The sequence below is a fragment of the Rhinichthys klamathensis genome, unplaced genomic scaffold (assembly GCF_029890125.1).
Source record: "Rhinichthys klamathensis goyatoka isolate OS25496 unplaced genomic scaffold, OSU_Roscu_1.1 h1tg000709l_1, whole genome shotgun sequence".
Classification (NCBI taxonomy): Eukaryota; Metazoa; Chordata; class Actinopteri; order Cypriniformes; family Leuciscidae; genus Rhinichthys; species Rhinichthys klamathensis.
The window spans coordinates 4,156-148,334 of record NW_026607128.1 but is presented as its reverse complement, the minus strand read 5'-3'; the positions used below and the strand labels follow the sequence as shown (position 1 = coordinate 148,334).

The following is a 144,179-nucleotide window of genomic DNA, read 5'->3' as shown; positions in this document are numbered from 1 at the left end:
ACTACCGCTCAAATATCTGCGTTTAGTATAGTATAGTCCTTGTTACACGTTACATGTAGTTACTGTATCTATCTATAAATTACAGGAACGTCTGTCTGTCTGTGTGCCTGTCTGTCTGTCTGTTAATCGAATATCTCTCGAACCGTTAGTCCAATGGATTTCAAACTTGACAGGTTTCTTGCTACGGGCACGAGTAAGTGCAGTGCCGAGTTTGACATTGTTTGGACTAGAAATGCAAAAGATATCGTTAAATATATCTGTAAAAGAAGCACACATTGAAGTTGTGGTTTAAAAATAAACATTCTGTCAGCTAAACATTAAGTCAGCTACACTGTTTACTTCTGAAGTAAAAAAGTAGCGATTCTTTTCGAGAAATGTAGCGATTCTTTTCAATGTTATTATACATTTATTACAATGTAGTTATACATTTATTACAGTGTTATTATATATTTATTACAATGTAATTATACGTTTATTACAATGTAATTATACATCTATTACAGTGTTATTATACATTTATTACAATGTAATTATACATTTGTTAGTCTTTTAAAAAAAAAAAAAACATTTTTATTGAAAAACATGGAATAATAATAATAATTCACAAAAAACAAAATATTTTATTAATATTTTAACTATCTTCCCACCCACACTCACCCCCACCCTCTGCATCCAAAAAATCAGTTACACAGGTTATTATAGTTATTATACAAAGGCTAAGACAGACATGCCCATTTATTTTCAAGTACATAAGCGCATCATATATACACATATCAATCAGTGGAGTGAGAGGTATCTAATATTGCCTGTATTGATATTTGGTTATTTTCCAGAAAATGTATAAAAAGATCCCATATTTTATGGTAATCTTTTAGTTTGCCCTTTATACTGTAGGCTATTCTTATTTGTTACAGTCTTATTATACATTACAATGTAATTATACATTTATTACAACGTAATTATACGTTTATTACAATGTAACTATACATAGTTTAAAAACTGTATAGAACTATGAAAAACTATGTATAGAACTATGAAAAAGTATCGATTCATTTTTGAAAAAGTATCGATTCATTTTGAAAAAGTAGCGATTCATTTTCGAAAAAGTAGCGATTCTTTTTTGAAAAAGTATCGATTCATTTATGAAAAAGTATCGATTTATTTTTGAAAAAGTAGCGATTCTTTTTTTGAAAAACTATCGATTCACTTGAAAAAGTAGCGATTAATTTTTTTTAAAGTATCGATTCACTTTCGAAAAAGTAGCAGTTCACTTTCGAAAAGTATAGATTTTTTTTAAAAGTATCGATTCATTTATGAAAAAGTATCGATTTATTTTTGAAAAAGTATCGATTCTTTTTTTGAAAAAGTATCGATTCACTTGAAAAAGTAGCGATTCATTTTTGAAAAAGTAGCGATTCACTTTTGAAAAGTAGCGATTCATTTTTGAAAAAGTATCTATTCTTTTTTGAAAAAGTATTAATTCACTTGAAAAAGTAGCAATTCACTTTCGAAAAAGTATAGATTTTTTTTCTTTTAAAGTAGCGATTCATTTTTTTTTTTTTTTTTTTTAAGTAGCGATTCATTTTTTTTTTTTTTATTCACTTTCGAAAAAGTAGCGATTCATTTTTGAAAAAGTAGCGATTCACTTTTGAAAAAGTAGAGATTCTTTTTGGAAAAAGTAGCGTAAAAAATGTAAATATACATTTGTTACAGCAGGGGTCTCAAACTCGCGGCCCGCGGGCCATTTGCAGCCCGCGGGGAGATATTTTGTGGCCCCCTACTTGACATTAAAGTGTTATGTTAGTGCGGCCCGTCGTTGCGTGTGCCGCGTTTTAAATGGGCTACCATACGGTGGGTTTGTTGTCAATAGTTGCCATAGACAACCGCTAAGTACAAACATACTGCGCGCCTGGAAAAAATGAGCGCGTCGCTTCAATTATGAGCGCGCTTGCCGCGCACGCGCACCTACATTTGAAATAAAGAACTTGAGCGCGCAAAATATGTGAGCGCGATATGTGAACTGCCCCTTGTCGAGCTACCACCAATCAGGCCGCGAGCTACTGGTAGCTCGCGAGCGACATGTTGGAGAGAGACCCTGCTTTAAAACAATGTGAGAATAATCATTTTGAGCTTGTAATATGTGTCCAACAGGTTGATAAGAAGGTTTGCTTTGATTTGTGCAAATTCAGTAGCCTAATTTGCCTGAGACACTATACATGTGTAGAAAGAATTCAATAAGACGGGCAGACATGACTGCAAATATTTGTATTTCAAAAGCAATAATTGTTTTTCTAAGTATATAATAAAAGGAAATGTGCCTTCCAAAAAAAACATTCAATATCATTAATGTGTTGTATAAAGAAAATAAAAAGGACATAAGCAAATATAAATATTACAAATATGTGTTATAGACAAAGAAAGTTTGTAAAATGAACTTCAACTGTCAGAAGGACAGCTCATGAAGAACCAATCATGTACAGAAAGGAATGTTCAAATTCAGAGGAACAGTTCAGAAGAAACGTTAATAATAAAGATTGAGAAGATTGGATCAGTTGTGCTCCTTTTTTGGAATACTTGAATACTATTTTTTGTGGAATACTTGATGCGGCCCAGCCTGACCCAGACTCTACCTCCAGCGGCCCCCAGTTAAGTTGAGTTTGAGACCCCTGTGTTACAGTCTTATTATACATTTATTACAATGTAATTATACATTTATTACAGTGCTATTATACATTTATTACAATGTCATTATACGTTTATTACAATGTAACAATACATAGTTTAAAAACTGTATAGAACTATGAAACTATATATAGAACTATGAAAGAGTAGTGATTCATTTTTGAAAAAGTATCGATTCTTTTTGAAAAAGTATCGATTCACTTGAAAAAGTAGCGATTCTTTTTTGAAAAAGTAGCAATTCATTTTTGAAAAAGTAGCGATTCATTTTTTTTAAAGTATCGATTCACTTTCGAAAAAGTAGCGATTCACTTTCGAAAAAGTAGCGATTTTTTTCTTTGAAAAGTATCGATTCATTTTTGAAAACGTAGATATTCACTTTTGAAAATTATCATTCATTTTTTTAAAAGTATCGATTCATTTTTGAAAAAGTAGCGATTCACTTGAAAAAGTATCGATTCATTTTTTTAAAGTATCGATTCATTTTTGAAAAAGTAGCGATTCACTTGAAAAAGTAGCGATTCATTTTTGAAAAAGTAGCGATTCATTTTCGAAAAGTATCGATTCATTTTTTAAAAAGTAGCGATTCTTTTTGAAAAAGTTGCATAACAATGTAATTATACATTTGTTTCAGTCTTATTATACATTTATTACAATGTAATTATACATTTAATACAATGTAATTATACGTTTTTTACAATGTAACTAGACATTTATTACAGTGTTATTATACATTTATTACAATGTAATTATACATTTATTACAATGTAAGACGTTTATCACCATGTAATTCTACGTTTATTTCCATGTAATTATACGTTTATCACAATGTAATTATACATTACAGTGTTATTATCAGTGTTGGTCAAGTTACTTGGAAATAGTAATTAGTTACTGATTACTGATTACTTCTCCAAGAAAGTAATCCAGTTACTTTACTGATTACATATTTTCAAAAGTAATTAGTTACTTTACTAGTTACTTTACTAAGTTACTTTTCAAAAACATGATGCACGACCTGAATACGCTATAAAGCAATAGATCTTTCAGCCTAATTCTATTCTTTCTGCATATTCCATCATCTAAAATTTTATCAAATGAAACACTCTCTTGTTTTAAACTTGTTTTATTAGTTTCATTATTTTAACTTTATGCACATTGCATCAAGCAAAAATTAAATTAAATGCAACAGTCTCAGACTTTTGATGAACATTTAAACCTATTTTCTGCACATTCCACCATATTTTAATGAAATAAAGAAAGTCCTTCTACTTTCTTCTTCTTGCTATGTGCTTGCTCAGATTTGAGGTGGAATTTTGACATTCTCCAACGGGGGTCCTGTTTCTAGATCAGGATGCTCTCTACACACGCAAGGTCTCTCGCTCGCTCTGACGCTCTCCCTCTCTGCGTGCGCGGTCTCTGTCTCGCATGCACGCTCACTCTAGATTCCGGGAGATTTAAACTAATTTGCGGTATAATTTGTGGCTCAACAGGTAGATCTATAGATAAACTCATCTTTCAGGCATTTGACCGACCGGGTTGACACTTCAGCGTGAGAAATCGGGGGTGTGGCGTGTGAGACCAATCAAATGCGTGTCTCTCTCCAGCGCTCCATGTTGTCTCTTGTTTAACACTACACATTTCGGTGTTTACCACTGACGTCGCGGCGCTCATACATCATTGTCACTCACGCACGACTCATGGCACGAGACAGTCTCACGAAACAAAATGACGGTTAACTAATGCAGTAACGCAGCCTGCTTACGGCGAAGTAACAGTAATCTAATTACTGTTTTTGTAATTGTAATCCCTTACTTTACTCGTTACTTGAAAAAAGTAATTGGATTACAGTAACGCGTTACTTCTAACGCGTAACTGCCCATCAGTGGTTATTATACGTTTATTAGAATGTAATTATACATTTAGTAGTGTTATTATACATTTGTTACATTATTTTTGAAAAGTATCGATTCATTTTTTTAAAGTATCGATTCATTTTTGAAAAAGTAGAGATTCACTTTTGAAAAAGTAGCGATTCACTTGAAAAAGTAGCGATTCACTTTTGAAAAAGTAGCGATTCACTTTTGAAAAAGTAGCGATTCTTTATGAAAAAGTAGCGATTCTTTTTGAAAAAGTAGCGATTCTTTTTATACATTTAATACAATGTAATTCATTACAATGTAACTATACATTTATTACAGTGTTATTATACGTTTATTACAATGTAATTATATGTTTATTACAATGTAATTATACAATACAGTGTTATTATACGTTTATTACAATGTAATTATACATTTATTACAGTGTTATTATACATTTGTTACATTATTATTTTGTTACATTATTCTTTTTGAAAAAAGTAGCAATTCACTTTCGAAAAGTATCGATTCATTTTTGAAAAGTATCGAGTCATTTTTGAAAAAGTAGCAATTCTTTTTTTAAAAAGTATTGATTCACTTGCAAAAGTAGCGATTCCTTTTTGAAATAGTAGCGATTCTTTTTGAAAAAGTATCGATTCACTTGAAAAAGTAGCGATTCTTTTTGGAAAATTAGCGATTCTTTTTGAAAAAGTATCGATTCACTTGAAAAAGTATCGATTCACTTTCGAAAAGTATCGATTCATTTTTGAAAAGTATCGATTGATTTTTGAAAAAGTAGAGATTCACTTTTGAAAAAGTAGTGATTCCTTTTGAAAAAAGTAGCGATTCTTTTTGAAAAAGTAGTGATTCTTTTTGAAAAAGTAGCAATTCTTTTTATACATTTAATACAATGTAATTATACATTATAATGTAACTAGACATTTATTACAGTGTTATTATACATTTATTACAATGTAATTTTACGTTTATTACAATGTAATTATACGTTTATTACAGTGTTATTATACGTTTATTACAATGTAATTATACGTTTATTACAATGTAATTATACTTTTTACTTTGTTATATACGTTTATTACAATGTAATTATACGTTTATTACAGTGTTATTATACGTTTATTACAATGTAATTATACGTTTTTACTGTGTTAAATACGTTTATTACAATGTAATTATACAATACAGTGTTATTATACGTTTATTACAATGTAATTATACATTTATTACAGTGTTATACATTTGTTACATTATTATTTTGTTACATTATTCTTTTTGAAAAAAGTAGCGATTCTTTTGGAAAAAGTAGCGATTCTTTTTTTTTTTAAGTAGCGATTTAACTGAATCTGTAAGTCAGCTACACTGTTTAATTTTGAATTTTATATTTTATTCTGGTGCGCTTAACGTTATTGTTTTCTCAGAGTTTAGGCTCCTGTGTAATAGTAGCCTAGGCTATTCAGCATCTCAAACATGCAAACCAACAATTACTAAAAACACACAAAAACTGATTTTGCACGGGCATTGCACTAGTAACAATAAATTATGCATAATTACGTGCAACTAACCCTAAACCAAACCCCAATCCTAACTCTAACTCTATAGTAAGTACATGTAGTTAATTATTGTTGCAAAAATGCATAATCACACTGTAACACGGACACCTTAAAGGGGTCATCGCATACAAAATTCAATTTTATATGGTGTTTGCATATACTGTAAATGTGTCTTTGCAGTGTGTGGACACAACCACCATACAATGAAAAAAATCTATTCACTGCTTTTTTTTTATCCTCAAAAAGCTTAAACACTCAATAATCAAGCCGTTTGGATTTTCTGAGCACTATGATGTCATATTGCTCATGCTCCGCCCACGGCCACTGACGGACTGTCCCTTATTAGCATATTTCTGCCCTCAGCCATTTGTATACTGTCCACCAAGGCAGGTTGCCTAGGCAGCACTTTATGCATCTTGTGTCGACATGCCCCACGGAAGAGAGGGGTGGGGTGAGCAGTTGGTCATTATCATTTAAAAACGAAACGGGTCACTGTGAACAGAGCTGTTTTTTGAGGAGGTAAAAAAGGTGTTGTTTTACACAACCTTTGTAACAAGTATGTTACAAACTTTACATGAAGACCCTATAGAATCATACCAACTTGTGGAAAAGGGGCATCCGATGACCCCTTTAAAATAGAGTAACCGATTTTTAAAAAAGACATTAATACTTGTATTTAGTAAGGATCCTGATTAAGTCCAAAGTGACCGTAAACACTTTTCTACTCTTAAGATTTCTATTTTAAATAAATACTGTTGTTTTGAACTTTTTATTCATCAAAGAATCCTGAAAAAAAAATTCATGGTTTTCACAAAAATGTTAAGCAGCTCAATTTTTTTCAACACTGACAATAATCAGAAATGTTTCTTTAGCACCAAATAATCATAGAGTGATTTCTGAAGGATCATGTGACTGTCACGATATTATGCTTAGTTTTACTCTCATGGATTCTTAATTTGTTTATCTTCAGTCACATGTCTCCTTTGTTCTTAGTTTCCCGCCACTTATTTGTCTCCTAGGTTACAGTTTGTTACTATGGTTACTATTAAACCAATCATCTTTATTTTCACTTTGTATATATATATCCCTGTGTTTTAGTTCTCATCTATCGGTTCTCATTAATGCTTAAGTTCAGTTTGGTGTCGTTATCTTTCTGTCAATAAAGTCTGCTAACTTTTATCTTCATCTTCACCTCATGCCCCATTCTCAGCCAAAGTGTGACAGTGACATGATGCTGGAAATTCAGCTTTGCCAGCAGGTATAAATTATATTTTAAAATATATTAGAATAGAAGAAAAGTTATTTCAGCTGTAATAATATTTCATAACATAGTAATAACATAATATAATAACGTTTTACTGTTTTGATCAAATAAATGCCACATTGGTGAGGAATTAGAAACTTAAAAAAAACATAAAAGAAAATCATACTTACACCAAACATTTGGCCATTAGTGTATAATTAATATAATTATTAATGTCATTTTTACTCGCCATCAATAATCCAAACCTGTCTGAATTGACACTGAAACTTCTGCATTGTAAAAGAAAAAGAAAAAAAGTTGCTGCCTTAAATTAAGTACAGTCATCTTGGATATTTAAGTCATTTCAACTTAAAATACATTTAACTGACTTAAAAAAGAGTTGAATCTTGTATAACTTGTAAAAAAGTTGAAAATTGCTTAACTTATTTTGATGAGTTAAAGCAATGTAAAAACATATGTTGTCATAACTTATTGATCATATAATTGTTTTACAGTGTGGAACATTCTGCTAAACTTCTCCTTATGTGTTGCACAAAAAAAATTGATGTGGCCTTTGTATGTCATGAAAGTGACTAAATGATAACAAAACTTTCATATTTGGTAAACTATTTTTTGTAAAATAAGGGTCTTTCACACCAAACTGTGTTGCATTATAAGCCTGGCCTAATAACTTACCACTTTAAAGTTTTTGCATTCTTGATACTTACATTGTACATTAATAATGATTATTTTAATGACTTCGCAGAGTTATGTACTTATACATTACATTTTAAATTTAAGGTGGGAAACATTTAGGTGAACTCTGAACTTTAGCTCATGTTTAAAATAACTTCAAATTATTTTAGTTTAATGCATATTTTAATCAAACAATAGGTGGACCCCCTGCGTTAAGATATTTGAGTTGGTATTTAAAAATGATTCCTGTTTTTCTCATTTTAATCCGTCAGCCATGGCCATAGCGGACAGTTAAGTGGTGCTTCTAACCAGCTGGTTTCCACCAAACTCGAACTGATTGGTGGATGTTAATAAGTTCCTTGGTGTTTTAGTGGGTGTGTGAGAGTGTGGAAAGTGTGAATGTCTGTGTGTATTTATACTCATCAGGATAGGGGTCTCGCATTGGTGCTGAGGGTAGTTTGGGTGTTAATGGAGAGAGCTTTGATTAGAACAGATAAGTGAGATGGACAGGGCTGTCAATAAAAGGCCCTGTGAGAATGTGTGTGTGTGTGTGTGTGTGTGTGTGTGTGTGTGTGTGTGTGTGTGTGTGTGTGTGTGTGTGTGTGTGTGCACCTACTCCACTCAGACAGATCAGCTCCAAGTCTTGCACCGTAGATACAGAGTCCTTCTTTTTCCTCATCTGCATTCATGTGTTTTTCAATGTGAGAATTAACACGCATGTGCATGCCTGTAAGTAGTGGCCCCCCTTCGCCACCCCACCCTGTGGTGTCCGGCTGTGTGACGGCTCCCCTGACAGGCAGCGGTAATGCCCTCTCTGATCTCTGTGAAATTGCCGGGCTGCTTTCAGCAGCTGAGGACTCGCTAGAGACAAACCGCCTTTTAATTCCCAGCGCCAGAGGTGAGAGCGAGAGAGGCCCCTGGGACAGCTACCAATCAACCATCCATCACACTGACCGACCCCCACAACCGCAGCCCCCTCCAGGCCTACCCCAGCCTGCTGCCTCAGCCCTGGGGAGTCATGTACCCCTTTGGTGGATAGATACGGGAGGCGGAGGGATGGGAGGGGGGGTTGCAAATAGGAATGCTTGAGATGCCTGTTCACCTCTTCTCCCTTCTCCTACCTTTCAAGACTAATGGCACTGTGGGCCGAGAGTCTGTCTGTCTGTCTGTCTGTCTGTCTGCCTGCCCGTGTGTGCGGTGGACTTGGTGGATTGTAGCACGGGGTAGAAAACATTCTGAGATGGCTTGGCCCCTCCAGGCTAGTTCTGGCAGTGAGAATGAAGGTCTGTGCAGGCGAAGTGGAGGTGTGCCACTCACTGCAATGTCTCCAGGGAGACATGTTTTGAGTGGAGCTCATTTAAAAGTGTGTATCTTCATGTCTCTCATGTTCTTCTATTTACACGATCCCTTTTCGCTCTGTGCATGTTTTGCTTTTAGTACTAACATTTAAATTAATCCTTTGACACAATACACTTATTGTTTACATACATGCTTTTGCATTGTACTTAGGCTATATTTAAACAATACCTGCATGTAATTATACAGCTGTAATTCATTTCCGTAATTTTCTATAATTACACTGTTGACTCTTCCCTTACCCCTTAACCCAACCTTACACCTACCCATACTACCAAACCTGTCCCTACCTGTGTCCCAACTCAAATAGCAGTGTTTTGCAATACAACATAAACTAATTTTACGTAAGTGCATAGTAGTTAAAGACGCCTAATATAAAGTGTGACCACACAATTTTTTTCTTAGTGTGAAAAATATTTAAATCATCTAAAAGACCCTTTTTCCAAATAACGTTTTGTTGAATGCAAATGTTCCATGGCTGTTGAAGGTTCTTCATGGAAGCATCCATGCCAATAAAGAGTGACCTATTTATAAAATACACTCTGTGTGTTTGTTTATGTGGATGTTTTATCCCTCTCTTGTGTGTATATGTGGAAATGTCCACTAAATAAAGCGTGCGCAAAGTAGGCCCTCTAAACACTTCTGTCTGTAAATTACACAAAGAACACTGAGCCGTTTTATCTACTATGCATGTATTCATGTCTTGTTTATGCAAAACTCGAGAGATCACACTTGTATGATATCTTTGATAGACCCCCAAAGCCTTTGAGACCGATAATAAGGACATTTGCCTTTAAATGAATCACAATGCTCCGTTTTATCTGCTTTCAGTTGGAGTTTTGCAAAGGTTTTTGGACATAAGAAAGTGTAATGCATTAATTATTTCACTTATACTTTTAATGTCCGTTCTTATAATAATGAAAATTGCTTTTTGTGTTGAGAGTTTTCTGACTTGATGATTGTAAAGTTGAACATGATTAAGAAAGTAAATATTATGGATTTTTCACTGATTGGACAGTGATTCTTATAACTATTTCTCGTCAATTCACCAATTAAACGGCTGCTGAATGATTAAGCTGTTAGTGTATCTTAAAGAGGACATTTTGGACTAGGTGAGTAGGTAATAATAAGTTATATTATTTGATAATTATAGGCTACTTATGTTCATATAATGCCATAATAATTATCAAATATAAATATAATATATATTCTACAAACAACCAGAAGTAAAAACAAAACAAAAGGTGGGGTACGTCATAGTGAAATACAAATATCGCAATATGATAATAAAACTTAAGAATTTTGTTTTAGCTACCAATGCTAGTGGCGCATACAATAGGGTAAACATTTCGCGAGACGAACAGGTTGCGTTCCGAAAATTACATCTAGGCTACTTAAAAAAAAATTAAGTAGACATCTAAAAATCCTTTTAAAATGTCGAAATTCTTTTATAATATCCAACCCTCATGAAAGTCATTGTATAATTCACGCACTGACTGGATGCATTAGTCACTGCGAGAATAAATCCCTCCCGCTGTTTTCAGCACCCTGGACAGTTCCTCCGTCTGCACAGGTGGCTCGGCTACCGTTTGTTTGTATAGCAGAACCTCAGAGACTTCAGTCCCTTTCTCTAGTGCTTCATAGCACTGTGGCCTATTGATTAGACGTAGAAGAATGGACTCTCAATAACCCGTTTCCAGTCCCAAATGTTAGCTTTCCCATGCATCAAATGATAACGCGTTGGATGCAGTATAAAACAAGGTAATAATATGAGAGTGTGGAGGTTCTGAGTCGCTTAAAATCAGATTTTAATGAAGTGCTGCGTTTCTATACTTCCACATTCACATAGTTTTGGCTGCATATGTGCGCACGCACAAGCTGTGGGCTGATTCGCTATTTAACCAAAAAGACTCGACAAGGTTAGGCCAGCCTGTTAATGGCTCTTCTGTCAGGGCGACTGTAAACAGATGGCACCTTTAATTTTAGTATTTAGCTATTTAAAAATATGCAAATGACTGGAAGTAGCCCAGGCGTGCATTTCACTCATATTTGCTTTTTCGCGAAGGGTAACGTCAGGGGGAACTGAAGATTTCTTAAATGGGAAGTCAACAAAACAATACTTAGTGAGAAAATAAATAGCGTGCATCGCGAAGGGATTAGAAATGTAAACGAAGCCAAACTCGCTGCCGTTGTTGCCTGCCAAGAACAGCGGGGGGCCCGAAGCTCGCCCTTGGCTCTCCTTTTCTACAGCATGCAGCCCACCGGCATCCCCTGACTCCAAATATTACCAAACGCTATTTAGCCACTGCTTAAGCCCTGCATGTTGTAAAGGGATTATTAATTTTAGGGGGTGATCAGATGGATAGATAGATTATTAATTTTAGGGGGTGGATAGATAGATAGATAGATAGATAGATAGATAGATAGATAGATAGATAGATAGATAGATAGATAGATAGATAGATAGATAGATAGATAGATAGATTATTAATTTTAGGGGATAGATAGATAGATAGATAGATAGATAGATAGATAGATAGATAGATAGATAGATAGATAGATAGATAGATAGATAGATAGATAGATAGATAGATAGATAGATAGATAGATAGATAGATAGATAGATAGATAGAAAGTACTAGTAGTAGTAGTATATTTTATTGTTTTAAATAGTCCCAGGCATAAATTATATTGGGGCAGAGCTTTGGTTAGGGTGTTTGCGTTTGCTTTCTAATCCGATAGACTAACACAACTGTAAACTATGTGCTATTGTTTACATGGAGAGAGGGAAGCAGGTAGACAAACCACGGGTGGCCTGATCCGGATTTATTCCAGTGATCACACATGCCGGTGGCTTTCAGGCAAACACACAGCACTCTGACAAAATGGCAAAATATGTAATGCTAATGCATAGGGAAATGTGGTTTAAAAAATACCATTGGCTAACAATAACATTTATTTTTAAATACATTTTCCTTTTAATAGCCTAGATAAATTCAAATATATGATGTCTTAGGAAATCCATGTGAACATACGCACGAGAATACACGACCTGTAAATACATTTTTAAATAACAATTAAAGGTTTAAATTTGAACAATAGTCATTTCCACTAAATGCTGAAAAGCTGCTAAAAGATTGTAAATGCAGTCTCTAATTCACCCGAATAAACTATAGAGTGTAATGTTTGCATTTCCACAGCTAACAAAATGATTACCTGGGTAAATATTTAAAATCCCTTCGATTTGTGGCCACTTTGTTAAACTGCTGGGCGATCCGGTACTCTCTATTGATGCGAGCCAGTATCTTAATCCAGTGCATTTCCCTGTAAATAGCTTTATGCATGATAAAAGAACGGGATCCCCCACCGCGCGCACAGATCACTCCTTCAGAATTAAGACGCAGTGATGGCTATTTGGATTTTCTACACTTATCTTTCTTTACGCATCATGCAAAAGACGTGAAAACTTAGGCTAAATAGTGTCTATAAATGTCTACATATTTATAGACGTTTTTAACCATTTTTTATTACCTTCTGGTTAGCCACAGGCACTCTCAAATCCTGCATTAATTACACACGAGAAAAATAGAGCAATGGAGTCATTATAAAAATAGTAAAAAATAATCTCAAAAGTCTATAAAGAAATCGAAGAGCGTCTTTTTCTAGTCCGAATGCGCGGTCCAGAATGAGGCCAAAACGCAAAGCTTCTTACTAAATACACGTGCACTTCTTTTCCGATTTTAGTGATCCAGTCCTAGTTGGAAATTCGGTAGAAAAAGAAAAAAGCAAGCACGTCGATGAAATAATTAGTACCTTTACTACCATCAGCCTTTATAGACGTTTTACCAAACCCAAGGTAGACCTTCGGAAGCAATCTGAGAGTGCCAATATTTAAACCCGTTGCCATGGCAACTTGTCTGTGATTGGTCACCGCGGCATAAGTGCAAGAAAAAACGTCATCAGATCTGAATACGGATGCGAGAAGCTCCCGCGAACTGGAACAGAGTGATGTAAAAAAGTGTCGGTGAGGTGAGTGGACACAAGCAGGTGGATCAAGAGCCCACAAACAAACAGAAAAACAAGAGGAAAACTTGGGAGAAGCCTTTTTGTTAACAAACTCTCTTCAACGAATTTTTTTTTTTTTTTTTTTTTTTGATTCAGTGGATTTCTGGATGCCGACAGGTATAATGCATAACATTCACGTCCGGAGTGTTTACCTCTAGGCGTCGTGGAGAATCATTCTCAAGACGGAACATTTGCTCTGCTGTTGCCTCCCTCTCCAAGAAGCCAAGACGTTGCTCCGCACCGATTCGTGTGGCCCCAATTCGAGGCGCGGTGCCCGTTTGGGAAGATCGGCTCTCGGTCCCCTCCAGGGCGGAATGATGGTGCACTGCGCGGGCTGCGAGAGGCCCATTCTGGATCGGTTCCTCTTAAACGTTCTCGACCGTGCATGGCACGCGAAGTGTGTCCAGTGCTGCGAGTGTAACTGCAACCTGACCGAAAAATGTTTCTCAAGGGACGGAAAGCTCTATTGCAAAATTGACTTTTTCAGGTAAGATCTGCAGCTGCTTGTATTTGGGCTGCCTCACCTCGTCAAACTTCTGGACTAATCCTCATTTGAAGAATGTGTCATGTAGGATTTACCTACCCTTGTTTTGCTCTTATGTGGATGAGTCTCCATTTGTGGATTAACCTGCCTAAAATCTGTAATGTACTGTTAAACCTTTGATCTTCCGTCGTTCATTAATAGCTTTTGATTGATTACTCATTCATTGCTTATTGTATTCACACGCTTTCGGTGTGAGAATTCCTCTTGAAAACCTTTGTGCACATGATTGTGGGGAGAAAAAAAGAAAACCTGTTCGGGAAATAACTGTTTATTGTAGCCTACTCTAAAACACGTCATTATTTTAAGCATTGTTATTATTGTTGATGGACCATTCATTTGAATACTCATATAAAACAAAAGTTTTTTTGTTTTGTTTACATTTATCCAGAACGAAAATTCGAAATAGCCTATATTTAAAAATAAATACATAGATTCAGTCATTTAAATTCAAATACCCTCCAAATTGTAGTAAAAGTAGCCAAGATCATTTAAATATTTTGTTAATAAGTAACTTCTAGCCTAATTAATATTAACGTATTAAGTTAATATATCATTAACCTCTTTGAAATAATATAAACAGCAGTCAAGTTAAATCACCGAACACGAATTAGGTTTAAATCGTGTAATAAAATGATGCACTATATTCCTAAAAGATTAAAGCCCCCAAACAACATCCAAAACACCTGTGTTGCGTATACCTGTATTTATATTGTTGTATTCTCAGAACAGGCCGCTTGTTTATTTTTATTAGTCATTAATATCGCTAAATGAGTTCTGTCATGTTTTCTTCTAGTTTACATTTCCCTGAGCTATTTAACGTCATCCAGTGTTTAAGCTTTCATATGTGCCATTGTTATCCCAAACGGCCTTGACCATCACGTTCTATGGGGCCCATCGAGCTCGGCGATTGAATGTGGAGCCATTAGTGGGGCGAAACAGTAATCACCCGTAATGCGTCCATTTGTTGTGTAAGTAGTGTTATGGCCTTTCACTGGGAGAGATGCATTTGAAAAGGGCGAGAGCGACTCGATACCATAACAAATGGAAGAAGATTTAGTGCATTAGTGTTAAAATAAACCCGAGGGGAGAAACAGAAGGGAGTAGTGCGCTTGACGTGCCTCAACCACGACCGGCCTGTATACCTGGTCTTTCCCGTCTCGTTGTCATTGAAATATAAATTGAACAAACTGCACGGTCTCTAGGCTATATTATTTCTGCCTATTTTTCCATGAAACCAGTGTGCGCAGATTAACAAATCAGCAATTGTAGCCTACATATACAATTGGTGGATTATCTCTCGTTAGGCTGAATGAATAAATAAAAGAAAATCAGGATGTAAATTCGAAGATGAGTAAATAAACACTCTGTTGTCCCTTTTTCATGCTAAGGAAATAATATTAGGTGAGCTGACTTGTGCTTTTGTGTTTTAACACCTAAAATGTGGTTTTGTTGTTTTGCCTAATCCCACAATATCACTTCATTTAGAGCATGTCGACTATATCTTGAGCATACTGCCAAATTCCTTTAGAAATATTCAGAGTTGATGGCATGGTTTATTAAAGTGCTAAATAGAAAATATAGATAATTATATCCATTTATCAGTGACTTGAAATTACTGTTGAAGTATACAGAATGGTAATATTTTATAAAAATGAATAAAATTATGTTCAAATTACTACGCCATAGCTGACACAATGAGTGAAATTGTGCGTTATCCGTATTGCAGTATTTTTAATTACATATGACAGAATTCACAATTTACTCACACATAACACATAGGCCCCACGCACAATATAGACAATAGTACACATAAAAATGCACATACTACACATTATACATGATGTAAAATTACACTTAAACAGTTACTTAATCGTCAAATAAGTTGCAGTCAGGTCATTAAATAGTTCCCGGGGGTGTATCTGTAAAATAAACAATAATTGACTCATTATACTGGAATGCAATATCATCAATGTCCATTACATAACCTTGTGTGATGGTCATAAGGTTAAACATGCCATAACTCTTTTCTTATAAAATGTTGTTTTTCCCCTTCTGTATGTCCCCTTACAGGCGTTTTGGTACGAAATGTGCGGGCTGCTCGCAGGCATTTCGCCCAGCGACCTCGTGCGAAGAGCGCGCAGCAAGGTGTTCCATCTGAACTGTTTTCACGTGCATGGTGTGCAACAAACAGCTGTCCACGGGCGAGGAGCTCTACGTCATCGACGAAAACAAATTTGTGTGTAAAGAGGACTACCTGAGCGCGAGCGCTATCAAAGAAGTTAATTTAAACTCAGGTGAGAGAGACGAATAGAGCTGTACAAGTGAAAGACATTTAGTGTGTGAGTGTGAGTGAGAGAGAGAGAGAGAGAGAGAGAGAGAGAGAGAGAGAGAGGAGAGAGAGAGAGAGAGAGAGAGAGAGAGAGAGAGAGAGAGAGAGAGAGAGAGAGAGAGAGAGAGAGAGAGAGAGAGAGAGAGAGAGAGAGAGAGAGAGAGAGATTGACTCAGTTGTATGAATTATGGGTCAATGACGTGACGCTCTTTTTTTATCCGGATCTATTGAGTTATTCAATATTACATTAAAATGGCAATTCTTATAAAATGATGATTGATATTAACGGTTTCATTTTCAATTCATTAGATCTTTTTTGTTGGGCTTAAAGTAAAATGCCTTGGTGGTGTAAGAGAAAATTATCTGGAAGAAAAGTTTGGTTTAAGTAGTTTGTAATTGTTCTACCCAGACAGCAACATAGTGTCTGCCCAGATCCGGGCCACATCTGGTACTTGTGGGTTTAACTCGTACCGGATTTGGGCCAGGTCTGGGCCGACACTATGTTGCTGTCTGGGTAGTAGGCTATTATTATTATTCATTTATTTAAAAAAAAAAAAATGTGATGCAGTTTCTTTAAAAACATGATTCATATCAATGTCAATATGGCATAACCATCATGAAGGAAGCCATTTTGTTGTCATGTGATATGAAATCTATAAAACTGAGAGGACACCTTTAGACCCTAATAACTGTCAAGGTTATTACAAATAGCCTATGAATTTCAAGTTAAGCTTTTCAGTAAAAAGTTCAAAATTAACCTGGAAAAAATCCAAAATGAAAATATCGAAAAATATCGAATACGTGTTCAAGAAAATTATAGAAATATTTACTTGATGGTTAAACCACATTACATTATTAATTAAATCAAATATTTTTGTTCAAAATTGTATATAGACTTTTTATAAACCAACACACTATTATAAAAGATTACATTTGTAAGAACTTCGCACATGCTTTAAACTCGATTTTAAGATTTCATAAGGCGAAGCTGTTCAGGGAAGCTCATTCGTTTGCGATTAAATGAAGCAATACAAATGTTCTTTTTTATTAACATTTTCATTTGTGTTTGTTTGTCATCTAGTAGGCTATAGAATGTTCTAACGTGGTCTCTGTATCATTCTATTGTTTCAAAGATGTAAATGCACATTAACAGAGCCCGTGTGCTGAATTCAAATGTAAAATCCATTGAAAGAAAACGAGCAGCCCAATTCAGAGGTGTGTGAGTTGACTATTTACGCGCGTCCCCGTGACTGTGATGCTCACGAGTGTTCAGAATCACGGACAGGCTGTTTGTTTCCCAACACACAGATGACATTATTATCGCCTCCACTTGTGGGTCAGTGCTAGTCCAATTAATTTAACAGCGACTGAGTCCTTCGTCCAGTCGATTTAAAAGGGACGTACAACACGCAGATTCATTAATGCAGAAAATGGTCTTTTGAAGGTTGCGTGCTGTTTTTACACCAATCCTTATTTTGAACGACTTGATGCATAGGCCTACTTGTAAGACAAAAATATATCCACCCAAGGCCACTACAAGGATAAATCGTACCGGTAATTAGATTGCGAATAGGCCTATAGTGTTACATTTTTGCAAAATTATTATTTTCTTTTTGGAATAACTTGTTTTAGAATTTTTAAAATAAAAGGTAAATAAAAGTAAATCGAACCAGGCTAGTTAAAATGATTTCATGATGGGCTAGTCCATGTCCGTGAATATGATTGTCAATCCATTTTTTCATTGCAAGCTGAGGACTCTTTTGGTTTGGTGTTGTCCACCTATGGAGAAGTGTCCATAACTCATTCTCCTCAGTCCATGCGCGTTCTTGTCAGATAAACGTCTGTAGTCGTATATCCCCGCTCCTCAGACAATGACAAGCTGTTATCAAGCACAGCAGCCTGTCCCAAGAGACAACCAGACTTAATTTCTCCGATATTTTGCAGAAGTGATCTCTGCTTGTTTTCTCCTTTGTTTCATGTGTGTGTGTGTGTGTGTGTGTGTATATATATATATATATATATATATATATAAAAAAAAAAAAAATTATAGGCCTATATATATATTATGGTCTTGCTTGAAGCCCTCATTCAGTTTTAACGTAACATTTAATCAAACATTTATTTAGTAATAATATTAGGCCTAATTATAGACTAACAACTTTATACATAGTCAAATTAAGACCATTTTGTGTAATCTTTGTGTCCAGAAATAGTACAACCCCGCATGTCATGGTCAGCCATGATATTTGTAGTTTTTGTTTTGTTTTTGTAGTTGAAATGTGTCAAATTGATGTTAGCCTATATATCAAATATCAGATTATGCAATTATATTGGGCAATTAAACATCTATTAATATTAGACTAGCCTACATTAATGGCTGAACGGTGCAACATTGTACTTTTTTATATTATTACTTACAACTGTTATCTCAAGAGGATGGTGATAGTAGCCTATAGGCTATTATAGTGATCATTGGGGGGGAAAATTGCAATGAGTCTAATATGTCCCTCATTGGTCTTTACATGCTTAAGTGTCATCGTGTACGGACCGGAGTTTATCGCCTGATCTTCCGGATCCGATCCAGGACGACACGAAGGAGACGGACAATTCCACATCCTCAGATAAGGACACTAACAACAACGAGAACGAGGAGCAGAACTCGTGCACGAAGCGACGGGGCCCGCGCACCACCATCAAGGCCAAACAGCTCGAGACTCTGAAAGCCGCGTTCGTGGCCACGCCGAAGCCCACGCGACACATCCGCGAGCAGCTCGCGCAGGAGACAGGCCTCAACATGCGAGTCATACAGGTGAGAATACACTTGCATTTGTTTTATTATTTATTTAGGCCGTTCCACGATATGTACCGTATCCATTCTGAAAAGTACATTTTAAACATTATATCACAAGCATTTATGTCTCACTTCGAGCTAAATGAAAATAATAATAGCCTATGTGGTGGGATGTGGCAGTTCTCAATCAGAGAACCACTGGGATATGACTATGATTAAAAAGAAGAACAGAAAAAAAAGTAACAGTTTATTTATTACTGACCTAGAGCCATGCCACTACATGGACATTTATACAAAGAAATTTGAATGCTGATATTTCTATAACGTTTTCAATATTTCAATATTTTTTCAAAATTTCAAGTGCAGGATGATGATTGAATGTCTGAGTTTATTTGATAGAATTGTATACCTGTTAATAGTATAACAGGTTATGTATAAGTTAATATTTAATTAACATACTACTAAGATATTATGCTTCTATATGCAAATACTTTGTCATATTTGCAGTCTAGAATCCCGGTATACATAAAATGACAAAAATCCAAATACAGGCTAGAATTTTCACAGTTGTAAAGCAGTTAAAGTCGTCAATGGATTTATACCAGGTAGTATAGGCACAGATCAAAAAACGCAAGATGACATCAGCTACATGATAGGCTTGTCGGTTCATGCTTAGAAAATATGACTGTGAAAGACAAGCTGTTCAAACAGCAATTACTGTCAACTGTTCTTACTAAATTTAAGAACTTTTTTCAAATAAATTTCTCAAGCTATTTATGAGGTGAAATTTAATTGGAGAGGTGTTGTTGTCAAACACAAACACAGCCATGCTTTAAAGTCCAGGTGAAGATCAACACCATTATCAAGCAAAGGTGTATTTTTATATGGACCCGGCAATGTGCTCTTATCCTTATTGTTAATAAATCCATGTTTTGCATTTTCTTTACATTTATAATCAGCACGTAATCCTTTCCACAAAGCTCCTAAATTGTAATTGACATCTAAATATGTTTCAGGACTAAACACTAAAAAATTACGGAAAACTCTTGCTCTCACTAACCAGTTATAGGGAAGGGAACTTGATTCTTGATGCCTAAAGTTATCCACTCAAGCACACAGCTCATCTTCATGTGTCGCTGTCATCATCAAGAAATCACAACCCTCTCTGAATCCCAGCAAGGCTCAGGGCTTTGTTTCTGAGCCAAAATGGAGACGGCCTTTGCCACACGTCCCTGTTCATTTGTTATGTGTTAAATGTGGATTGCGCTCTGCGCAGGGAGCCCTCCGGAGCCATGCCGGTTCAGCAGCGTGTGTGTGTAATCCCTAAGCAACGCTCACTCAGGAGGAGGCAAAACATTTCCATAAAAATGTACCAAACAGTTAGCCGATTGTTCTCCATAAGCAGGTGTTGCCTTAGCTGTGCATGGAGAGGAATGCTTAAGTGGTTTTAGGTAGAGAACATGTTTTTGTCTCTGTAACACACTCTCAATATAGTCTCTCTCTCTTTTTCTCTTTCGTACATGGCAGGATTGTGCCTCCAGAGCAGACTAACTGTTGTTAGCATATATTATGCAGTGGCAATGCAGATTCAGACACGAATGTGTTACATTGAACCATCATGCATAACAATGTCACCTTATGTCAGACATTTTCATATCATTCTCTACTCTTTGTTCCTGCGCAAGCAGTTTATATGACAACAGTGTGAAAAACGGCCCTTGTGGTGTTTGTTGAAGCATATGGTTGTGATTATTTTGACTAAAAGGTTATGTTTGAGTTTCACCGGCACAGTGGTACATCAGATTGCCTTGGTCTTGCTAAAAGATTGAAACAATGTTGGACAGTGATGAGTCTGATATTGCATCTGTCACACACTTTTATATCAGGTCTATTTGTAATGAGCTGGCGGCGCCGTGATCAAACGATACTTGTCAGCACCGCAGTGTCTCAGAAATTATGTGCGTGCACAACGATGAGGGACTTGTGAAATCATCACAGCATATTAATTGCCACAGGAATATAAATCTCAGGAATCTATTGCATTGCAGTTCAGTAGCATTTTAGGTCTGACAAGACGTAGTTAACAGGTTGGGCCGGATCAATTATTATGTGTTGGTTCTGTCATTATTAGGTTGAGCTGTAGGATAAACATGAAAACTAGAGAATATTTGTCCGTGTGTGCAATATAGTCAGTTCTGCCAATATATTTAGAACAGTGTTTAGTTTCAATGGAAAATAACCTGGTGTAGTGAGGCTCAAATTTCTCCATCCATCCTCTTGGTATTCAGTTAATTTGGTCACATTATGTTTTTATAGAATGACATTTCAAAGCTTGTATAACACTGTGACAATATTTCGGATTAACATTGACCAGTAATGAATGCTGTGTTAATTTCCCTCATTAAGTATTTCTAATACCATTAAACCAACAGGAGTGTTGATAGTACATAATTAAGACTAGGCTGTTTTCTTTTAGTCTCTGTATGTACCATCTTATATAATAAGCAATATAGCAATCTTATTTTCCTCCTGCTATGGCTAAAAAAAATGCAACTGTTAATGGTATAGTTCACCCAAAACTGAAAAATCTGTATGACATTCTTTCTGCAGATGACAAAAGATGATATTCTAAAAAATTGTCTTTACAATGCAAGTCAAATAGTTTTTTGGACCCCATTGACTTTCATTGTATGGACAAATCTGTTCTTCAGAATATCTTCCTTTATGTCCCACAGAAGAAAGAATGTCCCTTTAACCAACATAAGACATGTCAGGATTAAAGAAAAATCTAGCTTAGGTGTTGTGCACGGTATAATTACTCGTACCCGTAAACAATCAAGTAACCTGGACAAGTGTGGAATTTTTTTCCCCATTTTCTAAATGGAAAATCATAGGAATGTGCAATGTATAAATATGCAAGGAAGATCACGTACCTCTGTGAGGTAATCACACATTTATAATTGTGGTTTTGCCTCGAAGGTGTGGTTTCAAAATCGGCGGTCTAAAGAACGTAGGATGAAGCAGCTCAGCGCGCTCGGTGCTCGACGGCACGCTTTCTTCAGGGGACCTCGCAGAATGAGGCCACTTGGAGGAAGACTAGAGGACCCTGAAATAATGGGCCCTGGAGGATACAGTTACTACGGAGGTACATAAAGAATCTTCTGTCAAAACACATTTACACACAAACATGTTCTGTTCCTCACACACATTCTCTGTAACTTCAGGGTTTTGCTCTTACTTTGAAAGCACAAAGACTCTTACATGCAGTTTCTCTACCGGTGCTAAGATGCTTCAGTATCACCCATCATTCCTCGGAGCTTTAACGCAGAATCCAAAAGCCATGTTTATGTTGTCTCTTAAACATCAGAGCAAAATATCAAAAAATGAGAACTATAACACAGGATTGCACTGGTGTTCTTTGGAGAATTGTGCAGTGGGTCCCAGTCACGTAGGAATACAGAGAAATCTGATTGAAAGGATCCTCCATGCGTGTTACCTGTTGCGTGACTTTCCAGCTTGGTCTTTTTGATCGGATTTGCACATCCACACTCACACACCTGGTATCTGTCATACTAACAGGTATTTGGCAAAGATGCAAGCTGTGTTTTCGTTTCTGTAATGGGTAAACAAACCAATACAATCAGAATAAGGTCACCAACCATTCTAGAATTAATTGGGAAAATTGCACATTTCAAATCCCTCAAAAAAAGCAGAGCAAAAGCTTTCCGAACATGGGAACAGATAGATGCACTGATCTCTGGAGGTCTGGCATTGATGATTCGACGATCTATCACTCAGTGAACAAGTGGCGTTTCTTTATGATAAAATGTCTTTTGATGATTGATTAGCACATTAAAGTATCACAACTGCAGGAAAAAAATAATGGAATTGGGGAGGAATGTTAATGACTTTGTGTAGCACTAATTATATAGGCCAATCGCAATGATATGACGGAGCGAGAGGATGGATATGTGAGGAAAAATAAAGAAACATGCCTCCTATGATTTCCGTGTTTATTTACATGCTCGTAATGAGTCTTTTGGTCATAGCCAAACTATTCTGATACATCCTCTCAGAAAATGTGAAAAACAGATGAAATTGGGCATCAAATAAAAAAATTACTTCTTGTGAATTAATGAAATGTCAAGTCATACTCAACTCAAAATCTTTTTCTTTTCTTTTTTATATATCAGAAGCAGTAACTGAATGGACTCTTTTTCTCCACAGAATACCAAGCTGATTACTACGGCCCAGTGGTCAACTACGATTTCTTCCCTCACGGACCCCCTTCCTCACAAGCTCAGTCTCCAGCCGAGTCCCCTTACCTCCTAGGCTCGGGTTCAGGACCCCTTGAGGGCGGCCCGGTCTCTGCGCACCACCCCTCAGACGACCAAAGGTTCACGGACATGATCTCTCACGCAGACACCCCCAGTCCCGAGCCAGGCATGACCGGACCTCTTCATCCCAATCCACAGGGGGAGGGTGGCTTTGCAGGGAGTCCACCCTTCCCCCTGGCCAACAACACCAGTTACAATGGCCCCATGTCCCATCCTGGTCAAGAGATGGGGGAGAACACTGTTTGGTAGAACAGAGAGGTGGTCTGAGATAAGACTCTGAACTATGGACACAGAGCGGATTCCACTCAAACCGGTCTACCCAGAATGATCACCTTAGTGCTATAGGTTCCCGAGGGAGGGCTTATTGGCTGGTCATCGACCAGAGCAAACCAATATTTGGACCATAAACCTGAGAGGCGGAAAGACATCAAGCACAAATGAGCACCCTCTCGCAGTTTAGTTTCTACTGTCAAAGGATGTGTATTGTCAGTGGTCATCTTGACCAATCACATTGGTTTGATTCCGTTGTTATGGTTTCCTGAGTTCTATTTTATGATAATAGCTCAGATGTTCGTCCAAGGGGTTTTCTACTGCTTTAACTCACTGATTAGCAAACGTTGTCGAACCGCATTTGATGGTCAGAAGTGAGCTAGTACTTAAAGGTAAATTCATTTTCATCCTTCATTGGCTTTAGTTTCTTACTTTTCAGAGATTCTGAGGCTCAATTTATTGAAATGTTTTCTTTTCTGTCTTAAAACTGGTCCATTTGTAACATATTTGGTTCACTCATTAACCGATGAATTGGTTCATTAAACATTTTGATGAACACTCAGTATACCTGTGTTCTGATGAATCTATGGCCGTCAAAACACGCTTTGCACTAATCACATTTCCGATTTTGATACGTAATTGGACTTCAGGTTCACTGAATTAAATATTACAACACATGCTATTTTCTAGTTGATACAAAACTATTACAGAACCCTAGGGTCATAATTTCCACTTGAACTTCAATAACCAACAAGTTGATGTTAAGTCACTATAAATCTATGTTAAAGTCTAAACAGTTAAAATGCCCCTCATACAGCAAAGACGGGGTTAACTAAACATTAGATTGATAATGAAATGTAAATGATTTAGGGTTTGAAACAGCTTGCAAGCTCTTGAAGCTGGACATGCACTTTTGGTTGTTTCAGTAAGTAGTTTTTCAGTAATAGTCTTTGTGACATTTCAATTCAAATTTTGAAATTAACTGACGTTCTATGACATCACCATTAGTTTTTGTGACATCACACAACAGGAAGTCACCCTGACAAAAGAGGACAAAATCAGTAACAACTATGGATATTTTGTCTTATCTCTATTAAAAAAAAAAACATACATATGCACCTGTAACACATGGAGACATCTGCCTTACCCAAATCGCTCCCCATCCCCCCCGTCTCTATTGGAGCCTGCTGTAGTCTTCTGGATAGAGGCCTTTGCCCACACAGTGATCGGTCATTGAGAAGCTCTCAAAAATGCCTGACGAGCCTGTGCGTTGTTCAACTTCATTTAACCTTCGCTTTAATACCTTCCTTTGAAAAAAAAAAAAAAATGTTTTAATGGAAATGATTTTCAAAAGAACATTAAAGCCATAATGAAGAATCTCCTTTAACAGCTGAGGTCTCTCTTCTCAATGGGGGGAAAACAAAAGAACGGGACAAGCAACATCTGTGACTTACCACTGCACCCTGAACAGCCTCCAGACTGAAAGCAGGCGCCATCTGATGGGCTAGTGAAGAAAAACAATTGTCTAGACAAATGTCACCTGGAAATAGGGGGCATAATAATAATAATTTTGTACGAATTCAATTAACTAGTTTTGACACTAGAGAGAAATGTAGAAACCGGCACTACAGTATTTAGTCTTAAAGGATTAGGTACTCAAGGGGAGTATATAAGATGGGTTATATTCAATTTCTTAAGAAAAGACTACTCGTTGCTTGTATAAAACAAAAATACAATATAGTTTGTCATTCAAGTAGTAATATAAATTATTTACCTTTATTTATAAACCAAATAAGTGCCTATGGTTAGGGGTAATTGAAGCTGAGCTTTTTTTTTTTTTTTACGATAAAATACTAAAAAATAATAAAGGGGGGGGGGGGGGGGGGGATATTTGTATAAAAAAAACAATTTACAATTTAAACTGTGCATTTATATAACCACAAAGAAAGAGTATAAAGCTATTTAAATAATCTAAAAAAAATCTTATTTATTCAGTACTACAGTCTTTTAGAGCAGCATTCAATAAATTAAACCAAACTAAAACAATCTTAGAGTCAACAAAACAAAACACCAAAAAAGTCACTAAACAAAACAAACAAAAATGTTGTAAATGTAAAAAATGTATTGTAATTTTGTATTTATAATAGTATACAATTCCAATGTACTTGTTGCTAGGAGTTAAGTTTTTAACGGTGTTATCCTTAACAAATGAGTGTATTTTACTACTTTTATGTCTAATAAATCAAATCAAATAAACCACCAAACAAAACAAAAACACTGCAACACTAAACAAACCACCAAACAAAACAAAAACACTACAATAACCAAAAAACAAAACAAAAACGCTACAACACTAACAAACCACCAAAAAATCATAAAGCAAAACAAACCACCAAACAAAACAAAACAAACTAAAACAATCTTACAGCAAACCAAACAAGACAAATTACCAAAAGAAATGTCTCAAAACAAAAACAACACCAACAAAAAAAACAAACATCTTTGCTGTTAAGACTAGGATCGACATCAGAAAAATTGTCGATTGCCCTGCTTGAGACTCACAAAGATTTGATCTGAATAAACATATTGCATAAATTCTTAGCGTGCTTTATAGGTGTAACCGTTATATAACGCGAGGATGCAACATCTGATTCCTAATAGAAATCAACAATTACATTTAAAATTTGAATGGATTTATAGAAATGACTGAATTAACCACAAAGTTCTCCAACTCTCTTAGTAGGAGTCGACGGCCATCACATTCTAACGTGCATTTCACATGTATTTTCTTTCATGCCCAACATGTTTTCAAGGTTATGACTCGTATTACTCATGCATTTAGAGACTTGCAGGTCCCCCTCCTTCCTCATTCCGTGTCTCAGTGGGCTCAGGTGGGCCTGCGGAGGACCACGCAGGGCCCCAATTTTCCCCCTGACTGGTTTTAACATAAGGGGTAATGTGAGAGGAGCAAGGCACGGGCTCTTCCAACCCGTCTCCTCCCCCAGAGGGAGACTCTGAGCCGGGTCACATCCCGCATGCAGCCCCTCCTGCCGTGGAGAACGTGGTCTTCAGTGCCACCATACCATTACTGCCTGCCATATCCCTCTATTATTTACTTCTCCTCCTTCTCTGTTTGCTCCCTGGAGTCTGCCAGCACCATCCCTCGTTCTGCGAGGTAGAATAGAGGTCTTTATCTCAGGGAGGTGAAGAAAAGAAGGCGTGCAGCTCGGGGACTGAAAATGTGTCTGTATATACACATACACTTACGGACCGGAGCCACGCTTTGACCAAGAGCTTCATGGGCACACTAGTATATCACAAAAAAATCTTTACAGTTTTATTACCCATATATATCTGTTGTCTTGGTCACGCACACACACACACACACACACACAGAGAGAAAAGTCCATTATCACACAAGCCTTTTTGTAATGGATTTCCTTGTTTTGCTTCAGTGAGAGGGAAGAGGTGGTGGTGGAGGGGAGAGAAGCCTTCTGTTGTTGTTATAAATCACCTGCTCGTTCTCTCACACCTCTCTCCCTCCTGTTCTCCGTCCCATGCTATCCCACAATGCCCCCCTCCACCCGGCACACAATCATCCCCACAGCACAGGAACCCCCTAGAAAGTCTCTTTCACTGCACAGCCTCTCAGCATCCCTCCTTACTTTGGTTTGGTTACTCTATCTCTCATCAGCCTTCCTCCAGCGATGTTTCATTATCTTTAAAAATTTAGTTGAAATGTGCACATTTTCTTTTTGATTTCTGACTCTTCGAAGGTCAAACGTTCAAGTGGTTTTATATGAGAAAACTTGAATATACCAGAGGAAACTGAACAATTAAAAAGTTGTTTACGCAAATTTGTGCGAATCAATTATTGATTGTGGATTTTTTCAGATTGAAAATTACATTACAGGGTTTTTAATTCAGCTAAAAATGCAATTCCCATTTGCACATTTTCAACCTGTTTGGAAGAACTATTTTAAGGGTTGTTATGTTCTTTTCTATTCTGTGCATACAGTATATGCAATAGTGATATGATAATTTGTTTCTACCGTAGATGCATACATAACATGTTAACTTATCATAATACAATCAAAACAATCACAGACATAAAAAAACCCGAAAACGTTATTTTAGCTTTATATAACTTTAATAAGGACTGAAAATAAACAACAAAAGTACTTTTAAAAAATAAAAAATATTTGTAATAAATATTTATACTTTTCAAAATATTTGTAAATATTTAATATGATATAATTATTAAATAAATGATTTAATGTTTCCTTGAAAATATTTCAAACTAAAATTTATTTTAAGAAATGTAGTGCATGCAATAGCAATATTAAATGTTTTTATTAAAAGTGTTTTGGCTAGTAATGTTTTATCTATTTTAGCTGTATATAACATTAATGATGACTGAAAATAAACAAATTAATTGTTATAAAATTAAACATTTTAAACTATATTTCTTATTCTAAACACTTTGTTATTAAATTAATTATTTAATACATTTTCCTAAAAAATAACAAGATTTTTTATTTTATTTTGCATTATGGTACATGAAATAGCAACATTTAAGGGTTTAGTGTGGCTATTAACATTTGATATATTCTAACTGTATATCTTTAATGATGACAAAATAAACTCCAATAAATTATATTTCAAATGTTTTTAATATTTGTAATTATTTCAATACATTAACATAATACAAAAAAATAATTAACTTTTCCTCAAAATTTACTCCAAACTACAAGATTTGAATCTATCAAATGATAAATTACAAACGACTTTATAATCTTTTTTTACCAGTTTCTTTCTCCAGAGGTTTTACCCTTTTAATACATTCTAATTTTCCCACAGCAGCCCAAATTCTCTTCTCAAGCGCAGCCCGACCATCCAGAATCCTCTGTAACCCCTCACCTCCACCTGCTCAAACCTCCTGCGTTGTCACCTCTCCTATCACCCTCTCGCAATCTGCCTCCCCTCTCCTCTCCTCTCCTCTCCTCTCCAGCACACTTCCTCATGCGCACAGCCTCTCCTCGCTGTAGCCTGGGGCTGGGAAATCCTATTAGCCTTTACCATGGGAGAGAGCAGGAGACACATCATTAATTACACACACAAACCCACTCCTGACAGTGCCAAGCTTAATCAGCCAGGACCATAAAACACTCACACACACACACACACACACACAGAAGCTAGTGCGCCCACACAAACATACACACAGACGTGCATGCAGGTACACACACACTTGCAGAGAGATATAAACCATATAAAATTCAAAAGGTGTGAAATATGCATAAAGAGGTGGACATCTTTGTGTTTGGTTTACATCTATTTATCTGAAAACCTATCAAAATATCCCTTAACCAATTCTCTTTTAAGATTAGCAATGTTACACGCATATAAAAGATGTGGAAATTGTCTCAAATTTGCTAAAATGGATAAAAGCAGGAAGAACAAGGTATGGTAAGGCAGAGGAAGCCAGCTGGGCGGCTTTTGTTAGAAAACACAAAAGAGGCGGAACATGCACTCTGACAAACCTTGCTTAGCAAATGATTGGCACCGAAATATCATTCAACCCACCCTACAGCTGTAGAAAATCACTCCGCCTCATCCATATGTGTATGTTCACACAGAGCAGAACACAGAGCATTAATATTAATGCACTTGTGTGAAAGAAAAAACTGAAGAGGACAAGAAACATATACAAGAAAGGTATTTATTTACTACAGGAAAATCACAGTTTGAGAAAACTACTCCAGAAAAATATTGCTCAAACACCTAAAACAAGTAAATAAAGTTTAAAGCACTAAATATTCTGATCGAAACGTTCTAATCTCCCTCTTAACAAAAAGCATGACCTTTGACTAGGCTACTTTAAGTTGAGAGGAAATCCGGAAGAATTCACATAAAATGGTGATTTCTAGTGTCCTTTTCCATATTTTCACCCGATATAAAAATGCAAGCAACTGTCCTATTAACAGTGAGATAACGATGAAGACAAACAACAGTCTTGAAAGAGTGTGAACAGACTCCAGCAATGGCCTTTTTTAGCATCCAAGTGCGCCCTCATGTGGTCGCCCATATTAACCACGGAGTGTTAAAACTCAAACTGTAACCGTGCAAGCTTCTTTCACAGCTTAAAGAAAATACGGATGAGATGTGGGCGATTTGATAACACGTGGGATTAGATTTTTAGAAAAAAGAATGACGTTAGCGTTCATTGAATTCAGTATGAGTAAAATTTTAAAGGTGTCGTCGATACAAATCTTGATATTTCTTAAAGGAATAGTTCACCCCAAAATTAAATTGTCATTATTTACTTAAAGCCACAATTATAAAGATTCACCACTCCTTTTATGCATTAGTTTTCAGCGTAATGTATAATCTAGTGTTAGTGTATTTAAAAAATTACAATAAGACGTAAAAAAAAAAAAAGACAATACGATGTAAATTATAACAAGTGTTTTGGATGCCAATGTCAGTCCTTACTCTTTACTTGTATACTGTATGTAACCACACAGTAAACATATAAGACTACATGTAAACTTTATACAAACCTGCACTTGCCCCAGGTATAAACATACTTGCATATTTAAGTGTTTATATATATATATATATATATATATATATATAATAAAGTAATTGTAGCGTAGTGTATGTATGAACATGCAAATTAATTCACATTTTGTGAAAATACTCATTATAACGTGAAATTGCGGAAGTGTTTCTTTGAAACCTTATTGTTTGAAGTGACACCTAAAATTGAAATGGTTTTTAATGTTAAACACTTGTGAGAACTTGAAATATCACAAAATCAGAAACAATATTAGTGAAACTCAATTCACTGCACATCTAATATAAGATCTTCACATTATAACTGGGAAATTATGTGTAATTCGCAAGCTTAGCTGCTTTTTAAGCAGTTTAAGCTGTCGATCAGTAAATAAGTCAATTATAAAGGTAAATCAAAAGAAAAGAGTGATTAAAATCACAGTTACAACTGTTAGCAGTCAGCACTGTAATTTAAGGGCTGTGCTTACAACATACTAACATAAACTACTGCCGTTTTTTGTTTGAATTTTCTGTCTTTTAGTATTAAAACAAAACCTAAACCAAAACCTAGATGTTGTAAACACCACTTGTTACAAACCCTCACCCAAGTATAAAAGACGATCAATACGCTCTAGTCCAGTAGTGCTGCTAACTTACATACTGTGTTTTTTTAATGTAGTGTATTGGAGTGTCATGAAGAATGAATGTACTCAGTTTTTACTGCGTCTTTTTGCTTTTGTGGGTGTGGACTGGATCACTCTGGTTTTCCTCCGCAACACTCTCCTGTCAATCACCGGAGGCTCTTCCTCATCTTCAGAATGGTGTTCGGCAGCTTCATCTTCCTCTGTGCTCCCCTTCTCCTCTTCAGTGCTTGTGAACTTTTCCTCCTCCTCTTCTTCTTCATCAAACTCCTCATCGAGCACCTGTACGACCACAGCTTTGCTCAGTCTACCGGATGTGCGCTTGGGTGTTGGTGGGACTGGTTTGCCCCTGCCTCCTCTGAGAACTCGAACCCCAGGAGAAGAATCGTGAGTTTCATCTGAGCTTTTCCCCTCATCATCATCTTCGGTGGTGACGGTGTCGTCCTCTTCTTTCTGTTCATCTTTTTCATCAGTCTCAGGTGGTTTCTCTTCCTCTGGCCCCTCTTTTTCAGAGTCCTCCGTGGCAGGCTGGCTTTCCTCTGTCTCAAGTGGCTCATCAGAGGCCGTCTCATCTTCTTGGTTCATAGTTGGCCCCTTGGTCTCTATAATAACCTCTTCTTCACCTGTAGCACTAGGAAAAGTGTCCGTCTCCTCCTCCGGAGCTTCTTGCTCAGGAACGGCTGGTCCCTCTGGGGCCTCACTGTCCTGCACAGAGGAAACACACTCAATCAGGTCAGTCTGAAGGACTGGAGCCTCAGGAACAGTGGGTGGATGAGTGTCCTCAGTTTCCTCAACTGCAGGAGTTACTTCCTCATCCTGTTCCTGCTCAACTTCCCCTTCCTCCTCAACAGGAAGAGCAACTTCTGCCTCTGCTTCCTGTTTCTCCTCAGTAACAAGTTCTTGGTCGATCTGCTCCTCCCCTTCAGATGGTTCTTCAGACTCCTTAGGTGTGTCGATGATGTCATCCTTCATAAGACAAATGGGATAATAGTGAATGCGTTTAGTTCTAGTCTAATATGAAGGAGTAACATTGATGCTCTTAACCATAAAAAAAACTGAGTTTGAGAAATGTCTCGAGTAAGATTTATACTTTGTATTGCCCACATGACAATATTAACAATGTTCTTTGTTAAACATTTCAGATTAGCCAGTTTTTAAAGAGTTTATCAGCACTGCCAGTGACTGAGATCTGATGTTGGGTGCATGGTTGAAGAACATTTATTATTTATATTAAGATGTTCGACACCATTATACACCAATGTTCAAAAGTTCGAGGTCAATAAGATGTGTTTTGAAAGAAATTAATACTTTTATTCAGCAAGGACGCATTAAAATGATTAAAAGTAAAGACTTTGACAATGTTATAAATTATTTCTATTTCAAATAAATAATGTTCTATTTTGAACTCAAAGAATCCTGAAAAAAAATGCACCACCGTTTCCACAAAAATATTGAGCAGCACAACGGTTTTCTTTTAACACTGACAACAATAAGTCATGTTTCTTGAGCAGCAAATCAGCATATTAGAATGATTTCTAAAGGACCATGTGACACTGAAAACTGAAGTAATGATGCTGAAAACTCACCTTTGCCATCACAGAAATAAATTACATTTTAAAATATATTAAAATAGAAAACAGTTCAAAATAAGAAACATCTTACCAGTTCAAACTTTGCAACGGTAGCGTAAACAGATTGCTCAAACCATGCAACAGTTCAACCTTGACCTCAACCTGAACTAAATAGCTTACCTGTGCTTCCTTCTCTACCTCCATCTCCTCAGCAGCACCATTTTGAATGACAGCTTCTGGCTCTAGTGGGCATACTTGGTCAGCCTGTGCATCCTCTGATGTGTCTGCTGACCTCTCAATATTCACTTCCTGGCTGTCACTTATTTCTCCATTGACTTCTGCCACCTTTAAAGAGAGACATAGAAATTGAATACCTGAGGTTTGGGTGTGCACATATTTGCATCTCTGGTACACAAAACATAACGTTCCACAATTGTTTTATGAACCACAAACATAATTTACATTGGCAACCGTTGTTTGTCAACTTGTTCATCCTTACATATTATACTAAACTAATGATGAAGTAATGTACCAGATAAGACATCCAACAAAGGTTGCCGCTGTGTTTAGCCCCCTGTCCCTCACCAGAATTTCGGTGTCTGTTGCAGGAGCCACGGCGGTCACAGCCTCCTCCACCTGGACTGAGGTTTCTTCTTCTTCTTCTCCATCCCTGTGATTTTTAGTCTCAGGTACAACAGCATCAGGTTCTGTCTCTGCTTCTGGTTCAACCAATCTAAAGACAAATTACAGATTTTAAATGACACAAAAAAAGACAATAAAAATAATCAAATCCTACTAAATTTTTTACATTATATTCTGTGGTACAGAAATATTAAAGGTGCATTGCGCAAGTCTCTGAGTTTTTGCAGAACTATGCCCCCTCTGGCGACAAGCGAAACTGCAACCAGAGGTGTGCACGCTCATGGACCACACGCACGCTTGCACGAGCACGAGCTGTTCATAACCAAAGGAGCATCAGCCGCACAAATCTTTTGTTTACAGTCATAATGTCTTCAGAGGTAATAAAGTTATAAATCTGCAAGTCATTTTAAATATATGAAAGGAAAGGCGTTTGAGTAAATTACACACTTATGTGCGAGGGGAAAACGGGGGTAGTAGAAAACTTCGGTTTTTGTTTCCATCTATCTCCATGTTGAACTGTTTTATGTGTTTACTGTATCCACTTATGATTGTATTATTATGGAAACACGTTCATGAACAATATAAGTTATTACTTTGTAAAAGCCAACTGAGGATCCCGTTTGAGCCCTAGAGCAGACCGGAGATCTCTCCATTTGTTGAAAGCCTTCCCGATGTTGACTCTCGTCTTATTCCGACGCCTGTCTGACTCCAATTTGGCCCTTTTGGTGGCACTAGACAAAAGTTTTCTTTTCTTCGTCTTACGTGGAGTTTGCGTTGGGGTTTGGAATGAACTACAAGAATCCATACAAGAACTCTTAGAATCCATCTTCTACTTTTGTCGAAAGTTGCCGAAAGTTTTGTCGCTCGAGTTGTCTTCGCTGATACGGAGAATGGCGCCGAATACACAAACCTGCCAGACATAGCAAGGTGAGCGTGAACGCGCATGACGTCACGCCCAGTCTCAAATTCCGTCTCGAATCCCTCTTATTTATTTTACTGTGCAGGATTATAGAGGCAATCGCAGTGATCAGAGAAGGGCTCATTCAGCCCATCAGGCAATTGTTTAAGCATGTATGGGTTAGAAAAACGTTTTTTTTTTTAACATTAAATGCTGCGCAATGCACCTTTTAGCTGCACAACAGTTTTCAACATTAATAAAAGATTAATTGAGCAGCAAATCAGCATATTAGAATGATTTCTGAAGGATTGTGACACTGTAGAAGACGTAATGAGTAATGATGCTTAGAAATAAATTACACTGCAAAATATATTAAAATAAACGTTTTCATTTCTATATTTATTATTTCTATATATTTGTTAATAAATAAATGCAGCCTTGGTGAGCATATAAGAGACTACTTTCAAAAACATCTCACAGCCCCCAAAATTTTGAATGGTAGTATATCATGAACTAACACTAAAAATAAATGTTAATTTATACTAATACATGACCTTGTTTAAATAATACAGCAATAGTTAGTATATTATGAACAAACATGAATTTATAATTAATAATCCAGTATTTAGAAATTAACATTGTCCTAGCTTAATAAATGCTGTAAAAATTGTTCATCATTACCTCATGATACCTAATGTATTAATTAACATTAACAAATTGAACCTTACTGTAAAGTGTTTATGTGGTTTTCAGGGGGGTTTGGGTCACTCCTTCTTTCATTCCATGTCTACAGGATTTTTTTCCACATTAAACATGTTTTTCTTGTACTATATTTGATCCTGTCAGTATTTAATATCAACAGTTTACTATCATACTCATGGCAGAGGGTCATTTTAAGAGCCCATCTGTTGCAATGTGATTTTATACATTTGATCTCAGTGGCACACATGAGTAAATCCCAATTGCAAACTTGAGGGGTTTTAGAGACCTGCTTAATTTTTCAGGTTGGTTCTCCACGTCACTTTCTTCTGGTTCTTCCCTCGGCCTTTTCTTTTGTTTGCGTTCGATGCTCCGCGTACGTGTGGAAATGGGCAAGTCATTCATTTCTACAGCGAGAGGAAGAAAGAAAAAAAGGATTTTAACACCCACTTGAATTTAGCAGGAAAGGGTGTTTTTAGAACAAAACTTCCAACCTTCTGCTACTGTAAGATGTTTGTTGACAACCACCACATCTTCCTGTAAAACCAAAATTAAAACAAGTCACTCTTTTCAGTCAAGGGTTAACAGATTCTTTAAATATCTATACGTAAATATTTTATCTCACATGCAGAGGGGGAAAAAAAGCGCAACAAAGTAGGAATGTGATAAACTACATATTTGCTGTGTGAACAACTCGTTTAAAAATATCCACCAGAAACCACCAGTTTGAATGTTTTTCTTAGCAATATACTGATGCTAAACAAACATTCAAACGTGTAACTGACAAATACTTAAGTTAGGATAAATAGTCTTTTAAAGTAAAAAATCATAATCCTCAAAACACATAATAAAGACCTAAATATTATTAATAAAGGGACCATTGCTCTGAGTTGGTGATTTGAAGTCATACAGCAATTGTCTTGTATTAAGGCATTGAATGCTTTAAATGGGATACATTTAGAGATATAAATTCTCTGAGGTACGGCATGCTAAAACCTTCTCTGAGAAGTTGTCTTTAGCCTTTTTACTAAAATATTAAAGCTAAAAAACATCTAGATATAAAGATAGGATCTTCAAATTTACTGTGATGTCCAGGCAGCTCTCCTCGGTCATCTCCACCTCATTAACTGCAACCTCTCCATTTTTGCCTTCCTCTGCTGCCCATGAGCTATTGTTACCTGTATGGAGACAGACACAAACAATAAACCTAATATCTAACCTATAAATCAACTGTTGTTGTTGTTGTTGTTGTTGTTGTGAAATTTAGATATACTGGTAAAGGCTGGTATTTTTAGAAAAAATCCTACAACTAAAAATGCTAGCATTTTAGCAGGAATCTCAAAAGTAATATTAGACTGGGGGTCAGTGACATATGCGACCCAGGCAGAGCCAGTGCAAAAGCTTACATTGTAGTATCAAAGAGCCAAGTTTGCTTGCCACTTTCACTTTCTGGTAGGGACCTCCAACTCCTTCCACCTCCCACAGCAGATCCACATCGACTGGGTACTTGTTCAGGTACTGTCTGCATACTGGAGAACATCATACTTCTTACCTACTCTTTTTATACACTTAGTAAACATATTATAGAATTTGTACTTTATAATTACAATAATATAAAGTAAAAGTAAATAATGAAATATACACATTTAAAATACAATAGTATAGGGTCAGTAAGATTCTTTTAAAGAAGTCTCTTCTGCTCACCAAGGCTGCATTTATTTGATCAGAAATACAGTAAAACAGTAATATTATGAAATAATATAGCTGCAAGCAGCCATTATCGGGGCCAAGCACAAAGACGACAACGAACCATGCCAACATGTCTGGGAGTGTCAGACCAACTGCAACAATGAGCAATTAAAGACATTTTAAGATGATTTTAGGCTAAATGGGTGAAAAAATCATATATACAGTCCCTAATAATATGATTTAATGGTTTGTCACTTTTGACCAATAGGTAAAAAACGTAGGTTTTAAAAGAAAATAAAGATGGCGGACTGAAAGTTTGGCTGACTATGGCAAAATTGGTTTCTATGTTCTATTTCATAACCCAAGAAATCTACTAAGACCTATTAAGTCATTACAATAGGCAAATTTATTCAAAAGTTATTAGGATTTTTGGAAATTTTGTTAACTTTTTTTTACCACAAGTTGGCGGAGCCCCGAAACTTTTTGAGTACCTTAAAGGCATGGTGCCGATGACTTAAACTGCATTTCGTAACAGTACGCTAATGCGTTCATAAAGTATAGCATTTTATATCACAATACTGTGTTGAAGTCAATGGCAATTTCATGTTTTGTTCTATTATAGCGCCAAAAAGAGGCACAATCCCACTATTTTTTTTATGTAAGTGGCAAGAAAATGGTGAAAATATCACCAATATTTTTGTTTTGGAGTTCTAGACATTTATATGTATAAACACAAAACAATAACACGCACCTGACTTTGTTTGCATTTTCTTGCCACTTACTATTACTATTTGGACATTTGGACATTGATGTATGGCCAAAGACCTATGTTTCCGAACTTCCTATGGTGGTTTCGTCTTGATCGGTCTAACGGTTTCGAAGATATTGGCAAATATTTTTTAAGCGCTAAATCACAACGCTACACAAACCGTAAGGCGAAACCTAGAATATCTGGTATCGTTGGACTCGGCAAGGATTCATAAATCTAAGGAGATGACTCCCGTGAAAATAAGTCAACCACACCCAGAGTTATAAGCATTTGAAATTTTTATTTTACCACTAGGTGGCGCTGGTTCAAAACTTATCAGGCTCCTTTCAGGGCATCGTACTGATGATCCAAAATGAGTTTCATAACGTTTCATACATTCATGCGTTCATAAAATACAGCATTTTGGTACAAAATTCAAAATGGCCGACGCCTAAAATGGTTGATATGGAAAATGGATATCAGTCGACTCGGCATGATGCCCTGAATCTAACAAGACCACTTTTATGATTTTTTGGACAAACCGTTCAGAAGTTATAAGCAAAAATAGCCATTTTTCGTATCTCCAAACCAGTAGGTGGCGATGCGCCGAAACGCAGCATGTACCCTCAGGTCATGCTTGTGATGACATGTACCAAGTTTGGTCTGAATACGATAAAGCGTTGTGGAGATACAGCCTTACATCTGTTTTCACAAGCGCTACGTAAAATTAGTTCGCACGGTATTTGAGAACAGTTTGAGGAATCGATATGTATTCCATAACTTTTTGTTGGCATGGTCCGAAGATGATCTGGTTCGATTTCCGTGAAAAAATCTAAATGACGGGAAGATTTTAATGACAGAAAATGATGTCATATGGTGCATTCGAATCGACTTGAGGTAATAGGAATCAGATCATTTTTGTTTCTAGCCCATACGGTTCAAAAGTTATTAGCATAAACATGAGTGAATCTTTGGACAGTTGGTGGTGCTAGAGGGATTGCGTTAGAGACTCCAGATTTGCTATGGTGACATTTCAGAATATCCTCTATCAGTGTGCCAAATTTCATAACTTTCCAGCAAGCGGTTCTATGGGCTGCCATAGACTTCCAGAGCGGAAGAAGAAACGGAAGAAAAAGAATAATAAAAACGCCAACTATTTCAAAAGGTGCCTACGCATTTGCTTTATACTTTCAGTGCTTGGCCCCTAATTACAATTTCAAATAACGTTTTTCTATTTTAATACATTTTTAAAAATGTAATTTATTCCTGTGATGGCAAAGCTGAATTTTCAGCATCATTACTCCAGTCTTCAGTGTCACATGATCCTTCAGAAATCATTATAATATGCTGATTTGAAGAAACATTTGTTATTATTACCAATGTTGAAAAAGCTGTGCCGTTTAATATTCTTTTGTGGAAAATACATTTTTCCAGGACTCTTTTAATAGAAAGTTTAAAAAACAGCATTTCTTTGAAATCGAAATCTTTTTGTAACATTAAACATTTTTTTTATTGTCACTTATGTTGAAGTTGATATTATGTTGATGTTATTTTAAAAGATTTCAAATTTCTTCATCTTACTGACCCCAAATTGTTTTAAATTTGATAATCAGACAAAATGTCAATATAGCTTAGCCTGGGAAAACCCAGAAAACTTCCGGCAAATTTAGATTTGCTCTGCAAGTTAGTCTGGCAAAGAACTCATTCAAGCCCATTTCTAATCCGTCAAAATCGCGGCACCAATCAGAAATGTTGGGGCGTGCTTTACATGATGACGACAGCACAGCGACGGAACTAGGGGTGTGACGGTTATAGTTGAACACCGTCATTAGAACTCTATAACCGGCAAAATCATGTTATTAAAGAGGTCTGTGCACCCCCTCCCAAGAAGAGAAATCTTGGAGATCTCCTTAATAAACGGAGGTCTGAAATCTCTGCCCCTTTACTAAGCGCGCGCTGACATGGAGTAAAGCCTTGTTTATACTCGACGCGTCCGCACGAGCGCGAAGGTCCGCGCGGCAAAAATGCCGCGTTCGGTGCGCAAGACCGGCAAGACCCCATTTCGCTTGGCTGTGTGCACGGCTTTTTTTGTAACAGCGCGCGCGGCGCCGCGTCCGAGGATGAACGACTTCAAGCCGAATCTGCCCGAGCATGTAGGCTACTACGACTCAACGCACCGGCACCCAGTTTTGGCGTCTAAATTGCAAAGTTCATTGCAAAGTTGTTTTTGTTAAGGTTTTGTTTACTGTGTGTGATTTATTTAATGGAAAGTAATTTCACTTCTAGTTGTCTTGCTGTTAATTTTAAATAAAGGTAGAGCAAGTAGCTAATCAGTGTCTGCTCGTTTATTCAAACTAAGTTGTTCTATAACAGACGAACGTCGCTCTGCATACGTCATCTCCTTCATCGCTCTGATTGGTTTTAGGTCTATCCAATTGCGCCCAGAGGCATTTGAGCTACGTCCGTTGGTGACGCCCCTTTGGAAATTATTTGTCTATGAAGCTTTACAACTGAGAATGGTCTGGTTTTAACCAGGCTAAATATAGCTTTGAGTGAGTATCAAAACAGGTTCTCAATACAATAACATTGTGGAGTCATTTGATTGCTAAATTTCAACACTGTGACCCTCATTCAAATGTTTTTTCCTTCCTTGTAGAGTGGCATACAAAAAAGTGAAATCGATAACTTACCCTTTTGCATTGCCAATGTTAAAGGGTATTTTAAGCCTAGTTCATCATCTTTAAAAGAGTCCACAAAGTCCTCCAACATCTGCAAGCCATGACCGTTACCCCGGTGATCCTTCCGCACAAATATAGAGTCCATGACCGGAAGTAGGTAACACTGGCTCACAAAGGTATTACACAAGCTACCTGTGGGTGAGAATGAACACGGATGGAAGAAACATCTGGAGCAAAACCACTGCATGTTTCACTGGTTTCCATCTACAATACCAGTAAAAAATAGTTTAGATCTTTATCTTGAGCAGTGACACTTATATTAACTACCAGTAAAACTTATATTGGATAATAATAATATCCAATATAATTACCTACATAGAGTTATAGCCATTCCACTAGATAAGAAAAAGAATCATGCTTTGGTAAGTCACAATTATGACCCCCAAAAAAGTACAAAATTGAGATAATGTCATAATTATGATATAAAAATACTGAATTATGACATAAAAAGGTAAAAAAAAATGATGAATTGTGACATGAAAGTCATAATTATTACACAAGTCGAAATTAAGATCCCAAGTCATAGTTATGACATAAAAAGATTTGACCTAAATTATGGCAAAATTACATCAAAATTATGACATACCAAGTCATTATTATATGAAAATTAAAAGGTGCCATTCCTGTTTTGGAATTTAAATTTGAAAATGAAAAGGTGCCATAATTGCCTTATCTCATAATTGACTATTGACTCATTATGACTATGTATGTATTTATTAAAGCATGATTTTTTTTTCCTTATGTGGCAGAAATGGGATTTTAAATGACTGCTAAGTCTATCAAATCTTTCTCGGGATAATAATAATAATGATGTTGATTTTTTTAGCAGTCTTTTAACCTTCCTTTACAAGCCCAAATCTTTAATCCAAGGCCACATTACAGAATCTTATGAGCTTGCCTTCTAGGCAACCTAGGCAACACCAGGTTTTATATCTCACTCATCCTTTAATGAAGACACTGTAGATTGTTTATGATGTAAACTTACACAGGAAGGAAGAATGAGCAATGCGTCTACCGCACTGCCACACTCTCCTGGGAGAAGGACCGACCTTTAGATTTGACAGAGTAGAAGCCCACCGCCTCTCCATTCGTCCAGAGGATTTTGGCAAAGGCGTCTTCTCCGTGGCACAGGAACGGCACCTCGTTAGAACCCATTTCCGCCGTCCGGTAAATGATGCGGTTCAGCACATATAAGACTATCCTCTCGCCCACAGACCTTACCTGCCCAAACACAATTATACACAAAAGAGAATGAATAGTGTTTGAGGAACATAAGGTTTGCTTGTGGCTTTTCGGGCCTTAAAGTCAAGATGTAACAGAAGTAGTGGCAAATTTTCTTCTGTATTGTGATGTATGCAACTGTGTGAAACTGTGCGTATGAAAGAAGTTAAAGTGGACTAAATATTCTGGCCTAAAGTCTGGCATTCGACACCGGAGTGAAGCCTGTCGTTTTACTGAAAGATTATGATATTTTGATTACAAATTACAAAAAAAAGGAAAATTAAACATTTGCATGGATGACTTGTTCACAATAAGATCGATAACATGTATTTAGAAAAAATTTCATGCTGACTTTAAGCAACAGGTGTACAACGTAATGCAAGAGTCAGGAAATAAAGATGACATTCCTGCAGAAGATCCAGTCTGTCTCACAGGATATTACAACACACGGAATGTGTTACGCTGCACAGCACAGTGGAATGAACGAATACAAGCCCAAAGAAGTGCAGTGTGTATTTTTGAGTGAGTGAGAGAAAGAGTGCCTGTGTGTACATTTAGAGAACTATTTCAGGATCTTGTTGTGAGGAATTATGAAAGCAAGCCCATGTATGCAAAGCATAAAGTCTGAGACAAAGGCTCACTGATCAGCAACAAACTACTGCCTGTTTGCAATTATTTGTTTGGCCAAACCACTACATTTCACTCCTCAAACACTCCCTATTGTTTCCTCTTCTCTCACACTATAATTAAACATTCTCACACATACCAAAATACATTTTATATATATAAAAACACAAGATCATCGTAGGAGTGCTTGAGAACATTTGCAAGTCCTTAAAAAGGCCTCGAAGAAAATAACAGATTCCTGTTTTTATTGACTTGGCACAGAAGAACCTTCTAAATAGACACTGTTCAAAGTACAAAAATGTGTCTGAATAATTGAATCAAAAACCCAAACCATTCCAAAAAATTAAAGATTACCTTCGCAAGGCCTTCTCTTGTAGGATTTGATGTTCTGAGAATATCTTCCACTGTGTACCACTGATCAGCCAAGAACAATGCCACAGCTAAGATAAAATAAGCGAAGGGAGAAGAAGAGGAATAAAGAAAAATAAGAGTCTAAGAAACTGACTATCCTATAAGTCCATCCAAGATGTTATCAGAGGTAAAAGGGGAAAGAAAATGGGTTACCTGTGAACTGGTCCTCAGGAGCAAAAAGAGCCAGGACTTTGTGTTTGAGGTTGGTTCCATAAAGAGGAACAAATCCGACATTGGCAGGACTGATTCGGATCTAAAAGAGCCAGAAGCACAGGATTCTTAAAGGAATTTCCACATTTAAAAAAAAGTAATTTAAAAAAAAGCACTTACATTAATTAGGGCAGCACGATTAATTGTATTTTAGTTGTGATAACGATATCTGCTTATCTCGATTAATTAAAAATAACCGTTGCAATATTGGCCCGCTGGTTATTTGTCGTGAAAACGTTTTGACAATTTATCATTTCCGTTATCTTGAATTGGTAACGAGCCTCACTATCTTTCCTGCATGTGGTTGCCAGATGTCAAGACAGTCATGCTCAAAAGTTTACATACACTTTGCAGAATTGTTCATTATTTTAACAAAATAAGGGATCATACAAAATGCATGTTATTTTTGTCCAGAAAAAAGTTTTGAACAGGATGATGTCATCCAGATTTTTCTTATTTTGTTAAAAAAACATTTTTTATTTAGTACCGGAAGCAACAGAATATTTCCCGGAAGACAAACTTTTGTACCTTGTTCTTAAAATTCCAAAAGTTCTCATCCCCCCGGCTCTTAATGCATTGTGTTTCCTTCTGGAGCATCAGTGAATGTTTTAACCTTTTGTAATAGTTGTGTATGAGTCCTTCAGTTGTCCTCAGTGTGAAAAGATGGGTCTCAAAATCACAGTCACTGCTGGAAAGGGTTAAAATATGCACAATATGCTGGAAAAATGAAGATTTTTCAGGTCCTGGAGGATTTTTCTAAAGAACATTGGGCAGTTTAACTGCTCAGAACAAACAAGGGACTCAAGAACAACCATCACTATAAGTAAACATCTGTTATGTAAAATATCTTATTCAGGACAGTACTAAATAAAAAAACAACATGCATTTTGTTTGATCCCTCTTATTTTGCAATATTTCATGCAATAATTAACATTTTGCAGATTGTATGTAAACTTTTGAGCATGACTGTAAATAACCTAAACGGAGCTTTTCTCTTAAAAGGATACGTTTTCTGTCCAGTGTTTTACTTAATCTTCTTAACCTGGCAACCATGCCCACATGCTCTCTCTGGGCTGCAAAAAAATGCTGATCACCGACAAACATGTATGTTGAAGTTTAGCGAAATTCTGCTTGAATGAATAATTGTGTCATACAGATACAGCCAGTCTGTCTGTTACCTCTTTTGATAATTATATAAATAAGTGTGTGTGTGTGTGTCTGTGTGTGTGTTAACTTTCTCTGGAATATCTGAATATTAATCGTGATTAATAATCGTGATTATATTTTTTTGCAAAATAATCGTGATTATCAGTTTAATCACTATCATGCAGCCCTAACATTAAAGGGTTAGTTCACCCAAAAAATTAAAATTCTGTCATCATTTACTTACCCTCATGTCATTCCAAAACCCTTAGTTCATCATCTTGTTCTCGTGCGTCAAGCAGGTTCGGTTGAGCTTCCGTTTATGTTCGCTGGTCAATGTCTATATGTGAATTAAAGCCTAAATTCAATCGGTTTATCATTTAAAGCGATCGAGTCTCTTCTGAAAATGTGGACTAAACCTCTCAATTCATATGGATTATTTATTCTTTATGAACTTCTTGAAGCATCAAAATATCAGTTGCATAGCCATCTATTGAGGGATAAGAAAGCTCTCAGACTTCATTAAAACATATCTTAATTTGTGTTCTGAAGATGAACGAAAGTCTTACGGGTTTGGAACGGTATGAGTAATTAATGAAAGAATTTTCTTTTTTGGGTGAACTAACCTTTTAATTTTTCAGTACAAAACTTGTGTATTATTTGAGCTGTAAAGTTCCTCTCATTATGGTTGTTTTAGGTGTTATATTGCCATGGCAAAAATAAACTTGTAAAATTGGATATAACTTTATGCAAAAAAGGGTTATATTTAGTGTTATCTGAGCTCTTGTCTGTGTGTGTGTGTGTGTGTGTGTGTGTGTGTGTGTGTGTGTGTGTGTGTGTGTGTGTGTGTGTGTGTGTGTGTGTGTGTGTGTTGTGTTTTACCTTTCTGGTGCTGGGCAGGGTAAGGTATTGTGTGTTATCTGGGTTGCTGTAAAGCAGTTTGTTCATGTAGCTCTGGGCTGAACTTTCCAAGTCCTCATGTCTCCCAGACACCAACACATCTACAGGGAACTCCATCCCTGCAGGGGTCAGAGATCACAAAAATCACAACTTCAGCTCTCTGTCATTCAACTGTTTTATTAATCAATTACTATATATTCAATTTGATCAGAATTCATTAATGAATCATTTCTGTCAAATGCTTTCTACCTACAAACAAACGAACATACTGATGAATGGAAAACAACAGCAAAAATACAAATTCCTCAATAACGTCAATTGTTTTTTTAGTGATCACTAAACCCCTATAATTTTTTCAAATATATTTTTGGTTTATTTAGGTCCTTCAAGTCCTCCTTTGGGTCCATCAGCTGCATGGTATCATAAGGTTGTACAGAAAGATTAGTGCTTTTTGCTATATAGCCATATAGGAGCTACCATTAGTTATGAATAGAAAAAGGTTTGTTGTGAGACAATGTAGGATTGATCCAAATGAGAGCCAGACAGGTTGATGGGGAACTGCACGTTCACGTTGCAATCCCTATTCTGTCAGAAATTCTGCAATCAACATTGAGCTTTGTTAAGTGTGCATGACAATGGACTTATCAACATCAAATTACAATCTCATATAATCAGATTGTGTACAGAATAATTCATTGGTCATAAGGGATGTTTACATGCTTGTAAGTGTGGTGTGCATCTCTGCTAATTGGATCCTGAAATCAAGGTTTTGCTTCATTAAAACTTAACACTTCCACTCAAACAGCTTTCACGCTAACTCATAATTCCCTGCACATACTATTTCGACCATATACAAACCTAAAAAAATTTTTTTTAAATAAATACACAAACACATTTTATCCAAACAAAGCGGAGACAAAACACAAATTCATAAACAATGTCTCTGTTCCAACAGTGCAGACACTATCCTGAACATCACAGTTGGCTGCTGTCCATCCTCAGCTGGCCTCAATGAATCCCCTATCAACAACTATCTGTGTCACACTGACAATCAGACCGTACAGTAACGCGCACGCACACACACGCACACACAAATTCCCAATCACATTTACACACACCCAAGCAAGTTGACACTTTAAAAAAATAAAAATTCGTAAAAGGCCAGGAATGAGTGTAGGTGTCCATCAGAGCACCATGAACCATGATCGACCACTTTTTTACTTGCCATAGAATTTATGATACATTGTTCTTCTCTTGTTACAATGTTCGAGATTCTACAGCTGTGACTTTCAAGGACACGGTGCACACACACAAGAAATCAATATTACATCTATTCTTACAAGCACAAACCCACACAGTCAAACGCATCAGCCTTGAGCCACAAAAACCCAACCAGGCACCAAACCACCCCCATTATATCTGACATTCTTCCAGAGGAATGCATGATCTCTTTACATGTGCCAGAGGGGCGCGCACCACAGGACCTGAGGCTCGGAGTGGCCTGCACACTATCAGGGAAACCAACTTATATTTCATTCATGCAAATAATAAATCAAGGATCAAAGCGAGACAGAATGCACAAAAAGAGTTAAAGTCAAGTCAAGTCAAATATATTTATATAGCGCTTTTCACAATACAGATTGTATCAAAGCTGCTTCACAGTATCAATCAAAACAACTTAACAGTGTTTGTTTATTACTGGAAAAAGACATCTAAGTTTGGTAGAGCTGATCAGTGGTATGATGGGTCATTTCATTTGAATATCCCTATCCCCAACTGAGCAAGCCAAAGGCAACAGTGGCAAGGAACCGAAAAACTCCATCAAGTGACCCGATGGTGTCCTAAAACTCCATCAGATGACCCAATGGAGAAAAAAAACCTTGGGAGAACTCAGGCTCAGTCGGGGCCAGTTCTCCTCTGGCGTTTATGAAGTAGAGGCCGAATTTACAGTAACTGTAAGATTAAAATTTTTATATGAATGCCTGGCTAAATAGATCTTTAGTCTAGTTTTAAACTGGGAGAACGAGTCTGAGCAACGAACAATATCAGGAAGGCTATTCCAGAGCTTCGGAGCTAAATGTGAAAATGCTCTCCCTCCTTTGGTGGATCTGGATATCCTAGGAATGACCAGAAGCCTCGAATTTAGTGATCTTAAAGAGCGCGATGGATTATAGGGCGATAGAAGATCTGTTAAATAGACTGGAGCTAAACCATTTAGAGCTTTATAAGTCAAAAGCAATACCTTGTAATTAATACGGAATTTTATGGGTAACCAATGAAGTGATGATAGAATCGGTGTTATATGATCATATTTTCTTGATCTAGTAAGAACTCTAGCGTCTGCATAAAGTTGGCATGAAACGGAAGGCATGATTTTGTCCATCGGGAATTGATTGGATCGTTGTTTTTTGCTACTGCTGTCATCTCATCTGAGTGACAGGCTGTCCCGCCCTTGCGCCAGTAAACGCGTCATCTTCTTTCAGATGAACACAATCGGAGTTCATTTAAAAAATATCCTGGCTCTTCCAAGCTTCATAATGGGAGTGAATGGGGGGTGAGATTTTGAAGCCCAAAAAACTGCATCCATCCATCATAAAAAAGAATCCATACGGCTCCAGGGGGTTAATAAAGGCTTTCTGAAGCGAAGCGATGGGTTTTTGTAAGAAAAACATCCATATTTAAAACTTTAAACTCATAACTAGCTTCCGGCAGACGGCCGTATGCAGCGATTTGCGGCAGAAGAGTAACCCCTGACTGCAGAGGATAGAGCAAAACAAAACACCGGTCACAAATTGGAAGTATAAAAACGAGACATTTTAAAGAGAAATTTCGGAGGATTTCGATATAAGAGAAGAGGAGCTTGAGTTTGTTGCACAGCCCTATTTGTTTAAACCGCGGGAGGCATCTAAGCTTACGACACTCGTACATCGTACATGAGGGTGAGTAAATCATGGAATAATTTAAATTTTTGGGTGAACTATCCCATTAATGTAATATACTTGCATTTGCATTATCCAACTAATATAAAAAAAGACACATTTTGCATATTTTTTAATGCTCTCACTTTTGATTTACTTTTAAATGTAGGTTTAGCATCGATCAAAATTAACTTTATTAATGAGTGCAAAAGCTAAAACCAATCAATAGCATTTTGTGCAGCGCCGCATGTTGCGTAACAGCTGTCTACAGGAAAGGCCGGAAATAAACGGCTGGGGCCCCCAGCACACGCTCTTGCTCTCAGTGTAGAATGTGCTCAGTTACTGAGCAAAAGCTCTAATATGCAGACAGAGAAAGCTTTATCGGCTAGAACTTAATGTACGCACACATTATATGTACACACACAGGACTTTTAACTGAAGTATTTCTAAGCATAATAATTCAGGATGCACTAGTGGATGTTTGGGGTCGGTAAGATTAAAAAATAAATAAATTAATTAAATTAATTAAAAAAAGGTTATCCCCCAAAAGATTTTTAGACTCTTTTTTTAAGGAAAATTATTGATTTAAAATAGAAATCTTTTGTAACTTTATAATTGTCTTTAGAATCACTTTTGATCAAGTTAATGCATTCTTGCTGAATAAAAGTATCACTTAAAAAAAAAAAACACCCCCAAACTCCCCAAAGTGTGAAAAACATTTACAAGCAGAAAAAAATTATAGTGCATAGAACTCTAAAACCAATGAGAATGTCTCTTCCTTAAAACACACACTATGTTTGCAACTAAGCACATATGAAGTCTAGTCTAGCATTCCAAACTACCAGGGGTCTCGCTTTGGCCAAAACGAAAGCAACCCCCACTCTTGAATGAAGCCAGCGATCCGCAACTCCTTGCAATCCTGTGTCCACAGCCATGGTTCACGAGGGCTTTTTGAATCTATTCTTGCCTCTGTTGTAGTATCACGCACGCAAGCAGAGGAGGTAAAGCCAATTAACTTAATCAATCCAAAGCTAAAGTCAGCAGGAGGGGTTATTAGTGCATTACAGCCACTGCACGTGGAAGGGAAGTCATGTTGATCTAAGGCTCAGATAAAAGTTTTTTTTTTAAAACTTAGAGTTGCTGATAGCATTTGTGACAACTAGCCCCAGTCTTTTATATATTAATAATAGTAGAGGCCAAGTCATCATACCTGAACAGGGAATGGCTGGTCGTAACACACAAGCAGACAGTAAAGACTGTGTGTGACTGTGCGTGATCGCCACAGCTATCCTTACACAACATGTGAGCCAATTCACTCCCATACTCAGAATTAGATGTCAGATAGAATTAGATGTCAAGCACAAAAACAAAATTCTGAAGGCAGTGTATCACGGTTAATCAACACTAATGCTGATTAAGGTCAAAGGCTACTAAAGACAATGTAAAACATGTTTTAGTTCCTAAATGCCATGATGCCACTGTACATATTTTGAAAAATGGAATTAAAAACTGACAGTGAATGACAGTGAATGACACTGACATTAAAATGTCTGACAACTCAAACTAGAGTGAAAAGAGATATCACAGACGGTGGAAAGATCCTGTTGTCAAAAACAAGGAGGGTGTGTGAGAAATGTGATTTTTCTGAGGGAAGGGAGAGTTGTTTAGTGCTCTAGTGCTGGATTGAACTGATTTGGTCAAAAAGGACATGACTAGAAAGCAAACTACACAATAACTTGGGAGATGATGAAAGTTAAGACACTTGTTTAAATCAGAGTTCAAAGCCAAAACAAAAACAGATTTCAACAGATTTTATAGAGACAATTAAAATCATTTGTTGATCACACGTAGATGCACTTAAAGTTATTGGTTAACCAATCGAACCACATTAAATTGTGGCATCAATTTTTTTTACCCTGGTGGTAAGCAAAACTAAATAATACATGAATCTTTGAACAGAACCGCTCTCTCTCTCGATCTCTTTACTCATTCAAAAAGAACACAATGTTCTCTTTCCATGGAAGGAGGATATGCTATATGACACGACCACCTTACAAGCTCGTTATCGGAAAGAATCGGTTCTTTCGAACAGTTCGTTTCAAAGAACCGGTTCAACAACTGATTCATGTTTTATGATGGGCGTTTATTGTAACTGTGTGCAAAGTTTTTTGCAGCCATGATTCAGTCATACAATTAAGTTGTAAATAAATGTATTCCATTATGGTTCAGCCTACGTTCACATCTGCTATTCGTAGTCAAGTCATTTAATTTTCACTAGTTCATTAACTCTCTCATCATCGGTTCTCATGTTTGTACCAAAGAGGTTCAGATCGGTTTTGTAACCAGTTCAACTGAATCATGATATGTGACTAAAGTTACGATTCGTTCACGAATTGGACATCTCTAGCTCCCAAATTTAGCTCCATGGACTTCATTCAAAATAAGCGATAATGGTATTAAAAAAAAAATACAATTATAAACGAATCATCTTTGTTTTACATAATGTGCAGGATATGCTTCAGACTGAGGGGGGTGTGTCAGAAAATGTGTCTAATCATGTTGCTCTACGACCAACAAAAACCATGCGTCAGGCTACATTAAAAACTACATTAAAATAAAAACTAAAATATTGTTTTGTCACTATATTACATTGAAATGCAAACAGAAGCGACATGAAGAAACCAACTACCCAAGAGCAAAAGTCTAAATGATAGGCCTAGTAAGAGAATTATAAAGTTCATATACCCGTAATTAATATAATGACACCATTTATTGTAAATGCACGCAGATGCAGAACTCATAAAGTAGCCTAAACACGAGTTTCGTAAAGCGCGTGAGTGCGCAAGCCCATCTTTTACCCAATATTTGTGCGCCTCACCTGAAGTCGCATACACATTTTGTTCTTTGATTGTGACAAAATGTCCACGAATATAATGTAACATTTCAACACAACCTCTCAAATACGACCACTCTTTAGTGATTATTAAAGATTCAACCGTAAAGATAGATTATTGCTAATAATATTTAACACGAGACGCCTAAATAAACTGCATCTCCCAATACTGGGCCGTGTCAATTCAGTTCGTTTTCACAATAGCCTACTCGAGAAACTATCTGCCATGTACGCGACTGGAGGAAAACTGTCGACTCACCTTAGCCCTGCTGACGATGTGTTTTTTTAAGCGTTTTAAATGTTCCTTTTGTGCGAGTTTTTTAATCCAATAGCCGATATACGCAGGGAACCTCCGACTGATGTTAATAGCGTCAGCTCGGGGACGCGGTTAGCCCTGCGCGCGCACCCATTGAGCTGCTTTCTACGGGGTGTGCGAGGTCTCAAACATCTCCACAAAAAAGTAAAGGATTTTAGGAGTTTACTATATTTGTCTTATGTTTAAGTGTCATGAGAGGCAAAATATACTCCCATCTATCAAAATTCCAAGAAAAATATTAGGTGCATTAGGTAAGGAAAAGTCAGCTTTCACAGGTTCTCGTGTGTAGAATGTGACGTGTAAGTGCAAGAGGATAAGTTTGTGGAGGTGTAAAAATAGACCATAGTCTTGCATTGGCTACCAGGTTAAAGCTGGTGTCATGTAAATCTGGTGTCCATCTAAATCTGGTGAATTTGGACAAAAATAGCTGAGCTACAGTAGATGGCAGATTGAGAAATTGATTCTTTGAGGGAATGCAGGCTATGCTTTATAACAAATTGCTTAAGAGCAATAGAGATTCTCTGCTAAAGTGCCAGACAGTTAAATAAAGTACAAAATTGCTGAAAATAAATAGGCTAAATAAAAAGATCAAACAGGCTGTAAAAAGTTTTGGAATATAATAAGGGTTATGTCCAATTTTTAATTATAGTTTTAGGTTTAATGTCCTATGTAATTTATGTATTAAGATTTACGTAAGCTTAAAAGGATTAATAAGATACAAATGAAAACTAAATTGAAAACATGCTTAACATTTTTGAACCAAAAATTACTAAAACTAAAACTGAAATAAAATAAATTAAAGCTGATAAACATGACAATCGCAAACCTAAACTAGCATTAAAATGAAACCTGAAAACTTAAAAATAAAAGCTAACTCAAAATATTAATAAATACTATAATAGTAGGCTACATACATAGCACATCAGGTGCAAACTTGCAGATATTTTAGAGGAATGTGCTGAATTGTGTCCTGTATTAACATGTGTTCATTAGATGTGTTATTCATCCCTTATAATAAGCAGATTACATTCAGTTTAAGGTACTTTATTGGTATGACAAATATTCATATATCCATATTGTTTGAAGCTGAGCTTCAATAACAATTCACATAAATGTTGATGGTATGGGGCTGAGGATTACACGCATTATCACACCTTCTTTTTTCAATTGTGTTAACTACTGAACTTATTAGTATTTCTGCTGAAAGATGTTTTAAAAGAAAGAGTACTGCAAACTGCTCAGTCGGGAGCTATTGATCATCCTATGTTACAATGGATCACAAAAAACAAAACCAGCAGAACTTGTGGAGTGGAGAAATGATAGAATCAAAATATGAAAAATTCTTTATTTTCCCAACACATTTCCGCACACAGGCCTTCATCAGGGCTAAAAAAAATTGCAAATGGAGAAATTATGCATTTCAGCTGTTGTTCAGCTGAGGTCAGGTCAGTGTTGATTCAGTTCTGTTGTAAAGATCATCAATTATTAAATTAGTTCATTTAATATAAAGCAATTCTGCAAAAAGTGATGTCATCGTCCAGCTCAGTTCATTTCTCATTCAACAAAATCAGTACAGTCAGATCAATAATATTGTTGCCAACTAAGCCAGAGGCGACAGTGGCAAGGAACCCAAACTCCAGACAGAATGGAGAATAGAAAGTTTGGGCGAAACCAGGCTCAGAAAAAAAGAACTGGCTAACGAACAAACACGGTGTCATTATGATTCAGGCTGCATCACAAGTCAGAATTCAGATTGAGATCTGTAGCATTCAAATATTCATCCAGATCGGATTCATCGCCGGTATGGAGCCGAAGCTGGCCATAGGGTCTGACCAGAAAAAGCCTCTTTTTATGATACATTATTAACCCCTATTTTATACAAAAAGTAAATATTAAAAATAAAATACGTAAAAAATAATAAGATATAGCCTACCTTCATATCCACGGCATGAACACATACATATGTAACAGGTACATAAAGTGCACTGTTAAATGTATGTATAGTTTATTAGAATTCTCACAAAATTGTTCGTTTACATGTACCTGATATTACTGCCTAAGTGAAGTTGAGTGTGTTTCCCTTTAATTGATGAGTCAATATAATTTCCTGTTCTGTCCCCTCCTCTTCCTCTTTGCATTGGTGATGCAGTGAGAGGTGAGGTTATTTTGGGCTCCCGATAATCATCTTTAATCCTAATTTTAATTGTTGCTTTTATGTCAATATTTTCACTCTAATACATGTGTTTGTGTATATATCAGGTACGTTTTCTGTTATATGCATTTTATTGTGATTTATTTCTCTTTGCATTGGTGATGCAGTGAGAGATTTAACGAGGGCGACTCTCACTAAAGAGGCTGATTACATGTGTTTGTGTATATATCAGGAATAAAAGATCAGCGAAACTGCCGAATGCTGTCTTGTTCTTCTCCAACCAAGCAAATAAACACAACGCAGAAAAGAGACCAGTTACACTTGGTGCCGTGATCATTTCGGATCATCAGATCAGCGTTTCGCCGATCGCCGTGGTTGCGTGACGGCTCGCCTGCTTCGCCGATCTTCTTCCTCGCCGATCTTCTTCCTCATCGCCATCGCTCGTGGCGGCTCCGTGCTCGCGCATAAGGAGGGCGCGTGTGTGAGATGAACAGTGCGTGACATCGCGGACGACGCGGAGCGAACTGTTGTGTCTTAAAGGAACGGTAAACGGTTATTGACTTTCTGATATACTTTTTTTTTTCTTTCTCCGGAGCTGGTCGTTGGTGCATATTGAACGACAGAGACTGTGAAAAGCACCGCGGGACGCTTCAGTTTCCTTAATGCATCGTATCCTTTATGTACAGTATATAATCAATGACTGTTGATGAGGCATTTTAAACAAGAAAAAGTACATAATTAATTTTGAGAAAGTATATATTTTATTTTTGAGAATTTTGGTGTTGAACTGTTTTGAGACATTTGATTTAATATATTTCCCTGCATATTTGAACTTTTCAACAGTTAAGGTCACACTGTTTGTGGCATTTAATTTGCTGTAATTTTTTTACGTTTTATCTGTTTCATTTCACAAATTGAGACATGTTTGAGGATTCTAGCAAAGACGATTTCAGCCCCGTGAAACAATCTAATGTCACTTTTCCACTGGGCAGGGGTCGTGGGTCTGAAATGTATCGAAATGAGGGGGTGTCTGAATTTACACGTTGTTATGGGAGAGGGAGAGCGTTAGCTAATTTGGGACTTGACCATATGCACACCGCTGATTCAGCGATTGGTTTTTCTGTAGGTCCAGCAGATAGCTCCACCCCAATCATACGCCCTGATATTGAACGTGTTGTTACTCCTGAGTCGTTAGGGGGTATCATTTCAGATCTTGCTCAGAAAATAGGAGAGAGTATTTCAGCCGCCCTTAACCTTGCGCGCCAGCCCAGCCCAGTACAGTCTAACCCACCGTGCCAGTCTCAGCACTCAAGTGACGACGTTGATAAATCTAGCCTGAAGGTGATAGTACAGCAAGATGCACCACCTCCACCATTCTTCAGGGGAGATAAGAGTGATTCGTTTACTGTGCACGAGTGGGAAGATATGATGTACAGTTATTTGAACAGGATGAAATGCCGAACGCAAACTGATGTCTCTGATCTCATCCTGAGCAGATTGGCTGGCAAAGCGAGAGATGTGGTTAAAGTGTCCCTGCGAAGCCGCCCTGAACTGATTGCCAGTGAACTCCCAAGTGCAGTGTTTGACATACTGAAACGCAACTTCAGTGAGTTGTCTTACTCCAGTGTTGGGGTAGTTACTCAAAAAAGGTAATTAGTTACTAGTTACTAGTTACTTCTGTAAATTGTAATGAGATTACTTTACTAGTTACTGCGTTTGAAAAGTAACTTCACTACTTATTACTTTACTTTCCCGTTTCTTAATTTATGGACAAATATCATAGCCCTATCATCACTTAGCCTGTCTACATAGTGTTTATTGTATAAATATATACAAAATGGCATGTAAAACCATATGAAAGAACAATATCCCTGTCTGCACAAGGAAATATATCTCACTGTAAAATCCACAAACAACAGGATAAAGGAGGCTATATGGTGCGGTCATTTTAAAATGGGGTCAACACACAAGTTTTAAAACACAGGCTTTGGGAAACATGAGAATAAACTCTTCTCCTGAGAACAAAACAAGCTTTTTATTCGACTCATGGCAATAAAAAAAAAAAATGAAGTGGTCAATGAAAAATAATAAAATAAAGGTCACTTTTACATTTTTAATCTTAATTTAAAATGCATTTTTCTTGGCGATTCAATAGTCGGCAGGGGAAGCATTCCTCTACAATGAACCCTGCAACAAGCCTGTTCATTTTGTTTTGTGTTACCTGCTGTGCTCCAAGACTTGAGAAGAGTTTTTGTAACAGCGCGCGCGGCGCCGAATCCGAGGATGAACGACTTCAAGAAGCCGAATCTGCCCGAGCATACGTCTCACCGTGACCGCACCGGCACACAGTTTGCGTGTCTAAATCAGTTGCTTATGTTTACAAAATGAGCCTACAATAGCATAATAAGCATTTTTAATAGAAATATCCATGTTTTATAAAATGTCCACGAAACTTAATGAAATGTTTAGTGAAATTAGAAACTATTTAAGAGATCGTTGATTTAGTTCTATAGTCTACATACATGTTTTTATATCCACATTTTGTTCTAATGTCACAAGTAATAATCTCAGGGTTTACTGGATTTTACGTACACGATTCTTTTTGTAGTGTTATTGGTGGTGATGTAGCCTACTAAAATAAACATCGTCACGTGTGGACCTTTCTTCTTCTCACCGTTGATTCCTGATGGTTAAGAGGACAATTACTCGAGTCGCCCCGTCGTTTCACAGAATAGTACAATGGCGAGCGCGTCGAGTATAAACGCCTCGTCCGTTTGGGGAGGTGCGCGTGCAGTCAGCGGAGACTCGCGCTGCAGAGACCCCCTGTCTCCGTCTCCGTCTCCATTTCCCTCTCTCCTTCGCACCGGCAGCTATGTCACTCAAATTGATCTCTATGGCAACGGTGCGCACGCACCACTAGACAGAACTTTACACACAAGCAAACACGGCTTGGGTAACGCAGGAAAGCGCGTTCCTATAGTATAGTAAAGTAGTGTAGTTACCGATATTTTTAGTGTAATGCGTTACTTTACTTCGTTACCCAAAAAAGTAATATCGTTACTGTAATCCGTTACTTTGTAACTCGTTACCCCCAACACTGTCTTACTCTAACATGCCTATGGCTGACTTCTATAACACTGTCCCTAGAGCAGATGAAAGTCCCGTGGATTACTGGATACGGCTTAACAAGTCCATAGATGTTGCTAATGAGTGCTTGCGCAGACATAATAAGAGTGTTGAGGATCCCGCTGCTGAAGCAGTCATGATGTTTATTTCTCATTGCCCGGACCCGAGTCTTTCTATGTCTTTTCAGTTTAAGCCAGCTGAGAAGTGGAGCGCCGCTGAGGTCCAGGAGCGCTTGGATAGTCATCAGAGGGATCTAAAGAGAGTCTCTTTGAGGAAGCAGCACACAATGTCCTTGTCAGCAAGCAACCAGTGCACTGTTATGGCAGGCCCCAATAATGTGCCTAGTTCTCTTCCACAGCCTGTTTCCATGCCCAGTTCTCCTCAGCAGCCAGTTTCCATGCCAGCCCAGTCACTGACTCCTGTAAGTCCTCTTAATCCGTATGCTGTTCCTTTCTCTCCAGACACCAGCCTTCAGCACATTGTTGGCATGATGGATAGAGTCCTGTCGTTGTGCACTGCCTCTTTAACTTCACCCAGTCAGGTTCACCCAGGCAAAACTCCAGGTTTCAAAACCAACTTTAGCACTGCATGTAGGGTCTGTAGATCCAAGGAACACACAACGTATGAACATTGTAGACGTCAAAGGCTATGCCGTAACTGTTTCAGTCCTGGCCACTTTAAGAGTGACTGTCCTAAAGCAGCATGCCCTACATCTCCCTCAGATACTGCTCAGTTAAACTGAAGAGCCCATGCGATGAGAGGGGTAGCATGGGCAATTTAAGTAAAACCTCCCTCACAGAAGATGTACAAAATGTTTTTGCTAACAGCTGCAAACTATTGCCAGAAGACAAAACCGTGTTATATGTGGGGTCTCAGAGAGTTGATGGGGCAAGTGAGTTGTTTTATGCTCCTGTGACAGACTGCGACCGTTGCACATTAAAGGGGTTACTGGATTCTGGTAGTATGGCCTGCACGCTTAGTGAAGAGGGTGAGTCCAAGCTGCAAGCTGATGGTCTTCTTCCACATCCTCAAGTGATTGCGAGTAATGTGGTCCTGGTTGGCTGTGGTGGCCTTACGATTCAGCCGAAGTGTTCATACGACTTGGAGATTGAAGTCTACGGATTTAAGTTTGTCGTTCCTACTCTTGTGGTGCCTGGACAAAGAGATGAGTTTATAATTGGAAGTAATGTGATCAAATGTGTTGTGCAGAAGATGAAATCGCATGACAAGTACTGGGAGCTAGTTTCCTGCATTAACAGTAATCCTGAATGTGAGCAATTCCTTGAGCTTCTGAGCTGCATCTCCCGATGGTCTGGGCCTCAACAGCCTGATAAACTTGGGACTGTGAAACTCTGTCAGGCAATCACTCTGCTTCCCAAACGTGAGTATCTTGTTTGGGGCAAATTGCCAGCTAATGTGCCTGTTTCCCCAGGAAGTACTGTAATTGTTGAGCCAACCACGGCACGTTCAGCTCCTAAAAACATTCTAGTCGGACGTGTAGTAACACCGATGTGGGGTGATCGATGGGTGCCGATGAAGATAGTGAACCCTAACCCAATATCTGTGTCACTTCGCCGTAACACTAAACTGGCCGACGTTTCCTCTTGTCTAGCCGTGGAGGATTTTACTGTCATGCAGGGTCTGAGCAGAACTCAATGTGATGTTCCTGATTCCAATCCACACATTACTGACTCATCCGTTAATCCGGCACAGTCGTTGAAGGATCTTGGTCATAGTGAAATTGACATTGATGGATGTGAAGTCTCTGAGATGTGTAAGAGGAAATTGACGGATCTTCTTGTATCCTACCATGATGTTTTCTCAAAGGATAAGCTGGATTGTGGAGAGACAAAGGATTTTGTGCACAGGATCCATCTTTATGATGAGCGTCCATTCCGTCTGCCCTATCGCCGCATCCCACCTGCCCACTATCAAAAATTGAGAGAAGTGTTGTCAGAAATGGAAGAGAAGAGCATAATCAGCAAGTCTGTCAGTGAGTATGCGTCACCCTTAGTGATGGTCTGGAAAAAAGACGGTAATTTGAGGGTCTGCACTGATTTTCGCTGGCTCAATGCAAAAACCATCAAAGACGCCCACCCTCTGCCCCATCAAGCTGACTGTCTCGCAGCCTTGGGTGGTAATGCTCTTTTCAGCACCATGGACTTAACTTCAGGATTTTACAACATCCCACTCCATGTGTCTGACCGACGATACACTGCCTTCACAACACCAATGGGCTTGTATGAGTATAACCGTCTTCCTCAAGGTCTTTGCAATAGCCCCGCGTCTTTCATGCGCATGATGCTCAGTATTTTCGGAGACCTTAACTTTTCCACTCTGCTCTGTTATCTGGATGACTTGTTGGTCTTTGCACCTTCTGAAGAGGAGGCATTGAAGCGGTTGGAGATTGTGTTTTCTCGATTGAGAACCAGTAACCTGAAGCTAGCACCTAAAAAGTGTCACTTTCTGAGAAAAACCGTAAAGTTCCTGGGCCATGTGATAGATGGTACTGGTGTTTCAGTTGATGAGGAGAAAGTTAAAGTCATCTCTGCTTTTCAGAAGGAGGATTTAATGAAGGAAAACAAAACCACACCTTCACAAAAAAAGATCAGATCGTTTCTTGGTATGGTCCTGTACTATCAATCCTTCATTCCAAGTTGCTCACGCATTGCCAGACCCTTATTCAACTTAACGGCTGGCCAGAAACGTTCAGTGAAAGCTGCTGGTAGTCGCAAGAGAGCAGGCACTTTTCGTGAGTTGACACCCCAGGACTGGACCCCTGACTGTGATGTGGCATTTGAAGAGCTGAAAAGGGCCCTTGTTGACAGTGTGGTGCTGGCTCATCCTGATTTTGAGCGTCCTTTTCTTCTCTGTACTGACGCCTTATTGGATGGCATAGGTGCAGTACTGTCTCAGATCCCTGCTGGTGAGGACAAGGCAAGACCAATAGCGTTTGCTAGCAAAGCTTTGAGCCGCAGCCAAACAAAATATCCTGCACACAGACTGGAATTCTTAGCTCTGAAGTGGGCGGTGTGTGACAAGTTCAGTCACTGGCTTAAGGGACATGAGTTTACTGTCTGGACAGATAATAATCCGCTGACATACATTATGACCAAGCCGAAGTTGGATGCATGTGAGCAGCGCTGGGTCTCGAAACTTGCTCCATATTGCTTTGAGATCAAATACGTTCCTGGAAAACTCAACGTGGTGGCGGATGCGCTCAGTAGGAATCCATTTGTCAGGCCAGTGAGTCAGCGGCTTTTGTCCGAGCCTTATTCTGAACTGTTGCGACAAGTACACAGTGTAGAGGATGGAAATGTGCAAGAGTTGTTCCGTCTTACCTGCCAACCGCAAACAGTAGGGACAGGATCACATGATGCTGGGCTGGATACATCAATGTCCACTGATGACGTGTCTTCCATTTTGTCGTCCTGTGAAGAATGGGAAACAGGAACTGAATGTAGAGCAGCATCGGTTGCAGAACATCTCAACTCTTTAATCAGTGGAGACGAGGAAGTGTTTCGCTCTCTTTCACTGATAGACTTGCAAAAACATCAGCACAAAGACCCTGTCATTGCTAGGGTGTCTTATTATGTCGGCAGGAAGCGCAGACCATCGAGACGTGAGCGTGCCAATGATAACCAGTGTGTGCTGAGAATTATAAAGCAGTGGGACAAGCTTTCTTTGCTTAATGGAATCCTGTACAGAGCTATTAAAGACCCGCTCACCAAGCACAAGAAGTTCCAACTCGTTTTACCTGACTCATTGAAATCTGAGGCACTTTTGGGTGTTCACGACCTGGCTGGACATCAAGGGCAGCCTCGTACTCTGTCTTTGACCCGTCAGAGGTTTTTCTGGCTTGACATGGAGCGTGATGTGCGTGATTACGTGAAGAAATGTCCCAGGTGTGTCCTCAGCAAAACTCCAGAGCCTGCAGCGAGAGCCACTTTGGAGAGTATTAAGACCACTGCCCCACTGGAGCTCGTTTGCATTGACTTCTGGTCCGCTGAAGATCGGAACAACAAATCTGTGGATGTTTTAGTGGTCACGGATCACTTCACAAAGCTGGCGAATGCATTCCCGTGTCAAGACCAGACAGCGAAAAGAGTGGCTAAGAAACTCTGGGACAGCTTTTTCTGCATCTATGGATTTCCCCAACGCATCCATTCTGACCAGGGGGCTACCTTTGAGAGTGAGTTGATTGCCGAGCTTCTTGAACTGGCTGGAGTTGACAAGTCAAGAACCACCCCTTACCACCCAATGGGGAATGGTGGTACCGAACGTTTTAACAGGACATTAGGAAATATGCTGAGATCTCTTCCACCTAGGCCTAAACAGAGGTGGCCACAGTTGATACAGACTATGACATTTGTGTACAACTGCACAGCACACGAAACAACAGGTTTCGCCCCTTTTTACCTGATGTTCGGTAGGGTACCAAGGTTGCCAGTTGACCTCATGTTCCGCAGTGTCCTGCAGGATAAGACAATCTGTGACTATGACAAGTATGTCAAATCTCTTGTCAGCGACCTCCAGTCTGCCATGGCGTTAGCACAGAAAAATGCTGTTGTGGAACAAAAACACCAGTCCAGCCAGTACAACAAAAGAGCTAAAGGCCTACCTCTAGCCGTTGGTGACCAAGTGCTTGTGGCTAACAAGGGTTGTAGAGGGAAAAGAAAACTTGCTGACAAATGGGAGCCAGTCATGTACACTGTTGTTGCCTCAAAGCCATCCATACATGTCTATAAGATCAGTGACAGAGCTGGTAATGAGAGGATAGTGCATCGAAATCTTCTACTTCAAGTGAACTTCCTCCCGCTGCTTGAACCAGAAATGGTTATTTCTGATCATGATGTTGCTGAAACACTTGCCTGTAGTTTACCTTCACAGACATCTGATGCAGCACACTGTGGTGGTCTAACCGAGCAGACAGGCAGTGGTGAGTCCTTCTACGTTGCCGAAATTGAGTCTGCTGGGCACGCAGATGATGGGCAGAATGAGGCTGAGGAACTCTCACATGCAGGCTCTACGTCGAACATCTCCAATGTTGCTATTTGTGGTGATGTCCGCACTTCTTCATGGGTGCATTCTCAGTTGTCCAATCAAGAGGAGCCAAATGCACAAGTTGCTGTGTCGGTGACTGATGATAATACTGTGGCTGTGGCTGGCGCCATCGACTCTCCCCAAACTCCTGTCTCTGCCAGTGAACCCTTTAGACGAGATCCTGTAGCTGATTTAAATACAAGTGATCGTTACACTACCAGGCTTGGTAGAGTAATTAAGCCTGTTCGTAGGTTGATTGAGTCAATGGTTCAACTCGAAACCTTACTTGGTATTGAGTCGGTATCTCCTGTTATTCATGTTTAGATCTTTTTTTTTTTCTTTTTTTTTTTTTTTTCTTCTTCCCGCTTCTCTTAAAATGCTAGAAGTCAAGTCTTGTATTTTCTAATGCCTATTGGCTCTGTTTAAGTACCTGGTCTGAGATTTTTCAAAGTGTAATGGGCACTTTGGTAATGCCTACAATATGTGTTGAAGTTTGGCCAACTTTCTTCATTTTTGTATCCCTTTCGTTTGGGTAGCTTTTTATGCTGTGTTTCCACTGTTTTTTTAAGTGTGGACCATGTAATTCTAGTGACCAGTGTTTTTTTTATTATACTCAGGTGAATTTTGTGTAAATTCTGAGGGGTGAGTGTAACAGGTACATAAAGTGCACTGTTAAATGTATGTATAGTTTATTAGAATTCTCACAAAATTGTTCGTTTACATGTACCTGATATTACTGCCTAAGTGAAGTTGAGTGTGTTTCCCTTTAATTGATGAGTCAATATAATTTCCTGTTCTGTCCCCTCCTCTTCCTCTTTGCATTGGTGATGCAGTGAGAGGTGAGGTTATTTTGGGCTCCCGATAATCATCTTTAATCCTAATTTTAATTGTTGCTTTTATGTCAATATTTTCACTCTAATACATGTGTTTGTGTATATATCAGGTACGTTTTCTGTTATATGCATTTTATTGTGATTTATTTCTCTTTGCATTGGTGATGCAGTGAGAGATTTAACGAGGGCGACTCTCACTAAAGAGGCTGATTACATGTGTTTGTGTATATATCAGGAATAAAAGATCAGCGAAACTGCCGAATGCTGTCTTGTTCTTCTCCAACCAAGCAAATAAACACAACGCAGAAAAGAGACCAGTTACACATACACATATTTTATATTCATTATTTCAATTTAAAATGTCATAAAAATTCTTAGACCCAACTTTTCATGTTTAGGAAATAAACTTTTAAAATAAAAAACAATTCTAAAATGCCTCTCATCTTTTTAGAATTTGGTCAATATCACTGGGAATTGTAAGTTCAGCGCCAATAATCAAAAAAGAAAATGTGATTACATTCTTTAAAATGTTTCGGTACTGGATTTGTTATATCACCTCTTGTAATTGCACTCCTATGTACAGTAATATGATATTATGGGACAAAAGGTTTCCATATTATTTTCACAAGGCCATTCCCCAACAAGTGCACCTTGTTGGTTTTGTAAAGTTGCACCAGAAAAGCCCCATAGGACTTCTTAACAGTGGTTTGCCAACTCATGCTCGATTGCTTTGTACACAGCAGGGGGCGGCAGAGAATAACTTATACAGCCAGGCAGTCAGCATTACAGCGAACTCCAGGACAAGAACCTCTGCACACTCAGACGTTTTTCTGAATGTGCAGAGTAAAGTATAAGAACAGGATCCACTTTTGGATCTACTTTATTAGCAAACCAGTGGCCATAGTTTAGGAGCCATCTGAGCTCAGCAGCACCCTAAATACACACTCCTCGCACATGGTCTCCAGTGCACGGTGGGTAAAGATTCTCTTCTAAATAGGACCACTTCACTAGGCGAGTTTTACTTATCAGTTCTGAGATCTCAGGATCAGATCTTGGCACCTCACCTGGTACTCCAGGCACACGAACCAGAGTCGCCCAGAAATGCTCGTCAGGTGAGTATGTGTCCTCAGACTAGGGTTGGGTACCGAAACTCGGTGCCAATAGGGAACCGGTTCCGACGTAAACGGTAGTAACCAGACCGAATAAGAACGAAAATTTCGGTGCCTGATTTCGGTGCCTAACTTCATTAGGCACACACGCGCACACACACACACACACACACACACACACACACACGGTCTCTCGCTCGCTCTCTCTCCGCCGTGCGTGTGCTACACAGTTTGGAGCACAGTTTCTTCTGTCTCGCATGCGCGCTCTTTCTCACAAGGTTTGGCTGCATTTCACGTGTAAAATTACGTGTCAGAACGCCCTCTGGGTGTGCCGATAGTCTGAATCCCATATAGAATCAAGCCAATTCATTGGCTGATGGCGCGGGCGCCGCATCGACGCACTTACGTCGTCATACTATGTTGGCGCGCGCGCGCCATCTGCTCCTCAGATTTCTCTGCCGAAAAAGGAAGCTGGTCGGCAGCGCGAGGAGCTTGGCAGCGTCCCGTTCCCTATTGAGAGATATGTTACACCAGTAACCAGAGATGTTCTCTTTCATAGGTTCACTCAACGCTGCGTAGCTAAGAAGCAGTGGATTTGTAGGCTGCTGTATCACGTGCCGTTTGAACTGACGCGCTACAGCGATCTGTCACATTTCAAAGAGCCAAAACGTTATTTATTGTGTGAATCTCGTAAAAATATTGACAGAATCTGACAGCTGTGGATTTGTTCCATATCAAAAGTAACCTTCTCTGTCTTGTCTGTCAGTGTCCTCTTTGTCCGCGATTTTTCTGTGTGAAAAGGGTCATTTGCGTGAGTCTCACGGTCAATGCGTGAGAGTTGGCAGCTCTGCCTGCTAGTAATCTCTATTAATCTCCAGTATTATTACATTGTTTGATACAATATTGTTTCATTTGATATTATGTAAATATGAATTTTTATTTTATATTGGTTTTATTATTACCATATGTTACTTGTATTTATATTGTTTAAAGATTTAAGTTAATATTGTGTCCAGTTTGGCCCTGTAAATTAAAGGGTATTGTTTTTTGATAAAGTGTGTGCGGTTTCATTTTCTTAAGTACCGATTTAAGAACCGTTTAAGCACCGGAACCGTTTAAAAAATACCGAGTAGGTACTGGAATCGGATAAAACCCAAACGATACCCAACCCTACCTCAGACCAAGCCAAGAAATCACTGGCTAGGAAACTCCATTGAACAAAAAACATAAATTCCCTTGAGAGAGTAAAGTATGCGCTGCCCACAAACATTTCAATGTTGTAAGGTGGTGGAGATTTCTCCTCAGAAGTGGTAACAGGCGTTTCATAGTACTCAGATTTGTTATTTTTCAGGATATGATGAACACTCCAGCGCCATTTCTTTCCTTCAGGCCGCTTGCTCTCCACCATTATCCTGCCTTTCAGCTCCTTCAGGTCCGACACCAGCTCAGCGTTTGTCCGCAGTGGAAAGTCCTGACCACACAGGTTGATGACATACTTCCACTTTACCACAGAATCTAGCAGGTTAGACAGGCAATTCAGATCCGCTTTGAGTCGTGAGATGCCTGCATACTGCACCCTCTCCAGTTTAGAGGCAATGAAGACGTTGGGGATGCAGCGGGCCAGACCTTTCACTGCTGAAATAAAGTCAGCTGAGGACTGCAGATCATAATGTATGCAATATGCACTCATCTAAAGGATTATTAGGAACACCTGTTCAATTTCTCATTAATGCAATTATCTAATCAACCAATCACATGGCAGTTGCTTCAATGCATTTAGGGGTGTGGTCCTGGTCAAGACAATCTCCTGAACTCCAAACTGAATGTCAGAATGGGAAAGAAAGGTGATTTAAGTAATTTTGAGCGTGGCATGGTTGTTGGTGCCAGACGGGCCAGTCTGAGTATTTCACAATCTCAGTTACTGGGATTTTCACGCACAACCATTTCTAGGGTTTACAAAGAATGGTGTGAAAAGGGGAAAACATCCAGTATGCGGCAGTCCTGTGGGCGAAAATGCCTTGTTGATGCTAGAGGTCAGAGGAGAATGGGCCGACTGATTCAAGCTGATAGAAAAGCAACTTTGACTGAAATAACCACTCGTTACAACCGAGGTATGCAGCAAAGCATTTGTGAAGCCACAACACGCATAACCTTGAGGCGGATGGGCTACAACAGCAGAAGACCCCACCGGGTACCACTCATCTCCACTACAAATAGGAAAAAGAGGCTACAATTTGCAAGAGCTCACCAAAATTGGACAGTTGAAGACTGAAAAAATGTTGCCTGGTCTGATGAGTCTCGATTTCTGTTGAGACATTCAGATGGTAGAGTCAGAATTTGGCGTAAACAGAATGAGAACATGGATCCATCATGCCTTGTTACCACTGTGCAGGCTGGTGGTGGTGGTGTAATGGTGGGGGATGTTTTCTTGGCACACTTTAGGCCCCTTAGTGCCAATTGGGCATCGTTTAAATGCCACGGCCAACCTGAGCATTGTTTCTGACCATGTCCATCCCTTTATGGCCACCATGTACCCATCCTCTGATGGCTACTTCCAGCAGGATAATGCACCATGTCACAAAGCTCGAATCATTTCAAATTGGTTTCTTAAACATGACAATGAGTTCACTGTACTAAAATGGCCCCCACAGTCACCAGATCTCAACCCAATAGAGCATCTTTGGGATGTGGTGGAACGGGAGCTTCGTGCCCTGGATGTGCATCCCACAAATCTCCATCAACTGCAAGATGCTATCCTATCAATATGGGCCAACATTTCTAAAGAATGCTTTCAGCACCTTGTTGAATCAATGCCACGTAGAATTAAGGCAGTTCTGAAGGCGAAAGGGGGTCAAACCAAAGTCCTTTTAGGCAAGTCATGCCACTCGGCCGCCATCTTGGCAACGCCTCCGGGCAGCTATTTCCGACTAACAAGACCAGGCTCCTATCTAAATGAATGGGCAGAGAGTCAGAACTGCACTTTCACTGGTCATCGGGACATAAAAACTGCATGTATAGAAACAGCAGTAAAATATGATAAAAATCGCTGAAAAAGTTTGATGACTTTGCCCCAAAAGAAGGTTTAAAACACCTTTTTCCCCACAGGTTATACTTTTACTACGCATGCGCAAGGGTTCACGACACCAACTTCATTTACGTCTCTATCCAGAATGCCGGTGTCGTGCTCTACAGCACATACTTAGAATGTAAGGTATCATATTTGTGGTCGATATAAAATGCTTTAACTACTGTAACAAGGTTCAGATGTTATGGGAAGAAGGAGGCAGGAACCGGCGAACATTCAACCATTTTAATAAATAAACAAATACAAAAATGGAAGTATGCCAGCAGCCCCGGACGAGCTGCTGGCCACACAAAACAGAAACAAAACACAACATAAAATCAGGCCTGTTCCTCTCTCGATCTCCATGTCGTCGCTCCTCCTTTTATGCCTCCGCTCCTCCGTGAGAGATACGAGAACGATGCGTCGCGCAGGTGCCGCTCATCAGTAATCACGCCACCGGCCTCACACAGCTCTCTCATGTCCCTCGTCCTCGGCCTGCTCGCCACAACTACCTTGGTAGTCCGGTGTTTCCGCGTTGTTATCATCACCCTCTTCCATGTGGATTCCATCTGATCTTGCACACAACACCATGGCACAAAACAACTCGCTGTCGCCAAATCGTCTCCGCTGTCGCAAACCTCAACTGTGCGCATGCGTCAGTGGAACCAGACGATAGGCTTAAATGTTTCCCGGCTTGACTGTTAAAAGCAGACGATTGGCTTTCCAGCGGGAGGGGCGGGACATATGCATACAACCGCCATCTTTGACGTAATCCGGCGAAACTACCGGAAGTAAGCGGGCGCCATTACTGAGCTGTTGCTGGGTAGCGTTGCGCCATTGCCTCCTATTGTTTTATTTGCAACTTGCGTCCACTAGAATAAACAGCCCGCGATTAACGACCGTCACTAACGTTACAACTTTTATAATGTCGAGTGGGAAAACATGTTGGCATTTTGAAAAATCATCGGATGCCAGGCGAAGGAGAAAATACTCTTGAATACCTTTAAAACAACAGAAGGGGCGCATTGGGGTAGTAACGTTAGTAACAGTACTGTTATGTCTGTTGTTAATGTTTGATTTGCTTTACTGTGACAGATTTTTTTTTTTAAATAAATTAAATTAAATATGCATTTTTTGCTATAATAACAATTATTTAATGACATAAGTAAAAAAAAAAAAATAATAATAATAATATAGTCCTCAGCAAAATCTCCTCTCTAGCTATTTTTTCTATTCAATTAACATGCTATGGTCATTCAATGGCTTTCCTGAGCTAAATGTAACGTTATGTGACATAATTGTTCTCCTGCTGTTATATTGACCTCTTTCCATGGTTTAAAAACACTAATTGGTCGATATTATGTATACTTTCTAGCTGTACCTTACCCTTGCCTTTTGCAATGTGAAAATGAGATAAATAATGGACACAAATGAAAAACATGAATTCGTTTATTTGATGTCATTCATTTATTTATTGTTGCCAAATGGACAGATCTTATTATAATTTCCTCGTTAGCTAACGTTAGCCTAGCTAGCTTGCCAATCTATTTTCATAAATAATCTGTAAGATCGTTTGTTCCTTCATCTGTGACTGGAGGCCACTGTCTAACATCATCAACCCAACAAGTCATTCTGCCTGGCTGTAGCTGTCACATAGAGCTGTCATCGAGGGTGCGTTATCACCACAGTCTATGGTTATCACTAGTGTTGCCAACTATTTTCAAAGGAAAGTAGCTAAGGCCTTCCCTAAAAGTCGCTAAATGTCACTAGATGACGTCATACGTCACTTAGCATATTAATGACGTCATCGCGGCGTACGTGCGTTCTGTCAGCCTAGTGCGTTTTCTCTCTAAATTAATGCTCTATTTAATATAATATACCCGAATGTCAAATAAAGCTGTTCTCATTTCCTATTTTTTTGTTGTCAGACAATAGAACGAGTAGCTATAATATAGTGAATGATTACATTTTTTATAGGCCTATGTGGAACATTATCTGAATAGAGAGAGTTAGGGAACCGGATGAACTAAGCTCTGTGATAGTGAGTGTTACAAGTAATAAGCACAAGAAAATAAATAAAAATTAAAATGGTCAAACTAAATTCTTTAAATATAAAACAAAAGAAAAGCTGATAAGTGATAAGTCCGTGGAAAAACACTGCTCATTCGCGTCTGTCAGCGGCCGTGGTGCGCTCCTCTCAGCCATTCACTGAACAGGGGAGACGCAGCGAGAGAGAGTGACGACAGGGAGAAAGCAAGACCTCGCGCTCACAGGACAGTACTGGCAACATTTGGAGGTTACTGGGGTTTGACCAAAAAGTCGCTAAAATTGTCGCTAGTCGCTTTTTTGAAAAAATGTCGCCAAAGGGGTCTGAAAAGTCGCTAAAAATAGCGACAAAGGCGCTAAGTTGGCAACACTGGTTATCACGGAGGTTTGTTTACATACCGGTAACAGCTCAGTAATGGCGTCGCCACAAGATGGCAGCCTACACAGAACGCTCGTCGGATTCGTCTATATCAGGGGTGCCCAACCCTGCTCCTGCCGATCGACTGTCTCCAACCCTAATTAAACACACCTGCTTTTAATTTTCAAGTGAGCCTGAAGACCTTAATTGGTTGCTTCAGGTGTGTTTGATTAGGGTTGGAGATGAACTGTGCAGGACAGTCGATCGGCAGGAGCAGGGTTGGGCACACCTGGTCTATATAGTTGCATTGAGGATTGAGGAAGTGGCATGTCTCTATATAAATAGTCTCTGGTCAAACACAGTATTAGTATGGTGTTCCTAATAATCCTTTAGGTGAGTGTATGTTATACGGCATATAAATGGCCCTGAGCATCCGCTCCACAAGAGCTGCATCCTGGCGAACAACCAAAGAGTAAGCAAGAGGAAATTCACGCTCAAATTCAGTGCCTTGAATCGCATCATAGCCCTGTGATGCAAACTGATCACAACCAGAGGTGGCATCAGCGATAGCCTGGTCAGTTGCTGATACGTAGTTTTTTTGCTTGCGAATGGCTAAAGTTTTAACCAACCAACCACTGCGTAAGAGACATTCTAAGACAAAAGGTCTTTTAAAATGATTTATTCTTGCAAGAACAGGTTCAGTCTGACACACAGAAGTTACGCTGTGCATGAGAGTGACACACAACAGGAAGATATGAGACAGCCTTTATACTCTTTTCAAGGTTCCTCTTCACCCGCTGTACCTTTCACCCACCCAGATAAGGTCTTTACTGCTGTTCAGTCTCTACTTAAAGACACAAACTGGTACTGAAATAAACTGGCCGTCCCTAAGGTCAGTTGTCCTGTCCCTTATGTTCCTGAAACGTCACGCACAAGCACGTACGCACAAATATTTTTACACATTGAATAGGTTATCTCTCTTATGATATCTGTTAGGGATCAATGACTATTAAAATTTCCACAACAGCACTAATGCCACACCTACTGTAGAGAAAAGCATGCAGTTGCAGTGAAACCAGACAGATTATTTGATTTAACCATAAATAAAAAATAAAAGAAATTAGAAAGGTTATAAAAGTAAATCGGTAACACTTTATAATTAACATGAACTAACAATGCAATACATTTTTAATAAATGTTGAAATTAACATTGACTAAGATTAATAAACGCTAGAAGTAGGCCTATTGTTCATTCTTAATTCATGTTAAAGTTTTTTAGTTTACCCAAAAACGAAATTGTTGTTCCAAACCTGTATGAAGTTCTTTCTTCTGTTGAACACAGAAGAATCTGGTTACCAACCTCTATGGTTACCATGACATTCTTTAAAATATCTTCTTTTGTTTTCAACAGAAGAAAGAAACTCATACTAAAAGAACAACTTGAGGGTGAGTAGTGATGACAACATAATACATTTTGGGTGAACTATCACTTTAACTAAAGTAGTTAACTTATTTTAACTAATGAAACTTTATTGTAATTGTATTAGTATAATACATGTTGTTGCTGGTTGTCATGATCCTGGTATCCTTCTCCTTTACTCTGCCTCCCTCTTCTGGTCATACTTGTTATTGCATCCTCTTACACATTCTCATTCACACTCATTATCTCATTCATCTCCAGCCGTTTCTCATTATCCCATCTTTCCTTCATCTTCTCCGCAACTGTTTCCCACTTTCTCTGATTCTACTCCCTATTTCTAGGCTTACCTTTTCCTTTGTTCTTTCTCAGATTATTGTCATATGCTGTGTATCTACCTGCTCGTTGATCCAGTCGTCTCGTCTCGTCTCGTCTCGTCTCGTCATGTCATTATTCAGGTGACACTGTTCTTCGCCTCTGCTTATCCAAGCCTCAGCTAACGTGAGTGGTCTTCGGTTTGGCGTTCCCGCACATCTCTCTACGGGCCCAGCCAGTCTCCATCATCTGGGATTCATGTTTCGGCTAATGCCAAGAATTTCTGTTTCATTAATTGAGAGACTTTTGTTACATTTGCCAAAGACTGTCTTCTGTTCAAGTTTTGCCAAGCGGCCACCTGTGTTGTTTCTCCTGAACTGAAATTAAAGATTATCAGCGCACCTTTGCGTTTGGGTTCTCTATTCACACACCTGACAATGGTGTCATTTTGTATACTTAATCATATTTAATAAACATACTACATAATTAATTTTCTAACAAAAAGAAAAAGATGTGTACCCTACAAGATTTCCTCCTCCTATTCAAGAAATTCACACAAATCATATAGGCAAGAGACACCATGAAATGATTCCATTCTGTGCAATATAACAACTGCATGGGTTAGGGTTAGGTTATGATGCTCTGGATCGGCGTATACGACAGCGTGGTCCAGGTCCTGCCAATATCCAGCAACTTCGCACAGCCATTGAAGAGAAGTGGACCAACATTCCACAGGCCAAAATCAACAACCATTTTTTTCCGGACCCCCTCGGACTAAATTCAATCTGTACATCATATAAAGTGATTGTGTCTCTTCCGAAAATTTTGGACTAAACCTCTCAAATCATACGGATTAGTTTTATGATTTCTTTATGAACTTTTTGAAGAATCAAACTGTTAGTTGCGTAACTGTCTATGGAGGGGAAAAAAGATTTTCAGTTGTGTTCCGAAGATGAATAAAAGTCTTACGGGTTTGGAACGACATGAGGGTGAGTAATTAATGAAAGAATTTTCATTTTTGGGTGAACTATCCCTTTAGTGCTGGGTAGATTAGAGGATAAGCAGGAGAAATGGGCAGGAATAAAGATCTGAGAGGCTTTGACAAGTGGCAAATTGTTATGAGAAGGCGAAAGGGTCAGAGTATCTCTGAAACGGCAAGGCTTGTGGGTTGCTCCCGGTCAGCAGTGCTGAGAATTTACCAACAGTGGTCCGAGGAGGGGCAAACCCACAAACCGGTGACAGGGTGTTGGGCACTTAAGGCTCATCGATGCACAAGGGCAATGAAGGCTATCCCGTCTGGTCCAAGTAAACAGAACGTATACTGTGTTGTGCATTTTAAATGGTTATGGGAGGGATGTTGTAACAAACTTGGCTTGCAACTCAAGTAAACCAGAAGTCTCTTAAAAGTTCAGGGCACTCACGTGGCATGAATGAATAATGGAAAAAACTGTATCAATACTTGAAATCAGACAAAGATAAGCAGGTTAACCAACAAAGTGTATTGATAACTCAATAGTCAAATCAGAAAAATTAACACATATCCGAGAGTCCTTAATCAAATAGTCCATGCGTGAGAAGTATTTTCCGTATGAGTGAATCCTTAGTACTTGAGCCCAAAAAAATAATCAAAATCTCCAGGAAAAGTGGTAATAATCCTCCAAACGTGGTGAAATAGCAAAAATAGCAAAAACCCCAAGTCTTCTCTTGAACCTCGATGGGTAATTAATCCATAAACGACTTCAAAGGAGAAGGCTAAAAAACACCAATATGTTAAAACAGGATCACCTAACATGCATGCTGTCTTGCCAAAACCTGGCTTGGCCTTTTCTACTAAACAAGGCCTTCCTCTTCCAGGGTGCTCTCCTGTCCATTTTGCATACAAGTCCATTTTTCCAACCACAGAATGTCTCTTCACCAAACATAAAAGTCCCACATACAAAAGACAGAGAACTTCAACTAAGGCCTGAAACCAATTGAAACATACCTATACTTATTTTACAGTATTTTATCCTCCTTTTTCCTTCACATTTAATAAAGCATGTGTATTTCTCTTAGTCCTTATATAGAAGTGTCACAATGTGTGTAACGGAGGCCAGCTAGAGCTGTCCAGGTAAAACTCACTCCCCTGATCTCAAGAGAAGCGGTCTTTAGGGTCCTCGTTTGCGCGCCTGCCTCCCATGCCAGAAACGAAGGTTCGAGTCCCACTCGGAACAGGGTGAGTAGGACCGGAGGGGTTTGGTGCCGTGACCCGAATGGGAGTGAGGTTAACGGGGGTGAGTGTAACGTAGGCCAGTGTGTGAGAGCTGTGCAGGTAAAACGCACTCCCATGATCTCAAGAGGTGGACTAGAGACTGCCGTCTTTAGCGTCCTTGTTAGCGCGCCCGCCTCCCATGCCGGAATGCCGGCTCGAGTCCCGCTTGAAGTGGGGCGAGTAGGACTTGATGGGTTACATGTGTCACAACACACAGTGCATCACACTCTGCTACGTATAGGGCTGCATAGCCACAGACCAATCAGAGTGTCTGACCCCTGCCCACTGTCGAATGCCCCTACAATGGGTATGCAAGCGTCGGAACTGGATCTTGGAGCAGTGCAAGAAGGCCGCCTGGTCCGATGAGTCATGTTTTCTTATATTATAATTAATTTGGAGAATCATGTGAGTCAAGTAAAATTCCTGAAGTGTCAAGGTGGTGTAACCACCATTCAAGGAGTCATTTTGTTAATATTGTGTAAGAAGACCATGTGACAGGAAATTATATCACAGAGACGGTCCTTCGGTGAAACTAACTGCTCCATGTGTAGTGTGGTTAAAAGGATCAATATGATGTATGCAATACTAAACAATATGGTATGTGAGTTTATTGTTGTTTTGTTGGTTAACTGTAGAAAAATGTAGTGTAATTCAAGAAATGTCCACTAGGGTGAAATCAGAGGCTGCAGGCAGCAGCTGACACAAACTATGTTGTGCGTCACAGCCAATAGCTCGACGCACAGACAACAACGAGTCCGTGTCTTCTCATTTATGAATGTTTATTTTCTCCCTTTTCCAGGTATAGACTATTTATTAATGCATTTCTGTCATGAGTTAAGACTACACAGTGGTTGTAAAGCTGGTTATTTCTCTGAACATAGGTGAAAAATGTGAGGTTTAATTAGCGTGTTTAATTCTTTATATTTAGCAGATAACCAATATATTGGCCAATAAATCTAAATCCAAATTTGTATATCATTTTGAGAGCCTGATTACAAAAACAAAAGTCTCACCATTAAATCCATGTCCCAAGCACACAATTATTATGATGTTCTCATTATGATTTTATGTAGCCTTAACCTATACAGACTTGCTTGACACTTAACTGTTTTTTCCCTTTTTAAATGATTCCATTCATATTTCAAACAGTTCAAAACTATGGTGAACAGTGCGTGCATCTGAAGTGTCTCAGCTGAAGGAAATAACCCATTATTTATCAGCTTTAATATATTTTAGACAAGTTTTCTCATTGGGCTGATAATGATAACATTAAAAATGAATATATATCGGCCAATACCGATATGGTGGCCGATATAACATGCATCCCTAAAAGGAATTAAAAAATAAAAGTTGGGGATTGTACACCCACTGTGCAAAAAATGTGTTCAAAGTGTACTAAAGAATGCATCTGGAAGTGAAAATTAAGAGCAAGCTTTTTATTTAACCAAAGGAAATTCTTAAGCATTTCCTTTCTGTTAATATCAGCAAAAATAGTCTAATGCTCAGGGGTGAATTCATAAGAGATGCACCAGTTTTGCATTTCAGCGCAAACCCTTTTTTTTCACTAACCATCTAGAATCTAGCTTGAGCAAATGCAAAATAGAAAGAAAAACATTTTCTGTTGATCATGGCAGCAGTTATTCATCAAATGATAGTCAAGCACATTTTCTGAATGTTGAAGAGCTATTTATTCTAGGTGTCTGGATCGCTGGGTTCCCAGTAGAATAAGTGAGAACACAAGTCTTCAAAAAAACATGCAAAATTTGTCTAGCTCTAATTTCTTTTGGGGTTGAGTTTATCATTTGCATGATTCCTTCCGTGAATCAGTTGCAAAAGGAACAAAGGCAGCACATGCAAATTCATTCCTGGTGATTATTGCATAGGTTGCTTTGAGTCAACATAAAGTTCGCCATTCTTTTTTTGCTTATGTATTTATCTATCTCAAACTTAATCTATCTATCTTTAACTTGATCTAAGGACATGGACGATCCAGTGAGTTTGATTTTGATTCTGTAATTGTGTTTAAAACTTTTGCTCAGAGAGATTTTTTTTGTCAACATTGATCAAGTGTGCTCCTTTACTTTTCAATATATTTTTTTAACAACTGGGTAAATGTATTTGTGCTCCTTTACTTTGCTCTAATGAAATTCACATTTTGTCTCATGTTAATGACATGTCTCGTTAACAATAGAACAAGTGTTCACCTAAAAGAGTACATGGCATCAAAGCCTAAAACTATATTGTTGGCAAAGAATCGCACTTCATGCGGGCTAATAACTATACAGAAATTTACAACACAATAAGAAGTGAATTTTCAAAGTATACTTCATACTCAAAGTAAGTTCATTTGGATTTTCCAAAAATCACAATATATCTATTTTTTTCACCAATGCAAATGTCTCACCAGTATAAAAATAAGATAATTTTACTGCAATTTTGGACGCTTTTCTAAAAGTATCTCTTCTAAACATTCCATAAGAACAGGATCCACTTTTGGATCTACTTTATTAGCAAACCAGTGGCCATAGTTTAGGAGCCATCTGAGCTCAGCAGCACCATAAATACACACTCCTCGCACATGGTCTCCAGTGCACGGTGGGTAAAGATTCTCTTCTAAATAGGACCACTTCACTAGGCGAGTTTTACTTATCAGTTCTGAGATCTCAGGTTCAGATCTTGGCACCTCACCTGGTACTCCAGGCACACGAACCAGAGTCGCCCAGAAATGCTCGTCAGGTGAGTATGTGTCCTCAGACCAAGCCAAGAAATCACTGGCTAGGAAACTCCATTGAACAAAAAACACAAATTCCCTTGAGAGAGTAAAGTATGCGCTGCCCACAAACATTTCAATGTTGTAAGGTGGTGGAGATTTCTCCTCAGAAGTGGTAACAGGCGTTTCATAGTACTCAGATTTGTTATTTTTCAGGATATGATGAACACTCCAGCGCCATTTCTTTCCTTCAGGCCGCTTGCTCTCCACCATGTTCCTGCCTTTCAGCGCCTTCAGGTCCGACACCAGCTCAGCGTTTGTCCGCAGTGGAAAGTCCTGACCACACAGGTTGATGACATACTTCCACTTTACCACAGAATCTAGCAGGTTAGACAGGCAATTCAGATCCGCTTTGAGTCGTGAGATGCCTGCATACTGCACCCTCTCCAGTTTAGAGGCAATGAAGACGTTGGGGATGCAGCGGGCCAGACCTTTCATTGCTGAAATAAAGTCAGCTGAGGACTTCAGATCATAATGTATGCAATATATGTTATGCGGCATATAAATGGCCCTGAGCATCCGCTCCACAAGAGCTGCATCGTGGTGAACAACCAAAGAGTAAGCAAGAGGAAATTCACGCTCAAATTCAGTGCCTTGAATCGCATCATAGCCCTGTGATGCAAACTGATCACAACCAGTGGTGGCATCAGCGATAGTCTGGTCAGTTGCTGATACGTAGGTTTTTTGCTTGCGAATGGCTAAAGTTTTCCCCACTTCCACTGGTTCCATTTCATATATTGCTGTGCAATTAATGCCATACTGTACGGTCAGCCGTTGCCTCTCAGAAACTCTAGTTTTCTGTCCTCCGCCTTTATTTACTCTTGAAAAAGTGATTGTAAAAAAACATATAATAAATGCCAGTATTAAAAAGATAAATATGGCTGTTCTCAGTTTGAGGTGAAGCCAAAAACTTCTCATTCTGTAGAGAGAAATGAAAGCCCATGTTAGTAAAATTCATGCAACTGAACCAATAAATTTGATGTTGTGTATGCTAGGAAGTGTGGCCATACCTAATACTTTGAGGTATTAAGATGAAACTTGCTCAGCATTGGAAATATCCTCTGAGTGAACATGACCATGAGTTTGATGAGCATGAGCAGTGCAACCTAATGCCATAAAAAATAGAATAAAAAATAGCTTAAGCTTCAAGTCTTCAAATTTTCCAGAATGATTGCATATATCCAGGTTATATGAATTTGCATGCTGTTTATATTTTGGTGACCCACTGACGGCTACGTTGTTCCAGTCCAGCTTTTAGTCCGTTTTTGCTTGGACTGTGTTTGTAACTATTTTGGCACAGAAGAACTATAGGCTAACTGTATTTTTTCTCTTTGCACTTGTTTTTTTTTTAGTGTCATCCGCACCATATCTCACAACCAGTTAGACATAAGCTATTATGTTGTAACAAAACAAGAGATTAACAGTATCAATTAATTAGCCTGTACACTATGAAAGCTCTAATAAATTGTTATAACGAGTGTTTTATTATTTAATGTTAAGTCGTTTTTAAGGTAGACCACACATTTTCCCATCCTCCAGTCAGAGCTTGTGAGAATCCACGAGTGCGGTTTTATAATTTGTCAGAAGTCAGTAGGCTATTAGTTTCAGTTTAGGTCAGTGTCGTTGGATCGCACAGAAACGAAACGGCATCGTTTCCCACGCCTCACGTTGTCCCTATGACTTTCCTTTTTTGGTGGAATCCTTAGAGCAAATAACCATTATGACAGGCCATATGTGAACTTTGAATTGGAACAGTTCTTGGGCAATACTGATGACGTCTCACAACAAGTTCACAAGAACACAAGAAGGCATATCGTCCGAGAAACGGCTAGTTGTAAACCTTATGTAAACCAATGTAAACAAGATGAATGGTGACTGGCAGTAAGTCCGTAAAAATCTGCCTTTGGTGTTCCAAGGAAGAATGATAGTCGTACGGGCTTGGAACGACATGACGGTGCAGGCTAGGCATTAGCCTACATACTGACAGATGTTTTTTTTTTTAATTATAGCCTATAAGAACACACATTTATTCTCTCGCGCGCCCATCACGTTCACAGCTGATAGTGAGTGACCCAGTCCAACTTCTAACTTTAGTAGTTTCATTCATTACTTTAATTACCTCGTTGAAGCATAATTATATTTGCTGTTCTCCCAAGTTAATACAACAGCCCCTTTGAGGTAATATACATATACCTATTTGATCGAATTCTCACGTTTATAAATGCAATTGGAGATAGGCTATCGCTTTGGCATATGTTTTTGTTTTTTGCAAATGAATAGCCTAGTAGGCTATTTATAAATGCTTAATAGTACATTTCTTTAGCCTGAAACGTTATTAGTGTTCTACAGTTTACGTGTTAGCGGATAGAACTCAATTTTAACATTAGTGAAACTTACGATGTATCGACGTCCTCCGCAAACATGGAAGTGAGATTCTGGAGCTGAAGTAGGCTAACTGGTAAAAATAATAATAATAATAATAATAAAATGTTAATTCCACATCGACAGATGACAAACTTAACAAAGGATTTACATAAATCCAAGACAGTGCAGCCCAGAGAAAAGTAGCCACTCGGTTGCTGACACTGCTGACATAGCCTACTGCTTCCCTATTTCAAATCTATTTTAAACACACCCCGACAATCATAAATAAATTCCCGACCGATGAGATACACTGAGTTCAGAAAAGTCCATTGCCATGAAGACATGGCGTTGATATTATGAAGAAAAACATTTATCTTTGATAGGCTTGCGTTTTCCCCAAAGATAGCCTGCGTTTAGAAGATAGTAGCCTAGGCTATGACACTTATCTATAAACTGCAGCCTAAACTGGGAAATATAATCCAGCCAATAAAGTATTTTGCCTTAACTCACCTCTTTCGCAAGAACTAGCAAGAAAGCTATCAAATGACTATCACACATCTGTTTTTGCTTATGACGGAGTTAATGTATGAGAAATAAAAAGTGATGTTCGAAGAGTTTGAGCAGTTCACGCCGAGTGGGATTGTTTTCACGTCCCTTATACTGTAGCATACTTGATTACACATATGGCCTATACTTGATTAACTATGCGTGACAAAACATGTGGGGGATACACGTGTTTTGTCTAGCTAAACAGTTTCAGTGTTGACTTTTTTTTTACTTTTTTTTTATATTGTTGAATTACTTTACCTCTGGTGGCAGTGGGGCGGGGACAATGTATTTGGATTTGTTAAACCAATAGGATGTTAAACCATATAACATGTTATGGGCCAAATGGTGGAAATAATATCAATTTACATAATAAATAAAAGGGAAATACTGTGACTATTAGACCAACTTCATCCTCATTGTTAATGGTTGTGTTTTTATTGAGGACACACACACACACACACACACACACACACACACACACAGGGAGCAAGCAATGTCAGGTATTCTGGTATAGCCTGAACCACACACACACAATGCTGTTCCATTTTCAAAGTTTGTGCAGAAATGAAAGTTGCGGGCTTGCCAAAGTGGCTTCCTGCTTATTTCCGTTTTCATTCGTCACATAGAGCTATGTATTACGAAAACAATCCCTGATGGTATAGGCTGTTAATGAATGGTGCATATTTTCTGTATGCCTGTCTGCTGTAGGATCTTTATTCCTTTGGGGAATGTCATCAGTTACTGAATCATTGATTGGAAAACCGGCTAAAGAAACAAAATGATTTATGTACAGTACACTTAATATGACAACCTCATATGTATGAATACAATGTCTTTGTCTAAATCATGTTCAGTGCTGATTTTTGGATTAGAAGAGAACAGTAATGTTATTCCATGTGAATGTGGGGCTTGCAAATCACAAACTACTGTGTGTGAAGAGAGAGAGAGAGAGAGAGAGAGAGAGAGAGAGAGAGAGGGGGGGGGGGGGGGGGGGGGGGGGGGGGGGACATGATGCTGCATGTGTTGACTGAGCTCTCAAATTCTCCGGCTCTAAAGGGGAACTTGTCTGAATCAGTGGATTTTTTCCCCCTGCAAATCTTCACTATCTCGTCATACCAGGGTCAAGAGATGTGTTTATTTAGAAATTATGAGTTATATTGTCTTGGTCCTTTCCTTTCTGTCAAATCTGATGGCAAGATGGTATTTGCGAGGGATGTGTATTCATAATGCTACCAAAAGAGCCATCAACTGCTCTTGCATTTTCATTTGATAGCACATGCTTTACATAATTATCATATTGGCTTGCATGACATTGAGTTTAGTTTGAACAAGAATGCCAATATTAACTTGATTATTCTTGGGCCAAATTTTGATGTCCATTTACGCCATCTGGTGGCTAAACAAAAACACTGCCGAATCAAACGAAATATCTTTTGTCATCCATGTAAACAACTTTAAAATATAAAAATGAAAACAGAATTATATATATATATATATATATATATATATATATATATATACTTTAACTTGTTATAATATATTACAGATTTTAAAATATAATGAAATAAAACAATATGCTATATATTAATTTGCTTACTCTAATAAACATTATTTCACTAAATAAATATAGACGTTTGCCACTTTTTTGCAGTTGATAACAGTTATTTTTTTATATAAAAAACAACATACACACACACAGTTGTTTAGAAACAATTTCTCTCTTGTCTTGTGCAAATTCTGTGAATGTACCTATAACTAATACAAAAAAGACACTGAACAATTAAAACAAAATACCAAAATAAAGCCTTTATTGTAGGAACTGCAGCAAATGGTTACATAATGCCGGCAGTAGGTTTACTCACAAACAGAACAAAATGTAGAACATAAAAAATTAAATTAAAATCACAGAAAAAAATATATATTTATATTCATATATTTGAATGTAAATGCAGGTCTAATGTGTTTGCTGGAAAGCTTGTTTCTTTGGACAAGGGCTGATGAGTCATCTTGGTGTCACTTTCTCTTTTGGAAATCCCGTATTAGGGCATCCAGCTGTTAAAGTCATTGAAACAAGTTAGTCATGTAGAGAAATACTCAATATATTCTGTCATGTCTAGCTTATGCAAAAAAAACAAACAAACAAACAAAAACAAGAGCTGTATACCCACCAGTATTGTCTTCAGAATGTTTCTTCCCTGGGGTCTCAGATAGCTGCATTTTCCTGCCTCACAGAGTTTAATTTCCCCTGAAACCTGATTTTAAAGTCAAATAGACGGCAAAGCGATGGCTTAAAGTTCATCAAAATATGTCTTTGCATAAACAAAGGCTAATAAACATGTAAAGACAGTACAGTGCTTCCACACAAACACTAAATCCCATCAGGGTAAGACACGTGACACTAAAATAATGCAATAAACATTCATTGGTAACACTTTACAATAAGGTTTCATTAGTTAACTTATTATGAACTAATAATGAACTGCACATCTACAGCATTTCTTAACCTTTGTCTGTTAATTTCAACATTTACTAATACATTATTAAAATTAATAAAAAGTTTTATTTATTAACATTAGCTTACTGTGAACTAACATGAACAAGCAATGAACAGCGGTGTTTTTATTAACTAACGTTAACAAAGATTAACGATACAGTAACAAATGTATTGCTCATAGTTCATGTTAGTTAATACATCAATTCATGTTAACCTTATTGTAAATTGTTATCCATTAATTAACAATGTAGTAAATAAACAATTAAATCTAAAATAAGAATAAACATACACCTCAGTTTAAAAGTTTGAGGTCAATAAGATTTTTTTTCTTGAAAGAAATGAATACTTTTATTCAGCAAGGATGCTTTAAATTGCTCAAAAGTGACAGTGACAACATTTATAATGTTCCCAGCTTTTTTCGATGTCAAATAAATGCTTTATATTTGAACTTTATATTAGAAAAAGAATATGGAAAATGGAAAAAACATTATTTTACTTGTAATAATGTTTCACAATATTACAGTTTTCTTCCTGTATTTTTCAATCAAATAAATCATAATGTATAAGAGACTTTTTTTTAAAAACATTACGAAATCATAACCACAATAATTCACTGTAAAAATAAATGTTGATTAAAAAAATAAATGATATAGATATTTAGTGTAAATTATATAACAATTAGTATGACTTAAAAACACGACTTAAAAACATTTGACAGTAAATTACTTAAAATAAAATTTAAATATTTTACATTTTTTTAAATGTAATTTTTTAACAAAATGTATTTTAATTAATTAACTAAAAATGAATATCCCCCCCCCCCCCCCCCCCCCTTTTAAATCTAACTCCTCACAGTATATGAAAAAAAGCAACTTACCACATGATAACCAATCAGTCAACCAATCGTTTTTCATTAGAAATAATGAAGAATTTTACATTGTGTGGCACATCACAACAAGACCATGCTTTTCTAACTGTCTTGTACTTTCTTTAGTAATATTCACACACCTCTGATGTATCGTAAATGTCTATCTCTCGCTTTCCTCCAGGGTACCAGCCATGAGACCAGTGCTGAGAGCTGGCGAACTGGGCACTTAAACACAGCAACATCCCCATCAGAACAAGCAGCCTGCAGATGTGCACCATAACTGAGGGAAGAGGACAGATTTATCACACAAAAAGAGAGTGAGCAATGACTGCACTGACACATTTAACAGTCAATAACAACTAAATCAATTCTTCAATCACAACTGAACAAATTGAAACACTGTTCTTACCTTTTATCTATTGGCACGTCTTCTCTTGAAGATTATTCTCTAGTAGTTCCTCTACTGTGAAGTCCTGGTCTTGGTGAACCTGATATGGTCCGCTTTCCCTCGAGTGAACGGTTCTGTTCAATCACAGAGCTTCTGAGATACGCCTGCAACTCATTCTCTGGAATCTTCCTCCTCCTCTTCCTCACAATTTATGTTCCACACCAGATCTCCCCTCCCTGTCTAAAAACACACTCGCACACACTCTGACCTCCCCAGTCCTCAAACACTTTGCTCATTGTGGCTCCATTGGGAGGAGAGCATGTGGAAGATGAGCTCAATGCCAATTATCATCTTCAAACACTGTTGACCCCAGCGTCCCCTATCTCACCAAAAAATATTAAACACACATCAATGTACACATGAGTTACGCCTAGAAACGTTATGCAACTACATCACATTTGACGCTATCCAGCAGTTTAAAAAAAAAAGTGTCACGACCAAGTGTGGAGAAGTGCTAATTAAAGAAAAGAGAGAAAAATGTCTAAGCACTAGGGAAATTATTCTATTTGTTTTATATTTTTAATTTAGCGAATTATTGTATATTATGCTATTGTATATTAATTTAGGATTTAATTTGAAAAGGAATTGACTCTATTCATTTTATTTAATTATATATACAAAGATCATGCAAAAAGAAAGGGGGAAAAAAACATTAACAGTTCAAAAGTTTGGGGTCGGTAAGATTTTTGAATTGGTCTCTTATGCTCACCAAACCTGCATTGGTTTGTTCAAAAATAAAAACCGAAATATTATTACAATTTAATTTTAATACTCTCTTTTAACATGTTTCAAAATGTAAATTTATGTCTGTGATGGCAAAGCTTTATTTTCAGGATCGTTACTCCAGTCTTCAGTGTCACATGATCCTTCAGAAATCATTGCATGCTGATTTGGTGCTCAAGAAACATTTCTGAATATTATCAATGTTGAAAGCAATTGAAATCCTGATACATGTTTTTCCATGTTATTTTATACATGTCTTTACTGTGTTTTGATCAATTGAATGCATCATTACTACTGTTACTGTTCCTACAAAAAAAAAAAAAAAAAAAAAAACTATAACAATTTATCTTACTGACCCCAAATTTTTTAACAGTATCAAGCAAAAGAGGCTATTCTCTGAGGTCAGCTTTTAAGACATGGTACATTTTTAAGATATTAATTGTGCCATCAGCTGTCTAAATTGGATCATTGTAGATATTTATTGTACATCCATACAATATTCTGTGAATTAAATTTTTTTTCCAGACACGTCAACTCCAGTGACCCCAATATCAAACATTCAAGATGAGCATGTTTCATTAAATGAGTCAATGTCTAACTAATTTCCTCTAAGCTATAAAAAGTGGCCACTGTGTCCTCAGATCCGTCGTTTGTGACCCCCTGACCCTACACTGGCCCAGAGAAAAAACACTGTGCAAACACTCCAGCCAGACGGCAGTGTTAATTACAGAGGAGGTCTCCCTCGAGGCGATCGGAGCAGAGAATGTGACCGACGCTGTACGACTGACTCATCACAGAGTTTCAAGTTCTGATTGAGTTCCTGTCAAACAATGTTTAAACACGCACAGGGGTCCGCTCGGATAATCCATCCACATCCCAGATTTGACACCAGGTCTTATGGGTCAGGAAGGATGGAAGACAAGGTGACACCATGGTGACGTGACTCACTCCCAGAATTTACCCTCAGGGATCAAATATGTCTTTCCATGCTCAGAGATTCAAGATATTACCAATGCAGTTTATAAGAGATGCATATACCAATTCAAAGATTGAAAACATTCTTCTTAACCCTTTCATGCTTGAATTATGATAAACTCAGTAAGGATTTGTTTCCCTACACTCAAAAAAATGATATGTTGGCTTTAATTAACTTTTTTTATGTCAACAGGTTCCACATAACTGGGTTACGTTAAACAAACATAATTTGTTCATGTAACTTCAACATAATGGAATTAAGTAATTTTAAGCGATGAACACTGAAGCAGTGTTAAAGTTAATGAGATAATTAAGGGAATAATTGAGGATGTTTGATCATTATTGAAGACACCTGATGGTACCAAGCAGAAGCACTGAAGGAGAAAACCCGGAATTCGCAAGTTACCATTATGGTGATCAGTGTGTGTTTTAGTTGGGCTCTTGACCCTCACATCATTAACTTTAGATTTTGTTTGGCTGCGGCATGAGTTATATCAGCCAGATGAACAAATAGATAAGATGATCTGATGGTGTTGGTTATGTTTAACATAATCGTTATTTCACAATCATTTTACCTGAATCACTGAACTCATATAGAACCCAATTTCTGAGTGAAGTTTAATTTATGGAATATAGCAGCACTGTCATTGTAGCACATACCATTTGTAGCCTTTTCAATGAAATCAAAATGATCAAACCAATAAAAAATAAAGACATTTCAAAACAATTTTTTTTATGTAGGCACACACAGACATCAAGAATCAGCCTGTGAATCTCAACAATGGTGACAATTATAAAGCATGTTGCAGTGCATTCTGGGTGCCACCAATCAAAACCCATTCATGGCTCCCATCATGCATTGTTACATGAATAAATAATGAGCTTATGTTAAGAGGTATGTCACCATTGCTGAGATTCATATGCTAAATTTTGATGTCTGTGTGTGCCTACATATATATTTATATATATTTCTTTTAGAAGTTTCTTTATATTTATTTATTTGATCATTTGGATTTCATTGAAAAGGCTAAAATCGATGTGCTCTACAATGACAGAGCTGCTATAACCCATAAGGTAAACTTAACTCAGAAATTGGGTTCTATATGAGTTAAGTGATTCAGGTCAAATGATTGTGAAATATTGATTATGTTAAAACATAACCAACACCATCAGATCACCTTTTCTATTTGTTTATCTGGCTGTTATAATACATGTACAGCACAGCAGCCAAACAAAATATAAAGTTAATGATGTGACGGTCAAGAGCCCAACTAAAACAAACACTGATCACCATAATGGTGACTCGCACATTACGGTTTTCTCCTTCAGTGATTCTGCTTGTTACCATCAGGTGTCTTCAATAATCCTCAATCATCACTCAATTATTCACTTAATTATCACATCAACTTTAACACTGCTTCAGTGTTCATTTAACACTCTGCTCAAAATGACTCATTCCATGATGTTGAAGTTTCATGAACAAATTATGTTTGTTTAACGTAACCCAGTTATGTGGAACCTGTTGACATAACAAAAAGTTAATTTATGGAACCTGTTAACATAAAAAAGTTAATTAAAGCCAACATATAATTTTTTTGAGTGTATGTGTTTTTATTGCTCTTAGGGCATGAAAAACAAGATTTGAAATGTATTTTTTTTACACATTTTTCAGAGATTTTCAGATGTCCACTTGAGTGGACAGTATGCGTTTATGGTTTTAACTGAAGAGACACTGTATTAAACAGTACAGTAATAACACAACAATATTGTGTGTATTTAACAAACCAATTAATAAAATTATATAAAATCATGTGAAACCTAATATATATATACAAAAAATATAAATGCAAATTATTGCAAACGCAATTGAACTTCATACAAGTTGAGCTTCATGTGTCTTTGATATCAGAACATGAGGATGTGATTCCATCAAAGATCGCTACAACCAGAGTGTCGATTTACCCTTATTAGCTGATTATTCTAATTATATTAAAGATGGACACATTTAGCTCTTCTCTGAGAAAACCTAGTGATCAAGAGTTTTTAATTTAATCTGAAATGAGCAGTGTTGCGGGGTAACGCATTACAAGTAACATGCATTATTTAATCAATTACTTTTTTGATGTTACGAGTACGTACAGTAATACATTACAAGTAACGTGCATTATGTAATCAGATTACTTTTTGATGTTGATGCAAATTACATTCTGATAACACAAATGCATTTATTTACAGTCAAAAGTTACTGCAGTTGAAGTATTTTCAAAAACAAGTCACAGTAATAGAATAAATTGTAGCTAGTGATGCATGATGTTCAATGTAGTGGACAGATGATTAATCAGAATTTCCTCCCAATCTAAAACCAACACTTGGAAAATATAACTGATATGACTCGTTAGATATTGCTTGATGCTAAAATTTATTTATTTATTTTTTACCTGCAAGAGTCTCCTAGGATAGAAGGAATGGATGGATATTCCAGAGCAACTTGGCATTTCTGACTGGGGAATGACATACAACGGCTTGCCACTTGGTGGAAATGTATAGGATGATGCATATAGGTCCACTGTAGTGGTTTATGTGCAACTATGCCATCAAAACCCATGCTTTTGCAAAAAAATACTTTTTTTTTTTAAATGGCTGTCCACTGTGACCTCTATGCATGAAAGGGTTAATATCGATGTTGAAAACAGTTGTGTTGCTGCTTAATATATTAGTGTAAACAGTGATAACTTTCAATTCATCAAAGAATGCAATTTTTTTTATAAATTATAAAAACATTTTGTGAATATGTAGAAGCTTTTACTGTCACTGTAGATCAAATTAACTCAGAAATTGGGTTCTATATGAGTTAAGTGATTCAGGTCAAATGATTGTGAAATATTGATTATGTTAAAACATAACCAACACCATCAGATCACCTTTTCTATTTGTTTATCTGGCTGTTATAATACATGTACAGCACAGCAGCCAAACAAAATATAAAGTTAATGATGTGACGGTCAAGAGCCCAACTAAAACAAACACTGATCACCATAATGGTGACTCGCACATTACGGTTTTCTCCTTCAGTGATTCTGCTTGTTACCATCAGGTGTCTTCAATAATCCTCAATCATCACTCAATTATTCACTTAATTATCACATCAACTTTAACACTGCTTCAGTGTTCATTTAACACTCTGATCAAATTAGATCAAATTAACGTGTCCTTATTGAATAAAAAAAAATTTGTTTATATATATATAAAATCTCACTGAACTTATACACACAGCAGATAAAATCTCAAGCACTTTTATTAGGTTTGAACAGTATCTTGTTTAGAAAGGCCGTTTGGCATTATATAATTATATATAATTTGCATCATATATATAATTATATATATACATATATATTCAAATTTAACAAAACACTAGAAAAAAAGATGCAAATTAAAAAATAAGCTTGTAAGACAATAATAATACCGAAATAAAAGCGGGGGGAAAAAACATCTAATACATTTCAAAATGGTCCCAGTACAGTTTAATATACAAGTATCTTAAAAAAAAGTGAGAAAGATAAAAAAATAAAATAAAAGCAAGGCAACAGATAGGAATTAATTATAAATAACCTTACATTATGTACAGAGGGGTGCAAAAAAGAGGAAAGAAAAATCAGAAAGGGGAACGTTTTAGGATTCATGGAACGTAAACAGGCTGTGGTTTAAAATTTAGAATTGATCCAATCGAAGACAGAAAAGTTTCAGATAAAATCCTCAAAATGGGGTTTTTGGAGAGCAGAATCCTTTATTTTTCAGTCGTTCTCCTCATTCTTTCATTCTCTTATCTGAGCAGGCCGTTTCAATGTCACATTCAACAGGAGAATGAAGTAAGCCTCCAGACACGTGGCTTCCCTTCTCGAACAGAAGATCTAGATTGCTCTCCATACATTAAGAGCTTAAGTTTTGAGGGATTTCAACCTGAAGTCTGGAGCTTCTCCAGTAGGAAGAAAAAAATAAAAAATGCATGAAAAACTGACACACCAAAAACACAGAAAAGCAACCAACCAGTAACAGTTTGGGTTCCATTACAGATTATCATACGCCAATATGGGCCACAATGTCCGTCTGTAGGACTGGGAGAACACGGGCTACAAAAGAGCTGGCGGGAATATGCTTGAAGCTACAGGAACGTGATGAGGCACTTTCCCACCTCTGAAGAAGGATCCTGCCCCTGAGAGGCTGCTATTGGCACAGTGTCTCATGTGGAAAAGGTTAGTGTGACTTTGAAGAAAAACGCAACAGTCGACTCGCACGATATTCAAGGAAATCCATCAGCATTACATGGAATATCAAGCCCGTAAGAAGCTGTATAGAGATCCATAATTCTTTAATCTGTAACATTGTGGATCTGAAATAACATAAACAGTTTCCATCGAGATCCCTGTAAATATGGAATGACTGATGGGCGTGTGATTTAGAGCGACACCCATTGGGTTTACATACATTTAGGAGCTAAAACATACATTTCGTATAACTTATGTTTCCTGACACAAGGAAGTGAGGAACGAGGACTTAACCTACATAAAACATTCGCTGGCTTTCCACTCACAATCAGCTTTAATCACATAACTAGTTCAAATGACCTAAATGTAAAGACAATCATCCTACACTGACCTTATTTATACCATCTACCTGTTCTTTTTGAAAGAAGTTGAAATTACTCTACGGACTGAAAGTAACGTGTATCGATTTAACTGGCTCAGTGGAGCTGGAAAGGGCTCAATGACTTCTGCACAACGGCCGAAGTCCTTTACATGGGCAGGAACAGATGATCAGGTGATCATGTGTCATTTCTTCTAGAACTTTCTGGAATAAATTTGCACCAGTACCTTGCAAGTAGACGGCCCAGCGGGATCATTTAACTTCGAAAGAAGGAAAAGTAACTGCCTGTACATTACGAACCCTTATTGTCAAGTACAGTTGTTAAGGCCAATCAACAGACATCCACATCACCTTCTGGGTTACAAGCGCAAACACAGAAGGTGCCTTTAGAAAAGAGGATTTGGGGGGGGGGGTGTATTGAATATAACTTCAAGGCAAAGTAGAGACAAAAATGATGTGAAGAGTCCTGTATTTCCCCTGATCTAAACACTCAGGGTTTAGTTTTCTGTCTTTTTAAGTTTCCTTTATCTTCCTCTACAAGGCAGAACACAAGTCGGGTCTGGCACGCAAAATGAACAAAATTGACACCACAAAGACACACTTGACAGTCTAAACATCTTACAATTCTAAGAGATGCCTTAGATACGCCCCCAAAAAAGGTTCCTGTTAAACACTCAAAATGTTATCCGTCACTCCAGTGAACCCAATCAAAAAGCACAGTGAAGTATTTTCTGCGAACGCATGCGTTTACAGTGGCTCTGCGATTGGTCGATTTTGCCGCATTGTGCGTTATGTAGCTACAAGCAACAGCAAAGTGGGATTGAGCTGCCATTCAAATTGCTTTCAGTCACTCAACTGCAGAGAAAAAAGGAATTTTCTTGTAAAAACACCCAGTGAAAAAAAAAGCACCCTCATCCTGCAACCGCTCTTTCACGTCTGTCTCTATAGCGCCATCTTAAAATATTCATGTATGCATTTATATACCAGTAAACTATATTAAGGTCACTCTAAAAAACGCAACAGAACGGCTTCTAAAACCAAAAACAGACAAACAAAACCAAAAAAATTACAAGAGCATATTTACACTAAGAGAATTGGGTAAGGGCCTTATTAACAAGAGCAATATTACAAAATATTCAAGAAGGCATCTCTAATGGTGTTTTCTTTGTTTTTTTTCTTTCCAACTTCGGCAGCCAACGTGTTCTCGTGCTTGCCGGCCAAAGGATTTTTTGATTCCCTTTTGCTTTGCGCTGGCAGTCCGTCTCATTGAGCTGTTTACGTGAAAGTGTGGACGTGAGTGCATGACTGGGAAAGTCTGTCCGATTTTCTGCAGATGGGCGTGGCTTTACTTAAAGTTGGCGTAGTCAGAGAAGGCATCAATGTATTCCTGGACCACTTTGTAGCAGAACTCATACTGCTCCTGTGGGGAAAAGCAGGGAAATATGAATTGAGAGGGACTTGAGATGTTTGGATTAAAAGAATTAGAAGCAAAACCAGACATAAAAAAAGGGTGTAGAAACTATCTAAAAAAAACATTATCAGCATAGACCATGAATATTAATTAGGTGCTGTAATATTAGACCAATAGTCAGCTTGCAGTCCATTGGTGACGCAAACGGTTGGCTGAGGCTTCTTTTCGATCTTAATTAAAAATATGTATAACACAAATAAAAATAATAATTATAAAAAATGATAAAAGTGACAGTAAACAACACAATTTGAGTGTTTCCCCAAATAGTGAAGCACTAGTTTTTATGCCTCTGACAGACAAAAAAAAAAAAAATTGCTCAACTGCACTTTATTGTTCCAGTTAAATTCAGCAGGTCAACACCTGCAGCGTGAGCGGTGTGTATTCTCACCAGTGTCTGCACCATGTGCGGTCTCTGTAGTCTTAAACTCTTCACTGTCTGAAAAACGTCCAGAATGCCCTCAGCCTTCACCCGCTCCAGGACCGTGCTCAGAGCACAGAATGTCCCTGTGCGCCCTGCGCCGGCACTGTTAACACACAAAATCACAAAAATCAATTACACACAGCTCTGTGGACATCAATGAGTCCCTTTCTTTGGAACAGTCTTCCTAACATTGTCCGGACCGGGAAGCAGACACACTGTCAGTTCAAATCTAGACTAAAACCACATCTCTTTGACCTAGCATACACATAACACATTATAGACTTCTATGATTCAATGTTAGGCTGCATAGATTAGGTCAGCCGGAACTGGGAACAATTCCCATAAATCCTGATGTACTTGTTACATCATAAGAAGGACGGCGTCTACGCTAATATTAGTCTCTCTGTTTATCCTGAGGTTTACCGCAGTCCGCCGGATCCAAGCCGTATCCGGATCTGATGAAGGACCTGCGCCTGGACACGACGACAACGCAGCCCTGAGGTGTCAACTAGTCTATCCCCTGTGAAGGCCTCCTTCCCTCTACCTCTGTACAGATAAAACGTTGTCGGGATAATTCCGGTTCACGTGGCTACGCGGAAGTGATAAAAAAAAATCTGTAATATAAATTTTTTAAGGCTTGTACCTTGGAACCTATTTCATGGTTTGCGTTCTCGAGACACCAGGCACTTTTATTAAGGGTTTTCTGATATAACGATGTCATGTAAGCGGCCCCTAAGTAAATAACTAATGATCGTTGCGACGGAAGTGAATCAATCAAAACGTAATTTAGCTGAACAATAACTTTATTCTAGAGCTGCTGTAAAGCCAAAACAATCTCTGTTACTTTCATTTCCTATTATCACTGTAAAGCTGCTTTGAAACAATCTACACTCACCGGCCACTTTATTAGGTACACCTGTCCAACTGCTCGTTAACACTTAATTTCTAAGCAGCCAATCACATGGCGGCAACTCAGTGCATTTAGGCATGTAGACATGGTCAAGACAATCTCCTGCAGTTCAAACCGAGCATCAGTATGGGGAAGAAAGGTGATTTGAGTGACTTTGAACGTGACATGATTGTTGGTGCCAGAAGGGCTGGTCTGAGTATTTCAGAAACTGCTAATCTACTGGGATTTTCACGCACAACCATCTCTAGGGTTTACAGAGAATGGTCCGAAAAAGAAAAAACATCCAGTGAGCGGCAGTTCTGTGGGCGGAAATGCCTTGTTGATGCCAGAGGTCAGAGGAGAATGGCCAGACTGGTTCGAGCTGATAGAAGGGCAACAGTGACTGAAATAACCACTCGTTACAACCGAGGTATGCAGCAAAGAATTTGTGAAGCCACAACACGCACAACCTTGAGGCGGATGGGCTACAACAGCAGAAGACTCCACCGGGTACCACTCATCTCCACTACAAATAGGAAAAAGAGGCTACAATTTGCAAGAGCTCACCAAAATTGAACAGTTGAAGACTGGAAAAATGTTGCCTGGTCTGATGAGTCTCGATTTCTGTTGAGACATTCAGATGTTAGAGTCAGAATTTGGCGTAAACAGAATGAGAACATGGACCCTTCATGCCTTGTTACCACTGTGCAGGCTGGTGGTGGTGGTGTAATGGTGTGGGGGATGTTTTCCTGGCACACTTTAGGCCCCTTAGTGCCAATTGGGCATCGTTTAAATGCCACGGCCTACCTGAGCATTGTTTCTGACCATGTCCATCCCTTTATGGCCACCATGTACCCATCCTCTGATGGCTACTTCCACCATGTCACAAAGCTCTAATCATTTCAAATTGGTTTCTTGAACATGACAATGAGTTCACTGTACTAAAATGGCCTCCACAGTCACCAGATCTCAACCCAATAGAGCATCTTTGGGATGTGGTGGAACGGGAGATTCGCATCATGGATGTGCAGCCGACAAATCTGCGGCAACTGTGTGATGCCATCATGTCAATATGGACCAAACTCCCTGAGGAATGCTTCCAGCACCTTGTTGAATCTATGCCACGAAGAATTGAGGCAGTTCTGAAGGCAAAAGTGGGTCCAACCCGTTACTAGCATGGGGTACCTAATAAAGTGGCCGGTGAGTGTATATTGTTAAAACCACTATATAAATGAAGGTAACTTGACTTTCTTACTTTCCTTAATTGCCTGACCCTGAAATCCCACTGGACACAGCAGTCTCCATCTCTGTTTCATCATTACCCAGCGCTTTGGACAGGTTTTTGTTAAGTCATACTTAGCGCCCATGGATGCCTTCCAGCATTACAAAACCACTAAACCTTACTTGAGCTGCCAAACCAGTGAGACCTGTTAAAGTCGGCCTTCATGTCTAACCAAAAGGTCCTGTTATCCACGCTAGAAAAATTATGGTTAGGTTGAATAACTATTTATGTAATAAGCCGAGTAGTGTAGAACCACAAATCATGCATTAAATAACTTATTTCCTGTTTTTGTTTTATGGGTTCCCTTTTGGAGCACACAAGGGCCACACAAATATAGATTACCGAAAGAAAGAAAGAAATGAATACTTTTATTCAGCAAGGCTGCATTAAATTGATCAAAAGTGTCAGTAAAGACATTTATAATAATACAAAAGATTTCCAATTGAAATAAACACTGTTCTTTTTAACTTTTTATTCATCAAAGAATCCTGACAAAAAATGAATTATGATTGATACATTGATAATTTCTTAAGCACCAAAATAGGCATAATAACTTGATTTTTGAAGTCAATGTGAGACTGAGATGAGTAATGACTGATGAAAATTCAGCTTTGCCTTCATATGAATAAATTACATTTAAAAATGTATTAATATTTCACAATATTACGTTTTCTACTGTATTTTGACCAAATAAATGCAACCTTGGTAAGCATAAGATACTAATTTTAAAAAAATTTACTGACCCCCAAATTTTTAAGGGTAGTTTACAATTCAGCAGTCCAAAATTAACACACACAAAGCAGCAAACAAGAGTAAAAATAGGTTTTGCAAGTGGAATGTAGAATATTCCTCTCAAAAAGCCATCAAATTAAAAAAGAAATATGATAATGTAAAAAAATTCTACTGTCACAAATACAAAAATGTATTACAATCTGAATATATATTAATATACAAATATATTAATACAAACAATACAAAATAAAGTGTAATGCTTCTGATTGGCCAGAAGTGTGGCTTACCTGCAGTGCACAGTGATTGGGTGGTTTCCAGACTGCTGCTGCTGTTTCTGAACTGCAGCGATGATGTTGATCATGCCCTTCCCGTCGGAGGGGATGCCCACCTCTGGCCAGCCGTGGAAATGAAACTGCCTCACAGCGCGAGACTTATTTTCCTGCAGAGAGAAAGAAAACGGCAAACATTAAAATACAGAGATAAAATTAAAACACATGCGTAAAATCACAAATCATTTTTGTTCCGAGAGATCCTCTGAAGTGAACTCACTCTGTTGTTGGTGACGAGAAGGTCCCTGACGGTGTAGCTGTCACTTTCCTCCTCTCTCTTCAGCTCAATGGACATGTCCCCACAAACCATCACACCATCACTAGACCAATACTGAGCACACTTCTCCTGCAGATAGTGGGGAAAAAAGACAGATTTTTTTGTTTTAATTCTAGCAATATGTTTCTGTTACTATCCCAATGTCTGGTTAAAGTGTAATTTGCCCTTAAACTTAAGACTGTTGCAGGACCATAGGTGTTACTTAAGGGTTTCTTTAGGTCAGGGCTGCTGCGCATCAAAAAGCACTTCTGGATTTCTTTTAATTGTCTGGATTTCTGGATTGTCTTTTAATGAATGGACAGAAATGATGAGAGAATATTTAAAACATCTTTATTTGTGTTCCAAAGATGAACGAAAGTCTTATGTGTTTGGAAACATGAGGGTTAGTAAATTAATACATTTTCATATTTGGTTGAACTATCCCTTTGAGTTTAAGTGTCATCTGGTCCTTCTCTTTCATACTTGGTTTTCTTTTTAGTTTTCCTTATCCATGTTATGTTGTTCTCTGTGAAAACTTACCGCTATCATACTGAGAAAGCAAGAGAGAAAGTAAATAAAGTAAACTAAAGTAAGTAAACTAAAAATAGAAAAAATAAAGGTGTGTGTTTGTGTGTGTAAAGTCAAAAGCGTGTATGGGCGTGCATGGGTGGGGGATTAATGAAAAAAAAAAATCTGATTGGCTAGTTTAGTTTGGTTTAATTGCCGCTTTTTCCACACACAAAAAATGACATTACAGATAATTCATGTTTAAAACCAGGCACAAAATGAGTAAACACTTTCTAAAACGGCTATACGTAATTAAAAAGGCATAATAGGTGTAGAGATGGAGAAATGAAGCCTCTAAACACTTTTTAAAGCTTTTCTCTGTTTGTTTCAGGAAAAGATTCGAAGCATCAAGAGTGTCAAAAACAGTGCCATCTTGTGGCAGGTCAAATTTATAGCAGCCATAATACATTAAGCATGAATAAAAGAATGACAACACTAAATGTGTCAAGTTTTCCGATAATATAATTCACATATTAAAGTGTCAATAAATGAAATGTAACAACAACAATAATTATAACAATACTAATTATAATAATACCAACAGTGTTGTTTGAGGCAAGTAAATTGTGCTCTAATTATTTTATGGTTTTATACTGTTTATATGGCAGAATATATGATAATGTATATATCAAAAATGTTAGTGAATGGACTTGAACTTCAATAAAGATGTAGAGTAGTGGTCTGGGTTCAAACATTCAACGCAAAGTGAAGCATTCACGTGACTGGAAAGAAAGGGAGGCTTCGTTTTTTGTTGACCACGTTTCTCTGAAAACAATACGCGCTCCGGGACAAAGCCGCTCAGCAACTGGAGTAAAGTAAAAAACGTAGTTCTGTGTGTACCCCTGAGATAAAATCCTGCAGGCGCCCCTGCAATAGAATTTTGTTATGGCAAATCCTGGGTCTCTGCACTTTACAGTTTCCCTTACCTAGGAGAAGTGGTTTAAGGGATTATATGCAACACGCTTAAATCATTCCCTTAGGAGAGGGTTTAAGTGTCACATTTAAGGTGCTTTATGCAACCGAGCACAGATCTCTAACCACAAAAAGACACAAAGCTAGAATGATCACAGATGCTAAGTCAGGAAGCAGGTGATCTTACCTGTCCTCTCTCCTCCAACTCGGTCAGCATAACAATAGAGCAGCTCCTCCACTCCCAGATCATTCTCCAGAAGTCCTCGATGGTGTGCTGCAGGGGCCCCTGACATGCCATGTACGAGTCCTTTTGCCGATAACCCTGCATTCACACACACAAAGTAGGTCTACTTCATGCACTTGTATACATTGGGCATTTTTCCAACTGTAATCATGGATACACACTACTGTTCAAAAGTTTGGGGTTGTAAAATTTTAAAAGGTTAAAGGGCTACAATTTATTTGATAAAAAATAAATAAATACAGCAAAACAGTAACATTGTGAAATATTTAATATTTAAGTTGAATTTATTCCTGTAATGGCAAAAGCTGAATTTATCAGCCATTACTCCAGTCTTCAAAGTCACATGATCTCTCAGAAATCATTCCAATATGCTGTTTTGGAGCTCAAGATCAATTATCAATGCTGAAAACTTTTTTTTTTTGTGGAAACCGTGATCCATTTCTTAGATTCTTTGATGAATAACGAAGTTCAAAACAACAGCATTAATATTAAACAGAAATCGTATCAAACTTGATCAATTTAATGTGTTCTCGATGAATAAAATAATAAATTGTATTTAAAAAAACTAAAAAAACAACAACTTACTGACCCACATTTTTGAACAATATATGATTACTGTATTAACAGTACATTAAAAGCATTCATACACTACTGCATATTTTAGATCTCCAGCACTCGTTGGGTGGTACCAAGAGGATTTATTCATATTCATTTATTCATGGACATGTACAGCACGAAGGCAAGGCACAAAACTAATGACAAAACAGGCTTTTGTTTATAAGTATAGCTATCTTCCAGATTGCAATGCAACTTGGGTTTCCAATGTAGCAGCCCTGGTGATATTTTCCTTCATTCAAACAAAATACAGAGGAAGTGAAAGGGCTTTCAGCCAAAACAAAGCTGTCCCACTCTCACTAGAGATCTGCTACGGAGGGACGGACACTTGAGGTCTGTCTCAAAACATACTGAATTGTCTTGCTCCCTACTGCCTACTTAAGCTGTTGTCTTCTTAATCATCATGGAACTTCATAAGGGATTGATTTGGAAAAGTCTACATTGGTAGCAAATCAGGACAGTCAGATTTCAATAGTTTTTATTACGGATACTTTTCAGTGTAGAATGAAAATACACATATATTTATAATAAGTCTCTAGGCCTTGGGACAATGCGATGGCCACCTTCCCAGGCTGATTATCTCAGTATGGGCATCCACATAACTTCATGACTAAAAAATGTTTCTAAACCACACCCAAAATAGAAAAAAAAGCAGGCTGTGTGGTTTCTCAATAGAGCGTAGAATATTGTAGCATTACCTCCAGGGTTCACCGAGCGGTATTTCGGGTTAGTTGGGAGTAAATGCTGGCTGAAGTCATACGGGTTTTACTCACATCTATAAAAGAAGCGTTGATGTAGTCTGTGTTCTCCTCCCCTCGTTTTACAGGGATGATCACTCTGTTAAACTCATCTAGAAGAAACAGCAAAGGTTCAGAAAGAGACACAGGAATGCACATACTGATAAATGGACACGTCGTTTTAGATAAAAGCAGCTGCCAAATGTACAACATGTAAAAGGATTAAAGTATAAAGATAAAGTATGATATATAATTGGACAATATAAAGTATAAACTGGGCAACTCTGTGATTTTTCCCCCAGCAGAGAGAGAGCATGTTAGAAACAACTACACTACCATTCAAATGTTTAGGGTCAGTAATATTTTTTTAATGTTTTGAAATGAGTCTCTTATGCTCACCATGGCTGCATTTATTTGGTCAGAAATACAGTAAAAACAGTAATATTGTAAAATATCACTACCATTTAAAATAACTTGTTTTCTATTTGAATACATTTTAAAATATAGTGATGCAAAGTTGAATTTTCAGCATCATTACTCCAGTCTTCAGTGTCACATGACCCTTCAGAAATCATTATAATATGCGGATTTGATGCTCAAGAAACAATTCTGATTTATCAATGTTGAAAACAGTTGTGCTGCTTAATATTCTTGTGGAAGAGGCAATACTTTTTTCATGCTTTTTTTTTGATAAATAGAAAGTTCAAAAGAACAGAATTTATATGAAATAGAAATCTTTTCTTTAACATTATAAATGTCTTAACATTTGATTTTAATGCATCCTTGCTGCATAAAAGTATTAATTATTTTTTTTAAATGTACTGACCCAAACTTACATTATATGAAGTTATTCTCTCAAATCACAGTCTTGTTATTAAACACACAACTCACATGGAATGATTTGCAAAACACGATTTTTCTTCATGTTGGCAGGCAGGTTCCCTGTTCTCATCTTGTCATTCTGGATTTTAATGGAGGTAAGTTTCTAAAAGAGAGAACGAGAGATATAATAATAAATAAAACAGAAAATAAGAAAATATTTCAAAATGGTACCAGAACAATATGTTTCCTAAACATGCAGAACACAAGAAATAAATAGAGAAATAAACAGATTGCGCCACCTTAAACTCCGCCTCCAGGCCTCCACAGCCAGCTCCAGGTAAAGGAGCGTAGAGTTTCGACAGGTGAGACTCCAGAGACGTCACCTCTAACTCTGTGTCCCCGTACAGGTAGTGCTCTAGCAAAGCTTGGAATATAAACACGTACTGCATCTGAAGGGAGAAGAAGAGGGTGGGAGATTAGTTTCTTGATACATTTCTTGGGGTAACTTTATTGGGGTTTTTTTTTTTTTTTTTTTTTTTATGAGCTCACATCAGTCTGGACCATCTGACAGCGCTGGGCTCTGATCCGTGTGACAAACCCGAAGACGTCGACCTTTCTTTCTGCACCCATCATGTCCAGCATAGCGTCTATCACAATGAAGGTCCCCGTTCTGCCCACACCCGCACTGAGATGAATGATTCAGAATCAGTTAATGAATGGACATTACATAACTTCAACAACAAAAAACACGCACAAAAAACCCAGCTCACATACATTACTGTTAGAAATTTTGGGGTCAGTAAGATTTTTAAATGTTTTTGAAAGAAGTCTCTTATGCTCACCAAGGCTACATTTATTTGATTTTTTTATTTATTAATATTGTGAAATATTATTACAATTTAAAATAACGGTTTTCTATTTTAATATATTTTAAAATGTCATTTATTCCTGTGATGCCAAAGCTGAATTTTTTCAGGATCATTACTCCAGTCTTCGGTGTCACATGATCCTTCTAATATGATGATTTGCTGCTCAAGAATCATCTCTCATTATTATCAATTTATAATGTCCTTGCAGAATAAAAGTATTACATTCTTAAAAAAAAAGAAAAAAGCTTTTAAGATAATGAAGCTCCTTACCTGCAGTGAACCACTATGGGTCCAGCATACTGTGGGTTGCAGTTCTTGACCTTTTTTAGGAACTTCAGCATGCCAATGGGAGTGAAAGGAACCCCGAAATCAGGCCAGCTGGTGAAGTGAAACTGTGTGACCAGCCTCTGGGGCTTCTTACCAGACACATCACCCACCTTAACACACAAAAGAGTTTTTCCATCTCATAATTCACCAAACAAAATCTCAACAATATTTCTTGTAATACAATTTTTCCTACGGCATTTTGGTGTACACTTTTATCACTGTCCTAAATACTGACGCTACCATCACGCCAAGCATATGTTCCATTTCTTTTTGTTTTTACTAATTCAGGGTTAACTGACTGTTAGTAAAGTTGCTGTGATTGTCTAAGGATGTTTACACTTGTAGTTTGGTTCTTTTGGTCCGGGCCAAAAAAGAAAACGACACATTTAGTCCCTTTCACGAACTATGATGGGCAACACCGGTAAAGGAATCAGGTATGCTTGCACTTTCCTTTTTAGGGTCATATCTTGTAACATCACGTCCTCTTTTTGGTTCTTTTAGATGTCTTTGATTTGTGTTGCGTTCATATTTTAGTCGAACCGCACAAGAGATCGGTTTGGAAGTGGACCAAGACCCCCTGAAAATGTGCCTTATCCAATTTTCTTCTACATTTTTATCATCATTGTGATAAATGTGCATAGTAAAAAAAAAAAAAAAAAAAATTTAAATCAAAACTGGCACTAATTGAAGAATCACCAAAAACTCACATTAACAGCTGTTAAAGGACAAGTTCGGTATTTTACACTTAAAGCCCTGTTTCAAGATAGTTTCTGATGAAATAGAACGGTTAAGATTAAAATTTGGACACAAAAAAGATGCTTTCCAACAGGTTTTATCGTAGTTTTTGTCCAAGTCAAGTCAAATGGAGTTGTTCAAAAACTATGATAAAACCTGTTGGAAAGCATCTTTTGCAGCGATTTTTGTGTGAGCATATCAGTGAACACCCCTGACCACTCGGTGAGTTTAACGTCTTTGTAAACTAAAGTTTAATGCGTTTTAGGAAGGATTGTTTCTGTGCACCTATGCAACCATTGTAGAGGTGGGGGAGGTGCAACCACAGAAACCGAAATTTCTCGGGACAGCAGCATGTGTCCACATTTTTATCTTAACCATTCTATTTCATCAGAAACGATCTTGAAACAGGGCTTAAAGTGTAAAATACCAAACTTGTCCTTTAAGACTGTTGGTATATTTTGACACAAGAGAGAGCTAGCACTTCTTTTAATTGGCTTAATTAACCAGTTCCATTCATTTCAAAATGCCAAAAATCATTCGATATATAGGTAATGAATATGGTCCTACCTGCTGAATGCAGAACTTGCGGATAGTATAGTCAACCAGAATCATCATGTCCTCCACTGACACGCGAATATTTCCGTAGGTCCAGCATCCCTGGTCTGGCCAGTACTGAGCACATTTACACTGCGGATATGAAGCACAGTATATCATAATCATCATCATCACTACGGTGATCATACATCTTTATTAATGGCCATCTTCCTCAAAGTTGCACTCCACAATCCATTATGTGAGACCGCGATAAGAGCTGAGGCTGTAAAATCACAGATCAGCTTACTCCTCTTTGACACTAGATTACATCTAATAGATTTCTTGCGGCATTTACCTCTTTCCTCTCTTTCAGGTTGGTTACCATGACGATGGTGGCAGTGTTCTGTTCCCAGATCATCCTCCAGAAGTCATTGACCGTTTCCTCTTTTGGTCCTGCAATAAGAAAGTTGATTTTCTTATAATCATTACCGGTAATCAAAAAGCTATGTAAAGCATTTGGATATTTATGAAAGAGACTAAAACCATTTTTTTTTTACCTTGTGCAGCTATGAATTTGTTTTTCTCCTGGTATCCCTGAAAAGAAAAAGAAAAGTGTGGAAAAAAGTATTATTATTAAGGATTTACACATGCATGCTCATTTCCCATATTTTTACATTTAGATGACCTTTCATCCAACACTCTATTAATCTTTAAAAACATTAATGCCTTAAAAATAGTGATAATTGCAATCTTCAGCCAATCTCAAAATGAAAATTCATTTTTCATAATGTACATTATAATGTTGTGATGCCTAAATTCAGTGCTGTTAAACAAAACTAAAATGAGTTAAATGATTTTCAGAAATTGGAATTAGTTATGGATGCACTGATATAAACATTTTGGCTGATACCAATTCTTTATATTTGAAAGTTGATAACAGATAAATCTAAATCCAAATTTGTATATCATTTTTAAGAGCCCGATTACAAAAAAAAAAAAGTCTCACCATTAAAAGCCTTGTCCCAATCAAACAATTATGTTTTCATTATAATTTTAAGTAGCCTTAATGACAGACATGCGCTGCACATCTTGCACTTAACTGTATTTTCCTTTTTTGAAGTGATTCCAATCATATTTCAAGCAATTCAAAAACATCATGGCGAACAGTGTGCATCTGAAGTGTCTCAGCTGAAGGAAACAATCCATTATTTATTAGTTTTTATATATCGGCCTAATTTTAAAAATAAAATATAAATATTAGATTAAAAATATATGCCTTGGCAACTATAAATGAAATAAGTTTAAGTTCTAAAATTACTAAAACTGAAATTTAAATAAATTGAACAAAAACGAATAAAAATTACATTGTAATGAGCAACTAAAAACTAAATTTGAAATGAAAAGATAATTAAAAATGTAAATAAATAGTAAAATACTATATAATTAATATTATAATAAAACTGCCTAAATTTACTTGTAGTATTTAAAACAAATGATTTTATGTTTTAGGGATTTTATTTATTTAGGAAATTATAGTAAATAGTAAAATCTGTAGTAACATGAAAATACTCGTCGGCTAGAACTTAAGTTAACAGTGCACTCCTTCTCATGACTAGGCTAGCGCTTGGGGTCTTACATTAATGTAGGAAGCGTTGATGTAGTCTGAGTCAGGAACACCCTCCAGAGAGGTCAAATGCACCCTAGAATGATCATCTGAGATAAAAATGAGAAACAAATTAAGAAAGGAGATTATAAGGCTCATAGCATTAATGTTTCATTTATTACAGGCCTTGCAGTTCTGGTAAAAGCATGCTTTATTATCAGCTCTGGTTTGGAGATAAGTTATGGGAAAGCCTTACAGGGCAGGATGTTGACATATCTGTTCTTCTCTTTATTCTCCTCCTTCGAGGCAGCATCACATGAGGCTTGAATGGGACATACAGGCAATGCCTGCAGAAAAAAGAAACCAATCACACAGTTCAAGTAGGGCGAAAGCATTGACAGGGAACATCTAAACAGCGGTACAGGAATATAATCAAGTTGGATTAAAGCACTCTTTTGTGCTTCAAGCTGTATTGGAGCTGAATATGATACATACATATGGTACATTATGTGTGTATACTGTCTAATATGGAATTTTGTACTTTATTCTACGTGATTATCTATGTTTTATGTGGTAATATCTGTGAATAAACACTGTAAGGGTCTGAGGATTTATGGGTAATATTTGTGAATGAACATAATGTTATGCAAGAAGAAATTCAGATTTAGTCAGACAATAAAAGTTCATCTTCATCATCATCACACACCAACGGCACAAATATATCTGCCTAAAATTTGATTTAATGCTGCCTTCATGTGTTATCAGAAATTTCCTACTGCCCACTTCTGAAGTCGTGATTACAAGATCGTCACATTCGGAAAGAACAGGAATAATGGAGGATACCAGGTTTATTCTTGACTATTTATTGGGAAAATCTTATTAAAACCAAAATGATATTTAGTGTCCCATTCATGACAACCATTTATCAAAATTATCCCCAAGATTTCCAGAGGTAAATAGGTCATGTCTAATTTTCAACTAGGAAACTCATATTTATGATCATTCCGATAGCAAACGAACGCAGCATAAGATGCCCTTTTTTTTTGGTCATTCCAAAGATGGTGAAATTTCCAATCAGGTCAATTTCTGAATCAGAGCTGTGTGTGTTTGTGCACCTACGTTGAACTCTTCCCGGAAGAGTTTATTGTCATCGGCCATTCTGCGGTTCATCTCCTCCTCAAGCTTGTCGACAAGAAGGGGCGGGTACTTCCTGTTGGTGCTAGGAGAGCGAGCCAATAGTGGCACACTCTGAAGTTCTGTGAGAAAGGAAGTGTAAGGAGCAGGAAAGCAACATGGGAAGGAGAAAGAAATATAAATATATGTGTTAACGACAAAAAAAAGTTTTTTTTTTCCAATTAAATATTTTAAGAATGACTTGCAGTTTATCCATGTTGTGTAGAGGACAACCAATAGGGGGCAACACAGTACAATTCAAGGTCAAATGTGTTTCAATCAAACCACTCAATCAAGATGGAAAATAAAAGATGACACTAGTAGTGCATCCACCTTATAAACAACAAAAAAAACGTCCTTTACTGTTAACCTTAATATATTTGCTGCTTTAAAAGACAAACATTCCCAAGAACAGTCACAGAAACACACACACACAAACACACTCTTATTCCTACCTGTGTCGTCGGCTCTGCCATTGGTCAGGCGGAAGGAATTGGAGTGGCTCCCTGCCTGCTTGTACTTCTTAAACCTGCCACAACGGAGCGAAACAAAAAGCCAATCATTACCATGGTAACTGGACATTCAGCAGCCCCATGGCCCCCTGCTGACATTGTGGGTTTCCTAATGAATGGAGCTTTCTGAACACTTTTTCTCATCCGTTCTATTACGATTATGCATGTGTGTGCTGGTTCTTCTATGCTCTAACTGCTTGTAACTTTGTCTTTATGTTGTTTTTTTAAGCTGGAATCTATGCGATGAGCACTTTTTGTACTGCATGAACAGCTGAAAGTTTCTGAATACTGGGACTTACCTGAGCATGTACAGGACGATGATGATAAAGACAATGACCAGCAGAGAGGACAGGGCAACCATCACCGCCATGATCGCCGTGTCATCTGAGTTTAGAGGACAAAAATGAATGAAATTGCAGTTAGAAATCTTTTTTTTATTTTTTCATTTTTTTTACATTAGCCACCAAATTCTGTCATCATTTACTCACCCTCAAGTTGTTCCAAACCTGTATGTTTTTACACAGAAGATGATATTTGGAAGAAAGTGGGTAACCAAAGATTTGACGGTAGCCATTGACTTCCATAATATAGAAGAAAATACTAAGGAAGTCAATGGCTAGCTACAGTTCAGCAGAAGAAAGAAATTCATACAAGTTTGGAACAACTTAAAGGTGAGTTAATGATGACAGCATTTTCATTTTTGGGTGAACTATACCTTCAAAACTTAGTACATATTAGTAATTATACTAATATACTACCATTAAAAATGTTGGGGTCAGTAAGATTTTTTTTTTAAAGAAATGAATACTATTATTAAACATGGATGCATTAAATGACTCGAAAGAGACTTACATTTAAAATGTTAGAAAATAAATGCTGTTATTTTGACATTTCTATTCATCAAAGAATTCAGGAAAGAAATGAATGATTTCCCAAAAAATATTAATCAGCAAATCAAATTACTTAAACACCAAATCAGCCTATTAGAATGATTCCTGAAGGATTGTGTGACACCGAAGACTAATAGTAATGAGGCTGAAAATTCAGCTTTGCCATCACAGGAATAAATTACATTTTGAAATATATTTAAATAGAAAATAGTTAACAATAATAGTAATAATATTTCAGAATATTATTGCAGCCTTGGTGAGCATAAGAGACTTAAAAAACTGTTTTAAAACTTTGAAACGGTATTATATACAAGAATATAACAAATTGATTAATAGTAATATAATTGTTTATTTCAAATTATTTTAGTTAACACCATGTAAAATATGTTATGTTTTATCATATAAAAATAAAAATCGCAGAAATATTGTTCATATTTTATTTAAAATTTAATTGTGTGATGTCATACACAATATATTTGATTTATACTGACCATCGGCCACTCTGCTCCTGAAGACTTGGACAATAGCTATTTAAAAACCCATTTCAGTTGACCTCTTGTCGATTGTGTCCAAACTATTGACTGGTAGTGTATAAGCAACTCCTAACAGGTTGTGTAATAAATGGTTACTAATAAACCATAGAAAAGGCTTCGTTATGCAAGCAAATGTTAGTGACAAATAAAATGGTTAACAGAAACTTACCTTGCCCATCATCTTCATTACATAAGAAAAACAACAGAAATAGATTAGAGAATGACAGAAATAACTGGAAAGAGCAAATGCAGTTCTTCACAAATAGTTGGAAAAAGAATGGTAGTCTTCGAAATGGTACCTGGAGGCTTGCTGGCGTCAGCTGTGGTGGCATCAGTAGGGGCAAATGAAGTGTTTGTTTCGGGCGCTGAAGAGAACTGAGTGGATGTCAGATCAGGTGTAGGGATCTCTGATGTAGACAAAACCGTAGTCTTGACCGAGGTGAGGGATGGGGACGCGGCAGATGGGGTTGATGGGGCAGGTGGTGTTTCGGTGGGGACGAGCACAGTTGGAGGGGGGGGGACAGGAGGGGCTGTGGAAATCTCTGGCGTCACCCTGCCCTCAGAGTCTTTGAATACTGTTGTTCCAACAAGTTCAGGGGACGGTGTCATAGATGTGGTGGCTGATGGGGGCCCCTGGGTGACTGCGATGAAGGGTGACGTGGGAGGAGGGTCTGTAGGTTTGGTGGTCAAGACTGCACCTGAGAAAGAGATTTTAAAGCTTTAAAAACAGATGCAATAACCGACCCCAAAACTCTGAACAGTATTGTTTATTCAACTGAAGTTTGGGATCTCAACATTAACACTGAACATCGAGTATCTCACAAAACAAAATTAGGTGTGTGTGTGAAAATGCTCTATCCTCCAGGCAATCCCTGACTAATTTTCTGGGCCTCAAATGTTTTACAATTTTTGTGTTGTTGGTTTATGTTAATGTTCACATACTTTAAAGTAGACTTGTATTTAACTTCCTATATCAATAACTGATATGAATATTCCAGATAAAATACAATTTATCTCTATTGATTAAGATTACATAATAACTTACAGAAAGTTTTAACTCACAAGCCAGGATCAATCAGGGGTAAAAGACTGCAGGAAATGCATCATCACCAAAAAATACATAGGATATATATACAAAGGATAACTAGTTTGTATTTCTAATGGAGGAAATGCGACTGCGTTATTGTGTGTCATAAAAGTGCCTTACCTGAAGGGTCAGGGATTGTCTGGGCCGTGCTGAGGGCCACAAAGGCCACATGGAGTAGCAGGAGCAGGGGATACACACCCATACTGCCCTGAAACAGAATACACAAGCCAAAATCAGTCTATTACATGTTTCAGTCTTATAAATGAGCACTACTTCACAAATTTACAAGTTAACACCACTAAAGAGACGTTTTGGCAGGGATTGGCCGCATGGGGATTGTTGCGGTTGTCGAGAATCAAATTAATTCTTAAAGTTTGGTACGGGCTGTTCTGATGGAGGTGGAGGGAAGAGACTTACCTGAAGAAACGAAACCTGCATCACTCACTCATTCGCACAATGATCTCCTGTAGATGACAGAAAGAAATGGAGAATTCAGCAACTACATTAACATTTGCATCTATAATATCATACATTTATCACATCGTTCACATTGGGTGAACTTTTTTTCTTACTTGAGTAAACTTGAAGATTATGATGCAATTGTTTTAATTACATTTGTAACATTTTAACATTTAATTTGTAAAATAAAATAAAAATAATAAAAACAAGACAATCATAATTAATTACCTGTTTTAACTACGTTTTTTAATCAATGTATATTGAATAGTGAATTTTGACTAATATTGGTATCAACAACTCATTTGTATTATTGTGACAAACCTACTGCCATAAATAAAATGAAATGCCATTCATAAATTCAAAAATAATTCATAAATTCTCATTCATAAATGTGGGCAGTTTCTGTATTGAGTCATTGCTCTCAGACTAACACAAGCAGAGATTTGAATTGTGACATGTTCAGATTAGACTGGGTTTTAAAATTCATGAAAACAAACTCTCTCTCTCTCTCTCTCTCTCTCTTTCTCTCAAAACAAACAACTATATCAAATAAATTATTGAAACAGATTGGCATCATGGCAATTTGGAAAAATCTAAAAAAGAATATCCATAGCCATCTCTTTTACAACTCTAGACACGATCCAGCCAAACACAGTGCACATGGCCACGTATCAAGACAAGAGCAACAGATACTAGAGAGACAACGTCCAAGTGCCTTTATTCATCCAGCAGATTGCCTGTGGATTTGGTCCGAGGGGATTAAGCTCTTAGTTGTGAGATGGTTCGATGTGAGGAGTGAAAATATAATCACAGCATCTGAAGCCAAGAGCCTGAGGGTAGCGGGCTTACCGCTAACCCGTGCTGTAATCTCAATGGTGTCTCACTGACTAAACCGTGATAATCATAGTGCCAATCTGAAGGGTCAGACCCTGAAATAATCCAGCCCGTCTGCCACTCGTCAAGCAAGACCATCCGTGGTACTGCTGCTCCTCGGACGGTCCAATCAGCTTCCACCTTACGTCCAAACATCAGCAGGCTCCGCCCAGTAATCCTCCAAGAGATTTCGGTGGATCACCAAGAGTCAATTCGAGCTGCTTACATGACAATTTCAGGAACTACACCACAATTTACTGCAAATAACATTACATAAAGAAACCTTTCTAATGGGAATAGCTCACCCAACAAATTCAAACTGTTATTTGCTTACCCTCATGTTGCTTGAAACTCTTACAATACAATGCTAAATCATATGTACCAGCAATCGATTTAAATAGTACATTGTGTTTAATTTGTCGTTTAATGAGATCTAATGTGTGTTGGTGCCGAGAATTTTCACGTGAAGAAATCCATAGATCCGACAGTTACACACATGCACTTTTATGGTCCAGTGGCAGAACTTTTGCCAAGCGTGTCAGAGGTTCTGGGTTCTAATCCGCACTCGTATAGTTTTTTTTTTTTCATTAAAACCGATTATGTTTATCAGTGGTTGTATATCAAGCAGGGACACGTTTGTGTGCATTTTAGTTTGTGATTTCACCGGAACGAATAGAGAGTCTCCGCAACGGATTAAAGCGTGCGTCTGAGTGAAGACTGTGCGCGGCAGCGCGAGCCACAGAGAACACTTGTATCCGCGCCACTGATCACAGTCAACGAGCACTTTGATCACTTGATTTCAAAAACAACACATTTCAGCGCTAGATCACCTCTTATTTAACAAACGAACGGAATGAATGCTCTGCTAGTTAACTAGAGATGTTTTATTTATTTGTATTAGTTACATCCGTGCCGCGAGATGTTTCAAAGGTGGTTGGGACAATATCGACCCTGGCAAAAAGTGGTGGGGACATGTCCCACCCGTCCCACCCAGCAAATTAAGCCTATGTCGGTACCTCTGGTGTACTTTAGAAGATGGGAGTGGGTGGTCAGACAATAACCCGGCCGCTGCCGACATCCTTTGACAACAGCGTATCTGCGCTTGAACTTGAAGTGAACAAAACTTTCTGCAGTGGTGCTGTTCACACAGTTCCCAGTTCCCTGCCCTGAGCAACCTGGCAAGATATGTTCTTTGCATCCCGGCCACGAGTGCACCTTCAGAGAGAACATTCAGCCTTTGTGGTCAGATTTTGGAGGAGAAATGTAGGCTACTGAAACACAGTGACATTTTTTGCTGTGTTGACCGTATCATGAGACAAAAATAATTCTTGTACAGCCAACATTTTATATTTGTTATCCCCAATCACTCTCTCTTTCTTTAAGGGAAATTTAAATGTAAGATTAGTGGGATTTAGCGGGATCGGTTGGGTCGAGAATAAATCATTCGAAGCAGATACCGGGTGAATACAGAGTGAATTTTAAGCGGGATGTATGTGCGGAATATAACCTAGAAGGAGTGGGCGGGAGCTAGTGAGACAAAAAAACAGTCCCGCGCAGACCTCTACTAGAAACTCCCAGACTGGTGTGTTGAGACAAGTTAGAGCTAAACTTTGCAGGACAGTCGCCCTCCTGGACCGAGTTTGGACACCCCTGCGTTAAGTGATTACAAATCTCACCCAATGAACTATATAATGGCAAAGAAATTCCATAAACTTGCACCGTTTAGGGTCGGTAAGACTTTTAAATGTTTTGAAAGAAGTCTAAATATGCTCACCAAGGCTGCATTAATTTGGTTAAAAATACAGTAAAATCGTGAAATATTACAATCCAGCAGCCATTACTCCAGTCATCAGTGTCACATGATCCTTCAGAAATCATTCTGATGGAAACCACTCATAATGTGGTAGCATTGTGGCAGCGAGATTTCCCAAACAGTGTCTTTATTTGTTGGATATCGTTTCACTTCGTCACGCTGCCTTAGCTCATTTTGTGCTATGAATGGCTACATGTTAATCTGTGTCCCTCCAGCGTTAATTCGGATGGAAATTCGCAGTTAGGTAATGCAAACAGCTGACCATTTCCATACAAAGAAGATGCACTGACAGTGAAATCCATCTCTGACATTTTAATCAAATCAGCCTCGCCACAAAGCCCGTTATTCTACAGCCAACCACACGAATTCTAGAAGCTCGTTGTCAAATACAATTTGTTTAAAGGCTGAGCATGCACATGGCTGAGCATTCTTCAGGTGGAGGGCAAATCTGAAACGATTTGAGCTGTTTTTGGCTGAGCCTGCAGAAATCCTTCAGATGGGAGGGACAGATGGTCTCGTCTCTCCTCTCTCGCTCTATACATTAATCGTCGGTCTCTATTTCTTCCCATCTCTCTTTCTGGAGTTGGCAGGAAAGCCGTAAACCCGAGAGAGCACATTGCTTCCTTCCTTCGCCGTCTGTCTGATTGTCTGCCAGATCCGTCATTCAGCCCAAAAGGCGCCACACCCTCACCTAACTAACACATCACAGAAAGTAAAACAGCATTTAGGAAATGTGCCAAGCTATTGAATGATTTTACTTTTAGTCAAATCACTCAAATATGTATATGCAAGCTGTCTATCCGCTTTTTTCAGGACTGATGAGTCAGGCATGGTTATCATCTTAGTGAGTTACAGAGGAAATGGCGCACCTCTAATAGATGACACCCATAATAGAGGTTTTCCTCTGAGATCTGACATCATTTATTTTTAAGTGCACAAATGGCCAGTCTCCAGCTCCGCCAAGAGGCTTGTTCCTAAAGGACGGGCCTGCAGCAGTCTCACGTTCTCCAGGCAAACCAAAACACAGACTTGGGTGTGTGCAGAATATCTACATCCTATAGGGAGAGTTACATCTAAACTGCATTAGATCGCACCTCCGAGTGAAAGAGGCTTTTCAGAACACGAAAATGCACTACCGCAGAGATTGCAGATTCCTCTCTTGCACAAATTGTTCCTGTTAACTTGCACCAGATTTAAGTTGAGATCAAGTTTAATGACCTTTACAGTTCTTCTTGTTGTTAAAGGAACAGTTTGCACTAAAATTAAAATGGTTATCATTTACTCACATCATCATATGTCTTGCCTGAGGACATTTTGTGCTAAAGGAAGTCATACAGGTTTGGAACAACATGATCGTTTTAAGATAAAGGTGCTTTACATGCTGCATTTGAAACATTTTTATCGGAATAAACTTACACTACCATTATAAAGATTGGAGTCGGTAAGACTTTTCAATGTTTTTAAAAGAAGTCTCACCAAGGCTTCATTTATGCAATCAAAAACTATTTCTAGCTGAATATGTTTTACAATGTAATTTATACCTGTGATCTGCAAAGCTGAATTTTCAGTATCATTACTTTAGTTTTCAGTGTCACATGATCCTTCAGAAATCATTCTATGCTGATTTGCTGCTTAAGAATCATTTCTTATGATTATTCATGTTGAAAACAGTTGAGCTGATTAATATTTTGTGGAAACCATGATGCATTTTGGTTCAGAATTATTTAATGAATAGAAAGTTAAAAAGAACAACATATATTTCATATAGAAAACAAAACATTTGTAACATTCAAATTAGTAATGATCACTTTTGCATCCTTGTTGAATAAAAGAAAAGAAAAAAATCTTACAGACCCCAAACATTAAGCACTCCCTGGGTATCGAACCCATGACCTTGGCATTACCAGTGCTATGGTGTACTGTTTGAGCAACACTACTACATCCAATAGTCGACATGAGGAAAGAAAAAAACACTGCAAAATGCATTGCAAAGTGATTTCAGCTAAGGGTAGATGACAAATAAGGGTGAAACAGCATTTTTTTAAACAAAGTTCTAAATTGCTTGAAAATTTTATGAATTTGTAAAGTTCAAATACTGTTGTTTTTGAAACTGTTAGAGGTTAGCAGATTTTTTTTCTCATTATGTAATTTATTAAGCTTTTCTCACAGCTCCAGGCAAAATATGTCCTGCGGTGTGACATGACATTACTATAAAATTAAAATATTTAAATATTATTAATTTCAAATACAAATCAGGTATGTTTTAAGTTTAACAAGTATTCTTAAAGAATTATCATTAACATTCTGCATATATATTTTTTTCACAGCTGTTTTTCGATTATATTCTTTGCTTGTGCCATCTTTTACCACTCACTCCAGTGGAAATATTGTGTAAAATGAGAAAAAATATTTGAAAATGTTTATTATTTTTTTATATAGTTATATTATGCAATGTTTTCAAATGCATATAATTATTTAAGCTAGTTAACATAGTAAAAGTCGTTTAATTGTGGTTTAAATGATGTCACACCACAGGACATCCCGTCACACCACAGGACAAATGAAACACTGTATGAACATTTATGCTGAAATTTATTGAATACTTTTGTAAAAAAATAAATAATTTGCATCTCTATTTGAACATTAATGAAAATGCAACACATCAGTACAATATTATTACTTAGTGTATGAATTTGAACTAAAAACATAGTGAACAAGACATACTGAATAATTAACATTTTGGAGGCGTCAAATCAGACCCAGTCATAAAGCCCATTCATTTCTATTTTTAACTTAAAAGACTAAACAAATATCTTGTTTCTCAGGAGAAAGTCATTAAAATCATGCTAAAATAATTAAAAGCATTTTAAAATCATCAATTCAGCTCTTTGAACAAAGATTCCAGTGAACAAGAGAAATTTGACATTCTGGAGTCGTCAGACCTCCTTGTCCTTTCTTTGCTCATGCCTAAAAACTGACAACAATCACTTTAAAAACAATGATCAGTGGCTGTTAACATACACATACAACAAAACAAATGAAGACAGATATATATTTATATTTAATATATGTATAATATAGGTATATTATGTATAATGAAGACAGATATATATTTATGTTTAATATATGTATAATATAGGTATATTATATATAATATTTACAATATTTGTTTAATATATATATAGAGACAGAGATATATTTATATTTATGTTTAATATTGCAAACATAACAGACGAGAATCTAGCTAGACATCTAACTTAATTATGTCACACTACAGGATGGGCTGTCACACCACAGGACTCTTTTCACCTTTACACCATTTTGAGTAATTGCTATACAAGACTGACCTTGGGCATTACAGTAACTTAACAAGTTCATTGTTTTAGACCTGAATATGATTCTTTTTTTAAAATATTTTTATTTTTTCTCGAACTAGATCAGTCACACCACAAGACTATCAAAAATGGACACGTTCATGGTCTGACAGAAATGATGACATTTATCAAATTAATAAGAGATTAACACTCGCCTTTTAACCTCCTTAGCACATCCAAACATCTGGGGGAATTCCTGGTAGGGGGCTTGACTAAAGGACCACTATGGCTGTCCATGTAACTGCCAGTACAAAAATCTAATATCCTATGTCACACTGCAGGACAGCATTTGTGTTTCAAAACTAAATGTACTGTAAATATTATTTGAGTACTTTTTAGCATTTTGAAAACTTAAGTTAATTAAGTAAATACATACAAAATAATGCCAAGGCATTTATTAGCTGCTCCAAACATATCTGCTTTATTTTACTAATATTTACATTTGATGAGTCATCAATGTTACATTCACACCGCAGGACATTTTGCTATTCACCTTGAAATATGAAAAACACCAAATACATAGTACGTCCCAAAATCATAAAATTGAAATAAAATGATGTTCTACGCCCCACTGGCATGTGTTGTTTTAGTAGAGAAATGCAGTTCAGTAAACATTTAGACTTAATTACAGAAAAAACATGCGTCACGTCATCTGCCCCTAAATTAAATCTGAATGTATATAGATAAATTCAGTACCTAGGTCAAATCCCTTCACGTACACAAGCCATAACTCAAATCATTCAGCTTGTTGAGTATAGGTGTGATATTGCTTTTCTAACCAATCAGGATTGTGATTTTCACCAGGTGGATGAAAAAACATCCCATTAAGTTGATTGGAAGAGGGACCTGAGGTACATAAAAAAAAAAAAATAATAGAAAAAAAGATCAGACACTCTTGACTTGGGGAAGTAACAACTAAGCTATCGCCCAGAACACCTTAGCAACACGGTGACAACCCATTATTGCATGTGCAGTTACTCTGTCTTGAAACAGACTAAACTGATGACTTTGATTAATTGTTCAGCCCTAAACACATACCAGAGGAATCATGCTTTAAATACAGCTAAACTAACACACACTACTACTGCTCTCTTTATCGCTCTAACTCTCAAGCTCGAGGGCATCTCATAAGAAAAGGCTCTAGTAGTCATAAGACTGGCATGTTCCTCTTTTCCACATCCTTTACAGCAAGGCAAAACCGTCACAATAAACAGTACCACTATTCTATGAATTACCACAGGTGGCGTGTGCTATATCATATGTATGCTTTTAGAAACCATACATTTAAGAACACACTGTAGGGCTGCCCCCTAATAGTCAACAAGAAGATATTTAGTCAGCTTCATCAACTTCATCTTTGCAGCCGACACTGATTCAGAAATTTCTAGTTTATTAATAAATGATTACAATGTTCAGACAGTCTCCTTGCTATTTTTTACTGACAGACACATTCATAAATATTACTTTTGCCGGTGTGCTGAGCAAACTTTATGCAGTGACCGCTTAATTTATATTTTAAATGCTTATTATTATGGTTGTAGTATTTCTCTTTAATATACATGTAGAACAATGATACATATAATATTCTTTCTCAAACTGAAACCATTTTCTGATGGCAAGTATATATTTTTATGGAAATAAATTAATATCATAAATGTCTCACTAGTAAAAAAAAATCTTTAGTCGGGGGGGCAGCACTAAAAGAAACTCAAGACACTCTTTATTTACTGCAGTGGAGTATGGGTCAGGCCAGGGAATCAGTCAGGGCCCTATGATATGTTTCACTTTTCCCAAATTAAATTGTTTATTTTATGGATTACATTGTAATGGTTTAATTACATTTTTAAAATCGTGTAATTTATTAAATTAAACTTACAAAAAGCCGCTGGCAATCAAATGAAGCCATAAAACATTAACAATTTAAATAATCTTTTAAAACGTAATCAAATTAACATTGACCAATTCATTTTATTTATGTTTGGCAAACAAGGTGCTGCACAACAATAAAATTAAAACATGGAAGAAAACTTTATTTAAGGAAAATCCCACAATTTTTAATTATTTATAATTATTATTTTCAGGGCCGTTTGAAGGAATTGGGGGGCCCCAAGCAAAATGGACATGGATTCTGGAACTCCTTAAACCGTTAAAAAACATATTACAGTATGTAACGTTAACCATATTCCGTCCGTTCGAAAAAAAAATTGCACTAACTGTTCGTTACAAGCAGCATTTGCCGTCAGGCAGGTAGCTAACATAAACATATTTTTGCTAGCCTAATGTTACCTACTGCAAAATTACACCATTTGTACAAGACAAGTAGAGCTATTTTTATGCAGTGTAATTTATTACTTTACCACTATCTGGTATTTTTCTTAACCTTCTCTTCCTTTCTCTTCTTTCTTTTCTGGCTTCCTGAAGCATAATTCCGCCTCATGATAACTCCCGAGGAGGTTTGTATTTTGCCGGCAGCAGAGATCGCGTGGTTGGCTGGCTGCTGTCAGCGACTACTGAGGGGGCCCCCTTGAGGGGGATTCCGATAACAGTGTCATTGCACTTTACTGCATTGACTATCAAAGTGGCGCTCACAGTTTGTCGTTGCATTTTATTCTTAAACAGTCGTTGTCTTGGGGCCCCAGTCCAGCTCGGGGCCCCAACCAATTGCTTGGTTTGCCTGTCCTGTTCCGACGGGCCTGATTATTTTTTGAAAAGTAGGCCTACATTCTACTGTACAATAGTAATATTTGTCACAATTTCTTAAATTTAAACTAATTAAGCGTTTATTTTGATGGGTTGTCGTAAAGACCTTTGAGTTTCTGTGTGTATATGGTGTGATATGATCATTTTTATCAAATACATGGTGAAATGTTTGTGACGTCATCTCTTAGAAATGCACTTTTCTGGAGATGAAGTTATGCGTATGTCACGCATGCTTGTGTATGTAGAGGAGATAAAACCACGTCACTCATTCACGCAGAGACACATTCATATTTAAATAGTCTTTTTGCACTTGAACATTCACAGACACTCGTACATCTCACAATTTAAGTGTACAGCCCAACTTTTGATTTATTCATCCAAAATCTGCCAAATTCCATGACATTCTGCGTTACATTGTACATTTTTTATGACTAAATTCTGCGATTTCCTCTGTTTTCTCTGATTTTAAATTACAATTTAAAATCAGTCAAAGCTAAAGACATGTCTCTTTATATATATTTACAAGTAAAGCTTCTTATTGTGCGTAGTAGGGTATGCTTTCTAATATTTTGTTTGTTTATTTTGACACTTTTTACAGATATAGAGACTAATCTACTTAGTTGTTTTGTACTCATTCAATAACATCTGTCTGATCTCAGAATCTCAGATTCTCGTTGGTTTTCCTTATAATGAAAATGTCCTTTCATCCTCCATGTTGTTTGTTAGCTGTGGTAAACTTTATCACCCAAAATGGAATTCTGAGGTATATAAAAGGCCAAAACTTTATTTAAATGTATTACATTTGAACTGTTCTGACTGTTCTCGGCCTGCCTGGTGTGATATTCTGCCAATGTGGCCCTCGACCTCAAATGAGTTCCCCACCCCTGCCCTGATCAATACAATGCCCACTGAGGTAGCAGAGAATGCTGCATTGGAGGTTCTTTCAGCAACCAGAGAGCTTTTTCTATGGAGAGATAATGGGTATCTGTCTGTCCCCATTCACGGTTTATTAATACGCCGCTCTGCACCCTGGAGGAGTGTGCAGTGTGACAGGAATAATCTCAATGCCCCTCTTCATCTCCCTCAAACTGGGACAGCCTAGCGGACAGGCAAGATGACACTGTCACGAGAAGAAAACTCTGATGGTGTTTCATAACACACACATCCCACCATTCCGGCAACTTCCTGTGCACCGCTTCCAGCAACTCATTCAGATGAGCCGGGATCTAATGATTTACTCAAGTTACCTGATTGCAAAATGGCTAAGGGAGAATTTTCGTTCTCTAGTAAACGCACACCAAAAAAACACTGATCTAAAGAAAGACTAAACAGACTCTCAGCTCAGATTAACACAACTGACCGTGGTTTCTACTATTCCACATATTTTCTTCCAAAATCAAAACAGAAAACTCAAAGTCCTGTCTGGGCCACGGCTATGACTTCTTTTGGTGGCTAGTTCCCTAAAATTCTTGGTTTGGCACGATGTTTGTGCATCTGTTCAGCGTAACTTTAGCTCTTACTTTGATATATTCTTTAATATCATTTTCTGGTATATACTTACATGCATACAAAGAGACAAATTGCATTATATTCTCCATTACTTCTTAGACTTAAGTAAATTATCTCCCATTATTATGATAACATTTATGTCCATAATGTGATTTATTTCTGAAAGGAAAGATAAGACCATGTGTAAATAAAAGACAATAAATATTGTTCTGATTTTCAGAATAGCATATTTAAATATGCACAACAGTTCAAAAGTTTGGGGTCAGTATTCTTTACGTTTTTTTAAAGGAAATTAATACTTTTTTTTTTTTTTAGCAAGGATGCATTAAATTGATCAAAAGAGACAGTATAGACATTTATAATGTCACAAAATAAATGAGATTTAACATTTTTCTTTGTTGTTTTGAACTTTCTATTAATCAAAGAATCCTGGAAATGTATGTTTCAAGGTTTCCATAAACATAATAAGCAGCACAACTGATTAACATTGATAATAATAGGAAATGTTTCTTGAGCAGCAAATTAGCATATTAGAATAATTTCTAAAGGATTATGTGACACTGAAGACTGGAGTAATGGAGCAATTTATCAATATTACCATTTCTACTGTATTTTTGATAAAATAAAATGCCTTTGAGGACATTAGAGACATAAAAAACCCATAAAATATATATATATATATATATTTTAAACTTGTTCGACAGTGAATATTTCTGTATCAATTCAGATTACATTAATTGTTAGAATAATTAACATTTGTTTAGCTAAATAGCCGTTAAAAGCATGAAAAATAGAAGAATGGAGGTTAAAATGAGAAATCAGCCTAATTTTTTTTTTAAATAAAAAAAAGGAATTGTGGTTAACCTGAGAGTCAGATACGAAGACTTTTTGTCTTTATTTGATCCCTATAATCATTGCCACAGTATGACTTGAGGAATTATGTGCAAACAAGTACTGAAGTCAAGGTAAACAGATACCTTTGACCCATCAGGGGGAGCGGGAGGGTTGTGTGGTGTCCTGCCGGCAGTCTTGTGTCAGGGTTTCCCAGAGAATGCTCTGGTCTAGCCACATCACACACAGAGGGCAGGAAGTGGCACAGATGAGGTCAGTATTTAACACACAGTCAGACTGAGCCACACAGTGAGTCTACACACACACAGTGGCCTTTCTCTCTCTCAGAGTCGACAAAGAATTTGAGGGAAAATAACTCATTATTTACTCACCCTCATGTAATTTCAAACCTGTATTCTTTCTTCCACAAAAGGTACAATATCCTGGCTGGGTTTTCAATATTATGAAAGTGAATGAAAACTGGGATTGTCAAGCTTCAAAATTGATGCAAAAATTGTATTTCAAGTTTTCTAAAGCTTTACGACTTCACGACAAAATTATCACAATTTGTACATCGCTACTTCTTTCGTGAACTCCCACGAGCCACAAGGAGAGTTAGGCCAGATTTAAAGATTTTCAATGAATAGGCTAATCAATAAAAAATGTGCTCATATGGAGCACTTTTATGATGCTTTTTTGCTCCAATACAAATTCACTTTCATCGTCTTGAAAATATTGGTTAGGACCATTCTTTAAAAAATTCACTTTTTACATTCCATCTACTTAGTCCTATAAAAAATGGGAATTATCGATGTGGGAATTGTGCTCAGTGTAACAATACTTTTAAAACATCTGTTTTCTGTCATCCAAGAACTGGTAAAAAATATCAAATCAAATCTGTGATCACCTGTGTTTCTACTCGTGTTGTTTATGTGATTCATTGTCCTTGTGGTCTAGGATATGTGGGAAAAAACGTCACGTCAATTAAAGCAAAGAATTAGTGAACATAAAAGTTCGATTAGAAGAAAAGATACAAATTATCCAGTTGCGGCTCATTTTTTAACCTTTACTCATGATGTTTCCTCTTTACGGTTTTGTGGGATTGCATTAGAAGTGGGAATGTTGAATTGCTCCTGCAGAGACGTGAACTCTCTGGGATTTTCACTCTCCCGACTTTATCCCCTCGAGGAATGAATGACGAATAATTGTTTAATGTGATGCTATAAATTGTATTGCTTTAACTGTTTTTCTTTTTCTTTTCTTTTGTTGTTGTTGTTTTCAATGATTGTTATGATGATATACAATGACGTTGATAATGTGGTGACGTGGTGGTTATCATGTGCCCACAATTAGTCGAAGTGGTTACAGGTGTAGCCTTGTTTAGTGGTCATGTGCTTGGTCTTAAATGGGTTGAGTTTGAAAATTTGAGTAGGCCTATGCCTGATGAAGGTCGTGAGACCGAAACGTTGCTAATAAAGAATTTTTAAATGCAAGTTCTGATAGTGTGCGGGAGTTTCTCGTTTGTACATTCCAAAGAAAGAAAGTCATGCATGTTCAAAATATCATGAGGTTGAGTAAATAATGACTTTGAGTGAACCGTCCCTTTAAGAAAACAAACTTCATTGACTATTACTCAAAGCAATATAATTCACAATGAGTGATCAAACCCGATCAGCCTTTAACTCCTCAATGAGATGTCTTGCAAATCCTCCCATCCGTAGCTAATATAAACAGGCATGGATTCTGTCTGAGCCCTTGTGCTTACTGAAAGCGAGGAAACCAACGGCCAAGAAGCCACCCTCTCCACTGATCCAATGTGACATATGTAATTAGCTGAACTGCTTTTCACTTCAGAGGTCTCACTTCAAAAAGTCAATTACAGATGAAAAATGACTAATCATAGAAACTGGATCAGAAGTCCAACATGTCAGAAAGAGCCTTCGAGCCGGTTAGAATACAGTACTATGAACTTTTGAGGATGCTACAGACAAATTGAGCATTGCATACAATGTTTATAAAATGTTTATTTTGCTAACAAAAAAACCCCAAAAAAACATGCTTCTTATCAAGACGTGGTTGAGACGAAACACAAATCTTTGCAATCAGCACATAACAGGTGTGCATTCATGTCTATATTACTTTATGTGACACGAGTGTAACAAAAAAAGGCATGTTCATGAAGAATAACCTCTCTGGAATTAACATTCAATGTCTATTATTTAATACAAAAAAAACCTCAGACATGCACTATTGTTGGAATTGTGTCAGAATGTATGTAAAATATACCTAATGCCTAATTACATTACAAAAACCCACACATGATCCGTAAAGCCATCTAGCTACCCAAGATGGTTGGATCATCGCAAAGGTTAAGCTGTGGGAGAACTACAGGGTGTCATCTCCAGTTGCCAAAAGTGCAGGTCTATTTCATAACCTCATGGATTGCAGAGAGAAGTAATAACAGGTCCAAACAGGACAAGTCGATAGAAAAACCCAAGCAGGGTAAGAATAGACCAACACATCAAATGTACAATGACACTATCTGAATTGTTAAGCATGCAGAGAACCAAATGTACAAAATATGTTCTTCCAATTCGGCGAAGTTTTGGTTTCCTTGCCATTGTCACATTTGGCTTGCTCAAATAAAAGACAACTAATATTGAGAAAATATTATGGATCTGACTGTACTGACACTCTCAGAGGAGATTGCAAAACTTGATCTGAACTGAGCTGGATAATGAGCTGAGACTGAGCTGTTGTCATTTCATAATTGAACTTTGCAATAGACACATTGAACTGAATCAACATTGAGCTGAATAATGACGTGTTCTGTAGAGTTGCTTTATAATTCAAATGGAAGTTGTTTCATAATTGATAAACTTTGCAACACTGACTGTTATTATTGAACCAACACTGAATCTGAATTGAGCTGAAAAATGACACCAATGTCTTCTGTAGCTGAGCTGCTTTACAGCTAAAACTGAAGCTGTTTTTTCCTGTTTATTACAGTGAAACAGTTGTGATACTATTTGAATGGAATTAACAGCTAGATATTGAAAGTGACTTGACTATAGTCTCAATATCAATGCGTCAAGATACATCATTCAACAGTCTTCCATGTGTGGATAGTAAAATACATAACGTGTCATATGAGGTAAACTGCATCAGCTAACCATGAGTGCAGCAGAGAGGGGGAACCTAAATTATTTTAGTTAGGCCTAGTTCTCACACCTTCAAAAGGTGAACAAACAATATAGAAACAGTCTTACATGCTCCATATTTTCTTTGACATATTATATTATGACCATTCACACAAGACACAAACGTATCAAGTAGCAGAGGCCAAAGATAGTTGAATTCTCAATCCAGTATTCCCTAGCTAGGCATGCTAGCACTGCAGTGGCGCGCAAACTACAGTCGAATAGAAGTAAAACTCCTATTTATAACGCAGAAAAGGGCGAATTAGAATGGCAACTCTCACCTAAGTGCAGACAATGAATATAGCGCACTTGACAGGACGTCTAAGCGACATAATTCCTGTGTTCGTGAGATACAATCTACCAACTCCCTCGCGTGACCACCTCCCCTGGACCTGGACCTGGACCTGGACACACACACACACACACACACACACACACACACACACTTACTTTAAAAACATGTAGCGACAAAGCGCTGATCAATATGTTGACTTACAGCGCGTGACGCGAACGCACTGGACTGCCATTGTCTTCCCATTCGTTATTGTTACAATGGTTAGAATGTATCCAGTCTGGGATGATTACTATTGCTACAATGTATCCAGTCAGATAACATATGCATAGCTGCAATGTATTCAGTCGGGAACCATAGTTAAAAAAAAATCCAGTCAGAAATTGTACATATTCTAAAAATTTAACCAGTCAGAATTTTTATTTATATTGCTTAAATATATCCAGTCTGAGACCAGAATGCATACTTTTGAAATAACAATTAATATGACAGGAATGTACCCAGTTCAGAAACATTCAAACTGCTACAATATATCAATTAAGAAATCATTCATATTACTACAATGCATCCAGTCAGAATTTATTTCAGAAATTATTTGAATTACTACAATGTAGGGTATTAGTAGTACATTGTAGCAATTTAAATAATTTCTGAAATAAATTATAATACATCCAGTAAAAAAAAAAACATATCTATAGGCCTATATATATATTGATATTGCAACAATATATCCAGTCAGAAAACATTTACAAAGCTACAATGTATCCGGTCTGGGACTAACAGTTTCACTGATGGTTATTTATTAGCCTATTATTAATAGATAACCTTCAATGAAATGGTTCATATTGTTACAATGCATCTAGTCATAATTTATTTAGGAGTTTAGTTCATTTCTACACTGTATCTGAGATTAATATTATTAGAATATACAAAATATTGATAGTGAAACGATGTAGCCTATTCCAGTCAGCAATTATTTATATTGCTGTAATGTGTCCAGTCAGATATACTGAATACTGGTTTAATATTCAGTCTGGAAGCATTAATATTGGAACTATTTAACCGGTCTAGAAGAACCATCAATATTACTGGGTTACTGTGTGCCGAGTCCTAAATCATTTATACTGTTACTGTTTATACCGTTAGAAATGATTAATATTGGTACACTATCCAGAAACATTAATCGTTTTTTTTATGAAACCAGCCTAAATCATTTACTTTGCTGCAATATATCAAATTCAGAACCATTCACGTTGCTACAATGCATCAAGTCATAAACCATAAAGACTGCTACAATTGTCCATCAACCATTAAAAGTAACAATTTTCTAGTCAGAAATCACTAATATTTTCGCAACCTATCCAGTCTTAAACCATTAACATCGACACTATCAAGTGAAGAATCTTTTAATGACGTTTCATTGTATCCAGTCCGAAATCACGCCTGCGTTCTGGCGCACAATCTGCCTGACTTCCACTAAAAGCTACGCGTGTCTCTCTCTCTCTTCCTCTCCCCCTCCTTTTCTCGGCAGACCCCCCACCCCCTCATTTTTCCCTCCTTGCCTCCCAGCTAGTTCGGCAAATGTTCGCGTTGCTTCAAACATTATTGGGTGCGCTCCCAAAACATCCTTGCGCGGTGCGTAAACATTACATAAATCTGCGTCTGGGTCTCGGATGTGCCACAAAGGGCTTTGCTTTCTTTGGCTAGACGACCCACTAACGTAACAAAACCTGAGTGACACAAGGGATAAATATCAGACAAACTGAGGCGATGAACAGAAGTTTGCGCTGTTAATATACTCAGAGAAGCAGCGATGTAACTCACCTTGACAGCCCTGTCCCGCACCACGGAGCCCGGTGTTCCAGATAAAGTGCGATTGTTTTCCACTTCCCCGGCCCCTGTCTCCACACCCCAGGAACCGAGAGTGTGTTCGGGGTGGGGGGCCTGGGTGATAGGAATGATCTCGGACAGACAGCCAATTTGGAGTTGGGCAAAGCAGCGAAGGCGCTTACTGGTATCCAAAATGCATGTCTCGGAAATTCTTAAAGGTGTGCGTCAGCTTTCCGAAAAGCCTATATTCCTGCCCTCTCCACGACACGGGGAATCGGTATCCCACGATTTGTTCGCTGTATCCGGGCGCGTCGGTCGCCTCCTAATCCGCCATGTTGTGCCCCTGCGCCTGGAATGGGAAGCAGCGGATTCCCAGGCCAAGCCCCTCCTCTCCTCTTCCCACGCAGAGACGTCGCGACATCTGGCGGACGACTTGCTTCCAGGAAAGGGGAATGCGCGGATGCGCAGCGATTAGGCGCAATGCGCTTCCCTCCGGCTGGTTGTGGTATTGCATGGAGAGTGGTCGGAGAACAGCACAACTGGAGAATTATTCTAGATTCTAGAAATGTGTCTAGCCTCTTGAAATTTAAAAGGCAGATACACTTTCATGTATAAAAACCCAATTTATACTGTGAAAAAATTATTTATAAATAGGTGTAAAATATTTAGTTCATTGTTACTTTTTTGTACTATAGTACAAAGGTACATTATTATATATTATATACAATGATACACACACATAATATTTCAGTTTTCCCCCACATAATTCAACCATGTAAACATAACATGGATATTGTACCAGTAGCATCATTTAGCAAATAGAGTACTTATTTACTGTAAATTCCTGAAAAAGACCACACACTTGCCACTATATTATAATGTTTATTAATTGTAATGAACTTGTAGCAATTGCAATGAAATAATAAATAGCTGAATAAATATTAGTTTCTTAAGCAGCATCATAAAGCAATCCAGTCATTCTGTAATAGTCTGGAATGTCAGTGGTTCTGGCCAGAGACAATATGAATCTTACAGTTACAACACTTGTGCTCTGTTGTAGACTATGTGATAGTCTGAAATGTTAGGCCACTAGCAAGGCTTGAGCTGGGAAAATGAGAAATGTTGGACCAAAAGACTTTTGATACTGGAGAACCAGCGCTGTGGATTGGTTTAGACAGCCAGATTAGCGATGACGGCCCTGGTGAACTCATCGCTTGACGCGTAGCCTCCCAGGTCTGATGTGCGAACCTACACCAAAGACAGCAATAAAATATATTTTGTTGTCTGTTTGCATTGAGAGGTGTACCAAATAAATACATCAGTATCTAACAGTTTCTCTCGCAAACACACTCCTCAGACATTCAGCACATCCCGGCTATATCGGTTCTTTTGACTTCCAGTTTGTGATGGTAAAACAAGATGTTAAATGGGGATGAAGGTCTTCAAACACTGCGAGCAATCCACACAATACAAGTGACTACAAAATGACACTTTCAATCCTTTTGGTTTTACATATTTATTTTTTTGGCATTGAAAAAATTAATTTGACAAAGCATTAGTCAGTTAATCAATGGCACGAATAAACCTTGAAAAATCGGTAAAATTGAAATGTGTTGTTTCCACCTTCCCAAACACCATAAGATATACTATAAAACATCAATATCATAAGATACACTATAAAATATCAATACTGCAGGTGCTGAGCTTAGAAACATTAAAGCAGTACCATAATGACTGAGGCAGTGATATCATTGGTCATTGATATCAGTCAGTCAGTTAGTCAGCAATGGCACGGCACAGACTTTCTGTCCAGAACATTTGCATCAGCAAACTAAACCAATAATTGTCTATCTGACTTATGACGGCAGCAGATTTGATTTGTGATGTTTGCATTAGTAACAGTGGAAGGGCAAAAACAATCACACTGGAACTTCCGTCTCAATATGCCAAATGGCCTTTGAGAACTTGATAATCAAATTCCCTGAGGTACTGGAACCACAAAGGCAAATCGACGAGGACCAGCCCCAAACAGAGAAGATATAAAAGCAGGAATAAAACTGAGCATTACAGAAACAGCAGAGCACGTACAGCTTAGGATGAACTAAAACTTCCATTAAAACTTAAAACTGGAGTGAACAAAGTAGTGCAGTAAATTGATGTCAGACATGCACTAGTTCAAAAGTGTGTGTGTTTGGGGGTTAACACTTTTATTCAGCAAGGACACATTAATTTGATCAAAAGTGACAGTAAAGACATTCATAATGTAACAAAAGATTTCCTTTTCAAATAAATGGTGTTCTTTTAAACTTACTTTTCATCAAATATTACTGGAAGAAAATCGAAATGCATCTCAATTTCTACAGAAATATTAAGCAGTACAGCAATGATAATAAGAAATGTTTCCTGAGCACCAAATATTAGAATGATTTCTGAAGGATCGTGTGACATTTCGCTTTGCCATCTAGAAATTAAAATTTTAAATATTAAAATAAAAAGGTTATTTTAGACCGTCATGGTATTAAGATCGTCATGGTATTAAGATAATATTACTGATTTTACTGTATTTTCTGATCAAATAAATGCACTTTTGGTGAGCATATCCTGTTTTTATCATTTCAAATATTACAGACCCCAAACTTTTAAATGCAAGTGTGATTCTGGTTAAAGATGCATACAGTGAAAAACATAAATGAAATTAAATGTACTAGGGATGCACGGTATTGGATTTTGGCCGATATTCGATATGCCGATATTTTCAAACTAATTTTGCCCGATGCCGATATATTTGGGGTTTTTTTAAGTGCAAAAAAAGCTTATTAAAGCTTCTATTAAAGTTCTCAGTCAAGAGCAGTGAGTGATTTCCTCTGTGTTTTGTTTTATTAACATTAAAGGGATAGTTCTCCCAAAAATTTTAATTGTCATCATTTACTCTCTCAAGTTTCTCTCTTCTGTTGAAAATAAAAGTTATTTGGAAGAATGTGGCTAACCAAACAGTTGCTGTACTCCAGTGACTTCCATAGTATATTTAAAGGTGCTATATGGAACTTTTCTTCTAAAATGAATCCTTTTTTATTGCCTGTGTGTGAAGGGGTTGTAATCACACATTACAATGATCCACTTGTCGGGTTCTGCTATTACCTCTGAAGGCCAATATTCATATTTCTATGTGAAGTCTCCGGGTCGGATTTACCGCGAAATCCATCGGATGTGACGTGCATGCGCGCTCCCGAGCCTCTCTCCTTATATACAGTCTATGCGACCGACGGCACTGCAGCTGACGACATGGAGTCTGATAACACTCAAAAACGACCTGCCTCCAGCACAACATACACTCCAACTCTAACTCCACATAAATATAAAAAACAAAACAAAGTTTTATCTGCTGAAGCTCGTCAGGCCAAACGTGATTCTGATCGACTCAGGACGAAAACACGGATCAACATAGGCAGAGCTTTTGAATTATTAGTAAACTCAAATGAAATAGCAAGGTAAACTACATGAGACATGGAATGAATACAAAAGACTGTTCCAGCCTTCCAGGATAAGAAAAGGTGCTTTAGGATACTTGTTTTATGTACTAGATCTACGTTATAGATCGTTACGCTATAACGTAATTCATCCCACTATCATATTGTTTATAATAAACATTTCCAGACACGTTCAGTACAGTAATGTTACTTCCTACTGTCTTACTGTTACACTGACATTATACATTCACCTATGTTGACATTGTTGATTGTGAAAGATACACGAATAGTTAGTGAAATGCCGTAGGTATCTATGCTAGATAACATCACATGTCGGCTACATGCAGTCAATGTAACGTTATCATGGTACGAGCATGGAGCATTAGTTCAACGTCAAGCTGATAAAAGTAGCCTATTATTGTAACGTTGCAGAGTTTACACGAGTTTCCAGCATGTTGTGTGATGCTTTCGCCGTTGCGTTGAAAGTCTCCGTGTGGCCGGAAGTGAATGCTCGCTCCTGAGATCGCACACGCACACGAGCACGAGCGCTCTTGTTGCAATCTGAAACATCACCACTAGAGGCCGCTAAAAGTTCCATAGAGCACCTTTAAGCACAAGAAAGAAATGAATACAGGTTTGGAACAACATTAGAGTGAGTAAATAATGACAGAATTTTTATTTCTGGGTGCAGTATCTCTTTAAGGACAAGCGGCAGCATATTATTACTGTCTCTTTAAGAACTGCACGCGACGCGTCTAATATACACGCATTTGACAAGCAGATTTTCTCTGTTTGCTTTCACTTTAGACATAACCAACTTTGTTTATGTAAACCTTGTGTGTATTTGACAGTATCAGCGCAATAAGACTAGAAAGATTAGTCCAGTATGCAGGCGCTGTGACAGGCTTTAGTTCCTGTGAGCGTCGGGTGTACGCGCTCAGAAAAGCGGATGTTAGAACAGCGCATCAGCACGTGAATGACATGTTTAACTAGCAAGACTTTGACGCACATGTAAATAATGAACTTTTGTGAATTGCAGTGTCCCGTGTGTAACTCTACCTCTGCGTTTACATATGATGTGATGTGAATGTACGTCGCGTTGTACAGTATGTTGAGATGAAGGCGCCAGAATTGAACTGATAGAATGCACTATGATTTTTCTTCAAAAGCAGATCGTGGAGACATTTTAATCGTCCACGATCAAAAACCGCGTGAGACGCAGACCCCTAGTTGGAAGTTTAAGTTGCTGGCGCTCATGCTTCGTTCACGGTCGTCACGTGCGCATAGGAAACACGCCACCCTATCGGCAAGGCTCATCGGCAGAAATATTCATATCGGCCGATGCCGATGATGGTCATTTTAAGCTTTTATCGGCCGATACCGATGTTGTCCCGATATCATCGTGCATCCCTAAAATGTACATGAATACATAACATTAAGGGGGGAAAACAACAACAACAGCAATAAAAACAAAACAAAAATGCATTCATTAATCAGTCAAAAAAAAAAAATGATAAGAGACAATGAAAGTGAGAGACTTTCATTGGGAGGGAAAAGGGGAGGGAAATGTGGCAAATATAGGGGATCCGAGATAGGTATTGGGTTTGGCAAGCATCTTCAAACAGTCCGATGACTCAGGTTGGCCACAATCGCACTGACAAAGTCACTAGTGGTGCTGTAACCCCCTAGGTCTCGCGTCCTCACCTGGGACACACACACACAGAGACAGACAGTCACATACACCCAGAACAGGTTGTGACGACAGAGGAAGAAAGGTGGAGAAAGGGGAGGTGAAGACCACATCAGAATTTATGGACAACAAGCACAAACTTGAAGGACTGTAAGACAGCTTTTAAGGAGGAAAAAAAACAGCCAAAGCTGGGGCTGAATGTATCCATAGAGGACATCCATGTCCGAGTATTTCATGTATGAAAGTAATGGATTAAAGGGTAACTAAACCAACTTTTTTAACCAACTTTATTAGTGCTGTTCATTGATTCGAGTAACTTTTTTGACATTTGGGTATAAAGTGTTTTAATTCTGCAATATATGGTGTAAAAACGTCTGAGTGCTGCCCTCTTCAGGTTGAACGGTGGCTACTGCAGTTTAATTTTCCTATTGGATGTTTGCGGTAGTTCGTGACGGTAGCGGTGAGAGCTGACGTAAGCAGGTTTCAGCTTACCACGCCCTTGGTACGAGCTACCACGTCCATGGCAGTATAAAAACCATCTTGTTTCGTCAAAACCACTGTAGCGAGTCAGGAGTTGGAATTGCGAGTATTGAAAACGATCAGGATAGAGTATCCGTTCATCCCCTCTATCTCCGCTGGGCTCCGCCCACTTTTTCAGCATTTTTCAAATATCGCCAGTGGGTGGAGTCAGGCTCTGACCAGGGGTTTAGTTACCCTTTAAAGACCACATTAAATCAAAATTTATATTTTGTGGCTTTTAGTTCCTGTCTTAGTGCCCTTCTAAAATTAACAATTATCTAGCAGATGTACATTTACTGAAAATGCTCTCAATTACAGATATCACCTGCTTTGACTAGCGACAGCAAAACAAATGATTTCAGTTGTACTGAAGCTTGAACGTTATTTGTTTAAAGTCCCTGTAAAGCCAATTCAAAAAAGAAAAGAAAAGGCAGTGGTTCTCAGTGTCGCAATATATTTTTTACAGCATTTATTCATCTTTATTAATGTTAAAAATAGAACCGTTCATTATTAATTTACAAATATTAACAGATTTAACTTTAGATTTTTAAAATGTGTTAGTAAATGTTGAAATTAACATTAAGCTTTAAAAAAGCTGCAGAAGTATTAACCCTTTCCACGCAATTGACGGAATTTTCAGGCAATCCATGCTTTTCACTGTTATCCGGTAGGGGGCGCGATTACGCATCTTCTGAAAGATACAGAATCTCCAGACAAAAAGAAGCAGCAGAAACAAGCGATAGAAGCATTGCTTATGCACATGTAAAATAAAGTGATCAACAAACATGAACAGCTTATAAATGTTAATGTTGATTAACGCCCTTAACTAATGGCAACAACTGAGACCTTATTGTAAAGCATTTCATTTATTTTTTTATTTGCTGTTAAGAAAGAGGCTGGAATGGATTCATTTTGAAAGTCTTAAAATAAGGTCTTTAAATAAGATGAGAATAATAAAATATAAAATATAAGAAAAGGCGAAGTTAGTGAGCCTGATAGTAAGCAGAACCTCAACCCACAAAACAAACCAAAAAACAAAGAGGGTGTGTTGTGGGTAGGGTCATTACTCCAAAGCCATTCGCAAAGGGAAACCCACCAATTAGGATGAAAACCAGTGCCACCAGGACTATATAGACTTGCATGTAAAACATCCATCGACAACAAATGTTGCATCTTGAACTTGAAAACCATTGCAACACTTGCACTTACACGATCATATTCTCTACACAATACAGAGATACATATAGAGTTCTATCATATAGTTCTATCAGTCACACAACACACCATTCTCTCCCATTTTATACATGAACACACAAACAAACAATCACTTCTTACCTTGCCCTGCTTAATGACTTTCTTGACAGCCTCAGACACCATGTTTGAATGATACTCAAGGCTGAAAGAAAAATAAACCACTCAACTCATGGTATCCACAAAAATACGAAGCAGCAAAAACTTTCACATTGATTATAAGAAATGTTTGCACCAAATCAGCATATTAGAATGATTTCTAAAGGATCGAGTGACACTGAAGACTGGAGTAATGATGCTGAAAATTCAGCTTTGCCATCACAGGAATAAATTACATTTTAAAAATGATATTTCATAGTTATTTTAAATTGAAATAATATTTAGCTAATAACTAGTTGAACTGTATTTTTTTTAATAAAATACATGCAGCCTTGGTGAATATAAAATTATAAATAAAAAAACCACTTTTGACCAGTAGTGTATATACAACAGCAAGATAAATCATGATGTAAAGTGTAAATTCAGATAACAAATAAGCCCACATTAGACCCGAAAACCCTTTAACATGAATAGAAAGTCAAAACAGAGATTAAAAGGTAAAAATGTTAAGCTTAAAAACATAAGATATGATGGTGAAAAAGTAAATATGGAATATCAGTGGGAAACTCACTTGAGGTGTCTCAGCATGTTCGATGCACTGAGGAGCATAGCGGTGGGGTTTGCGATATTCCTGCCGACAGCCTGAGCAAAGGGATGTCTGGCACCCTGAAATGGAATGCAAGAATAACTGTAAAAAAAAAAAAATCACATGCTGCAAAGCAATTCATGAGTCTAAAACTGTTTATGTATAATGAATGAAGAAGGTATGAAAAACAATTTAGCTTTAGACCAACCGTTTCAAACACAGCATATTCTGCGCTGTAACTCTCGCCTGGAACTACGCCGGCTCCGCCCACCAGCCCTGCCGCCAGGTTATCGATGATGTTGCCGTAGAGATTAGGCATCACTAGCACATCAAACTGATATGGATTCTGCACCAGCTGTGGGACACAGAACCAATATGGTAACTATATTTATAGGCCGTCCTCATTGCCAGCCACCAATAAAAGATCGGAAATAATACCTGCATGCAGCAGTTATCAATGATGATGGTTTCGTATTTAATCTTGGGGTAAAGTTCAGCCAACTCTGCACAGCTCTGTAGGAAGAGACCATCCGCAAGCTTCCTGTGGAGATAATCCAAGGCGAGTGAGTCTATGCATTGAGCTTCCAAAACTGTATGGGCAGAAATATCCCATCACACTTACATAATGTTTGCCTTGTGGACAGCGGTCACTTTGCTGCGGCCCTTCTTGGTGGCATAGTCGAATGCAAATTTAGCGATGCGGCGAGATTTCTCCCTGGTGATGATCTTTAAGCACTCAACCACTCCTGAAACACTCTGCAAACACAGAGGTGCTCATGATACAGAGGTATATTATCTTTTTAAAAAATCAATACTTTTATTCTGCAAGCATGCTTTCAATTATCAAAAGTTTCAGTAAGGACATTCATAATTTCTATTGCAAATAAATGCTGTTCTTTCTATTCATTAAAAAGTCCTGAAAATAAAAATTAGTTTCCACAAAAATATTAAGCAGCACAACTGTTTTGGAAGTGTGAATTCACTTGCCGACCAACCACATCAGAATGATTTCTGTTGGATCATGAGACACTGAAGAATGGAGTAATATGTAAGCAATAAGGTACGAGAGGCTGTTCTGTATCGTGAATAAGTAACGGCTGAAGGGCGTGTTGCGCAGTGATAAATAGAACCGTTGGGTGAAGCGGTCATAGCCGTGTTTTATCATGAATAAGCTATTGACCAATCAGAATCGAGGATTGGAACTAACCGTTTTATAATGTGTAATATTCAATATTGTGAAATATTAAAATTTATTGTGTTTTTGATCAAACAAATGCAGCATAAGACACTTCTTTCAAAAAACTTTTTCTGAGACTGTTTTGTAAAGGCACAATACAAAGACCTCATATTTATGTTAAAAGCAAAATAGATAGAAAGGAGTTTATATTAAAATCTATGACAACTTCAATATTAAAAAAAAAAGTCTATTAAATTATATAATTTTGTTGGGAGAAATGTGGTCACCCTCATGTTGTTCTAACCCCCTGTATTATTTCTTGTAAAACACAAAAAGGAGAATTTCTGACTTTTTAACTTACCAGGATAGTAACCACACCCGTCAACAAAAACAAAATACCAAAAAGCACGATAAAAGTAGCTCATATGATGCGTGTTATTTTCCAAAGCAATATGACAGCTCTGTGTGAAGAGCAGACCTTAATTTAAATCACTGATTACGAACATTATGATGCGATAATGTTCTTTTCCTTCCAGATCTGTTGAATCTTTCAGTCCAATATGCGACTAGGACCGTCTAGTTCACTGAGGACAATTGGCTTAAAAGTTTTATTCATGAAATCCGCATTGCGTTTTTGCTGTATTACCACACCGGTCGCTTCATCTATTCTTCCTTACTTAAATGCCTTTAAAAGAAATAAATTATGATACCTCATGCTCCAGAGAGCTGTATTCTCCCTCTGTCTGCTCCCGGATGATGACCAGATCCAGGTTATTGTGGCGGGTGCTGTAACCAGGCAGGCTGTTCACATGAACCACATTGGCAAACAGGTCCAGCTTTCTCCTGTACATTATAACACAAGAAATAACCAATTAATCAAAAACTAGCAGGAGAACCACGAGTAGTAGAAAGCAGCCATGATAATATGTCAAAGAAGTACCTCAGTCTCATCTCATATGATGCCAGTTCACCCTTGTACTCCATAGGAGTGTGAATCTTTCCTAAGCACAGAGAGAATTAAAACATTTATTTTAAGTGCCAAATTAGTATACTGTATGTCAGTACATCAATATATAAATCAGCTAGCACTAGTTTAACATGTTGAATTGAAAGCCACTATATTAAAATGTGATCAGCTGTTAGAAACGTTACCTTTGATGGCAACTCTGTTGTTTTTCATGGAGGACAGCACCTCTTCCAGTTTCCCCTCACTGGCCATGTTCTGCACCTCGCTCAGATGAAACTCCTCAAACTCCACAGGAACATCAGCTGCCTAGAGGGTGAAGTGAAAAGGGCATTGGAAACAAGCATAGATGCAAGTCTACACAGTGTACTGCTGCAAAGGTAATTCAAACTTCTTTCTACCCCTAAGTTAAGGATGAAAGAACTTCACTATTGCCCCTTTTTGAGAGCCGGTTCGGAGCCGGTGCCTACTCGCGAACCAGTTCTTTGTGTTTCGACAGCCAAAGAACCGGTTCTCAGCCAGGAAAATTGGTTCCAAAGCGGCACCAACTCTTTGCTGGACTAGAACCGTTCTTTTACCACGTCATGCTTACGTCGGGGGCTGGGGGTGGGTTACTGTGAACAACAACACGACGGAAATGGGAAAGCTAAGACGTATGGCGACATACACAGTGACGTAACAACGTCGTTCGCTGGGCTCTCTAGTCAGTGGAAAAAACAAACAGGTTCTGAGAAGGTTCGCAAGTTGAACCAACTTTGAACCAGCACCAGTTCCGAACCAGTTCTTTTTTGGTGGAAACGAGGTATGCGAGTATATCGGGGCCTTGAGAAGGCGGCGGTGGCTAAGAATGCCACTGAAGGTTAGATGTTAAAAAGTTTCCTCAAGTCTTTGAAAACATGGCTAAGAAAGTGCATCAGTACCTTGAAAACGTCTTTGACAGCAGTCATCAGCTCAGGTCCAACTCCATCTCCAGGGACCATGGTGACCTTGAAGGTGCTGTCAGCACGTGCCGGGGGACTCTCGGCAACATTCTGACCGGTCAAACTCAGGGACCGGGCGCACAACGGCTGCAAACGGGCAGCACTCAGACCCTGAGGAGTCAAAAATAACACAGCTCAAGGGCTATTATGGGTTGACATCACAGACAGCTCAGGCTGTTATTTTTGAAGTGAATTTAACAGTCATGAATGAATTAAAGAGCTATTCAGTCATTGAAAAATGGATTTGCGTGAACCATCCATATGGTTCTAAAAGGTCTTTCAATCCTAAAAGCCCAGGCCAATTAATCAGCCAAAATGTTTTACATTTTAAAGCTCCAGTCCGTAACTTTTTTAAGTTAAAAATAATCCAAAATAATTATATTAAAAAAAACGTATTCTGCCAGTGGTCAAAACTATCTGCTTGCCATAGCTAGATTCAAAACGGTTAGCTTGTAATAATGATTTTAATTCCAGTGGTACTGGTGGGTTTCCGCGGGAAATTCGAGCATGTCTTTGCGTCATTACGTCACACAAAGAAGGAGTTTCGGCTAGCCGGCTATACTGCGCGTGACGAGATGTTTAGATGTATAGGCTTTTCTCGCAGCACTTTACATAATTAAACTTATGGCATCCAGAAAGATCCAAACAACAATCATCAGTGTCAACTGGAGATTCAGCAGTTATAAAACCCAAAAGACTTCGTACTTCGGATTTAAGGTGGCTAGAGAAAGAGAAAGAAACCGTCTCATGCGAACACAAGGATTTAAACATCGGCGGGGCTTTTGAAAAGTGCGTGAACTCCGTGTTTTGAAGGGGTTCAAAACGGAAGAAGAGACGGCTTTTTTCTGCTGAACAAGTAAGACATTTCAATAGTTTAATCGTGTAACAGTACGTTTTCTTAATTCACACAGTTATGGAGTTTCCTTTGTTGTGCCTTTCTCGTTTTGCTATTATGGAGAATATGAATTCTGAACTACACAGGTAACCATAAAACACATTAAATTTAACATTAGTCACGCAATGCTGATGTGATGTTGTTAACATGAACAATTTGAGAACAAAGTAGGCTATAATTTGCACGGTTGCTGTAAATCGCGTTGATTAAATCTAACGAAGCTTATCATGTCGAATGCTTTTTCCCCCTTAGTTGGTCAGAACAAAAATGGATTTTACTTACTTGTTCAGAAGACATTTTCTTATGAAAATTCTTATGTTGGTCAAACTTTCAAAAAGTGAATCTGTGATTCTGTATGACAGCATCCACACAGCGCGGTGACTGACAGCAGCACTCGCCTCAAAGCACTGTGTTCATCCGCGCTGTTTCATGCCGATTTACAACCCACGTCAAGATAATAATTCCGCGAATCACTGCAGTTACAGATTTCGAACAGAGAGATGGCGACAAAGAGGAAAAGATACGGACTGCAGCTTTAAGTCAACTAATTAAGAGAATACATTCCCCTTGCATCATTTCCCAAAAATGTTGACAGCCTTTGACACAAAAGAAGATAGATATTTTAAAGAATATTGGTAACCAGAGAGTTTTCCTACTATGGAACGGGTGTCGTCAAGTGTCTGGTTAGTTAACAACATACTTTAAAATATCTTTTGTGTTCAACAGAAGAAATTCATACATGTTTGGAACAACTTATGACATAATTCTAATTTTGTGGGTGATCTATTCCTTTAAATGTTATTTAAACAACCCTTCAGTGTGTCTAAAATTGTACTATATAATGCTAATGGAAAATAATAAATAAATAGTAATAATGTACAGACGAGTTTTAATGGACCTCTTCCGTGAGTTGTCATCTGATATATTTAACTGTTTTTACTATTTTTCCCAGTAACGTTCCCCATCGTCATGTGTAAAGCAAATCTGAATTTAAACACGTCTACAGTCAGACAGCAGTTTATTCCCCAGTTAATCTTTGTATTTGGCCGTGTGACGCAAACATACATTAGTAATATTTCAGTGTAAACTATGAGAAAATGTCAGCATCGTGTTTCAAGACTCACCTTGGCCAATGTTACTAGGCTCCCTCTCAACGCGGCCGCCATCATGCATTAACGTGAGGAAAAAAGGTCGCTGCGATCTTCCTCCTGAACTAGGAACCGTGTGTTTCTCTACTGACCCCTGCTGGATGCAGTGTTACCGCAGTGCTTCTCAACCCCCACTAGGGGTCCTCAGTAAACTGAATATACATAAATATATTTTTAATAAATGACATGATTAGATAGTTTAGTTACCATTTAATAATTACAGAGCTCAATTCCTTTAACAAATCTACAGAACTCTGTGGCCCTCAAAGGGTTTAATGGTTGTAAACCATTTGTATTGGCAAATAATTTTAGAAATTAATTTTATAATTATATTTATTTTTAAAAGCAAACAGAACCCACATCACCCCCAAAAATCCCCATAAAGTAAATCACACTGATCATTTTTATTTTTTATTCACAGAAATTCCCTGATTGTCCATTAAGAATAACATTTAGAACCCGAGCAAATACATTCACTTCATGATGAAACTTGCATAGAATTGGTGTAGAATCAGTAGCCTGAAGATCTTCTATGTTTCTTCATTTGATAACTAATTGAAAGAAATATCTCATCTTAGTTTCTTGTGAGGCACACGAGCTGCTTACTTTCAATTAGCAATTATAGAAAGTTAACCAGATGATGCCAAAATATTTGATAACTGAGGCCATAAATACTCACAAGTCCAAAGTCATCAACATATGTATACTTCTGCTCTCTGTAATGATGCTTTCTTCTCATACATGTCAGGACGATCCAATCACATATAACGTTCACCTGAAATGGACCACAAAAGATTTTATTAATATAATTCTATTTTTTATTATTATTGTAATGCAGTAAGTAACAGACATACTTACAAGGCCTAGAAGGGCCAAGCCTGCACCTATATTTAGAAGTGTTGGTACAATATTGAATTTTCCTGCCTGTAGAAACAAAAGAATAGTATGCGCTAATTCTAAACAGCTACATTTTAATGCTAACCTGCATAAAAGGAGTCTAATTTATAACATTAAAAAGGTCACAGTGTCTCACCTGGCCAAATACCATGACATCAAAGCGAATACCATATCCCTTGATAAGTGTCCTGGACTCTTTGCCATCATTGTTCTTGTAATATTTAGCAAATCTATAGAGATTTGACCAAACCACACTCATTTAATGCAACCTAGCTTCCTCTGAAGAACCACTTTTACTAACTGCAAACACCTCTTACCGGAAGTTGTAACCTGGTGCCACAGTGTTTTCTGGGTCTTTGTTGTCTAGTCTGCGGAAAGTGTAGCGAGGAACACACCAGCTATGTGGCACATCAAGGTCACAATCCCACCGGATCTGAACTCCCATCACGCCCCCCTACGCAGAAGGAAGAAAGTGCACAAAAGAAAAACACCAAGCATGACATTAAAACATTTTATAACAGGAGTTTGAAACAGCAATGGCAGATAAATATAAATCAAGTGTCTGACATGGACAGCCATGGTCTGAAAATCCTCATCAGCTTCTCCGACGATGTCTTTGAGTCTGAAGATTGGGCAGTCAGGGTCTGTTTTACGGCTGAACACACACTGTGTCAAGTAGGAGCCATTTATATTTGGTAGGATATTCCTTCTGTAAGGACAAAAGGAGCACATTTTATTCAGTTAATAAATTAGCTTACATTGTTTTATTTTGCAGCCAACTAGTAGAAAAATGTAATGCATTTAAAAAGCTTACTTGTTGAAGTTAAATTTGGGATATCGAATATTATTCTTGACGAGCACAGTGAAGTTTTCAGCATCTGCCAGAAGTGGTGGACTGAGATGTCAAGAAGGGAAATAAAACACAACGTTACCAACATTAGACACGAACATACTCCTTCAGAAATCATTCTAAAATGCTGATTTAGTGCACAATTATCATCTTACTTAACCCAAACTTTTAAATGGTAGTTTTTCATGGTTTATACAAAAATATTAAGCAGCACAACTGTTTTCAACATTGATAATAATAAGAAATGTTTCTTGAGCACCAAGGTAGCATATTAGAATGATTTCCGAAGGATCATGTGACACTGAAGACTGGAGCTTTGCTGTTATAGAAATAAAAAATAAAATTAAAATTAAAAAAAATTATTTCACAATATAACTGTTTTAACTTTTGATCAAATAAATGTAGCCTTGTTGAGCATTAGAGACTTGTTTTTAAAAACATTAAAAAATCTTGATATAATTAATTTGTGAGACTTTACTTTGGGGGGTCAACAATCTTCTCTAAAGGACACCAGGACAGCACCTCACAAGTCTTCACTGTGTCATTGTAATTGACACATCTGCCTGTTCGAACACCTGAAAAAATTAAACGAATTAAACGCATTGTTTTATGTAAAATGATCTGCTTGCTGTCTAAACAGATGACAAGTCACAGTAGTGTCATAATGCATAATGTGAATACTGAGCCATACCATCCCCACGAGCGTCATTGAAGCCTCTCTTGCAGTCCCTGTGAGAGGTGCATATGGATGCTGGATCTGGATTCTAAGTCACACACATTTAAAATAAGATTAAGATACATGATACAGAAATTACATTTGAATGTAAAAAAAAAGCTATATTTTCTAATATATTAGACCATCTTATATTTTTTCTATTATTTAATTGCGCTTTTTTATATTATAATTTTATATTAAATATTTCATTTTACTAAGATTTATTTTCATTTTACTTAAGATTTTATTGTAAGATTGTTAAATGAAATATGAAAATAAATATCTTTTTGACATTTGATTTCAGCCAGTAAGCTTTGTTTTACATTTCATTAAGTTACAAAAGGGACGGCAAATCTCCCATAATGTCTCACCTCTGCACATTTGGACTGTGTTTGGTTAGGGGTAATAATCATGTTGGTCAGCACAAAGAATGAGCCATCCTCCTGAAACATTCAAAAGCACGTGTTTTCAAGTAATATCGAAAAATATATACTTCCTCATAACTGAACAATGCCCAGATGGCATGAACACTTTTCCATTTTCTTTAAGACTGTGTAAACTGCTAAATCACTGCTATTAGCAAAGAGTATGGTCTGTTGTGCAGTTTTGATTAAATGAAGAAAATAAAAAAAAGTGGATACTTCGAAAACAGAGTATTTTTCAAACTTGAATTTGAAAAGGGGCCACAAGATGTTTTAATATATTTACTCAGCACACTTTGCTCTAACTTGACATTATTTACTATAGCATACCGTTGGCAAATTCATTTGAATAGGGAAATGTTGTGGGTTTTATACTCTTCAACACAACATATTTACTAAATTAAATGCTAGCTGAGGTGTGAGTATTGACTATTGAGTACAAGTTTTGCTGTTTTGCATAAAAGTTTTCTGACCTTAAAAAGCAACCAAGTGAAATTACTTGTGTTAATTTATTTATTTTTATGTATTGACAGTGCTAGTTTGTCTTATGAAACGAAAAAGAAATACATTTTTAAAAATGTCAGCATAGCCTGAGTTGAGGGCCTTGGAATATTAGTCTAAATGACATAAAGCTAAGGTTGAAAACCATTTAAGATAATTAAAGTGAACTTGTCACACATAACATGTATTATTGTTCAAATACATCACAATGAAAAACATACTGTGTATCAATTTTCAAAGATTGAAAACAGCCCTAACAGCCCCTAAACAGTGAATACAGCATGCAGGTGCGATTAACCAGGTTTGTAACCCATGAAGGTGGTGGTGGTGGTGGCACCAGTGAGTGAGAGGGGTCGTCAGTGGACATGTAAATTGTCAAGCCTGTACCTCCTCTTTGTCAAATCGACGGACTACCTGAGGTGGGATGATGTAGTCAGCCACATCCCAGATCCGTTCGCCCAATTCAGTGGTGTTTGTTAGAGCAATGCCTTTCACTTTGGTCGTGACCGAGCTGAGGACGGTGTCCGTGTCCTGGTAGCCTTTCTTGAGAACACACACATACCTGTACCCAAATAAGGGCGTTTTTAAATGATATAATTTATTTTTAATAAGGAATGGAGTATAAAATACTTACCCGATGACATATGCTATGACTAAAGCTTGAGTGAACCGATTCAGCGTTCCCACTTTCTTGCTCCTTATCACCAATAGTTTTGACGTGTAGTAGTCGAAAAAACACTGACCTACTGAATCACAGCAACCTTTTTCGCTCATTATGATCGCTTGATTAAATAGTTAAAACATTTCCTTTACTCTGGAGTTGAACTCAGTCACAAGTTGAGTAGGTTCACTTTCCCGCTGAAGTAGGCTATTGTTTCACTTTCAGAGACCATTTCCTACTCAAGAGTTTTAAAGGATAGTTGGCCCGGGAAAAAGGAAGTTTTGTCAGGTGATTCCTGTAAATTATTAACACGATGTGTTCAGTGAAATGATGATGACGCTGCTGTTTTCTGAACAATGAAAGTGAACGGTGACAGAAGCTCCTTCAGTAAACTAGCTCAGCCAGAACCAGAAGCCTCCAAACATTTTGAATTTAAATCATTTAAAGGAGCTGTATGTAAGATTGTGGCCAAAAACTAGTACTGCAATCACTTTCAAATTACTGTAGAGTGGTGTATCCCCTCCCCCTCCTCCCTGACTCGAGGTTGCCAGATCGGCTGCAGGATCCAGCAGGAACGTGACGAGCTGCAGCTATGGTAACTAGAGCAGAGCTGGCAACCCGGATGCCGCAACACTACTGACTTTGTGATTGGTAGATAGGTGGAGGGTGGAGCATCAGACCAAAACACAACATGACAACATCAACATCAGTTGAGGGCTGCAACTGCACTTTTTAAATGACAATATCCTGGCCAGACTACTGTTGTCAGTGATATAAGTATTTGAAATGTACATGATTTCTTAATGTCTAGTGACATTTCAGGGCCATTTTATGATTAATTGAAATAAATTTCTTACATGCAGCTCCTTTAATAATTAAAATTCTAAGTCTTCCATAAGGTTTTCAAATACCACTGAGCTCTCACATTATTTACTGAAGTGCACAACTGTAAAGAAATATTCAACCCTTCATTTGTATTAGGCACATTTTGTAGATTCTATTTTGTAAACTTTGTTTAGGTGAGAAACAGACTGAAATTTTGTTTGTTGAAAAAAATAAACTAACTTTATAAAATGCTTTTTTCTTGTAGAGAGAAAGGTAAACAGCAGTCTAGTGACGAAATATATATTCATTTACAATATTGGGGAGATTTATAGGGGAAAAAATCGGACACATTTCCTCCCCAACCCCCCTCCCCCTTTTACTAAATATAGCCTACCCTCTTTTTATCCACATGAAGGTAAAATAAACAGACAGAGACTGGTAAAGAAAGATAACTTTATCGACAATATTTGAGAGATTTATAGGAAAAAAATCGGACTACATTTTTCTCCACAAGAAATTAACAAAAAAGTGCTATCCGTGCAGAGTATATGGTGCAGGAAATCGCATAATATCTGATTACATTCCATAAACACTCAGGGAGGAAACATTCCCTCCCAGCTCTTTCCCATGAGTGTTTAGTGATTTTCTGGAACAATGCTATATTGAGTGTCGCCTAGTTTTTTTTAAACATTAGGTCACAGAGAGTGCACCAATTCAGAATTTGAGAGTAAACACAGCTGGAAACATGCGATTTCACAGTTTGCTTCTTTTTATGAGGTAAATTCTACACAAAGACAATCATATGACAAACATTAATGTTTATGTCATAAAATTTAATAAAAGCTCATTTCATTATTAGTGGTTAATCAAAATGGAAAGTATATGGAATTACTGAGAAAATTATAAAGTATGTTTTGTATAATTTCATGAATAACTGTCTGTTTTAACCAACCATGTTTGTTTATGAGAGGAAATATTTCAAAACTTTGGGTTTTAATGGGTCCATCTTTTTGGGATCCATGGTTTTCACTTCCTCCTGGAGAGAGAGGAGTGCCTGGTGGGCCTCATCAAACAGCTCAGCCCCAATTTCTTCTCTGACTCTGTCCTTCCATGCCTTGAGCTTGGGTCTGTTCTCAAACACATCCATACCAGCACCTAAAGGCTGAAACAAACCATCAGAAATGACAAGGTGTTATATGAATATTGTGTCAGATATTATCCCCCCTAAATTCTCAGGTTATTATTTTGCTTGATCTTGAATTGAATGGATACCTGCATGATTTCCACAATAGCAACCAGGTCAGCCAATGAGATCTGATCACCAACAATGAACTTCTTGTCTTGCAGGAACTTCTCCTCAAAAAGTTTCAGTGATCCGTCAAGATTCTCTACTGCATTGTCTATCTTTTCTTTAGGGACCTCAACTCCCATTGCTTTTGGGATCAAAAGCTACAGCAATACAAGAAAACAATTTAGTTCCATTAACAAATAACAATCAAAAAGCTAGCAGTTAGCCGATTATCAATTCTAAACATTAGGTTTCAATCCCAAAGTCACAGAGCTATTGGGAGTCAGCCATCAACAAGGGATTTGCTGAAATCTAAGCACTGTTCTGTTCACTAGTGCCTTCGAATGAGAACAAATACGCTTCACTCACGTTGAACCAGAGTATCCTGGATCCATGTATTCGTATGGCAGAGTGTTGCCATGATAGATATTCATTTACTCTAGCACGCTTTTGCAAGTCAGCTGGGTACCAGTGGTCCGGAGTGTGGAACTTCTCAGCCAGGTACATCATAATCGCAATACTAAGGGATTATTTGAACAGGAAGTAACAGTTAATTTACACAATGAACAGTTTCACAGGAGGCACAAAACAAACAACAGTATTTTAATTTCTAAAGACACAGCACACTGGAAAATTTATTCAGAACAAAAAAGGGTCTATCAAAAATAAATATCTTTATTTTTTTACTTTTGCATTATCTTACTCTTCCATGGCACAACTAATGAATATTGGAGTGTTAGCAGGATTCCCAGGGGTCTTGGGATTCAAAAGTCTCCAAAAATTTAAAGTAGAAGATTCAGAATTTTGTAAAAGATGGTGTGTAATGAATAAAGCTTCTTTAGATCTCATCCTCTTAGTTGTTGAATACACACAGAAAGAACTAAGATAAAAGAAGAAATTGCTGAAACCACAACCTCAATTATTTCTTCCATTGAAGCTGATTATAAACAACAAGCAACACTTCTTAATTCATCCATGTTGGAATTCAAGAAAGACCTACAACAAAAGTTTTCAAGAGACACCATCAACTACAAAAAAAGTATATCCATGGCTTATCACGCAAGGTCCATTTTCAAGATGAAATCTCTCACATATTTCATACTTGGATTTAAAAAAAATGATCATTCAAGAGACACAGACAATCATTAAGAATCACACTCCATTACCAACTGCGATGAAGACGACCCGTTGGGTTAAACGGGCTGGTAAGAGGAGGAACATCACAACCAACTCAGAAGTGGGTGCATGCCAAACAAGGACAACTTGATCTTCATCCTCACTAGCAAAGAACTCAAACCTCATGAAGTAAGTCTTATGAATAAAGGGTTGAGTTTTGTTCCCACCAGAACCACTAATCCTTTTGTTAGGATTTTTTTTTATATATATATCTTTAAGTCTGAAATGTTTCAACAAACACAGCAGAATAGATGAAGAGAATGTTTCTACCTGTAGTGGTCGGTTGAAATTTAGGGAGCACCTTTTGCCCTCATGTCTCAAACTCTTCTACAGATTAGCCAAGATGTTACAGTTTCAAAGAGAAATGAAAAAATCTTCTCAATTGGGCAAAGATAGCACATTTGGGTGGTCTGATTTCTGACTAAGAATTACAAAATCTCTTCAATCGCTCCCCTACCAAGCCTGAATTTTATATTTTGACCAAAGTCCATAAATATCTAAGGCTTGCAGCGGGAATTGGTGTTACAGTTACACTGTTCGACCGTACACCGATTACATTACTTGCACACTTTGCTTTTTTATAGAAATAAAAACCATTTAGTTCAGATGGACAACAGACGCTATTATAAACTGAAATGCTGCTATGCTCCATGTAAAGCACAAGCTGCCGAGTTGCAGGCAGTGCTGCAGGAGTCAGATTTCACTTACAAGACGAGAGTAAGGAGAGATGACTGACAGGACAATGGTGGATTATTTGGTGGGTAACAGATCCTAAGCGTCATTGACAAGTATAATGTAAAATGTGGTCTAAGGGTGTATTCACACCTGCCTAGTTTGGTTCGATTGAATCGAACTCTAGTTCGTTTCCCCCCTTGGTGCGGACCTTTTGGGGAGGTGTGAATACAGCAATCGAACTCGGGTGCGGACCAAACAACCGAACCGAGACCCAGCTGAAGAGGTGGTCTCGGTACGGTTCCAAACGAACTCTGGTACGGTTCGTTTACGGTGTGAACATGAACCGACCCAATTGCAAGAAAGCACTGCGCCTTTGAGTTAACAGGCTTCCGTAGTCGGAGTTGCGTTATGGGAAAGTGATCTGTTGTAGCCTACTACATTACATCTGTTCCCACATGGAAAGAACCTATATGAGGATATATGCGCATATATGAAACCTATATGCAGTTTATATGCACATATATGCTTCATATATACAGCATATATGCACATATATGATAATATATATGCTGCATATATGCGTATATATTGCACATATAGGCTAAACTGAGGTGCATATATGTGCATATACAGGCATATAGGTATCCTGTATTGCTTCTTTTTATCCACATACAAGCCCTATATGTGCATACATGACTCCTATATAGCTCATGGCAGGATCTGGTCATTATACCTCACTTTGGCAACTGTCATACATGATGCCTAGCTCATATTTTCTATTATCGAGGCAATAACTAGAACTAAATAAAAAAAGAAATTATGCAAGAACTGTATATGTGCGAACATGTGAAATTGGTATC

General features: G+C 37.6%; 9 protein-coding genes across 11 annotated transcripts; 1 reads left to right on the top strand and 8 right to left on the bottom strand.

Annotated features, from left to right (window-relative positions):
• Nucleotides 1-13,189: 13,189 nt before the first annotated feature.
• lhx5 (LIM homeobox 5) lies at nt 13,190-24,306 on the top strand. Its single transcript, XM_056242216.1, is given in 7 exon segments — nt 13,190-13,959; nt 16,087-16,115; nt 16,118-16,179; nt 16,181-16,310; nt 18,877-19,154; nt 22,116-22,281; nt 23,364-24,306. Coding segments are annotated over 7 exon segments (1,197 nt in total). The 5' UTR covers nt 13,190-13,786; the 3' UTR covers nt 23,723-24,306.
• A 6,148-nt stretch (nt 24,307-30,454) lies between these two features.
• On the bottom strand, nt 30,455-50,669 carry fam169ab (family with sequence similarity 169 member Ab). Its single transcript, XM_056242213.1, has 13 exons — nt 50,510-50,669; nt 44,422-44,558; nt 42,340-42,439; nt 42,130-42,215; nt 40,977-41,148; nt 39,880-40,059; nt 36,159-36,281; nt 35,836-35,930; nt 35,247-35,289; nt 35,042-35,159; nt 33,099-33,246; nt 32,694-32,858; nt 30,455-31,908 (listed from the first exon to the last, which is right to left on the bottom strand). Exons 2-13 carry the CDS (start codon nt 44,554-44,556, stop codon nt 31,012-31,014), a joined length of 2,262 nt encoding a protein of 753 aa, XP_056098188.1. The 5' UTR covers nt 44,557-44,558; nt 50,510-50,669; the 3' UTR covers nt 30,455-31,011.
• Nucleotides 50,670-62,576: 11,907 nt separating this feature from the next.
• On the bottom strand, nt 62,577-65,674 carry LOC130076919 (beta-1,3-galactosyl-O-glycosyl-glycoprotein beta-1,6-N-acetylglucosaminyltransferase 4-like). Its single transcript, XM_056242220.1, has 2 exons — nt 64,004-65,674; nt 62,577-62,845 (listed from the first exon to the last, which is right to left on the bottom strand). The coding sequence occupies exons 1-2, from the start codon at nt 64,517-64,519 to the stop codon at nt 62,654-62,656; spliced, it is 708 nt and encodes a 235-aa protein (XP_056098195.1). The 5' UTR covers nt 64,520-65,674; the 3' UTR covers nt 62,577-62,653.
• Nucleotides 65,675-74,666: 8,992 nt separating this feature from the next.
• Nucleotides 74,667-76,016, bottom strand: LOC130076918 (beta-1,3-galactosyl-O-glycosyl-glycoprotein beta-1,6-N-acetylglucosaminyltransferase 4-like). Its single transcript, XM_056242219.1, has one exon. It carries the CDS (start codon nt 75,966-75,968, stop codon nt 74,706-74,708), a length of 1,263 nt encoding a protein of 420 aa, XP_056098194.1. The 5' UTR covers nt 75,969-76,016; the 3' UTR covers nt 74,667-74,705.
• Nucleotides 76,017-79,749: 3,733 nt separating this feature from the next.
• On the bottom strand, nt 79,750-81,782 carry gnrh2 (gonadotropin-releasing hormone 2). The gene is made up of 4 exons (XM_056242212.1): nt 81,735-81,782; nt 81,466-81,605; nt 80,132-80,215; nt 79,750-80,015 (listed from the first exon to the last, which is right to left on the bottom strand). Exons 2-4 carry the CDS (start codon nt 81,601-81,603, stop codon nt 79,977-79,979), a joined length of 261 nt encoding a protein of 86 aa, XP_056098187.1. The 5' UTR covers nt 81,604-81,605; nt 81,735-81,782; the 3' UTR covers nt 79,750-79,976.
• Nucleotides 81,783-88,852: 7,070 nt separating this feature from the next.
• Nucleotides 88,853-122,902, bottom strand: ptpra (protein tyrosine phosphatase receptor type A). 2 transcript variants are annotated; one of them, XM_056242223.1, is made up of 23 exons: nt 122,528-122,902; nt 106,070-106,116; nt 105,773-105,860; nt 104,865-105,263; nt 104,735-104,746; nt 103,442-103,526; nt 103,086-103,159; nt 102,577-102,713; nt 101,714-101,804; nt 101,491-101,567; nt 100,412-100,448; nt 100,210-100,307; nt 99,888-100,007; nt 98,529-98,695; nt 97,939-98,074; nt 97,689-97,838; nt 97,459-97,552; nt 96,604-96,680; nt 95,159-95,293; nt 93,457-93,582; nt 93,195-93,346; nt 89,972-90,107; nt 88,853-89,532 (listed from the first exon to the last, which is right to left on the bottom strand). In XM_056242223.1, exons 2-23 carry the CDS (start codon nt 106,088-106,090, stop codon nt 89,458-89,460), a joined length of 2,487 nt encoding a protein of 828 aa, XP_056098198.1. In that variant the 5' UTR covers nt 106,091-106,116; nt 122,528-122,902; the 3' UTR covers nt 88,853-89,457. The 2 variants fall into 2 exon arrangements, with proteins under 2 accessions (XP_056098198.1, XP_056098199.1); XM_056242224.1 differs by lacking the exon at nt 104,735-104,746.
• Nucleotides 122,903-123,406: 504 nt separating this feature from the next.
• On the bottom strand, nt 123,407-135,399 carry idh3b (isocitrate dehydrogenase (NAD(+)) 3 non-catalytic subunit beta). 2 transcript variants are annotated; one of them, XM_056242209.1, is made up of 11 exons: nt 135,286-135,399; nt 133,207-133,377; nt 132,475-132,595; nt 132,263-132,323; nt 132,033-132,165; nt 130,768-130,901; nt 130,584-130,686; nt 130,354-130,500; nt 130,131-130,225; nt 129,545-129,605; nt 123,407-123,781 (listed from the first exon to the last, which is right to left on the bottom strand). In XM_056242209.1, the coding sequence occupies exons 1-11, from the start codon at nt 135,328-135,330 to the stop codon at nt 123,704-123,706; spliced, it is 1,149 nt and encodes a 382-aa protein (XP_056098184.1). In that variant the 5' UTR covers nt 135,331-135,399; the 3' UTR covers nt 123,407-123,703. The 2 variants fall into 2 exon arrangements, with proteins under 2 accessions (XP_056098184.1, XP_056098183.1); XM_056242208.1 differs by lacking the exon at nt 123,407-123,781 and adding an exon at nt 127,507-127,704.
• Nucleotides 135,400-135,709: 310 nt separating this feature from the next.
• On the bottom strand, nt 135,710-139,517 carry p2rx4a (purinergic receptor P2X, ligand-gated ion channel, 4a). The gene is made up of 12 exons (XM_056242207.1): nt 139,329-139,517; nt 139,109-139,256; nt 138,143-138,214; nt 137,748-137,820; nt 137,535-137,631; nt 137,021-137,101; nt 136,774-136,915; nt 136,524-136,660; nt 136,343-136,436; nt 136,168-136,233; nt 135,989-136,084; nt 135,710-135,860 (listed from the first exon to the last, which is right to left on the bottom strand). Exons 1-12 carry the CDS (start codon nt 139,466-139,468, stop codon nt 135,840-135,842), a joined length of 1,167 nt encoding a protein of 388 aa, XP_056098182.1. The 5' UTR covers nt 139,469-139,517; the 3' UTR covers nt 135,710-135,839.
• A 1,507-nt stretch (nt 139,518-141,024) lies between these two features.
• Nucleotides 141,025-142,007, bottom strand: gstt1b (glutathione S-transferase theta 1b). Its single transcript, XM_056242210.1, has 3 exons — nt 141,838-142,007; nt 141,453-141,629; nt 141,025-141,342 (listed from the first exon to the last, which is right to left on the bottom strand). The coding sequence occupies exons 1-3, from the start codon at nt 141,976-141,978 to the stop codon at nt 141,142-141,144; spliced, it is 519 nt and encodes a 172-aa protein (XP_056098185.1). The 5' UTR covers nt 141,979-142,007; the 3' UTR covers nt 141,025-141,141.
• Nucleotides 142,008-144,179: the final 2,172 nt, after the last annotated feature.

What these genes read in the sequence shown, in the direction of transcription:
- fam169ab (XM_056242213.1), bottom strand. Translation starts at nt 44,556, where the DNA reads ATGGAGTTCCCTGTAGATGTGTTGGTGTCTGGGAGACATGAGGACTTG. An exon ending in AACATTGGCAATGCAAAAGG is followed by an intron (nt 36,282 to 39,879) that starts GTAAGTTATCGA and finishes GATGTTCTCCAG; the next exon opens with TATGCAGACAGTACCTGAAC. An exon ending in AGGTAGAGAAGGAAGCACAG is followed by an intron (nt 31,909 to 32,693) that starts GTAAGCTATTTA and finishes TGTCTTATGAAG; the next exon opens with GATGACATCATCGACACACC.
- LOC130076919 (XM_056242220.1), bottom strand. Translation starts at nt 64,519, where the DNA reads ATGAGTGCATATTGCATACATTATGATCTGCAGTCCTCAGCTGACTTT. An exon ending in ATTTCTTGGCTTGGTCTGAG is followed by an intron (nt 62,846 to 64,003) that starts GTAGGGTTGGGT and finishes CCCTAGTCTGAG; the next exon opens with GACACATACTCACCTGACGA.
- LOC130076918 (XM_056242219.1), bottom strand. Translation starts at nt 75,968, where the DNA reads ATGAGAAGTTTTTGGCTTCACCTCAAACTGAGAACAGCCATATTTATC.
- gnrh2 (XM_056242212.1), bottom strand. Translation starts at nt 81,603, where the DNA reads ATGGTGCACATCTGCAGGCTGCTTGTTCTGATGGGGATGTTGCTGTGT. An exon ending in ACATTTACGATACATCAGAG is followed by an intron (nt 80,216 to 81,465) that starts GTGTGTGAATAT and finishes CTTTAAAATCAG; the next exon opens with GTTTCAGGGGAAATTAAACT. An exon ending in ACATTCTGAAGACAATACTG is followed by an intron (nt 80,016 to 80,131) that starts GTGGGTATACAG and finishes TGACTTTAACAG; the next exon opens with CTGGATGCCCTAATACGGGA.
- ptpra (XM_056242223.1), bottom strand. Translation starts at nt 106,090, where the DNA reads ATGCAGGTTTCGTTTCTTCAG. An exon ending in TGGCAGAGCCGACGACACAG is followed by an intron (nt 102,714 to 103,085) that starts GTAGGAATAAGA and finishes CCTTTCTCACAG; the next exon opens with AACTTCAGAGTGTGCCACTA. An exon ending in ACCTGAAAGAGAGGAAAGAG is followed by an intron (nt 100,008 to 100,209) that starts GTAAATGCCGCA and finishes TCATATCCGCAG; the next exon opens with TGTAAATGTGCTCAGTACTG.
- idh3b (XM_056242208.1), bottom strand. Translation starts at nt 135,330, where the DNA reads ATGATGGCGGCCGCGTTGAGAGGGAGCCTAGTAACATTGGCCAAG. An exon ending in TCATATGAGATGAGACTGAG is followed by an intron (nt 132,166 to 132,262) that starts GTACTTCTTTGA and finishes TATAATGTACAG; the next exon opens with GAGAAAGCTGGACCTGTTTG. An exon ending in TTGATAACTGCTGCATGCAG is followed by an intron (nt 130,501 to 130,583) that starts GTATTATTTCCG and finishes TGTGTCCCACAG; the next exon opens with CTGGTGCAGAATCCATATCA.
- p2rx4a (XM_056242207.1), bottom strand. Translation starts at nt 139,468, where the DNA reads ATGAGCGAAAAAGGTTGCTGTGATTCAGTAGGTCAGTGTTTTTTCGAC. An exon ending in AAGATTGTTGACCCCCCAAA is followed by an intron (nt 137,102 to 137,534) that starts GTAAAGTCTCAC and finishes TTGACATCTCAG; the next exon opens with TCCACCACTTCTGGCAGATG. An exon ending in GCTTGGCCCTTCTAGGCCTT is followed by an intron (nt 136,085 to 136,167) that starts GTAAGTATGTCT and finishes GGTCCATTTCAG; the next exon opens with GTGAACGTTATATGTGATTG.
- gstt1b (XM_056242210.1), bottom strand. Translation starts at nt 141,978, where the DNA reads ATGATGTACCTGGCTGAGAAGTTCCACACTCCGGACCACTGGTACCCA. An exon ending in CCAGGATACTCTGGTTCAAC is followed by an intron (nt 141,630 to 141,837) that starts GTGAGTGAAGCG and finishes GTATTGCTGTAG; the next exon opens with CTTTTGATCCCAAAAGCAAT. An exon ending in CTATTGTGGAAATCATGCAG is followed by an intron (nt 141,343 to 141,452) that starts GTATCCATTCAA and finishes GGTTTGTTTCAG; the next exon opens with CCTTTAGGTGCTGGTATGGA.